Source organism: Diplotaxodon limnothrissa, linkage group LG6 (genome assembly GCF_057381915.1).
Source record: "Diplotaxodon limnothrissa isolate DT_005_m linkage group LG6, D_limnothrissa_male_GT1.1, whole genome shotgun sequence".
NCBI classification, from domain to species: domain Eukaryota; kingdom Metazoa; phylum Chordata; class Actinopteri; order Cichliformes; family Cichlidae; genus Diplotaxodon; species Diplotaxodon limnothrissa.
In genome coordinates, this window is record NC_140601.1 from 25,730,526 (window position 1) to 25,874,704 (window position 144,179).

General features: G+C 40.4%; 3 protein-coding genes across 4 annotated transcripts; 1 reads left to right on the top strand and 2 right to left on the bottom strand.

Annotated features, from left to right (window-relative positions):
• The first annotated feature begins 5,915 nt into the window (after window positions 1-5,915).
• Window positions 5,916-49,892, top strand: LOC146630651 (multiple PDZ domain protein). 2 transcript variants are annotated; one of them, XM_085356008.1, is made up of 43 exons: window positions 5,916-5,928; window positions 6,632-6,798; window positions 8,042-8,257; window positions 8,562-8,630; window positions 8,799-8,921; window positions 9,332-9,415; window positions 9,565-9,672; window positions 10,405-10,507; window positions 10,618-10,709; window positions 10,814-11,027; window positions 11,344-11,418; window positions 11,992-12,071; window positions 12,303-12,449; window positions 15,214-15,399; window positions 15,575-15,736; window positions 16,193-16,402; window positions 18,211-18,381; window positions 21,021-21,135; window positions 23,136-23,334; window positions 29,415-29,720; window positions 31,520-31,702; window positions 32,161-32,338; window positions 33,632-33,742; window positions 34,084-34,149; window positions 34,633-34,704; window positions 35,168-35,267; window positions 36,123-36,331; window positions 36,760-36,851; window positions 36,931-37,060; window positions 37,927-38,019; window positions 38,552-38,626; window positions 38,718-39,068; window positions 39,308-39,391; window positions 44,845-45,038; window positions 45,793-45,940; window positions 46,033-46,104; window positions 46,237-46,360; window positions 46,485-46,525; window positions 46,778-46,900; window positions 47,642-47,746; window positions 48,699-48,802; window positions 48,985-49,108; window positions 49,746-49,892. In XM_085356008.1, exons 1-43 carry the CDS (start codon window positions 5,916-5,918, stop codon window positions 49,890-49,892), a joined length of 5,766 nt encoding a protein of 1,921 aa, XP_085212134.1. The 2 variants fall into 2 exon arrangements, with proteins under 2 accessions (XP_085212134.1, XP_085212135.1); XM_085356009.1 differs by having other exon boundaries at window positions 18,211-18,380; window positions 21,011-21,135; window positions 46,264-46,360.
• Window positions 49,893-54,807: 4,915 nt separating this feature from the next.
• tyrp1b (tyrosinase-related protein 1b) lies at window positions 54,808-60,404 on the bottom strand. Its single transcript, XM_085356010.1, has 9 exons — window positions 60,391-60,404; window positions 59,141-59,496; window positions 58,786-58,894; window positions 57,782-57,995; window positions 57,211-57,415; window positions 55,811-55,978; window positions 55,325-55,504; window positions 55,097-55,243; window positions 54,808-55,013 (listed from the first exon to the last, which is right to left on the bottom strand). Exons 1-9 carry the CDS (start codon window positions 60,402-60,404, stop codon window positions 54,808-54,810), a joined length of 1,599 nt encoding a protein of 532 aa, XP_085212136.1.
• A 1,795-nt stretch (window positions 60,405-62,199) lies between these two features.
• On the bottom strand, window positions 62,200-70,540 carry LOC146630653 (uncharacterized). Its single transcript, XM_085356012.1, has 6 exons — window positions 70,492-70,540; window positions 68,967-70,124; window positions 67,960-68,262; window positions 66,959-67,076; window positions 65,184-65,294; window positions 62,200-62,374 (listed from the first exon to the last, which is right to left on the bottom strand). The coding sequence occupies exons 1-6, from the start codon at window positions 70,538-70,540 to the stop codon at window positions 62,200-62,202; spliced, it is 1,914 nt and encodes a 637-aa protein (XP_085212138.1).
• Between the last annotated feature and the right edge of the window lie 73,639 nt (window positions 70,541-144,179).

Genomic DNA, 144,179 nt, shown 5'->3' on the forward strand with positions numbered 1-144,179 from the left:
TGTTAACACATGGCCAGAGGTTTAGATGGCAGAGGAAGGCAAGCAAGGACCTAGTCTCATTGTTTTAAAATGGGAGATGTCGTATAGTGCAGGAAAGGGCTTTTGAATTAGGTTAAGCTCAGCACACAAAGTGGGGCTGAAACCAGGAATGTGAATCATCATCACGTTATGAAACAGAGCACTGAAAGTCTATGCTTCTGTTATCATTGAAAATAATGTTTTATTATTACAGCGCTAGGATTTGTTGTTATTTTTTTACAGCTCAAGCCAGACAGTTTATTTCTGCAGGAAGGCTGGCTGTCAACCTCGCTGAGCATAATAAACATCACCTTCTATCTACAAGGCTCTCTAACACAAACCTTTACTTTGCCATGCATAATTTAACTAAATAGAGAGCCGAATCCAAGAACCTGATTCTTTTTTTGCAGAATCACTTGTTAAAATGCTTCTGGGGAAATCTGTATTTTATTCTGCATGCCTACTAAATGGAATTAATTGCACAAGTGCTTAAGTTAGACTCTCTATTAACCCTTGACAATATAAATAGAGACTTTAGTAAGCAAGCATGCTAACACTTATTACAAAACTGATTATATGCCTGCTTGTCTTAATAATCCCATGTGTATTTGTGTGTCTTGTTGTCTGTCTGCAACAGATTATATTCTCTGCCAAGTTGTGTTTTCATTTCTCGAGGTTTCCATGTGAGCAGAAGATGCTTAACATACGAGCCCTTATTTAAATTACAGGCTGCTTCCATTGCAGGGTGAGACACTGTTATTGGAGCCTTCCAAATCTAAATCAAATATTGTGTTACGGTAACAGTGCCAAACAAAGAAAGTGAGGCCCTGGTCATTCAAGCAGAACAAACCAAATTAGCACAACCCTCCTAATTCGTTCCATGTTTTCCCCAGCAAGGAGCTTAGTATGTCTTGTGCATCTAAACAGAAAGGAATCTGTGACCTAATTAAAAGAAGACAGATAGACCCACAGTCAGCAGAATGCTTGATTGCTGCGGTTGCACATTAAACTGCTTCAGGTGCTTCACAACATCAGTGCTGCGTGAGTGCCATTACTGAACGTGACCTAAGATGCTCTTTGACACATCTCGCATTCACAGTGTGATGTGGCTCTCTCTCCAGAGAGGCAGACTGAGACCGTCAGAAAAGTAAACCAAAAACATCCCCCGCAGCAGGTGTGATTTTGGACAGGTAAACACTACTGAGTCCCCATCTTTCTTCACTGTTTTACAACTAATCTGAAAACAAACAACGAAAGCTTAGCAGACACCGACAATAAACTGCAATATTTGAAGAGAAAGCTATATTCTTACAACAGTTTGATGAATATTTACTGTAAAACGAATAATCGTTTTAGTCTGTAAAAGCAAAGCAAAGAACTATGGTAACACTTTGATATAAGCAGAAATATTAATGATATCCACAACATTCACAGTCCTTGAGCGTCCTGGAGACAGAGCTGTCCTTTAACAGATAGAATGGCAAAAATGTCTTCACTGTAGACAGATGCACATCATCCAACGCTGACTATTGCTCACCTGCTTGGTGGATTCTGTTGAGACACCTATCTCAGCCGCAGCACTGACTCAACACAACGTCAACCAGCAACCTACATTTTATCCACCCTTTGTTTAAACACTGAGATCCACACAAAGAGTTTACACTGAATCTCTTTGCTGATGGCCATTTGGGTGCTGAAAGTCAAAAGGGCGAGCCTACAGCTACCCAAGCAGACACAGAACGCAAATGACTATTAAGGCTGTTTTAACTGTCAGACACCTGCAAGTATTTGGGAGGCAGACAACTTACAATGAACCATGTTGTTTATTATCAGTGTGGCTTTTTTTCTTTTCTTTTAAGGTTTAGGCTATGTTACTACTTCATTTTTCTTAGGGAGAGTACACGTCTGCGGTCACACGAATCTGACACAAGTTCATATTTATATATATTTTTTAAATTTATTTTTTCAGCGTGAGGTCAACATCGATGGATTCTGCCGCCTTCACAGTTTCACATCAAGGTCATCTGCAACCCCGGACGCCTCTTCTGTAAATAAGAGCCAAAGCTTTCACTCATATATCCGCATGATTGACGTATCCTGAGGTGCACTGGCCTGCTGGATATTCCTTCTCTTACAAAGCCGTTGGATTTACTCTGGATTTCAGACTGCGGTTGATCAAACCAGCACAGCCCCCAAATAAGCTCTAGCTGTACTCAAATGACAACCACATAAAACAGGAGAGGAAATACTGATGAGGTGAACACTTGGTCTGTCTGTCATCTATCATGCCAGAGCATGTGATTTGTCATTACGCCCTGCAGTGAGGCAGGTACTTGCGGCTACAGAATAATAATTATGTGTACACCCTGGCCGAGAAGATGTCATGGGATAATGTGATTGCATTGATTATATTCCGGAGCGGTTATGGGTATCACTGCTTATTACTTCGCCTTAGCGACGTCTCACATCCTAGCGACGCCCATGCAGCCACAAGCCTCTGGACCATCATCTGTACAAATGCTGGCACTATATTACATTTTACCCAATCGTCCATTAAGGCCAGTTTCCGCTCCCCGTAAGTACAATAATGGCAGGCCACATTCCCATGGGCACCAGTAACATCCAAAGTCAGCGCTTTCGGAGCAATTCAGTGACACGGTTTGACATAAAGCCAAGACGTTTACCAGTAATGTCTGGAAAAAATTCCCATCATTTGTGTCGGTACACAGAGCGGGCTCTTACCTTATCGCCAGTCGCAGCAGTATAGGCGCATGTATAGCTTACACATCCAGCGCAGAGAAGAGTCGGGAATAACCTTTCTCCTTCTTCTCCTTCTTTGCTCTATACAGTCACCAGAACGCAATTCTTGTGTACAAACGTATCTTCCTAGTCGATAAATTTCAGTGGTTGGTTTGTGCCTCGACTCCGGCTCTAGTTAATTCTCGCGGCTGCAGAACGACATTGGCAAGTGTTCCTGAAAGAGGGTATCGAAATAAAGAAGCCGAGGGTGTAACAAACCAATAGCTGCGTGCTTAGTATCCCGATCAGAGCTCGCACAGTAGGAGGTATCACGTCCGTCAGTCCGTCCAAACGCACTGAGTCCAGCGGAGCGCCGGAGGAGGACAGAGGCGTATCTCTGTCTCTCCCTCTCTCTATCCGTCTGTCTCTATCCCTTCCTCCCTCCCTCCCTCTCTCTTTTTATCTTTCTCGGCTGCCTTTATGTTCTTAGTGACTTCTGCTGAAGTCCACGGGCGCAGAGCGCAGTGGAGCAGAGGACCGTGGTCGGCGCAGAGAGAGAGAGGGGTCAGAAATGACAAACCAATTTGGAGGCGCGGTGAATGCTCGGCTGATCAGAGCGCAGCCCGGCGCGAGGAGCGTTGCGTTGCAGGCGGGCGGGGAGCAGGGTGGATGGAGGGCTGGGGAGAGGGTGATGATTCTTGCCTTGGGGATGCAGGGAGAGAAATGGGGAGACGAGAACTAGGGTGTGCAGTGGAAAACAAGGAACTGGATCTGGCTCCTAAATCTCTGGACCTAGAGCTCCACCTGCCGTGTGAGAACACGTAAGCGTTCCCACAAATTCCACATTGTTAGCTAATCAAGAGGGACAAGGGGGGAAACCACAGGGCTGGTTTCGGTTAATCGCACCATGGAACCCATTAAATGATTTTGCTACGGTGACCTGCAGAAGTTATCCATATGCCTACAGAAAGTCAGACTATGAGTTGGGGGGCTGTTTTACAGATCAATCCGAACGGGTTTTCCCTGTAGCGGAAAACCTGACATTTTTTGGCACAGCAAAAACTTATTAAAACGTATTAAACTCCAAATAAATTTGTAAATTTATTTAATTTTTAAAAACATTTCTTAATTGAATCAAATATGGTTAATGTCCACGGCCTACTTCACCACAAGGCGTATAGGCCCACATAAACGTAAACTGGTTTACAACAACGTCAACCATCATTTTCTCAAAAGGGTTTACTCTAAAAAGCATGCGCCCTACTGAAATGTGCTGAAAGCAACAACAGAAGATTCTTTGCAAAAGGAAAAGTAGTAGCATAATAATGTAAATCCATTAATAAATTAAGGTAACATTAAATTAAAATAACGCATTATCGTAACTTTTCTATATGAATGAAAAGCGCGACAGAACAGCTACGAGATGAAAGCGTGGTTAAAGTATTAAAGTAGATACTAGGTTTGGGGGAAAGCCTGTGGTTTGATTCTTCTAACAAATGTACTGTATGTAACATCATGATGTTATTAATAAGCGTGTGATAAAGATTTCAAGTTCCCCATAAACAGTTTCACGTAGCCTACAGGGACAGCAAACAGATACTGAGGGTCTTGATATGATGACAGGAAGTCAAAAGGAGGAAAACGCCGTTTCCGGTCATTTTTGGCGAGATCTCCAATTGGATCTGTTAAAAATTGAAATAATGTAAAGGCTTTTTAAAAACAGCCTCACATACATCCAAAAATGTAACTGAGGCCACACACCGCTTTGTTTCTGCGATGCCAAAAAAGTTGGAAACCACAGTGTTGTATTTGAAAATCCTGTTATGTCATATAATGTCAATCATGACTTTATAATTAAACAAAAAATTAAAACGTGTTAGCTTGTGTAAAATCTTCATCTTAGAGGTAACTATAGGCTAAATCTGTCAAAGAAAGTCTAATAAAGCTAATAGCGTAGAAAGTAGCAGAAACCATAAATACTCACATTTATACTGAGTGGCTAACTTAATTATTTCCCACCTGTGGCTACGGGATTACTGATGGCTAGCTCTTTATCAGTAGGGATGAGCCCTCTGCGCCTGAAGATCAGAGGGTGTGACATGCGCACTGCACGGAGCGCTCACAAGCTGCGGACACAATGCAGGAAAATAAAGCCCAGAGCTCGCTTCTTGACATTTCCCCGTCTCTCAATAAGCTGTTATGACTTATTCCATTAGGACAGACTAATTTTTTTCTACTCGACAAAGGCAAATCTGTCCCGTGTACTCTCGAAAGTGGTGTGTGTGCTGTGCTTGGAGCTCAGTGGGGACCTGTTGATCGTCCACAGGCGCTGCAATGGAGGTGAGATGAACCTTTCTGCACATGGCGTTTCAGTGCTATGGATAAGAAATTTAAAAAAATAAATAAATAGAAATTACCAGTGTGCTCGATTAAACATCAGGTGAACTGCTAATGGGGACGTGTAATTCTACTGTAAACCATTAATCTCTAATATATTTAGTAATATTTGGAAGCTGTCAGCATTGCTTTAATATCAGCAGGGACAAGCTAAAGATTTAATTACCCTGCCGTGAAGGGTATGTATTACTGCGCATACCTCTCTTGCCTATCAATGGCTTCTAATTAGATTTAAGATGAGTCGTTGTCATTTCTAGTCGATCGTTTTGCAAATCAAATCATGCCACTGGCATCATGCTTCGAAGCCATACAGACTGCCCCCCTCCTCCCCTCCTCAAGTCAGAATGATGGAGGCTATGTGTCGCTGTTAATTAGCATCATTGGTTGATAAAGCCTTTTGGAAAAGATTTAAATCCCGCTAAAGAGCATTAGGTGACAAGCAAGGCGCTTGCAAGCAAGCATGGCACGGGCCTACAAGACGTAGGGTAAAAACGATACATGCTGCTAAACAGGTGTAAAAAGACACAATGAAGTAATATTACATTGTTACAGGATTCATAATTCTCTAAACTTTATTGAAATCATCTTATGTTTTCATCCCTTTCAGTTTCATTAAAAATGTGAAAAGGAACACATTAAAAAAATCTGCACAATCACCTTTGTTTTTATTCATCTTGCAGTTGTCAAACAGACAAGTATGACATTTAACTGAGGGAAGAAGCGGGAGGAAATCTTCACTCATACCGATCTGTGAGGCAACGATGGAAATCATAGGTAAGTGAATTCAAACAGCTGAAAATGTAGAGCACTCTCAGTTACCGCTGTCAGACTGCACACCACTGCCGTCATTAAGCTCTTACAATTAAGGTGTCAGGCATGTCTGCCTCAGCCAGACAGTAAGGGAACAGTTACACGTGCAGGTGGCGAAAGAACTCACAATCTGGTCAGTAGTCAAAACTTTGCGGTGAAGAGTTACGGGGTTTTAACCTTCTGCCAAGTACAATTACTGCAGTTGTGGCTTGTGGTCATCAGCTGCTACTCAGCTAAATAAACAAGGGCAGTATGACCTGATGAAACGCTTCATCGTTCGCTCTGCGGTGAAGTCGAACGCCTCCTTTAGTATGATGAAGTATAGGTTTTTGTTGTTTGTGTGTGCGTGTGTAACCACTTTAATTCAGTTTCTGCCTCCATATCAAGCCACAGATTTTAAATCAAAATAACTCACACAGGCAGCCTTGGTTCATAGATTTTTCTTTTCAGACAAGCACTCGAACCTCGAAAGCACAGTTGTTTTTATTGTTTACTCTTTTGCTTTCCCACCGGTACTAGTAAGTGTTGACATTTAATAGCTTAATATCAAATACCTGGCTTTGTGTCACGGTCTCAGCAGCTGCCACAGCATGCGAAAACTAATGCAAAGCCAAATGGGATAAATCCTGTTTCTGAATGACACAAATAATCTACAATTTCTTCGCAGATACCCAGTGTGCCTTGGCGGCGGTGGAGAGACTGCAAGCCAAATTGAAGGAAAGAGGAGAGGCCCCCACTCAGGAGAAGCTATCCCTGCTGAAGACTGTCCTGCAGAGCCCACTGTTCCTTCATATACTGAGCTTACAGCAAGCTCAACAGAAGCCTGCAGCGAAGGTATAGCGAAAAGCCAGAATGTGTGGGCGTTTGGTACATTTGAATGGTGAGGAAGGAGCCCGGAATCATTCCCAAAGTACTGAATGCAGGAACCAGACTGGATGAGTAATCAGCTTACCTAAGCTTACCACTAAAGCCCTGAGAAAGAGGGAGAGAGGGGAGGAGGAGGGAAGAAGTGGATATATCAGGTTGAAGAGTTTACAGAAGTCGTCTGTAACATTGTCATAAGTTTTGAGCTGATGTGTGTGTCTGTTTGTGTGTGTGTGTGTTTGAGTTGTGAGGTATACAGCTCTGGATGCCACTCATCCAAGAGTTTTTATGCGTACAATCCTGCACTTCCACGGCGCATGTATCTGCGTACTCATTTGGTGTCTACCAGTTGTGACATCCTCGAATAGGCAAAGTTTAAACACACAGGGAATATTAGATTACCATGTGGTTTGGGCTTGTAGCGTTCTGGCATCTTTGCATTCTGGGAAGCGCGGCACTGGAGTGTGTCAAAGATCTCTAGATATTTTTAACAGGACAGACGCTGACATGGTTTTTATTAGTTGAGATTCTTTGCACATTTCTTTTTTTATGCATAGCATTTGGAATGTGAGGGTAAAGTTTCCTGTTGGTATGGTTTTTTTATAGCGTTCTCTCTTTAACGCTCTTTCTGCCATTTCAACAGGTGTCAAAATTGTTAGGATAGAATACAAATCACAAATAGGCACCCACTGAAACTTGCTTTTAAACTCTGAAACAGAAAACGTTGCAGACAAAAGAGAACACTTTTGTGGTTATGTGGTATTGAAAAGAAGCCTTTATCTCAGATCCTTAAGTTTCCACTCTGCAATCTTTTCCCTCTCTGCTCCATTTTACATCTTTCTGTATTTTTTCCCTTTCAGTTAACACACATTAACCCCACCCCCACCCAACCCATTCTTCTCTCTCCCCTCTTCTCCTTCTCACATCTTTCTCCATTGTCTCACATTGGCCTCCTTTCTCAATTGCTCTATGCTTTTTGATTTGCCTCCATCGCTCTCTTACCATCATCCTGTTCCTCTCTGACTGCACGTCTCCATTCTTCAATTTGTGTCAACCCCGTCACCCATCTTCCTGTCACCCATCTTTTTTTCCTTCTTTCCCTTGTATCCTTCTCTTATATATCCTCTCTCCATGCACTCCACCCAATCCATCTCTTCTGTTGCTTCATGCATTCAATTTAAACTCTTCCTTCCTGTTGTGTAAATCTAAACAGGGGAAGGGCATTTCCAAGTCCGTGTCCATGAACTGTGGCCCATGCCAGGGTGAAGCACTGGGCACAAAGACGCTGAGCCACAGCGACTCGTACACATGGGCCGTGGAGAACAGAAGGTCCAGCTCTGCCAGGGACGGCAGCATCTCCTCTCATGGCTCACAGGAGCTGTCCTTCTCAGACATCTACCCAGATAACTATGTTCCAACTGAATCTCAGGTATATAAAAATAGCCACGATAAAAGAGAGGTCATTCAGGAGTAGTTTAGTATTAGGGAGTCTTTTATTTTCAACATGCACAGACTACGAATCAATCAAATGATTTCTTTTATTCGGTTGTAAAAAGGAGCACATTACTATTTGAAATGTCACATTTCACATTACAGAATATCTCTTTGCATTTTGTAAGTCAGGCCCAGTTGGCTATCATCAAATGAGAGTCTTATCTGATCATAAGAAGACTTATCAGTTCACTTAATATAATTCCAGTTTGCTTTTATTTAACACACGGCATTTCTTTTAGTACTGCACTCCACCTCGGATCTCCCGTACCATGTCCATGGGGAGAAACCTTTCTGCTTTTGCACACGAGGTACAGAAAGCCTTGTATATAATATTTATGTATCTCTTATGTATGTAAAAAATAACTAAAAAATAACACCTAATACTCTTCTCCTTTTTCAAGCATTTAATGACAAATTATTTATTCACTCCCCCTTTTCTGTCTCCCTCCCACTTATTGTAACCTTTGCCCTGTTAGAGGCGTCATGTGGAGATGATAGAGCTGACCAATGATGGGAAAGGACTTGGTTTTGGCATCATAGGAGGACGAAGCACAGGGGTCATGGTCAAGACCATTCTCCCTGGAGGAGCTGCTGGAAGGGTAAGTGTGCCTGCGACTGAATCACATAGCTAAAGTTTACATATCCGTTTACACACAAAAAATCCTTTTTCTTTCCTGTCTTGTTTTTATTTTCACCATTACTTAGATGAAAAGACTAATCAAATGGAGAGTCAAGCTTTGGTTAGCCTACTCATAATTCAAGTCACTGAACTGGAAAGAAGCACAGAAAGAACCATAAATATAATATAAAAAGATTAGAAAGACGAGAAGCAGAGGGGAATGCTAGCTTGTTCGATAATACAATGAATCCTCTTATGATCAATTAATGAATTATTAGTCCTCTCGTTTATCTAATTTGTACACAAATAAAATGGTTCAATCAGCGCAGTGTTGGAATGATGTTTTTTAGCCAAGCATTGTTATCAAAACAAGTTTCTTTTGCTCATCAGGATAAGCGCCTGCACAGCGGAGATCAGATCCTGCGCATTGGCGATACGGATTTGGCGGGCATGAACAGCGAGCAGGTGGCGCAGGTGAGGCGTGATTTCAAATTATAATAACGCTTTGTGAAATTGGTGATTAAATCATTGCTTAATCTGTTTTTGCGGTTTCACTGTTTTCCCTGTTTGAGAATAGGTGGCTTTTAACTGTTCATCTTATTCATTTATGCTCGCCTGGATAGGTGCTGCGAAATGCTGGTACCAGGGTGAAATTGCTCATTGCCCGGGATGGTCCTAAGGACAACCACTGTTCCTCCCCTGTCTTCAACCAGCAAAACCTGGATGGCGTGGTGGGTGTATATGTGTGTGTATGTGTGCCTGTGGAAGAGAAGGGGTGGGAGGGGAGGGGTATCAAAAAATATTACAGTGTAATTCAAATCTAATTGATTACTCAGTGATTTAAATGGGGAATCAAATATCTTTATGCATCTGTGCCAGCAAAGCTGGTGTTTTTTGGATATTCTGTCCCATCTTCCTTTAGTACAAGGAAGACCTGAATAGGTATATATTAGATGCAATGGTCAAAGGGCAGTTTCTCCGTGTCTTCTCATGTCCATCCCAAATTGATGATTGTAATGTGTTCGTAAAATCTGTAATTTCCTTACGTCATGCACAAATTTTTATTATTCAATTATGAACCGATTTAAAATAGGTATAGCTCAAAAATTCATATGCTAATTATGACAAAATATCACTCACATGTGCAATGGGGTAAAATGATGATGAGATTAGAATTTATTACCAAAGGACCACAAGTGAATGTCACTTTGATATAAAAATGTTCTTTGAAAACACTTTTCCTTTCTGCTGTGCTGTAACTTAGGAACAGAAGATGAGGTTGTGACCGTATCGTGACACTAATCTTTGGTGCCCACCTATTAAACTCCTTTAAATATCACGCTATATATTAGGCTGTATAAGTCTGGACAGACGTGGCTGCAAATGTCATCTTGACTGGTTGGTGAAGGCATACAACTGCAAGGTGGTAATTATGTTTTTTTTTCTTCTGGACTTCTTTCCAGGTCAGTGACTTGAATGATGACTATGAGTTCAGTGTGCAGTTCACTAAGAACAATCGGGGCCTGGGATTCAGCATCTCTAGCTATGTAGGTGACCTAAACTCAGGTAAGTTTCATCTTTATCCAATAAAAAATAAAATACAGTGCCACATTTATGCAATCAGTTCTCAGTTTCATTTCAGATTTGATATATTTCATATATTGTTCTTTCCTCAGTATACAGTGCTGGCGTGATGGTGAAGAGCATAGTAAAAGGCAGCACTGCTGATCAAGATGGACGCATACACATTGGAGACATCATCTTGTCTGTGAGTTTCTCTTTCTCTCTCTTTTAACCTACACTGCCATTAAATCTACTTGTAGTTGTGTACATCTATACTACTCCATCCACATCTTTTGTCACCTGACTCAGGTCGATGGGGTGAGCCTGCAGGGCTGCAGTGAACAGCGTGCCATGGAAGTGCTGAGGAGGACAGGTCCATTGGTCAGACTTAGGTTGCTGAGAAAAGCCGTCCGTCTTAGTAACATCCTGCCTCCAGTTCCTCCTCTGCAGCGCCTCCGACACTCCCACAGCTTCCATGAAGGGAATCCCTACAAATGGGGCCTCAACAAGATTCAAGAGACAGGTGATTTGTGAAGGGGAAACACATTGGTTCAGCGGTGTCACGGTGAAATCATTTTTGTTGTACCCGAGAAACTCAAGAACGTGTTGATTATTAATCTATAATTCAAAGGATCATTGATTCACTGGTGCTACCTTCATAGTTGAGTTAAACTGTGTCCTAATTAACTTTGTAATATTGGATCGGAGTATGATATTGAATATCTGTACTGATGTTGAGCTTGCTTGCTTGATTGCTGGGGAAAAACCGACCTTTTCTTTTGTGTGTTTGTGTGTTATGTCTGTTTGGATCCCTGCACGTGTGCTCAAACGTCTCCCAGGCATTTGCTCTCTGCGTGAAATCTCCAGGAGAGCAGCATACGCCAGCAGACGACCCAGACACGATTCCAAAAACGGTAAGCTCCGCACTGCACTGCAGTCTGGAACTAGATCATGGGACTTGGTGTGATATGCTGATTGGACTCAGGGAACAGCAATGTGCCAGTGAAGCGTGCTCTTTGATGGGAGTCTATTTATAGTATTGTGCAATCATGTGTTTATCCAACTCATTCAGCTGATTCCAGATGATTTGTCTCTCACCCCGCCTGCATATATGGCTTTATTTAGACAAGAATTTTTGGGCTTGATTAGAGAGCACAGTTAAATAAGCCCTGATTGCTGTGAGGCTTTATTAGATGAATGAGAAAACATTGGTTTGCCAAGAAATCACAAGATGGTGGATGTGAATATGCACATCCTATGTGCCTGAGCTGTGGGTGTATGTTGACATCCTGCCTTGCCACAAGTAGAAGGATGCTGTCATCTCTCTATAATACAGCCAAGTGGATTCTTTCATATAGGATCCCATTATTTATTGATTGGGTCATCTGGGGGCTTGAGGTGATTTGAATTGGTGTGTATGTGCCTGGGTTCATATATCTCTACATATGTGGGGTGAGGCAGATTTTCTGTATGTGCACATTTTACAGATGTGAAACTGACTCCAGCTGAGGAGGAAAACCTGAGAAAGAGGTGGCAGCAAGCAGTGGGACCGCGATATGAAGTGGTTGTAAGTGTCACTGTAATGCTGACTAACTGTCACCTGACTAAATTTAATATATAAACATGTGTTTTTACATTTGTGAATATTTGTGTATCAGTACACAGAAAAACAACCATTGAAAAATCACAGTTTTTTGACGTAACAATGCTCAAACGTCTTCTCCGTCAGACTTAGCTTTAAACGTAGCTTTCTTTGTTTTTTGTTTACTTGCCATTTATTTTCCACAATCTCCACCAGGTTTGCCAGCTGGAGCGATTCAGTGAGACAAGCGGTCTGGGCATCAGTCTGGAGGCTCGGGCAGGGCATCACTATCTGTGTTCCATCTTACCCGAGGGGCCCGTCGGCCAAAGTGGCAAGCTCTTCATAGGAGACCAGATATTAGAGGTAACTCTGATACTTCAGGCCCTTTCAGCCTCCGTATGTGGAACTCATCATTTTCTCATTTGATAACAATATGAGATTATGCAAACCAGGTTATAGTACGATCTGTGTGGAACTGATTGATTTGTCACGACTGTGAGTTATTTCTGGATTACTTATTATATAAGGTTCCATCATTGATATGTTTTCATATCATATGGTTTCATACCACAGATAATCTTCCATTTTTAAATATAGTATGACCAAATGATTGATCTTGACAACCATTTTCCCACTGACTTCTGTTGGTCAGGAAGTATTTTGAAACCACATCTATCACCACTTAGTGACCCTCATATAGAATGCAGGCTTTAGGCTCTTCTCCAATGGTTTAATTTTTCAAACCTGTAAGCTACGTCCATGTTTTTTCTGGCTTTTCTTCTGGCTTGTGATTGTCTCTAAGCTCTGCATAGCTTTAGCCAGTTATTTCTTTAAAATGTCCACGTTCGGCTGGGTGAAGGTGATTCAAGTGTCTGATTAGTTCGTTTGCCACTTTGCAAAGACACAAAGTTGGCAAATTGTTTTGTGAAGAGCTGCTACATTAATGACATGTTGGAGTGCATCTGTGAGTGTGCACGCTCATTTACATGTGCTACTGTTGACATAGTGCACATAAAATGGATGGGCTTGTGATTAAACATACATGAGGCTGACCAGCCAATCACCAGCCAGAACAGAGAGCACAGTAAACGTAGTGTTTTTAGCTTTAGTTGTGCACATGCACTATTGGACTTTATACCTGGAGTGAGAGGTATATGTCATTTTCTGTGGAGTTTGAATGTTTTCCACTTGTTTGCACAGATTTTCTCCTGCCATGCAAACACATGCTAGGTTAGTGTTGCTCGTTTGGGCCCAAGCACTAACAAAAGAAATTCTTAATCTTTAGAGTTTGACTTCCCTTTTAAAGATTAATAAAGTGGTAATGATAACATACACTCACCAGCTGTTTTATAAGGTCACGGTGTGTAGTACGGGTGTAGTGAATTGCATTACTTTTAAAAGTGTTTTCTGAATTAGGAATACCACCACCTTCTTATATGGTCGCTATGGCTCAGCTAGATTGGAGAGAAGCGACACAGAACCAGATGTTGTCAGTTTCACTAAGGATATTTATTGCTCAACCACAAGATATAAGAATCAAAAAATGACTTGGAAACAAACTACAGGGACAACATGGCCTGTAGGTGTTTCCAGATCAGCAAAAGAAAATAGAAAGTAAACACAATCAACTCTCTGCCCAAAACCACATCTTTTTCGCTAATGTCTCTAAACAAAAGGACAACTAAAGTGTGTGTGTAGGTGTGTGTGTGCGTGTGTGTATGTATGTGTGTGTGAGAAACATGTCTCAGCCTCAGGCAGTAACAAGCACCTTGAACATTAACTGTAACTAGTATCTACATCCAACCTTAAACTGTATCATTCGAGTTTCTGCTTGTAGCATACATAAACCAAATCAAAAGGCATTGAAGGCCACCTGCTCACATTATACTGCTTTTCAAATCTAAAACAAATACTTCAGCAACCACGTAAATCCCCTTATTGCTGGGTTGGACTGGCAGGCTCCTGTCCAATCAGCAGCATGTGCAGCCCGGCACTAGACCAACACTAGTATCAGTGCCACAGTGTTTTTCACTGTCAGCTGCTGCCACTTGCATTTTATCCTCATCAGGTTACTGCAAAATACATCAATTAAAAAAAGCATGTATTAAATGTAAGCTACAGTAGTCAAGAAGGATTTCAGCAATGCCATCCGTTAAGAAAAGTGAAGAAATGTTTAAACGACGGGCCTACACTGGCTAGAATCTAATAAATATAACTTATTAACTCCTTTCTCCTTAAGATAAATTTCACAGTCTAAATTTACTACATGTTGCCATGGTAAAACATGCCATAAGACCTTCACTGATGAGGGTTTTTTGTTTTTGTCTTTCATTACTCACACACCCACATAAATCTGGATCAACATAGTCAGAGCTGATTGATCAGCTGCCTGAAACTTTTGCGTTTCCCATTTCAGGGTTAATTAACTCAGACTTCGACTTGGGGAAACCTGCAATCTGGAACAAATTGGGGGGAAAGGCAAACGCGTTAAAAAAAAGAAAAAAGGAATGAATCTAGGAATTAAAACGAAAATGTAAACCCAAACACGGCATATCCACTTCTCAGGGGACAGGTCCCCTCACATGTATCACTCATTATGATGAGGAGTCGGATGAACTCTTGGATGAATTATAGCTGCTTTACGCTGCTTTATAGACACACTCCAGATTGTCTTTCATATCTTTGTGGGGACAAACCGACATCTGTGACGCAGCTCGGCCCTTTGATCTCCTTCCCATGGCTTAAGTGATGCCAAAGCCATTGTTCATCTCTGTTTTTAAATGAGCTTCACCCGGTTGGGTTATTGCTTCCAGCTTTAATTGTTTCTGCTGTGACTCGATGTACTGCAGCCAGCAATTTCTCCTTGATTCACAAAACAGAAATTTCAGCCAAGTATGCTCACACACATGCACAGAGAAACGCAGTTAGGGATATACACAAACGTCAGATGATTTGCAGCCAGCACTTTATGGGAAAACATTTTCACACACAGCATCTTTAACCTTGGGTACACAGCACAGTAAAGAGCACATTTTTTTAAAAGCTACAAACACGACTCAACCAATCCCTGACTTCGAGAACATGTATTTTTGAAATAATTTGTAATTTTTATGTATCTTGCTGGCAGGTGAATGGAATTCCTCTCATCGGAGAGACGCACAAGGAGGTGGTCAGTATTTTGAAGGAGCTGCCAGTGCACGTATACCTTGTGTGCGCTCGCATTATACCCCCTTCAGTTCCCAACAGTGATGAGGAAGACGATGATGATGTCTGTCTCAGCCTGAAAGAGCTGCTGGCTGGGTTCAATGATAAGGTAGGGACAGCCTGAAGAGGCGGTAAACTGAGAGGAGTAGATTTAATATTGAAATCCTTTAACTTGAAAACAGCATGAATAACAGTAGATCAGCATGGAAAAAGAAACTGATGTGCTCTACAGCTGTAAATCATTCTACATTTTCTGCTGTCTCTCTTCTTTCCGTTTGTTCCAGTTGGACCAGGGTTGTGTCATTCCCTGTCCTACAGCTGAGGACATCACCAAGCGTGGCGTGCCCCCCATGTCACCTCCTTTGGCCATGTGGGAGAGAGAGGCTCAGGTGGTCGAGCTGGAGAAAGGAGAGTCGGGCCTGGGCTTCAGTATCCTGGACTATCAGGTCAGAGACATGCCTCTGAGCCTTTCTACAAATAGAACTGGCTGTAATAGGCTGCAGTCTAAGAATATCAGTGTTCGAGTTTCTCAGTGAATACTAAGAAAATGGAGGAGTTGACTTCTGTATTCTGTAGGGAAGATATTTGTATTTTGTGTTTTTGTGCTCTAAATCACCAACACGTTGAAGTGCCCTGACGGTTTCTATTTAAATGTTAGATAATGAAACCTTTTTACACAACAAAAAATCAATCCTTTCAAAAGCTTTCAAGCTATAAAGAAAAAGCAACTGTAGCTGGTTTCCCTTCTGTGAAGCTAACCAATGCTTTTGCTTTTCATGTGTTAATTAAGCCCTCGTCACTTTGTTTACCTGCATTTACGCCTCATCTTCTCATTTTTCTAGTTTAACTTTAATTTTCTATGCATATTTGAGCAAATCTTTCTTCTTTCGGTTTAAATCTAGGATCCAGAAGATGCTTCTAAAACAGTTCTGGTAATCCGGTCTTTGGTGCCTGAAGGTGTAGCCGATCGGGACGGTCGCCTCCTTCCTGGGGACCGGCTCATGTTTGTCAATGAAACTGACCTAGAAGGCTCCAGCCTGGATTATGCTGTGCATGTCCTAAAGTCCACAGGCTATGGCCCTGTCCACATTGGTGTTGCCAAACCTCTGCCGGTATGTGCAGATAAATCATGAGGATTTATGATTTTTATTACTGTACAGTATACATAAAAATTCAAGTACACCCCTTTGCCCTATAAAACAGTAAATGATTAATGAAATATAGGCTTTTTAATCTTAAGTATATTTAAAAGCAAACCAACTGAAAAGACTACAAACTGCAAACTTAGTGAAAGAAAAGTGTGATCATTTTGAGCAAGCTGATATATATGATTTAAACATAAAGCTAAAAGCAGGAGCAAGGTTAAATACTACCTGCCAAAACTAAAGCTTTTTGAGTTTAATCCTGGGTTATAATGTCCAGTTCAACATGACACTGCATGGAAAGAAATAGTCTGTTCTCAGGATTGCCACATATTTGCGTTGTTTGTGCCCAGGACGATATACCAAACATAATAAAAATAAAAATATGCAAAATAAGTAAAACGCCTAACTAATGTTTTACTGTTGGGCCTCTCAAAGTAGTAATATTGGAAGCAATATTGGAAGATTTTAAAATTTTGATTGCTAAAAATGTTTAGTAATATTGCATTGGAGCTAACTTGTATGCTGTGATAAAGTCAAAAGCAAACTGTGTATGAATAAACGGCTTATTAGATCGTCACCTACAGCTAATCCTGCAAATACTTTATTATACATTATTTATCATAATGGTCCAAGTATATGGAAGTTTACCAGACAGTGTGCCATGTAAGATGTTGCCTTCCATAATAAATGGTATGGTACATCTTACATGGCATATACACAAAAGTATTGGGCCATCTACACATTATGGCTAATTTATATTCAGAGTCTTTAGTGTAGCCTACACAGGTGGCTGTATGTTTGTGTATGATTTTCCGTTATACGTTAAGTGAAGGTACCAATCATAATCGTTGCATGCTGCATCCACGCATGGTGTATTTACATTTTTAGAGAGGATTTTAGGAGGTTTGTGGTTGTGATGTACTTACATAGATTAAACACAGAAGCATCACACCTACAGGAGCCACTTGACCATGGAAACCCATGCCATGAAGCTTCCAGCACGTAGTTTTTGTGCTGATGTTAATGAACAAGGTGGTTTGGAAGTCTGACATTTCTAAATCAGCTGAACCTTGGTGACTTTTACACAATATGAGTCTCAGTACCTGGCAAAGCAACTCTGTAACTGTATACAGTGTTCCACTTTGCAGTAATACCACTTCCAGTTGATTGTGGAATAGCTAGGATAGCACAAAATTCACAAACTGACTTGTTGCAATGGTGGCATCTCATTACAGTTCCACACTCAAATTCATTGAGCTCTTTACGTTCTCAAATGTTTGCGAGGCTGCTGCATGGTTAGGTGCTTGTATTCTGAGTCGTATTCATTATCACACATTGCACATTCAAAACATACTTTCAGTTCAAAAGATATTTTATTTTACTGTTATGACTTCATTAAATCTTTATCAGTTTGGCAATGTATAATAAAATGTATTATAATTTACAGAGATATGCAAGATCATTACTTGCATGTGTGTTTTCTCTTAATAAGCACTTTATGTCTTCTCCTTTTTGTTGTGGACTGTGGCTTAGTAACAAGGAAGAGAGAATCTAGTTACAGGCCTTCTGAATTTTTAATGCTGCTGAGAGATAAACACAATGCTCGACCACTCTACAGATGGACAGAAGGGGAGAGGAGTACAGGGTGTCTAATTTATAGTCACCCCCTTTAGCCTGTTTGCTTCGATGCAAATTTACTTTTAAAGCAACACAGCTACTTTGGCCTTTATTTTTTCAAAGTCCTAAATTTCAACTTTTGAATATTGTATTCTCAGCTGGAACTGTGCGGTGGCTTAACTCCCATCTCAGAGAGGAGCACACGGGCTTCCTGCGACGACAATGACAGCCACACTCAGGTCAGCCTGGTAGCTGAAGCAGCCGAGGCTAACGTCAACACCACCGCTTCAAACTCAGAGGACAACAGCACCAGTCAGCTGTGTTACACGGTATGTTCAGCTAAACAAAATTAGCACCAGTCATAAAATGATATTTCTGCCATTGGACAGTACTTGATAAATGCTTTTTGCACACTTTATGGGGTAGAAAAATAATAGAGAGGTAGAGTTTGTCTATGTTTGGGGTATTTGCACATTTATTTATTTGTCAGCAGAAAGCAGAAGAGGTTGTCTGGTTATTATGTGTCTGGATTAAATACAATTTTAAATAAAGTTTAAAATGTGTTATTTGGTCCTTGATCTTAATAATATTTTGTATAATCATAAGCAAAATCCTTTCAGGATGCTTGTCAATAAGTATTTGCATACTTGCAGTATTTGCATAGTATTTGCATATTTGCAGTGACACATACAGTGAAACTGCGGTGGTCTGGATCTGTAATCTGTCACAGAGGAAACATTGCTCATTACCATGCAAACCTGAGATTCTGTGGGTAGCCATTTTAGTTGCTCTGAAGGAGATTACCATGTCAGTGTGTGTTCGCTTCATTCACATTCTATAGTGGGGTCAAGAGTCGTGGCTCAAGAGTTGGGAGGTCGCCTTGTAATCGGAAGGTTGCCGGTTCGAGCCCCGGCTTGGACAGTCTCGGTCGTTGTGTCCTTGGGCAAGACACTTCACCCGTTGCCTACTGGTGGTGGTCAGAGGGCCCGGTGGCGCCAGTGTCCGGCAGCCTCGCCTCTGTCAGTGCGCCCCAGGGTGGCTGTGGCTACAATGTAGCTTGCCATCACCAGTGTGTGAATGTGTGTGTGAATGGGTGGATGACTGGATGTGTAAAGCGCTTTGGGGTCCTTAGGGACTAGTAAGGCGCTATATAAATGCAGGCCATTTTACCATTAGACCTGGCTGTATCAGTATTACTGGGTTGGGGATAGAGAAAAGTACTCGGTGTCACAGAGTTGTTCCTGCATTGTGGCCGCAGCTCAGTCCTATTTGTACTCTACTTTGCTTAATTACCAACAATTGCCTCTCAATGAAAAGTGCTTACTGCTTGCACAGCTTTGGCACATGGTCGAACACAAGGACATAGAGTTTTGTCTCAGGCTCACGCATACACACAAGAGACTTGGAGCAAGTGTCAGTGTTTTCATCAAAGATGGGCTTGTTGCAAAAGGTAGCCTCAGAACTTCAGTGCTGCTTTTACTTTATGTAAAGATTCAAAGAAGATGTCTTTGTTGCCGTTTTTCTTTGTGAAGTGCCCAAGGGGACATTAAAACTCGAACTTTCTGCGTGTTTTACATTTAAGAGTAACTCCAAAGGCCTCAACCACAGAGAGTTACAGTAATAGCTCTTTGAAATAATTACTGTGTCATACAAGAATGCTGGTAGTGGTAATGATAATTTCACATTTCAGTGCCAGGTTATCTTTGCAACACAATTCCTTGTTGAAGTCTTGATGGTGTTGGCTGTGAAGGGTCCATTTCATTTCTTCTCAGACACCACTGTCAGGTTGACATCGGTTCTTAGTGATATTAAGTGTCTTTACTGAACTGAGTCCCATTAAAGATGCTGCATATACTCACGGACACTAGATTAGGTAAACCTTTCCAGCACCAGGTTGGATTGGTAGTTACCCTGTGATCATCAAGGGATGGACATGATTAGTGATAATACTCAAGGAAGGATGTGAGTTTTAAATGATGCTTAATTGGTACTAAAAAATACCCCATACAGTTAGATCTCAATTAATCAAGGCAGGGTGGACCTTTCGTGATGTTTACACCAAATTCTGACCCTGCCATCTGAATGTCAAAGCAAAAATCAAGACTCCTTAAACCAGGAAACATGTTTCCAGTCTTCTGTTGGTGAACCTATGTGAACTGAAGTCTCAGTTTCCTGTTCTTGGCTGACAGGAGGGGTACCCAGTGTGGCCTTCTGCTGCAGAAGGCCATCTTCTCCAAGGTTTAAAATGTTCTCCATTCTTGTCTTTTGCATACTTTGGTTGTAATGGGTGGTTATTTGAGTTGCTGTGGCCTTCCTATGAGCTTGGCCATTCTCCTATGACCTCTGGTTTGAAAAGGTATTTTCACACAGAGAACTGCCACTCCTCCTATATCTCCTTATATTCTATATATATTTTATATATATATATATATATATATATATGTATATATGTATATTTTCTCATTGTCTGACCATTATCTATAAACCCCAGAGATGCTATGTGGGAAAACCCCAGTAGTAGCAGTTTCCTAAATACCTGTCTGACACCAACAATCATGACAGATTCAGATGATTTGATGATTGTGTGACTATGTCATTAACACCACCAGCAGGTCAGTTTTCACCCATTTACTGGATGAATCACCCAAACAATTTGGTGTCTAGGACAAAACATTCACCAAACGCCTGCAAAATTATTGACCTTTCGATCAGCCTCCACTTCACTTTGTGTTTAGTTGTTTTAAAAGATGTTAGACTGCTAGTGTGCCAAACTTGAACACTGAAAAGTTTATGAATATAAATCTGTTAACACTGTCGTTGTTAGCGTGGAGCTGTGCTGCATTATTGTTCACTAGCATGAAAACACACTTTTATGCTCTCACTCACCCATGCCCCCTTGTCACTCTCTCTCTCTCTCTCTCTCTCTCTCTCTCTCTCTCTCTCTCTCTCTCTCTCTCTGGAACACCAGCTGCATCATCGCTTCACCAACATGGACGATGACGACATGCAGCAGCCGCCACCTCTGCCCCCCCGCACCAGCTTTGAGAGGACAATCACTGTTGTGCGGGGCAATCGTAGCCTTGGTATGTTCTCCGTCTTTCTCATGGTGGTGCTGTCTTGGTGTGTGTACATCGCAGGCATGGCGATAATGACACTAATAGGAGGCGGTGATGACGACTGCCCTGAAGAGGAATGATGAAGCAATGTGTTCCTCATTCCTGAGAAAAATATGATCCGTGTGTGTACCGCATGTGTGTGTGTGTGTGTTTGAGGTACGAAGCAATGAAGTGGCGTAAAAGAGAATGAAAACGTAACATTGATTTAATAAATGACATATTAATTTGAATGTTGATCCTAATATATGATTATATTTTTTATACTCCAGTTTTGAGACTGCATTGTCTTAACTGCTCCAAGAGAAAGTCTGATGTTTGGCTCTTCAAACACAGGAGGCGAACAAAGAGTGCAAAGCAGTTCTGCTCTATGCAAAGTATAAGGAAACAAAGTCATTTGTATTCTCCAAACGTGCTAATAAGGCACCACACTATGTGTGTGAGTATGTGTGTGTGTATGTGTGTGAAAGTTTGAAATTATGCAAATGTTCACAGGTAGAGAATATCAAGGTCATAACCTACAGTCTGTGTCTGTGTGTTGCACCACTGTATTCTTTGGTTTTTACCTGTTTAAAAATATTGTAGATCCTCTTACTGAGATATTTATTGAAGTTCTGTCTTCTGGATATCTAAGTATGGAGGGTTTGCATATTTAGTTTGTTTCTGGTTTTGTGAATTTACATATGTTTGATCTGAGGCAAAAGCCTCAGCATAGACAGGGTTACAGTGTTTATCCATAAGGCTTGAATATGGACTTATTTTTATGAGCAATGGTAATGTAGTGCAACATTTTTTGTGCTACTTTACCAACTTTTCCAATAGGTGCCATGTGCAATGCGATCCATGACTATGACTTTTTACCCAAGTGAGACATGCACATACCGTATATGGCTGCTTCGGGCTAGAGTTTGGATATTCTTTAGAGCAGGTTGTCAAAGAAAAAGGTTTGATGGTGTGAAAAGGGTTTTTTTCTTGCCTTGCTCATCTAAAACATGACGATAAACAGCCAATTTAGTGGTTGCTTATTCCTGGCGTGAACCAGTTGGTGTGAATTTGTTTGACTTACTTTTTGATGAGGTTTAGATTTCCATGTAGAATATTTCATTTGGATTTTACCGTAACGTATTTTAAGCATTGTTTTGGCAGAGTTTGTAATGTTTAAATCTGTCTGGTTAGAGTGTCATAGTATTGAGCACGTTTAAAACATTCACCATAATTTCTTTGAATGTCTTTAAAACATGTGTCTTCTGTTTGTCCTGTCAAAATCGGTAGCTATGTCTTCTGTTGACTGTATTCCATGCACTATGATTGTATTGTAATTTGAATGTAATAAGAAAAAGACAATAAACTATTTATATGATGAAAAATAAACACAGTCATTTCTTTGACGAATTTCAAATTATGTACGACCATAGTGTTGTGGATTGTAGTTAGATAGCAACGTAGTACGCCAGCAGCTATAGACCAGACTGCCTAATTCGTTGCAGGCTGGCTGGCTTCCCTTTCTGTGGTTTGTGTATGTGCGTGCATGGGCGTGCGTGTGTGTGGACGCCTGATTTACCTGCTTCTGTCTGTTTGCATTAATGAAGTGTTTGTGTAATCCTCCTAGTGTCCAAACTGATAATGCCAAAGTCGGGTGTTTATGTGACAGGCATGTGTTACTCGTCAGTCACCTGTGCCCTCTGCCCTCTGTGGATGTGAGTGCGCATGACGGTCTTTGTGCACCTTTTGTGGGTGTGACTGTGAGGGATGATGCTGTGTAAATGTCAAGCATTTGTAGCCATGTTTGTGTGCTAATCTGCCTAGTGTCTGTCTTGATTATGCTGATTATACCACTGTCAGGTGTTTGTTTGGGCGACTGTCTCTCTGTTTGGCATGCATTCAAAGCAGCCTTAGCCAGCCCTCCGTTCACCTGTGCTTTTGTGTGCTTGTGTGTGTGTGTGTGTGTGTGTTAATGTGCGTGTTGGCAGGGATGACAGTGAGTGCTATCAAGGACGGTTCAGGCATGCTGGTGCGCAGTGTGGTCCAGGGGGGGGCTGTTAGCCAGGATGGCAGGCTCGGGGTGGGGGACGCCATCTTGGCCATCAATGGAGAATCTACCTCCAACCTGACCAGCGCCAAGGCCAGGGCCATGCTCCGCAGGCACTCCGTCATAGGTCCAGAAATGAGGTAAGGAGACAGTCACATCCCCGCAGCTCACCAGAAAACATGGTCAAGCTCAACAAAAGTGCTAAAGCACTCTAGGGCTTTTTTTTTTTACTGTACATAACAGAACCCCTTTTTTCTCAAGAATCCTTAATCCCTAAACAAACACACTGTTTGACTGGCTGTGCAGTATTGTTTACATCCTTTACAGTGTTTCAAGTGCTGCTTGAACCTTTGGATTTCTTATACTTAGTAATTGTGCTTGCAAAATTATTTTGACGATTGTGGCTCGAGTAGAGTAAGTATATTAAGAAACTAATTACATTTCTGAAGGTCTCTTGACAAAAAAAAGAGAAGACTTGATCTTACAGCAGAAATATCCCAGGTGCAAATGAAAAAATGAACTACTTGTATCAAGCTGTCTCAGTTTCTTGCTCCAGGTGGGGTGTTAGGTATTTTGTGGTACAGTGACCTACTGGGACATTTTCATAAAAACAAAGAGCCATTGTTCTTGTGAAATGCCAAATTATCTCGTTTTAAAGAGCACTCACAAAAATATATTCAATATGGCTAATTAGACCTCTATTCAAGTTAAAACTGGGCTAAGTCACCGCAAAAGAACCTCTGGAATTGAGGAAGATGTAGCTTCTCAACCTTAATGTAGCAAAACTGTCAGATCATTACGATAGTCAAGCACATGCTCTAGTACACATGCCCACACAGTCCCCAGTGCAGGTCATCCATGAGAAGTAAAAACACCTGAGTGGACAGTGCTACTCTTTTTTTTTTTACCCCTAAAAACGACTCACCTAAAGTATACACAAAACCTAAGAAATACAGACATTGCTGTTCTGCTTATTTCTTTCACTAACAGAAATAAGCTTCTACACTTTTCCTGCAGACTTTAATAAGACTGAAAGTGTATTGCAACTACAGCTGATGTCATCTTGTAGACTTCAGGTAGCAGGTTTAACACACTTTCACACAGGCTTCATTTGTCAGGTTTGGAAGCTACATCGTTGTTTTATAACGTCTATAAATAATAAAAGAAACGGGGGAAAAAATCAATAACTACATGTTTAGTTTTTCACACTTTTTTACACTTTATTTTAAAGCCTAAAGCTACCCATGGCAGCTAGCTTCACTTGATTTAGCTGTCTTTTTTTTTTTTTACATTACATTCAGTACAGCTTTTTGAGATTACTTTTTATTTCATTTTACTCCAAATTACAATAACTGTATTTTTTGAATTGCTTATTTTGATGTTTTAATATTTTTGCACAGTGTAAAAGGCACAAAAAAGTCTTGATGCTTGCTCAATCATCCAGGTAAAGAAATATCAAAAAGTTGATACGTCCAGATGAACAGAATCATCTTTCTGGGATGTACAGGGATTTTTTTAGAACTGTACATTTTTTAAATTACATTAGAATTTTTCTGCATTTACAAAATCTTTACTATCACATCCAAATTGTGGTCAGGTACAGCAGATTATTTTTGCTTCATCCAAAGTTGGGTCAGTGTCATACAGATAAAAGGAATCCCAAAGTCACTCAAACAAAGCTTCAGAAGTCCTTTGTGGAGAACAGGCTTTTATGATACAGCAGCAAGATTGAAGGCACTCTTGATTAAAACGCATACAACCTCCCACAAGGGGTATTTAGAGGACTAAAGGAACAAGATTGTCTGGGATGATTCTCCTGCACATTTCTAAGCACCATCTCTGTTGAGCACTGCTTATTACTTATCAACTGTCTAAAACCAGTGACAAGGCAACACGCTGTGTGTGCTTCTCAGCTAAATACAGAGATGTTCCAAATGTAAGTGACTTGAGTTTAGGGCAGTGATTCATCTTTCTGCTCAACAATGATCTGAAACAGACAGCCATGATAGCACTAGTGTGGTTTCTGGTCAGGTCAAGGACAGTCTTTAAGTTTAGCCTAAAACCACTTCAATATCTGTGGAGAAAGTTCAAGACGACTGAAGTTGCTTGAGAAATCTGCCAGAAAAAATGGGATAACTGCCCAGACCCAGCTGTGTAGCAATCCAGCGTACAACTTAGACTTACCCTAAAATCTGAAATACTTGAGGCTATAAACTGCTGCCAGAGGGATTCCTTCATATTTCTAAATTAAAGATCAGAAAATGTTTGTGCGAGATTTTAGTTGTTGATCTTCCATTTGCAAAAATGTCTAAAATATGTTTTATGGTTTTATCATTCTCAGTTATTGAGTATGTAGTGTATGCATACACAACAGAGAGGTTCCAAGTGTAAGTGATCTTAGTTTGGTGCAACGACTTACCTTTCTGCACAACAATGAACGGAGGCATACAGCCGAGGCAGCATTAGCATGGCTTCAGGTCAAGTACAGGGCAGTCGTGGAATCATCAAACCAAAGTTCTGGCTCAGCCCACATATGCATTTGTGTAGAAAATTGAAGATGACTGAAAGAGCTTGAGAACCCTGTCAGGAAGATTGGGATAACTGCCCAGATCAAGCTGTGTAGCAAACTAGCTGACTAAAGACTTACCCAAAAACACTTGAGGCTATAGTTGCTGCCAAAGGGAATATTCATAGTTCTAAATTAAAGATCAGAATGCTTTAATATTTTTCACTTTTTGATTTTCAGTTTGCAAAAATGTCTAAAATATATCTTGATACATGCTCAATCATCCAGGTAAGTAAATCCCATTCTGTTCATCTGGACGTAGTGTTTTCACGTTTTCAATGGGAGAAACGTTTTGTTACTCGTGACTGACTGCAGGTTTCCCCAACCTTATAAACAGTACATTTGCACAATAACTGAAACCAGCCTACTGACTGAACAATGGGCTGTGAGGTCAGTTCCTTGATCATTAATATGCAAATTGTCATGACCATTGATCAACAAACACCTATTAATGCCCATGAGTATATTAATGATATAAACAATGCTCCATCCAATATAAGTTTTATGTCATAGCTGCCCGTAATTAACAGTATTTTTAATTACCATAATGTTTCTGTAAAGCTTAATCCACCATTCAATATTATTTTTGATTAAGATGCCACATTACATTTATTTACTTGCATTTCTAAAGAGAAAACATGTGACGCTTGAATTGATACGTTTCTGACTGAAGTCCAGTGTTCTCAGATTTCGGTATAAAAATGTGCGTTCAGCTGGTTATTTGCCAAATAACTAACAAAATAATTATTAGTTTTAAGCACTTTCTGAATTATTTGTGTTTTCTTGTTTTGTGATAGGTGGTTTAATACATTCGTTAAACAAGGCAGATGCACAATTTAGGTTTTCGGATTTTCAAAAGTTTTTCAGGCACCACTAAAAAAAGAAAACTGTTTGTTTACTTAAAACTTGTGGTTCAAGGCCTCAGGCAATTACCAAAACTATAAAGTGAGTGTTTTTCCCAACTGAAGAGACCCCAGTGGGTTACAGTAGTTACTTAATGCAATTATTTGCGTTGCATTTATGTGCACTTTCCGTGCTGTCATAGTTTAAAGACAGTTTTCTTTGAGAAACAAGAAAACCAAAGGTATTAGTTTGGAGAGAATGTGGAACGGTCTTTTGGGAATGTTGAGAACAACTGCTGAAAAAGTAATTGACTACCATGCATATATGTTAGATCTACCCATGCAAAATGTAACAGCCTGCATCTGCAATGTGTACAAGCATGTCATCAATATCATCATCTCTGCAGTCACATGACTTTGACCGCATCATCACCTATAAATGATCTCGTCTCACTTTGGATCTCCATTACCACCTTGTTTTTTTTTGACACTGCAGTCATAGCTGACTGAGGCAGTGCAGTCATGTTAGATTAGATTAGGTGATGAAATTTTAAAGATTGCCTAAGGGGAAATTGGATAAATTATTACTTGTTCTAACATCAGCAGTTATGGCTCCACATTGGCAATGCTTGTTTGGCTGATTGGAGATGTGCTCCACCCCCACCACCCCACTGCCCTGCAGAACACCCACTCACTTTCTCCCAGTCTCTCTTTCTCTCTCTCCCTCCCTCTCTCTCTTCCGCTCTGTGTTGCATTTATGGGCACACACATACAAACATTAACACACATACCAGCCTTTCAATGGTCTAACCTCCAAAAACACCTTTTCCTGCTATGGGAAATATCTCTGAATAATTCATCACTCATCTCACCTTGAACAGTGTGCTTCTGAATAAAAGAACGTTTTAAAGAGCCTCTCATAGATGCGCACACAATACACACGCGGACGAATACCCACACGCGTTTTGGCTTTCTCTATCATATACACACAAAAACACTCATCAGTATACACATACCGTGTGCTCACACTGCCTACTCCTAAACAGCACTTCAGATAAACTAAGAGCGAGTGGAGGCAGATGAGTTGCTTTGGCAGCCTCAGAATAAGACACATAGACGGGTGAGGGCTTGTCACCATCAAACTGCCTCCTTTCAGACAAGACAGGCTGTCCACATGGCTCAGTCACAACAGCTTAGTGTAGACTACCGTGTTCAATCTACCACCCTGAATGAAACATAGAAATTGGCTTTTTCAGCAGATTCAAAAAGCATGTCTGCTAGTAGCATCACACCGTGTAAAAAGAAGAAAAATAAAAGTGGGAGGAGGGGGCTGAATGATGTCCTTGACATCTTTTACAGCATGGCTTAGGCAGATCTGGGATTATGTAAAACAAAAACGCTGAGAAGATTTTTCCATTTTTCAGATGGAACGGGACACGTCTGTATTTTCAGAGCTCTAAAGATCGTTTGACCGACAACTTCAGTTTTTGTTGTGGATTAGAGGTAGTTTGTAAAAGAAAAAAAATTCATGTATGACATACAAAAAGGGTATGTTTTTAGTTGCTTAGCTATTATGTGGTATTTGTCCATCAATATGGCTTAATTTGTCTTCAGTTCAATGTTAAATTGTCAACAAGTAAAACTGTCTGAATAATAGTGGGGGTTTTTGTTGTTAGTGCTGTTGCCTCACAGAAAGCAGGTCTGGGGTTTGAATTCACTGGCTAGCTAGGACCTGTTTGTGGGGCGTTTTCTTGTCTCCAGTTGCCTCCCACAGTCCAAAGCCATGCATGGGTTTAGGTTAATTGGCAATTCTTCTGCAGGTGATTGCAAGTGTGAATGCTTGTCCGTCTTTCCACGTTAGCCTCTATCTATGATAAACTGGTGACCTGTCCAGGAGGTACCCCACTTTTTCCCTATGACAGCCAGGATAGTCTCCAGGCAAAATGATGGATGTACAGTGTTTTTTGACAAAATGGACACCTTACAAGGAAGCAAAATTTCTGAGAACAGCCTCTCTCCCCTATATTCTTTAGCCTAAATTGACTCAGACATGTCTCCATGCTTGTAGGCAAGCTAGCTGGCTAATAGTCCAAGCTACTTGACAGCAGAAGCGGTTAATTTGCATCCTGAGAGAAGTGAGTGATTTCATGAAGACTGCCATGATTTGTCAGTTTCTGTTTGGCAAAATGAAACAGCGAGTAACACATTTCTTTGCAGTTTTATTGGCTCTGGTTTGCGTGTCCTGCTTTGATACCACTGAGCAATCACATAAGAATTAACGCTGGAAAATAAACTAAAGACTTCTGGAAGTCACCACATCTAGCTTCTTTATAAACTTAAAACAAAAAATCTATAACTTAATCTCTTTTAATAAATTAACTAATTGACACATTTTGTTTTATCTGTTATCTTTTGTGTGGATTTTGGACACACTGTTTCCCCCTGCATGAGCTTTATGCTTAGCTAAGCTGGAGGTTGCTTAAAAATCCTCTTTATAGAAATGAAAATGTTACTAAACTCATCTTATCTTGATAAGGCAGTGAATAAGAGTCATTTTAAAAACTTGCCATTACTTCAGTGGATAAAATGCAATTATTGTCTTATTCAACTGATATTTAATTTATGATTTATAGAAATTTCTCACTACTGGGACTGTTTTTTCATTCCTTAAGAACCCATTGCTCATTCTTTGGTGAAGAAGTAAAGCAAATGTGCTGCTGAGAAAACAGTGTTGATAAAACTTAAGTAAATAATGTTTATAATGCTTTTACCCCGTTCCCACACTTCTTTTCCCACATTCCCCTACCCCCAGTATAACCTACGTCCCAGCCCACCAGGTGGATGAACACCGTACTCGACTGTGTTTGCCCCCTCTGGCATCAGTTGCAACAGAAAGCCCCTCTTCCTCACCCACTCTAGCGACTGCTTCTCCGGAGCCAGCAGCGGACCCAGCTGGATCCTCGAGTCACCCGGCTTTGTCTATGCTCAAGCTTTCTTCCTCACTCAAGTTTAAAGCCACAACTCCCGATCCAACTTCAATCAGATCTTCTGCATCCTTCAGAACTCCTCATAAAGACCCGGTCACAGTTCCAACCATCAGCCCAGCCTCAGACACGAGGTAATATAAGAGCCAGAGGTCTTAGCCTATTATTTACGGTCACCTAATCCCTTCCCAGTTCCCAGAGTGCAAGATAAACCTGTCTAAAGGTTTATTAGACTTCAAGGCTCCAGTTTTATTACAAGTTGATACATTTGCTGCAGGGAATTCAGACTAAGAAATAGCTATACATTCTTTAACACTTTAACCATAGGCTTTTGATTGCTGTAGCAGCTATGGTTTTATTACTGTAACACATCATTCAGTTACCCAGCTGCTTAAGTCATGCTAATGATCTGAATTATGATCTGACACTTTAATTAACCGTATCCATGAGGAAACAATTGTTTTCAGAATGCAGCCAGCTCAGTGTGAGTCTCCTCCAGCACGTATTTTCTCTTCTCCATTCTTCTGTGTTGTAAAGGCAAAAGCTTCTCTCACTGTTGAATCTCTGAGTTATATTTAGCTGTTCGCTTATGGATCTCAGTGCTGACTGTCAGCGAAAATGAATTGTTTCGCTTCTGTCTGTCCCTGCTTTCACTCTGTCTTCGTACCTCTGCCTTTCTCCTCCCTCCCTCACTCCCATTTTTCTCTGCAGCCTTTTCTTCGCTCTTATCTTTCAATGTGTTGTCTTTGTTTCTTTCTCTGTGTGTGCTTACATCTGTCTTTCATTTCTTTCGCACTCTCAGTCATCTTGCACTGGTGTTTTTCTCTTCACCTCATTTTCCCTCTCCTCCCTGCCTGGCATCTATCCCCCTTCTCCTCGCTCCTCTTTCAACCCTGGTCGAACCATTTGTTCTGCCCTCTTCTGTAACTTAACTGGCTATAGGCTCCTGCTGTGCAGATAGCACCACTATCACTCACATCCATGTGCTTATTACAGCCCTCCACCGTTAAACATATTCATGAAAAATTCTCTGCTTTTGTACCTTTTTCTTCCACTTTTGCAGTATATGTGTGTGTGCATATATATATATACACATACACACACACATATGGCAAACATAGAGGCACTACCTCATGATCTCATCTAAATCAGTTTATTTTCTCAAGGCCATCAAACACAAGTGACAATTGGCCAGATGCCTCAGTGTGTCATTAATTAAAAAAAGCTCACCAGTGTGCGCCCCAGTTCTGCTTGTGTGATGTTATTAGATTATTAATTTGTGATTGTTAGATTGGGAATTATCATAAGCTTAAAGTTTGTTTTTCTCCCAGCAGACTAAAAGCAAATAACATTTAAATTTATATAACACAACACAAAAATGTTGATTCTCACTTCTGAAAGTTATAACAACTTAACAGTTGGCATTTTTTATGAATAAATAAACTGAATAATTCATTCATTTTCTGTAAATCCATGTTATATCAATAGATCACTTATCAAAAAGTCACATAATTTGGTTGCCTGTGTTTGTGTGCATACAGTCACAGTAAACATAACAACAACATGTAATAGAAACATTTGCAATTAGAAAATGTTGTATAATGTATGTAAATAAAATATGTCTCTTTTTAAAAGGTATGGAGCTATACACTGGGCACATGGATGTGAAAAAAAGAATTATGGAGTGTATAAATATTCACAGTGTGTAGTTTAAGAGGTCTAAATCTGCATGGGTAATAGTCCCAAACGTGTCAATTATACCACAGATTTGGATTCTTTCTTTGTTGGGCATTTTGTTCTTCTCCTATTGTATTTTATATTCAGAAAGGTGCCTGTAAATTTAGATACTTTAAGTCATTGTAGCACAAAAATAATCATTCAAAAACATACATTAAAACCTGTTATATAAAGTAATCTTTTTGTTCATCCCCAGCGGGCAGATAGCAAAATCTCTACCTCTGAAGAGCAAAGATGGAGACATTACAGCAGAGAAAAGGGACAATGTTAATACAGGTGGAATGGCATCAAAGCCAGACGTGGAGATAAAGGTGGATGGTGCAGAAGAAGGAAAGGAGGAGGAGCTTCTTTCTACAGTGTCTTGGGACCAGCCTAAAAGGTTAGTGAATTTGTCATCTAATAATTATCATGAGATATTATTCAGATTATTCAGGCAACTTCAGGTCATGATAACAGCAGTGCTAATGGTGCACAACAGAGTCTACATGCTCATATTTCTTGGGTTTAGAGAAAGCGACTACAGTACAGAATTTCATTTTCAGCTTGCATTTATTGCATTAAAGAATGCGTCCCGCGTTGATACAAAAATTGCACTGCATAAAAAAGAAGAAGAAAGAAATTCATTAAAAAAAACAACTATTCTGTGTCTCCCTATAAGTTTTATTTAACTAAATCATTGAATCTCCATCTGCAACACTAAGCAGCAGAGACTGAAAAAAGCAAAAATACACATTGGATAAATTATGCATCGCTGTTTTTAAGATACGTAAAGTAATGTTAGAACAGTGTTCTCTGCAGTGTTTGGTAATGTTTCTTGCGTTACACTCTGTGTTTCAGTGTGCGACTAACGCGAGCACCAGGTCAGTCCCTAGGTATCAGCATAATGGGAGGTAGAGGCATGGGCCGAAGACTGAGCAGCGGTGAGATGATGAGGGGAGTCTTCATCAAGAACATCAGCGCAGACAGCCCGGCAGCAAGTAATGGGACCCTACGGGCTGGAGACAGGATACTGGAGGTATGCGAATGCCTGGAACTGACATGTGTGTTGGTGTGTAGCAGAGAAGGAGGCGCAGTTATCAGAAATTGCAGGAAAGAGGTGCGTGTGCGTGTGTGTGTGTGTGTGTGTGTGTGTGTGTGTGTGTGTGTGTGTGTGTTTGGGTACCCAGTGGTGCTTGTGTGTGGTAGAGAGAGAATGTATTGTGCATACTTCATGAGCATGCATTTATATAATACACACTGTGTATGCGGTACTGGAATTCAATATTGTTTGTGGTCTCTGCTGTATTAAAAGGTGCCAATTTGATTATAATATGACACACTAATGGCCAATTTGTTGTTTAAATGCCCATAAAATGTTATTCGCAGCAGCCCGTTATTTGTTATTGGTCAAAGATTGAAGGTTCAGCTCCACTGTCATTATATAATACAGGACTGCACAATAAAATGCAGTTATACCCCCCTCCGCCATAACATACTTGGTTATTCATGCATTTATCCAATCAGGTAATCATGTAGCAGCAGTACAATGCATAAAATCATGCAAATGGAGGTCAGGAGCTTCAGTTAATGTTCACGTCGCACATCAGATGGGGAAACAGTCAAATTGACTTTGACTGTGGCTTGATTGATGGTGCCAGATGGGCTGGTTTGAATATTTCTGAAACTGCTGATCTCCTGGGATTTCTGTGGATGACAGTCTCTAGAGTTCATCGCGAATGGTGTGAAATTTTTTTTCTGAAAAAGCATTCAGTGAGCACTTCTGTGGACTGAAAGGCTTTGTTGATGTGAGAGGTCAGAAAAGAGCAGTCAGACTGATTGCAGGAAACAGAAAGACAGAAAAAAAGTAGCTTAAATAAAAATTCTGTCCTTAAAGAAAAACACACATTGTAAGCACAATAGTATCAGAATTCACAACATGTCATGTTGAGGCAGATGGGCTGCAGCAGCAGAAGACTAATGTCAGGTTCCACTCCTGTCAGCCAAGAACAGAAATCTGAAGCTGCAGCGGCGGGCACACACTCACCAAAGTGAAGTGAAGACTGGGAAAACATGCCATTCTGCTGTATTAGGTTTGAGCTGTGTGTACAACACTGCAAGATAAAAGAAATTGTCAACTGTCAGAAATTTTGATATATAATTTTTCACTAGCTGTCTCTTTGAAAAAGACAGCCGACAGCATTGCAAATAAATGGGCATGGCTATTTTAAGGCAACTTGGATTTTAGATGATCAATGTGTTCTTTAAAAACAGATCTACACTGATCTGATCTGAAATTGTATTCACGTGCAATTTTGTTGATGTTGCTAAGGTATGTGGTGTGGACCTGAGAAGTGCCAGCCATGAGCAAGCAGTGGAGGCCATCCGCAGAGCTGGAGACACTGTGACCTTTCTAGTGCAGTCTGGACAAGACGGATCTCAGGTACAGCACCAAAAATAGCAGATTTTTGGTAGCTTTATGCATCTTGCAGACTCTGTATATTCTGGCATGCATGCATGAATTTGAGTCTCCTGAGGCTTCAGATTCTTTCACATTGAATCTCAACACTCAGTAAAGCGAAGGTGCAATGCATATTCTATTGGAAAGCCCCACCAGAAGTTGCAGCAGCGTTGTGCATGGGCGTTGCATTATTATGTCTTGTGGACACAATGCATATTAGGTAAAAATGCATTTGACTGACAGAATAAGTAATTATTCAGCATTACGTGTACAGTTTTATAGAAAATAATACGCCTACTCTGCGTCTTGTGTTTCGCCCACAGTCTCCTGCTCTCATCAACCATGAAAGACTAACTCCAACACTGCTGCCCAACTCACACAGCAGCAGGGTAACACCGCTCTACTTCCTATTTTAAGCTTCGCATTAAGGTTTTTCCTGTTTCAATGGCATACGTAAATCTTATTTCAAATTTACACCAGCCTTGATATAATAGTGCTTTCCACTACTTTTCTAGTATAGACAATCGTGTCCATTAGAATATGAAGTACTGCTCGTTGGAGCTAAAGAGCAGTAGCTACTTTTCATGTTTTTTAAAGGTTGCGACCACATCTTTAGTTTTCACTGGGAGAGAACACAAGCTGTGAAGTTCTCACTTTGTGTTCCTACACAGTTACTGATATTTAGCTGTGTATTGCTGTAGTGTATAGAAAATGTTTCGTGCACACTATATTATATATAGATAGATGAGTCATTAACACCTACACAGCAATCCAAAAAGGAATGGGGAAGCTTCAAAGAGGTTTTTTTTGAGACAGGGATTTCTTTTTTCATAGATATAGAGCTATGTCTGTGTTTCCCCACATGATACTAGGAAGCAGAGAACCTTGGTGGTCTGTTCCTTACTCCTTCCCCTGCAAACCCCTTCATTCCCACCCCGTTTAAGGTTGGTGCACTGTGAGTGTGTGTGTGTGTGTGTTACCACAAGTGTGCCACACTGTAAAAGCACTCTTGCATTTACATCAAACCAACTTCCAGAAACTTAATTAACATGCATTTTTGTACATAGAAACCTCGTAGTCCCTCGCAGCTACCTTGTTTGTTTAAACCCTTTGTTTTTTGCCTTTGATGGAGATGCATGCCTCTAAATAGAGTCAGCGCATTCTTTTGAAGTTATTTTTCCATCCACTTGTAAGTTAGTTGCAAAATAATGCATGATTCTGGTCATCTTTCATGTTATTTTTAGCTGATATTAAAACAGTGTTCATTAATTCATCCTCTTCATCAGTTATTTCCCAGTGCTTTATCAAGCGCACTGAACAAGCCTCAGGGGTAGTCCAACTTATGCCTGAAGGACCCCTGAGGCATCTCAAACTCTCCTTGTTCAATAATGCAAAATTTGTCCCAAGGTACCTTCACCAGCATCCGATAGAATGGATCAGAGAAGCCCTACGAATTTCACAACAGCAGTCACAGGAGCAGCTGAAGATGCTGACGACTCTGGCAGAAGTAAGACTCCTCAAAAGCCTATGTGCCATCCCCATCCATTATAGATTTTAATACTGATAAACATTTTCTGACACTCACAGTTGAATTGTCAAATTCTGGGACATACTTTAGGCCATATGACACTTAAACCACCTGCATTTCAAGCCAGTTTGCATAAATAATGTACCAAGAACAAATTAAAGCCTAAAAAAAGTTTTAGAAATATTATTCAAGAATAGCATCATTTGAAAGAGTAACATTCCTCAGTATGAATACATTTTAGTTTCTAAGTAATTTTTTTTCTGTCTCTTTTTTGGCAGGAAAAAAAACTGTATTCAAATTGCATCTACTGTTTTATTTCTTACGAGCGTAACTATGAGACATGTTACCTCGCCTGGATTAGGGTTATCAGGATCCCACTCTGGAGCTGGCTCTAGTGTGTTTGAGCTTCAGGGTGCTTTATACTGTTGATTAGTAAAATAGTGTAAAACTATTAGAAGGAAACTGTGTGTGTCTTGCACATGCACACAAGCAAAGAAAATATGAATCCATTCATTAAAGCGTTGCCCCATGATGCTACAAGTGGTTTGAAACACTTTGTATGCATATATAAATCACAGTCGTGGCTCTATATTCATTTTTCCTTGCACAGTTGTGCATGCAAGGTGCATACTATCATGCTGTATATAGTCAGAAACACCCTCAATAAGTCCCTTCCAGGCATAATGCAGCAGCCCACACACATTCCCCTCCAGGGTGTAATGCTTTTCCCCATGTCTCCATGTGTCACTCATTACATGTAGTTTGCCACACTTTTTTTGGCTTAACAATCATATCATTCTCCTAACAATTTTCTGTCTGCTAACTGTGTCCTAGAAAAGATGCTTCAGCGTTATGGCAGTCTGTCTGGAAAGCTCCAAATGATTGAGCTAGAGAAGGACCCTGCAGCTCACGGCCTGGGAATCAGCCTCACGGGCAACAAGGATGACTCTAGGGCCCGTATGGGTGTCTATGTGGCAGCTATAGACCCTCTAGGCCCCGCTGGTTTAGATGGGAGGATACAGATCGGGGATGAGCTTCTAGAGGTAAGGAAGACAGGCTATGGGAACAATATGGAAGAATGAGTAAGTAGGGATTAACAGATTAATGGTGTGAGATTGAAGACTCCAAGAATGGGTTGAGCCATTGGAGAGAGACAAAATAGTGAAGTCAAAAATTAAAGCAGGAGAAGAATAGAAGGGAGTTGGAGACATGGATGAGAGCGTTGAGTACCTGCACAGTAGATTTATCATGCAAATTACCATTTGAATGATAGTTGGTGCTGGGCCGGATTTTTGTAATGAACAACCGTGTAATAGAGATGAGGAGGAGAGTAGTGGGAGAGGAGCAGCTGATGAGTCGGCGGGGGAGGAGAGGTTAGAAGGAGATGACAGAAAGGAAGATTAATGTAGAGGTGAATAGAGGGGGAAAGGCGTTGTTGGATAGGAACTACATGACACTGTGTTTCTTCTAGATTAACGGTCAGATTTTGTACGGCCGGAGTCACCAGAATGCCTCCGCCATCATCAGTAATGCTCCATGTAAAGTCAAGATCATTCTCATCAGGTAACATGATTGCTTTTTGGTTTTACACACTAAAGGTTTTTGTAACCTGCTTCTGGAATCATTGGTGTTGTTTTACCAGAAATAAAGCAGCTCTAGGTGAAACGGTCCAGGGACTCAGGAAAGACTGTGAGGACACGATCGACTCCCAGACTGACACTGGAGGCTGTGGACAAATCTCCAGTGACATTGAACACATTATTCTACCTCAGGTACAATACATCCAGTAGGTCTCTGGCTAACCACTGTCAGTTGTCTGTACTGCAGTTGCACATTTTTGTGTGTCAAAGGCAGCCTGATAGCAGGTACTTTTGTATCAAAAGCTTGATAGATAGACGAGTGTCTGTGTAATTGTACAAAATGAACAACATGTAACTTTAATCACAAAAACACATTTTGCAGACGTGCTGTTATTGGTTTCACTAGTCTCATATTTCCATCTCCGTACCAATATTCGCCTCCATCCATCTCTCATACCCAATAGTACTGCCATCCTCTAACTCCCTTCTCAAGTTCATTCATAAACTTCAACTGGTTCAGAATTCTGCCGCTTGGAGCATCACCAGACCTCCCTGCATTAGTCATGTCACGCCTGTCCTTCAGCAGCTTCACCGGCTCCCGGTTAAATGTCGTATTGATTTCAAGATTCCGCTCCTCACCTTTAAGGCAATCCATAACCTCCCTCCACAGTACCTCTCTGAACTCCTCACTGTCCCTTCTGCCCTTTTGACTACACTGGGATCTACAACCTTCAGTTTCTTTGCTCCTCGCCTCTGGAATCCCGTCCCACCAGACATCTGTAACACTGACTCTCTTAACACTTTCAAATCCCATCTTAAGTGTGCCGGTTTAGCAAATTTGGATGAGCAGGCTGTATGGCTGAGAGCGGCTGGCCCGGGTTCTAGTCAGACCTGTCCGACCCCTTTCCTCTGGTTTCCTGTCACTCTTCACTGTCTGTCTAATAAAGCCAAAAAATCCCATCTTAAAGCACACCTCTTAAAACTGGCACAGTCATTTTTTACATATGAGTATTATTGTGTTTAAGTTTGTTTTCTTACATAGTTGCTTCTCATTCCAGGATTATGCAGGTCTTGGCCTTTGCTTGGAAGAGGATAATTCTAAGGGAGGACTGGTGGTCACGTCCCTGATCCAGCACGGCACTGCCAGCAAGGTATGACATCGTCAACAGGATCATATGCCCGTATATCATCTATACTATTTATAAGTATCTATACTATGTAAGCCTTTTAAGTAATTTAATCATTTTCAGTTTTCTTTTTGGTTCTCTCTGAGCAAATTTACTCTGTAATTTTTAAATGAATAAAAATGCTGTTATTTATAAATATGTATTATTCCTTTTTTACCCACAAAAGTAGAATCAATTGCAATTTTGGCCTTCACCAGGGCAGAACTCGTCTCATAACATATTTGAATTATAAAGGGTTTGTACAAGTCTGATGTGATGGTTCTGCCATCTTGGCATTATGAATATTATGTGAAACAGATGATGGTTGCCATTTTTTCAAGTGATGTCATCATGTACTAATACGTTTTCATGTCCGGCCTAAGGGAACAGTTATTCATATATTTGTCCAGAGGGTGTACTTGATTTTTAATCACACTCGCCCACCATCTTTCTTCTACACACTCACTTTCATACATTTTGCTTATCTTACATATTTTATTCATGTCTCTTTATGCAGGATGGCAGGATAAAGGTTGGAGACAGAATCGTAGCAGTGGGTGATGAACCCGTGGCTGGACTGTCAGTAAAAAAGGTGCAAGCACACATGCGGGCTGTGAAATATATGCTCTTCAAGGTCAAGTTGATTTAATGATTTATGACTCAGCTGTCTTTTTCGTATTCAGGTGTCCAGTTTGATTCTCAAACACCGGGTCACTGTCAAGCTCTCCATCAACCGTTCCAAGAGTCTCTCCTCCTCCTCCTCTTCTTCTCTCCCTCTCCCTACATCACTCTCCAGTCCCCGCTCACTCACTCCAGTGTCCTCTCTAAGCCTTCCTGTCGCCTCCTCCTCCTCTTCGTCTCTAAAACCCATGCAGACCTCTCCAGTGGAACGGTCTGATTGGCCAGGATCAGCTCCCACAACTTCCGACCCTGTCAGCTGTCCAATTGTTTCAGGAAAGGAAACTACCATAGAGATTTATAAAGGAAACCTAGGCCTGGGTCTCAGCATTGTAGGTGGATGTGACACTCTGCTGGTGAGAACAGCTAAATGATTTTTAACATAAAGATTTCGTTATTTATTATTTGTCCTTGTGACATGAAGGTGACTTTATATAATTTTTGTTTATGTTTGCAAATAAAAAATCCACAGATGGAAGCAAAGTTTGTACTCGAATTAGGCCAAAAAGTTGTGCATTTGTTTGTTTGTTTGTTGTTTCAATATTCAGTTGTGGAGTTGTGTAATGATGGAAGTGGTTTCTGGTTTTTACACCAGGGGGCAGTAATAATCCATGAAGTGAACGATGGAGGAGCAGCACAGAGAGATGGTAGACTGCAGGCTGGAGATCAGATATTAGAGGTATAGCAGTGATACATGTGCACACAAACACCAGAACAAACAGCAGTGCATGTGAATAAGTTATTTCTAACCGCACAGCATTTATTTTTATTTCTGTTTGTTTTTGCAATATTTTTCAGTATGAAGAACGCAGCCGTGATGTATCTGTGTTCTTTTTTATTCATGCACTATTTTTTTCCAATTCAGAAACTCATTTTTTGGGAATTCAAACTCAGATTGCTTTGCCAGATATAACAGAATCAAGCTTCAGTTTATAGTGAAAACAAGAAAGTCACAGAAATGAAACAAACAAACAAAGAAAACCTGAAAAAAATAAATCTGCCTTAAAAATTGTTTACTCACATGATTTAAAAGCGAGGGTTTTAAGGTACACTGCTGGTTACAAGCTCAAAAACCTGTTTTTATAGAAAATGTGGTTCCCAGGAGTTAAAAATAAAGACCTATCCTCAGGGTTTTATTTAAGGTCCACTACTTTTTGCTCCTTATCTAAATGAAACTGGGCTGTGATGCTTTTACACTAATAATACCATCTTGGATGCTACTGATCCCCCTAAAACCTTCTCCAGGGGACTGCTTTCAGTCACTTCAGAATATCAGTCTTTAATTTGAAGTTTGTACTAAACTCCAAAATGAAAAAATATATATATATGTACAAATGTTAGAGAACAGATTGTCCTACAAAACACATGAACATCTTGCTCAAAAACTGGATTCTGGATAAATTAGATTCTTATACCACTACACTACCTACTATTTAAAAACAAACAAACCAAAAAACAGACAAATGATGATATTCAGTGTGCAGCATATTGTGCACGAATAACTATAAAGATAACATCTATGCAAAGATATTTAACATCTTTGCTGTTGTTTAGAGGTCATTTTCCTGATAACAGCTCATTGGAGAGATCATCACACAAACACTGAATTGGAAAACTGGCTTCCAGCCCTGTACGCATCACTACTAAACAAACTGCAGTACGACTCGAGAAACACTTACAGAGATACTTGTTGAACTGAGAGACTGTAAAGCTCTGGTAGCTTCTGTCATCTCTCCTAGTTAAATAGAGCAAATAAAATAAATAAATACAAAATTCTAATAATAATCGTCTATTTATCTTACCACTTATCCAAATTAGAATTTGCAGAGCGGCTTGAGCCGGTCTCAGCTGTCATAGAATTAAAGCGTTAGTACACAGAGGATAAGCAGGATTTCTCCAGGCAACTACAGAGATACGAAGTGCATATTAAAAGTATACGTTTTTACCTGGGCACATCACCATGGCTGCAGGCCTAACCTGCTACGGTTTAGGTTATGTTCACGATAAAGTCACCACCAAGAAAATAGTGTCAGCATTCCTGGAATTTCCATGTAGACTAACAAGCATTGCAGTCTTTATTTCTATGCAGCTTTATTCCTCCTTCCAATTTTACACCAATTTTATTGTTATATAAAGATTAATATATGATACTAAAGCAGAGCACCTAGAGCATTTGTATTTTTATAACTATACGCTATAATAATATCTGTAATCCATCAGATTTGCGTGTGATTTAATGATAGAGCTCTCATACTGATACGTCTGTTCACTTACATAATTGGCATTTTTCCTGCATTCTTTTCAGTTTCAAATAGTCTAGACATTAAAGCACACACATTCACGAAGTGCTTTTAATGATGCACTTCTATTCAGTGCTTTTTCTCACACACACACTAACGCTGTATTGAGTGCAGCAGCTCTGTTGCTTTCAGTCTGTATTGTGTGTTTTATCTTACTATGTAAAATCAGTTGCTTTTCTACTTTTCTACTAGCAGACTCTTCAATATTTTATATTGGTCATATATTACTGCCAGTATAACACACCCTTACTTACATTGGTAGACCACGGGTTAGCTTGTCGAGTTCATAACCACCATCATGTGACTGCTTAGCCTAATGGCAGTGTTAGGGTAAGCTGCGTAAGGAAACGGAAGCTGCTAGAAATAGAAAAACAACCACACACTCTCATCTCCACACTTACAGATAATTACGCAATCACCAGTTAATTTAACAATCATTTCTGAACTGTGAGAGAGAAACTGACATAGGTACAAATGCCACACCTCAGACCTTCTACCGTCAGTGTTAACTACTGCACAGCCTGATTTGTATACACTGAAAGACTTGTTCCTGTACTTCTTTTTTTTTTTTTTTTTTTTTTTTGCCTGTCCCGTTTGGCTCTTTTGCCATCAGAATTGTTGTCTAAAGGCAAAGAAAGATGCCCAACGGATTTACTTTACCAAATTGACCATCCCAGCCTTGCCGTAATGGTCCATTTGATTCACCTTTTATTGTTTATTTTATTTTCACTTACTGAATACGGGACAGACTTGACTGGGGGAAGGAAGGGGAGAAAGAAAGAGGGAAAGAGAAACAGCTGAGAAGAGGGACGGGGGAGAAGGGCAAAAGACAAAAACCAACAGAATGAGTAGAGAAAAAAAAGAAAGAAAAAAAAAGCATATATCAATCACCTGGATCACCTGCTGAGAAAGAAAAAAGAAAACGAGCAGAACAGAACAAGAGTAATAGAATAAACAACATCACAATGATATATGGGAATATGACAGTAAATACTAAATATTAAACATTATTGTGCAGCACATAAGATCAACAGAACACAGTGTGCTTTGAGGTAGGAGCCAAAAAGGGTGTAGTTTGTGGGTGTGATCACCCGTGTGTACACCTGTGAGCATGGACGCGCTTGTTTTTTTAAAAGGTTCCTTCATGTAATGATCTGCTAGAGGGTGTTGGGGGGCCACAGCCCCGTCCTCCAGGGCATGAAGCAGGTGTGGAGGAGATCAAAACTCCAGACATCCAGAGGCCCCCAGAACACAAGAGACCAAGGAAGACCAACAGAGGGGCAGCCGCGCCACTGTCCCAGAAAGAGCTGAGGAGAGTCCCAGATGAGGGCTCACCCAGCAGCCGCGGAGCAGAAGCCAGGGGGAGTTGCAGTGACGCGCCCGTGAGCTCCGCCGGCAGCCAGCCGTGCCTGAGTGACCGAGCCCCAGGCCGAGAGGCCGGGGGCACCCCACCTCCAAAGTGGCCCGAGCGAGCCCCAGGCTCCAGGCCCCGAGGCCGCCAAGGAGTGAGCCAGTGTGTACCTGGACGCCCATCCCCGGACACAAAGAACCACCAACGCACCGACGTCTGAGGGAGTCCGCCACTGGCAGGGGAAGTGGTGGTGGGTGGAGATAGGCCTCCAAACCTCGCTCCGGCAGGCCGCAGAGAATGGGGGTGAGAGAAGACTCCAAACCTCCCTCCACCCGCTCATTGTAGTGTTGATGCATGTGTGTTCTAAGGTGCATTTAAAACCCAGGAGGGCTTGGAGCTACCTGCCAGAGAGCAGCAGGTAAGCTCATGGTCCCTCCTGCTAGCCCTCAATGTCTACGTGTATTTAAAATTGAGAGGTGGGCAACGACGCCAGGGGTGGGGTGTACACCCTGATGGTACTTTGGACTCCGTGTATCGTGCCCACCCCCAAGATCCTATATGTATGTGTAATGAGAGTGTGAGTAATGTGAATGTCTAAGTTGTGGGATAAAATTGAGGCAGAGGCAGCCAGAGGGGGACAGGGGGGGGGGGTAGCCTCCTCTGCACCCTGGTGACATACCCCTACTCCAAGGTCCTGCATGTGTGGGTGGTTGTGGTGGAGCGGGAGGGGGGAGGCAGCTGGAGATGGGGAGGAGGGGAAGGGAGTGGCAGGTGACCCCTCCCTGGGGCCAGCTCCCCCGCTGACCCCAGTAGGCACCCCCATACTCCGCGACCCGCCAGGGAAAGGGGGCCCAGGCCCATCCAGACCGGGGCCCAGTGCAGCAGCGCCTCCCGGCCCCACAGAGCCCGGGACAGTCCACCCAACCCCACCACAGAGAAAACTGCACCCACCCCACCATCCACTCATCTTCCAGACTACATAAGACAATAAACACCCAGGCTGAGATCTTCCTCCACCTCTCCTGTATCTCCCCCTCCTGCAGAGAGAGTTCCTGAAGAGAGGAAAGTTCCTGCAAGATGTGACAATCTCCCCCACCAGTTGAAGAGCCCCCAGGTGGCTCGATGCACCGGCGGCACCCTGCTCCAGGGCTGGGTCCCCATGCACCCACCCGCCCACAACCCCGGCAACACACCAACCAGGACCCAAGCCCCCGGGGCCCGGCCTGGGCCCCAGCCCAGAGACGGAGCGCCCCCAGAACCTCACGCCCATCCCGGACCCACCCAGGGGCAGCCACGCTACCAGGTCAGTAACCCACGTCCGTCAGCACAGACCCTCCCCTAGCCCTGCTGCACGCAGCCACGTGGAAACAGTCACCCGAGAGCCAAAAGAGCCCCCAACCGGACATGACCGCTACCCCGGGTTGAGCCCCCCAAGGAAGATGCCTCCGGGGAACCCCCCGACGCCCTAAGCCTGTCCCTACCCCCACACCAATCACAACAGTGAAGGCGGGACCAAACTATGACCCCCCACCCCCACTAGGTGATGGAGCTGATCAAAGGAGCCCAGAGCAATTGATCTGATGTGGTGGCAGAGGCTGTATCAAGACTAATGTAATCTAATAGATAATTTCTATATTGGTTAGAATTAAGATTGTTTTTATTTTTCCAGTTCATGAGGACTGTTTTCTTGGCTATGCATAGGGCAGTGAAAACCATATGGGCGATATTCTTTTCTGAAGTGACATTATCTAAGCTGCCCAACAAACACACTAAGGGGGAAGTTGGAATGTTACATTTCAGAAACTTCGATAAGTCCTCACATATCTCGCGCCAAAACGTCTGAACTGGTGGACAGAACCAAAGAGCGTGGATATAATTGTCCGGTGAATTGGTTTGGCAGTGTGAGCAGTTGTTGGTAGACGTAAAGCCCATCTTGAACATCCGATGACCTGTATAGTGCACTCTATGTAATATTTTGTATTGAATTAATTGAAGACTGGGATTTCTAATTAGATGAAAGGTTTTTAAGCAAACCTGAGACCAGAAGTTTTGGTCTAAGTTAACTGATAAATCCGCTTCCCATTTTGCAATAGGAAGTGATATTGATTCATCTGTTCTAGAAAGCATTCTGTATATTTTGGATAGTAATTTGGGGGTTTTAAGAGTAAGAAATTGAACCACACTTGGTGGTGTTTGTAGTTCAACTTGACCCGGTTTAAATTTCTTTTTAACTATGGATTTAATTTGTTGATATTCTAAAAATCTTTTCTTGTTGATCCCATATTGTGTAACTAGTCCGTCAAATGAAATAAATTCTGTTCCTTCTAGTATATGTTCTAAATATTTGATTCCTTTACCACTCCAATCTGAAAAGTTTATCATATTATTGTTTTGTAATATGTGTTCCTGTACTTCCTGAACAAACAGAATGTATTTTCATGCATCTGTTCCCCTGTTTCTCTCACTGTCACTGTCTTCTAGGTAAATGGCATAGATATGCGGCAGGCCAGTCATGACGAAGCTATTGCCGTGCTACGGCTCACCACCCAGCGTGTCCAGCTGTGCGTCTTCAGGCACCAGGAATCCTACAGGGAGGAGGACCTGTGGGATGTGTTCAGCCTGGAGCTGAGGCCTCGTCCTGGAGAAGGACTGGGCTTCACTACTGTGGGGAAGAGGTACAGTCAGGATGCTTTTATCAAGTTAGAAACCTCCAACTTGGTATGTTCACAGCAGGTTTGAGCCTGTGTTATCTAACACTGTGCTTTCAAGTACAACAAAGACAAAATCAAATTTTGTTCAGAACCATCGTGTTCGCAACCTAGGTGATGTCACCTGCTGAAAGAGCCTGAAGTCTAAGAGGCTGATGAAGTTGTTAATATATCGGCTTCAAATATAACATATGGCAAGTGGGAGTACTCCTCCTCGCAACTTCTGAAGATGAGAAATAGGTTAAAAATAAATAAATGTGACTTTGTTAGTGAGTGATTAGTCTTGTTGCCTATTTTTACCACAATTTTATTCTTAATCAACTTTTGTTTGTAAGCTGTAGTTAGGCTGGTTAGTTAGTTTAAATTGCAGAATACCTGTTCCTTTTAAATATAATTCCGAAAATTATATTCTAAAAAAACAAAAAACCCTTTATAGACCCTAGTAGATTGACTGTTTTCATGGCAAACTCCTTTGACGTGTTCTGTAACTACTTCACAGATCTCTCCAGCATTCGATAATTACCATAAAGGTTAGATAGGGTCTCACTGCAAAGAAGTCGCAAGACGCATCATTTTCCAAAGAGCTCGGGTGCCAATTTTCTCGCAGCTTTATGTTTTTGCACAATCAGGTGTGACATTATGCAAAACAGCCGGTGCACAGGTCACATTATTTATAAGCCTGGGGCAGGCACAGCTTTTGACCTCTGTTTTCTTCCAACAGTAATGACACTGGCATCTTTGTGTCAGATATCATCAGAGGAGGTGTAGCAGATTCGGATGGCAGGTTGTTGCTAGGCGACCAGATTCTGTCAATCAATGGGGAAGACGTGCGTGCAGCATCACAGGAGCGTGCACACACGCTTCTGCAGGTCTGCCGTATTCACAGTTTATAAATAAATGAACATAGGTAGGCATTTTCATGGCCAGCGTCATTATGTGAGATGTGTCACTTTGCTCTCAGAGTTGCAGTGGAGGAGTCCACCTGGAGGTGGCTCGTTTTAAAGCCGGGGTGCAGTACACACTGCGGAGTCAGGTAAACTGTTTATCTTGCCTACGTATTTCTTTAGTGATATGATTCCTAGTGAAATTATAGTTCAGACTGTAGTTTGTAGGTCAACTATTGCGTTTATACACCTATTTTAACGATATTACTCTGTGAACGTAGGAGTACCTTAAGTTGTGTTTTATCCAGAGCGAAGACTCTGACTGCTCCACGCTTACACCCTCAAGTGTATGCGATGGTTCTTTTGGCCACCAGAGGGAGACAGATAACAAAATAGAGAGCTACAGTGAGTGTCAACTAAGTTCTCGAGTATCGTCTGAGTTACAATGTTGAGTCCAACAATTTGCTTTGAATGGAAAATATACTCTTGCATCTTTTTATCCATAGTTATGTGTCATTCTCTTCTGCAGCATTCAAAGACTCTGACATCAGAAAAGTGATAATAAAAAAGGTAAAACACTCTTATAGTAATAAAAGCATTGTCTTTTTGGACCCCATACTGTACTGGAGAAACTGAGTAGTGATAATTTAACTTATTTTTAGAAGTTACAAATTAGTATAAATTAGTTATATACTGAAAACAACCTGCTTCCTGACTGGATATCATGCTCCTGTAACGTTGGGTGTTTATTTTATGCTCGAATCTGCCATTTGGAAAGGTTGCAAATGTGTGTGTTTGTGTGTCTGTGCGCAATCACTCCAGGGTCCATACGACTCCTTGGGCATCAGCGTAGCTGGAGGAGTGGGCAGTCCCCATGGCAACCTTCCTCTTTTTATTGCTACCATGGATACCAATGGACTTGCTGCCAAAACACAGAAATTACAGGTGGGGAGTGACCATGTATATACACCAGTGCGTGCATGCATGTGTGTCTCATGTATGCTTCACATTGTGACTAGTCGAGTGTGGACTGGGCCTTAAATAAGGAAAATTGCACTTTCTTACTCTTACTGTGTCCCTTAGAGGCTGAAACATCTGCAAAAAGCTGTAAACTTAGACTCTCTGGTATGCATTGATGAATTTAAGGGAATCATAAAAAATAAGGTGAAGGAGGCACAAGATACCTTTTTCTTTAGAGGTGACTGATGTTTTACTGTGTATTCTTCTGTAATCGCAGAGTGCAGGAGTCATTTAGAATCTGAAGAGGCCGTTTTTCCTGGTTAACTAAAGGTTACCAAAATGAACTTTTCCAACACTGAGACAAATATATGGACTGCCTTGACTGTGTTACATATTTATTGGAATAGAAGTCGATATTTTTACATCATTTTCTTCCTGAAATACATCTCATAAAACAAATATAAAGGTTGGAATAGATCGGGATGCAAGGGGCAGAGGACATAAATGTTTCTCCATGATCAAATTACAGACACATGTAACATAAAATGCATTTTAGACATAAATATTGAAAATGAAGTGACATACCAAAAGTAAACCTTTATGAAATCCTGAAGAAAAAAGATAGGGACAGAAAAGAAAAGGAGACTTTGTAGGCAAAAAGGAAAAGGGGGGATAGTGTTAAGTCTAGGACAAATGTGTGTTTGTGTTTGTGTGTGCATCATCTAGACGGGAGACAGGATCCTCAGTATCAATGATGTTTCCACTGAGGGAATGACTCATGTCCATGCTGAAGCCCTGCTCAAGAACACCACTGGAACCATCATTTTGCAGGTACTGTCACAGTGAGACATCCAGTAACTGATATGTAATGCCTGTAAAGGCAGTAAGTTTCTGTGTGATAACGTCAGCAGGTTTTAGTTCTGTTTTGTCAGAGAAACACAGAAATGGTTCACAGCCAGCTCCCCGTAGGGCTTTTTATCTTCTTCCATATTATGACATTGATTTCACACCTCTAAAAAGACTTCTGCTGTAAGGGAAAAAACTATATTTGTGTCTATGGAAGCGCATGTCGCTTGTTTTTGGCAAGTATTTTGTGTTTAAAATAAACATCAAAAGGTTTTAGACTTGTATCACTCCTACTCTGGTAATATTTGGATGGGCATAAGACCGCTGTTGCATTAATAAGATATTTGATCATTGTCCAACTATAGAAATATTAACTTTTTGCAGAAATCCTGATTAATCTGTTGTTAGCACAACTTCTTCTGGATAAATTTGCAATGCATCAGTTTTGCAGATTTGTTTGAGAAGCTTGTATTTTTTGTAGACATGTACTATACACTAGCTCAAATGTTACACGTGTTCTGTTATAATGACTTCTCCTGTGTTGGTTTCATTGTTCTTTCATTGTCTTTTATTGAAGTGAAACTGGCACCTCATGTAGAGTGGTCTGCCAGATTGCCTACTCAGCACAAATAGGCATTTTCAAAGTGATGCTCTGCATACTCCTAAAAGAAAGCTGTGAAGAAAAGCACTCCTGTCTTGCTGATGTCAGTCAGGAGAAACTCACTGTTCTCCAGAGTAATCGCATAAAATAATGAGATATATTTTTAATTACATGTTACTGTCACTATTTGTAGATGTTTTGCTATTCCTTGGATTCAGGCTGTCCTGTCCTGCTTGGATTCAGGCTGTCCTGGTCTCTTCGTGTAGTCCTAAATGGCTAAAACCTTTACACTTTGCACTCATAACATGCTGTTTGTGTGAATCTATGATTGTCTAGGTGGCAGCAGCTTCTCAGGGATGCAGCACACAGAGTAACAGCGATGTGCGCGCATGGTCATTAGGCCAGCCGAGCAGCCTGCCCTGCTTTCACAACAGCCTCTGGTAAGAAGTGGTTCAGCTAACAGTGTCATTTCGTTGTTCTTCTCTCCACTTTAATTAATGAATAAAGACAAAAGCAGGCCTCAAACTTTACTAAACAGTTGGTGCAACACTTGTTTTTAAATGCATGCACATCGGTGCGCTCAGAAGCCAACATCCATTGTTTCGCATCGTATTCTTTACAGCGCTCGCATGTATAAGACCATCACTCTGGAGAGAGGCTCCTCAGGTCTCGGCTTCAGCATTGTAGGAGGTTTTGGCAGCCCTCACGGAGACCTGCCTATCTACATCAAAACTGTCTTTGACAAGGTGAGAAAGCATCTGCCAGGTCTCCTTTTGTTGTGAAAACCAAAGAGTTTTAATGTTGGGAAAGACAGTTTAGCAGCAGTCTGTATGTCACTCACTGAGTCACTCCCTCACATCTTCTCATAGCGTTTTCTCTGTTCAAAACAAAACTTTCTCCAATCATCAGCAATTCGGGTAAAAAAGCAGGCAGCAGGCAGTTTCACCGTGTGTGGTTTTACTTTATATGCGTTGTTGTTTTGTGACTACCTATGTAAGCCACATAAGAGACAGAGATTCTTGTGTGGTTTTAAGTTATAGTGCCTTTTTTGTAATTCAACACCAAAAATAGCAATTTGTCCCTAACGGCAATGCTCAATGTAAGAAACAAAGCAAAAAGGCCACAGTTATAACTTGTTAAATAGCTTTTGTTTTGTAACAGGTGGTAAACTCTTAGTGCCATGCTCTAGTAAACTGCATTATGTCAGTTTTTGCATGATTGCTTTCCTTTGTTTTGTTTCTTGATTCTATTTCTGAGCATCTGTTGCGACCAATTCCTTTGTGATCATTACAAACATTCATTTAACCTCACATTCATTCTTTTCTCCTAACATATGTGTTGCCATATTAGCGTTTAAAAGCTCTTGTTGACTTTGTACTTCAGGGTGCAGCCATTGAGGATGGCAGGCTGAAACGTGGCGATCAGATAATTGCTGTTAATGGACACTGCCTGGAAGGTGTGACCCACGCTGAAGCTGTGGACATTCTGAAAAAGACCAAAGGAACTGTCGTCCTCACCGTGCTCTCATGAGACAACTGCCCACTGTACCTCAATTTAATGACATCTTCCTAAAACAGCTCTGGAGGGCTGTGGTTGTTTCCTATAAAGCTGTAGAGTGATTCTCCTCTTGTAGAGGGCACTCTACATGTCAAAACAATACATATAATTATAAGAAGAGTCTTTATTTTAAGTCTAAATTAAATTGCATTTAATTTGTGAACTCTACCTCCAACTGCAAACACAGCTTTGTTGTATTTACACTCAGTATTTAAAAATATAGCAGAGCATGTCCAGTTAAATCCAGTTAAGGAGCCGGGTATTGAGTTCGCCAAGGCCTCCATCTTGGGCTTTGGGGATTGGATGCCTGAGTCCAGTCTGAGTCCCTTCAGAATGACCACTAAGCTCAGTCATTCTGGAGGGACTCAGAGTAGAGATGCTACTCCTCCAGCCCAGAAGGCCTAGAATGCCATCTAGGTGGGGCTTTTTGTGGCACGTCTAACTGGCAGGAGACCCCCAGGGTGGACGCAGGACACACTAGAGAGATTTTATGCCTCAGGTGGCTTAGGAAAGCCCCAGCAAGAGCTGGAGAAGGAAATAGCTGAGGAGCACCTGAGACCCTGACCCAGATGAGTGGAAGAAAATGGTTGGATGGATAGTTTAGCATTGTTGTGCATTATTTTTCATGTAAACACACTCATCAATACGTTACGTGTTCATACTGATATATATAATTGAAGCCTCAATTGACGGCAGCCTAGTGCTGGATTTTGATTATTACTTTAACAAACAAACAACTCCCAAGACTCAAAATATGCCAACTGCTTCTGCCAATCTTTTGTATGGCAATAGGATGTCTGCTTTGAAAGACTGTTGTACTTTTCTTTTCATTGTTGTGTTCGAATAATTAAAAATGTGTCATGATTTCATGAATATTGAATGTCTTAAGTGGCATGTTGATAATTAGCAATGATAACCACCTTATGTTAAACGGGACAGAGAATAGGAAAAAATGCATTTTGCTGCATCTGTTAGAAGCAGCTGCTGAGTATCGACTGTTATTTACCAGTGTAGTATTAATCAGTGTTTTCATAGTCTTCAACTTTAGCAGCTGTTTTTTTTTAGGACTTGATTTTTGATGTTAATAGTTCAGTGTGAAATTAGACACCGTCTCCGTTTTATATAAATTTATTTACCTGACTTCACACGGCTGTGATACTTATGTTTTTGTCGCTGTAATTAATTTCATTAATATAAGAAGTCACTTCACACTTACACACATGGATGCACACACTCGTTTTCATATCTTAGTGAGGACATCTAATTGACATAATGTTTTCCCCAGCTGCTTACCCTAACCCTTACCATCATTTGTATTTGTCCTCACAAAGATATATAAACATGGTGCACACGCACTGGTATTGTGTAACCAAATGTTCTGTAAGTGATCTTATTAAATGTTATTTGTTAAAATTTTGTATCCAAAACCTTTTGAAGTTCAGGACCTTGTGTTTCTGTTTTTCTTACCTTCTGATTTATCTCCGGATGCAATGTGTCAGTGAAAGAGACGTTTTATGTTATGAGGGGTTTTTTTCATCTTTTTTATTAATGAATATCAACAAGTTATATTTTGTGATTTCTCTCACCGAGTAGGATAAACCTTTTTTTCTTTTTTTTTTCAGTTTTCAAATTTCACACATGCACACCACACACCAGTATCTGAGAAAAGCTCTGAACTGTTTAACAAGGACAACTGAGCTGAAAGTCACATTTTTAATGGATAGAAGAAGCAAGAGTCTTCTTTTCTTTTTTCTTTATTTTATGTTATTTTTTTGCATATTTTTTGCATGTTTCCAAACCAGTGAACTGAATTTCGCCTTGGAGGTGTTTTCCTGTAGCGGTTATGCTCTATGTCTTTATCCCTCTCTCGCACTTTTTCTCCACCTTTGTCTGCCATGAGTACGTATGCGGCATCACTCACGTTTAGTCAAGGTGACAGGATGAAGTGCGTGTTGTGCTTGGAATGACAGGCAGCTCTGAATTACGGAGGAGTCGTGAGGAGAGGAGAGAAGAAGGGGGATGAGCTAGATTAGAGAAAAGGCAACATTTTATAGAAGGCGGAGAAGATCAGTCTAAAGTTTGGACAAAGACGTTTTAAACCTGAGGTCCGACAATCACAGAGGAAGAGGAAACCTGTGACTTTTTTTAAAGGAAAATCCTCAGTACTTTCACTTTAATTACCAGAGTTACTGGTGACAACTTGATAAACAATACATTTGCACACAAATGTCTCATTTAGGAAATAGGAGGCATCTAGGGAGATCCTGTCTGGAGCCTCGGCATTAATCAAAGCCATCTGTTCACATTGCAAGCTTTATTGAAACCCAGCCATCGCGGTCTGCTTTATCCTTCTCCAGATGAACAATTGCTTCCCTGCTGGCCCAAGGAGAAATGGAGAAACGGTGTAATGCTTTTTTTTTCTTTTTTTTTGCATTTCACTTGGATCTTTGCTATAATATAAGAATGATAAACATCATATTTGGTATTTTTTTCACATCCACAAACATTTGACCCCTGTGGATTTCCAGTTTCATACAAATAACTGACAGGGAAGCAGATGAAATTACATCTATTTTTTCTTCTTTTTTCTTTAAGAGGAAGCAAAAGGACTTATCTGCCGTTTTTGTTGTTGTTGTTGTTGTTTTTCAAAACCAGCCTCAAATTTCATGACAAACATTTTTAAGGGGAAGAGCTCCAGCCACAGGGAACAGGACTTTTTTTCCTACCCTTAGTCATACACCATGTAGCACAGTAACTTCTTTGGCTGCAGAAACTGCTATGCATTTTTTCTGCAGATGACTTTCATGAGAGCATGCTTGAAAGGCACTAATGAGCCTCTCTCTCTGGAGGATAGCAGTGGCCAAATGATTGTTCTATGTGTGACTGTCACATCGATCCATATTCATAAACATAGGGGACCGTGTCTTTTTGCTGTCAGTGTAACCTGGTGATACAGAAAGTACAGCCAACGGGTCCAAAAAGTCTTCTTCTCCATCCTTTCCCATGAGGTCCTTTTTCAAGATATCAGCATGCACTGCAAAAATATCCTTTGAAATTCACTCCAGTCAGTGCTGAGTGTTAAAATCTTGATTCCCATAAAGCAAAATGTCCCAAAATATCCCAAAAGGAAGAATTAGGTGCCACTAAGTCCACGTCATTCCCATTAAATGAGCGAATGAGCAGGGCTGAGTTGGCATTTGGCACACAGACACAAAAAAGCGTGCACGGTGGTGTGGCTTATATTCAGTGACATAGCCTAGTAAGAAATAGTTAGACCTAATCATGAAACAGCAGGCAAACACTGGATGACGTCATCCGATTATGAGTTTGAAAACCGACCGAACAATGCTAATTAATTAATTAGTTAGTTAATTTTACATACGGATGTTAAATTACAAGGGTTTCCTCTACATATCATATCTACACACACCTGTACTACAGAAAGAAAGTAAATTTCAAGTGATGAAAGTTCCGTAGTCTACTGTGTAGTTTTTACAGAAATCTTTTTAACGCTTATTCAATAAACCACTGAATTTCTCACGGTTCACAAAAGCTTATTTCTGAAAATTTTTTAGATACTCTGACTAAAAAAAACATGTCCGTTTTTAAATGTCCGTTGATCACCCTCGGCTTAAAAATCTTCAAATTTGGGGACACTGTGGTTAAGTAAGTGTTTGTTTTGGGATGGGGAGTTTCTGCTGAAAATGCAGCTTCACATCAAAAAGATCAGACAGCATCTCCACCCTCCACCTCCATGACGCCCTTGCTGTAGGTACGAGCTTGAAGACTTGCTGTAAGCCTCCAAAGTTGCAACGTAGGATCATAAATTGTGCATACTGTGCGCCTTCGTGGTAATTAGGCATGCAGTGACAGGTGGCCGCCTTTTGTGACAGACAGGACAGGATTATTTATTTATTCAAGGCAAACGATATTATGTATGTAAAACTATCACACACACCCAAAAAAGCCACAGTTATAAAAATTAAAAGTAATAAATCTGCGCCAAAAGGGCAAACTAGTCTTACAACTCGAGGGTACTCGACCGCTGCTTTGTTTTTTTTAATAGCTTATAGGTGTGGACAGTGTAGCAGTTTTATGGTGTCATGGAGATTTAAAATTCCACGGTGCGCTTAAAGTCATATTAAGTTTTGTCTTTGATATTCCCTACATGCAGTTTAAAAAATTAGGATACGAGTGTAAATGAAGAAAAAAAAAAAACGATTTCCTCCTTTCGCAGTAATCCTTTAGATCCACTTGAGGGCGGTACATCTGCTGTTTTGAACACATGGAAATTTGCATGGGCTTGATTTGAGAAGTAACATTACGTCTAAGTGGTGTGATTTGCCAGTTGGCCTGAGGCTTGAGACAAGCAAATTTATGCCTGCGGCAAAAAAGGCCTGTGGTGTTTTCATAAAATACTGCTTGTTCACACAAAAACAGAGTGAGTTAAAAGTTTAAAAAAATGAAAAGGAATAGAAGCATATTCCTATAGAAAGACATCATTTCATCTGCACGGATAAACTTATATTTGTCAGCTGAAAATGGGCAGCGAGGTGGAGTCACTAAATAGTGTAGCTCTGACATGTAGCTTTGGAAGGTTCAGTCCCAGTAGCTGCTCCTATGCTTGCTGTGTACTTATCTGAGCACTGGATATCAGCTCTTGCAGTTATTATAATCTTGGCTGCAGTCTGAAAATCTACTGGATGTGCTCAACAAAAGATCCGCCAGACCCTCTCCGCTTTTCAATTCATAAATGCAGACACACAATTATGCCTGGGCTCAAAACCAGTTCACCTTTATTAGAAGAAATGGAGGAATAATTAAAAAAAGGAAAACAAGGCAAATTTATGTATGTAAATGTTGGGTCCTCTCAAGATGATCAAAAATGTTAGACAACGGACTGTGATTTGTCCAGCCTGCGGTCTTCCTCTGAGTAGCGTCGGTAAATTTCTGCCAACAGCGGCTCCAGGGCCTCGGCAGAGCTGTAAGAGTGAGAACGCATGGCGCAGGCTATGACGATACCAACCACCACCACAACCAGCACTGCAGCAATAACGGCTACGCTGATGATCTCAGAGAGAGTGAAGGTACGAGCTATGAGGGAAAAGAGCGGACGGTTATGAGCAATTCCTGGATTTTGTGGATCTGCACATGCTTACACGTTCTCTGCTTCTCACCCGGCCACTGGACCTCATATGAGTATCCCAGGTTTTCTGGGGCAGGCACAAACATCTCAGCATTGGTGACAGGCGGCCAGAAAGGAACCATGTTGAACCTGCGGTTGTGTCCAATGGGAGCGTTCTCATCGGGGTAAACAGTGTCACCTGAGAGAGTGAAGAATATGTCAATCCATCCATTCATTCTCCAAAGTGAATTTTGTTGTTTGAATATTCGCAAAGGTGTACCCGGTTGATGCCTGCGGAGCCACTCGTCAAAGACTGCATCGGTAAAGGTGTGAAGCAAGACAAAGATGGGATCATTGGGCGACAGGTGAGTCTGTCCACCCGTCCCGTTGAGGAAGAGGTGGGCCAGATTGTGAAGACTGCGGATCACTGGGTCGTACATCCCCTGGGGGGCGCTGTAGCCTTGAAATTATGGAACAAAAAAGGAGAGAAAAAAGGAAAACGTTTAATGAAGACTCTGATTTACCAAAATTAGGAACAACAAATGTTGTGTTGGAGCTAACCATATGTGCATGTGGGTGGAGGATTGAGTGAGTGTTTTTCTGGCTTTGTGTTTCATCTATACACTCACACAGTATTCAGCAGCTTTATTTTCTGAGCTGAGCCCAAGTGAAACTGAATATTTCCTTGGATTGGGTTGATGGGAGAATGCTAAATCTCAACTACTGCTTTGGCTCTAACCTATGAGTCATGTTGAATGTGGATCACCTTCGATGGTGTTCCTGAAGCTCTCGGAGGAGGTGGAGTAGTAAGGAGGGGTATCAAAGGTGTTGATCTCCAGACAGTCCAGCACATCTTTGGGCTCCGGCAGCCTCTGCACCATGGGCCGCGCCACGTTGCCTGCTGGGTTCCTCCTGATGGGACTGCTCTCTGTGCCTTGGAGATGAAGAAAGGACTCAATAAAACTAGGTTGAGTGAAATATAATTAGTTTAAAATAATAAAGATAACTTCTGATTACTGGCACACTAAGACCTAAGATCAGGCACAAGCCAGAGGTCCCTACAGATATGGATTGATTGAAAATGTATTATTTAACCACCTTCTAACTCTGTGTGGGAGACTCTACTAGTTTGATCAGCCTTAAACATGACAGGATGGCAGTTTTCTTTTTTAATTATTCAATAAAAGTCAACAGTAGTGAGTGGGAGCTTTGTGACTGAACAGAAGTTTTTTTTTTCTTTTTTTGTCTCTCTTGCATGTATGATGTCTTTCTCTTTTTTCAGGCTTTCTCTCCTACACACAAGCACATAAACAGAAGGCTACATAACCGAGTTGTCTGTCTGTTTGAAGATTATTCCCTCAGATCAAAGGAACCAGTAGACTGTTAGATTCCTGTCTTCAACAAGCGCATGCACAAATGAGGCAACCCCCTTAACCCAGTTAAGGAGATGTTGCTTGTTGACGCAGGAAATACCAGGCCTGTCATGACTCTCTGGGGGGAATAACAAGATAGATCACTCACATGTTGGCCACTCACGTGTTCAACCTGTTACCAAACACTTTTTTTTTCTTATGACCTCTTTTTATAAGTTTGTTGTTGAGGCTCCACGGGGAAAGATGATTGCCTATTCCGAATGAAAACCAAATCCTTTATAAATTAGGTGCATTTGAACACTGAAAGAAAGGTAGTGAATTAGGCTTGTAATCTGGTGCCAGTACGGAATGAGAGCCAATCCCTGCAAATCTGATCACCTAAAGTCTAGGTTACGCAGCGTTATCTTAATACTGAATAACAATTCTCTTATTCTAGGTTAAATCTTGTGACCAATCAGGAATTAACACTGAAAAACTAGGCTGATTGAATAAAAACAAAAAAATCTTTCAAACCACAGTATTTAGAGATGCAGTGTGTAGTACTCCAGTTACACACGGCAACAGAGAAGGCGATGTTTAACAACTAGAGCAGTTTCAAACAAACTGAAGTAATAGCGAGCAATATCGAATTTAGCACAACAGCTGTGAGCTATTATTTATAGCAGCCTATGTTCTACATGCTCTCTTTATGAGCTCTTTGCCCTCTTTTCTGATGCAGCTGAGACGATGCTGTATGTCAGCAGCGCTCGGCTGCACGGCGAGGTATAGTGTGTGTTTCCGTGACTGTCTTTACTGTTGCAGATGGTGCCCAGAGTGTCGTAGTCATCCACACTCTCGCAGATGACCCTCCACTGTGAGAACACAGAGTTGGGGCTGATGGAGCTCATATCAAATGTGCTCCTGGCTCCCAGCAGGTCATCTGTGCAGATGTCGCATTCGCTGCCTCCAATGGCGAAGTTCCAGTAGGGCAGGGCAAAGGTGGGGTTGCCCAGCATGTCCTGTGAAGATCGAACAGGGGAAGGAGGCAGGTGTTCAGGGAAGGACTGTCTGTAAACAAACTGCTTTCTTGAATTGTTTATTAGAAAAATATGCAGGTTGGTCCTTTTTCTTTTTGTCCTTTATGCGCCCTATTTTTTTGTCCCCTTCCTATATATTCCTGCTTTTGTTTTGCCTTTTTTATTTCCTCCTTGCATTAACCCATTCTCCTTCCGGCTAGCTTTTCACTCAGTGTCAGATCTTTTATTTTTCCATCACCACTCCTCCTATCCTAACCTCCTCATCCATTTCTTTATCAGCCCAGAAGCTTGCTGTCTCTCCTCTTTTCCACTACCACCCCTCTTTCTCCCTGCCTTCTCTCTGCTCACCTGCATGTCTCTCTCCAGTTGCAGCAGATGAAAACGATGCCAGGTGACAAAACCTGGGCCCTCGTGGGAGAAGTCTACACCTCCAAAGCTGGTCTGGCCTGGCCCCAGGTACGTCTTACTGACAGAGTAGTAGTGACTCCAAACAAAGTAATTATAAATGGTGATGTTCTCAAACTGTGGGGTGTTGCCATCAGGCCCAAACAACTCCTGGTACCTAAAGATAAAGGATGAATGTCACGTTGTATTTTTTCCTCCACATTGCCCTGCCTGAATCCTCCAAATTCACCCTGATTGATTTGAAGTAAGAGAATGCGTGGCCTTAGATGAACTATGCATGTGTTAAATGCTCTGCTGTTGCATAAAGCTTTGTAATCTTAGTAGCTCTACAAAGTGTTTTTCACAATTTTGTTTTCACTGATCCATTCAAACACGGCTTCAGAACTTGGGGATGGTACTGGTGAATAACTCACTAATGGATATATAGATATTAATACATATTTTATTCTCTGTAGCTGCAATGCATTATGTGGCATGTAACTAAGAATCTTGAGCATGACCATTAATAACAAGGGGAATTTTAATTGTCTGATCCAGAGGTTAAGAGATTTTCTTTGAGCTGCAGTCAAGAATGGCTTCAAAAATTAACCAATTGCAGTCCTCAGCTGATTTAGAAGGAGGTTATTCACAGATTCAGAAGACTGTAATTCCCTTTACTCGTGCCAAAAGTGATCATTTGCTCAACTTTCTACAGCTTTTAAAGAAAGCTGCCATGAGAAATCCTCTGATTTTACAAATAATTTCAAAAACACAGCATGTGGCTCAGCCACAGATACTGCACATATATTTCTTTCAACCGACTCAGCTGAGTCTGAGCGTGCAGGTCCTTGGGCAAAACATACTGTGTTTAGAATCACTGTTGACCAGAGAATTACAAGGTAAAAGTCAACCCTTTAAAATCATCTAATTGTATTCAGCTTGATTATCATGTTATTTTTTCAATATACCGTCTTGTACAGATGACAAGGTCAGGGTGGACAGTCCTCTTAGCTTGATCCAGAGCATTTACAAACGCCTGCTTCTCAGCTGTGCTCATCTGCATGATGTTTCTCCTTACTGGGGAGAAGTTAATGGGGTGAAGAGAGAGAATGAAGTGTTGTTAAAGTGTGGGGGAAACGAAGGAAGAGTAGAGAAAAGAAAGTGCTATTAAAAATTAACACTTTTTTCCTGCTCCTAGCAATAAATGCTGCCTTCATTCCCCAGGCTGATGTAGACCTGTGAAATCTTGAAGGACACGGTAGAAGATAGAAATTTTAAGTCGTCGTGAATTTTTAGGTCGTAAAAAAGCATCTGCTCTCTTACCCACAGAGATCCTCTGATCACAGTTTGGTCCAGTTAGCCCGTGTCTGCATCGCCCACAGTTGTAGCCGGTGAAATTCCCATTACACCGGCAAGTGCGATTGAAGAATCTCAGCGGCCACCTCTCTCTGTCATCGCGCCCGGCATAAGGGTACTGAGGTCCATGGCGCCGACTGTCAGCCTCAATGGTCACACACTGGCCTCTTCCTGTGCTGGAGCCACACTCGTCTCCTGCTACCCCTGCAGGGGATGGGCAGCACTGGCCGCTCTGCAGCCCCTCAGGAGTGACACACTCCCTCGGGAACTGGGCCAAGGTGAGCGTGGCACACAAGGTCCCCACCAAACCCACACTCCACAAGCTGATAAAGTAGAGAATGAGGTGAAGTAAGGAGTTTTTTAGGGCCATGCAGTAATTTAGATGTGAGAACAAGGTTGGAACAAAGTGCGTGGAAATCTTTTACATGTTGAGAATTGCTGTTATACAGGCCTCCTTCTTTTTGAAAGGACTTGTCTTGTTCACGGTTGTGAAGGACCAGTGACCGTCCCAGAACACATTTAGCAAGATGAAGATTAAAAAAAAAACATCCCCACATACACGCCACATCCACTGAAATTAAGCTCTAGAACAACTTACTCAGTACGTGTTCTCTTGTTAAAGCCAATTGTCTTAACATTATTCCAAAACTTCAGTTCTTACACATCCCTGCAGGCAGCACAAGTCATTATTTATAATTCACAAAGCCATTAGCTTTCAACTCTTACAAGTTCAGAAATGCTTTCAACAATAGACAGCAGGCAATGATTTGCTTGAACCTTTTTTCTTTTTTCTTCCTTTTTTTTGCAGTTAGATTTGCATGCCTTTTGTGCCTTTTGAAGTTTGTTGATTAGAAATGAATGAAGGAGTGGCTAATAATTTGTAATTATTATGAGCAATTATTTAACAACAAAACAGCACCTAAGAAATGTTACCAATATAAAAGGGGGAATAGCTCCACATGTTTGAGCATATTACAAATATTTGAATGCACGACTTAACTAGTCGGCATCACCTGCTGGGTTCTGTGAAAATCTGCTCTGTAACATCATATGAGACAAAACTTCACTTCATCTGCAAAGATGTAGTGCATTAGTCCAGTATGCACTTTTAATTTGTAAAGGCGCTAAAGCAGTCAGTCATACCGCCGAGTTGTATGACTTTTTGGATTCTACAGTTCATTTGGTGAAAAAGGAATCAGTATCATTTGTTCCCCTACCTCTGACTGTACATGCTGCTCCTCTGTTTGCAGAACTGAAGTCCCCCCCCAAGAATCAGCCCGTTGCCCTTCTCTGTCTTAAATAGCTATTGAGCACATGAGCAGGCCTTTGTGGAGCTTGTGCAAGGAGAAACACACACACACACACATACCGTACACACGTGTACACTTGAGGGTACTTGAGTTTTTTCAAAAACTCATTCATGAACCTTGTGATCATGGACCAAATGACGCCAGACTGTGGATACTCACACAAATATTTGATGACATTCAAGAGAAAATTTCTGGGGTTTTAGCCAAGTTCTACATTTATGTAAATCATGTACGTAAGTAGAAGTTAGTTCCATAATTTTGTTTTGTTTTTGTTTGTTTTCACTTTGTTTCTGTACACTCCAAAAGACGATTTTCAAATTAAGCAATCAAGACGTGATTGAGTACAGACTGTTAGCTTTAATTCCAGCAGTTTTACAGTATTTTTACACTAGCACTTTAGGAGATGCAGCAAATTTTATGCACAGTCCCTCGTTTTCAAAGGCTTAAAAATAATTGGACAATTGACTGACAAGCGGTTTCATGGTGACACGAGGCCTGGTCGCTTGTTGTTATTTCATGATAAATGAAGCAAACATAATATCTGAAGTTGATTCAAAGTCCTAAGTTTGTATTTTTGTCACTTTTCTCTGTAGACAAGGAGGTACTTATCACTCTGAAAAAAATCTAAATAAATCTAACAGAGAGACAGCAAAAACTTTAGGAGTGGCCAAATCAACAATCTGGTGCATTCTAAAAAGGATTTCTGCATTTGCCAACACAGCTAACCCAAGAGGCCTGAAAGACCATGCATAAAGTGGATGATGACAGAATTATTTCAACTGTTAAGAAAAACAACTTAAAAAAATCTAACCAAGCTGGGAACACTCTCAAAATATTAGTGATATCATTGTTAACGTCTACAAACATGAAACGCAGAGGGTTTACAACAAGGTTCAAACCACCGGTTACACTCAAGAACATGAAGGTCAGATGAGTGTTTTTTAGAAATCCTCTGAAAGAGCCTGCACAGTTCTGAGAAAAAAAAGGTCAGATGATAAACTTGCAGAAGAATGACGGGAAGAGAAAATTATGATAGGGGCAGGGTTGTGGTGTGTGGTGGCCAGTGGAACTCGGCACTGGAGTTTATGGATCTAGTTGCTTCTTTGGACACTTAATTTTGTTCTACTCAAAGCAAAACTTATAATACACAAGTCAAGACTGACGCAGAATAAAAAACAAATCCATTTTTTAAAAATCGTTTTACATTTTAAAGACTTTTCAGATGAGGCACTTCATGTTGCAGCCAGCATTCTCAGACTTCAGACTTGCTGATAAAATGGGATGATTGCTCGTGGCAGTTCAGCAGCTTTGTACAGCATGAGCGATGTGGCCACTTTGAAAACCATTGCTCAACAATTCCAGTGCAGCCTAAAGTGTTTATAGACATCAAACTACTAGACAGCAGTAGATACATAAAAGGTTTATCACATTTGCACACTTGCACATGTACACAGTATTTTCAAACACACGTTTCTCTGTTCACTCAGTCACACAGTCATATATGCCAAAATCCAAAATTGTTAGGCTTTTTTTTATTTTATTTACACATGCAAAAACACAAATAAAGTCATATGCACTAAGTGTAAGATGATTATACAGTAGTTAATACACTTGGGAATGTGAGACAGTCACTACTGGGTTTGGTTAGGGTATGAAATTTTTGTGCTCACTGAGCTTAATTTAGATATAGCATGAATGAGGAAACAGTTGGACCCCCTAGAGAAAGGAAGTCCTGAGGTCTTGTGAGGAATTTGGTCCTGGTCCAATATTGGCCCACTCATCTGTAGAGCTGGGTGGGAGGTCTGACATAGCTATTGCATGCTCATCTCCTTGCTGGTCATTTATTTTGGCCAGGGTTGAAGCCATATTAGCTGGGTCAACTGCAGCCATCCTGGTGGAAAGGACAAAAGAGCAGTTGGCAGTGATTAGACCAGTTGAAACAGGAAAAAAGGAGAAAATATACAGCCGTCTGATAACAGGAACAACTCACATTGTTGTACAATGGTATAATATTAGGTTAGTGCTAGCAGGAAAATGGGATAAATTTCACACAAATGAGAAAATCTATTTTGCTTCACGCAAAAACAAAGACAGGCACCTTTCAAGCGATGAAATCGGAACACACTTTCAAATGGCTTGTTCGTAATGGTTGTCAAACTGCTGTTAAGTATGCCGCTCTAAGCGAATGCTAATATTCTCACTGGAAGGTCTGTTTATTTAATGATTTCCACACCAGATGGAGAAGCTTACAAACTGTGCTGAAATGAGATACCTGGGAGCTAATGACACACCTAGATACAAACAGATCACTTGACATTATTGAATAATTGCAGGGGATACCGTCCTGGCTGAAATTTTTAATACGTCCTAGTAGACTACCCCTCAAGGGCAACAATGCGGCTGTCCTAAGAGCATTTCCATTATGTTGCCTGGGTGCTGAATATTTGCACGTTACCCAGAATGCCTGATGAGTTTAATGTTCACACAGCTGCTTTGGGTTTTGTGTTGGGCTCGGGTGAGGTTTACGTTGGTTATTGTCAAATGGATATTAAGACATTTCTGTCCTCTTGTCTCTGACTTTCAAGGTGATGTGCATCATGCATTCAAGTGTGGCAGGCAAACATTCAATATGGATGGGAAGACTTAATAAGAGAGTGGGGCCTGTTAGGCCGAAATAGCTAGGCTAAAGGTGATCGTGTTGAAACTACCAGTCACTCAGATAGGAGCTGGATTTGGGTTACAGTTTAAAGCTCACTGAAAAATAATTTTAGAGCACTGTGGAGTTTTTTGTTTGTTTGTTTTTGTTTTTTGTTGAGCTGTTTGCTTGAAGTTCCAAGGATAATGAAGTACGATCTTTTTTCTGCGGCTATGATTTCAGCCAAGCACCCACTGAATTGTGCGTCAAAGACAGATGCCGTCCTTTCAAGTGAAACCTCATGGACACCAAGTTCAATGCAATACCAAAGACTTTGTCCCAGCATCTTTTGTTCAGGTACAGTTGTTTACAGCCACCTTGACTCTTGAAATACTTTTTTTGGGGGAAACATTTATTGCTAAAGAGTTTAAAAACCAAAAAAGTATTTAAAAAGCAAATTTTGTTTTCTATTAACAGGAATTTAGGTTCTTCTGATGACGACTGGATTGTCACTGCTGCTGCAAAGTCTCTTAACAAGGACACATTTCAAAATTACTGTGTCGACTGTTTAATAATTCAGTGTTGCTTTGTTATTGTCTGTGCAAGGCAGGCATCACATTTCTACTTGTGTCTTATACACATTCACTCGCTGAAGCAACACACAAATACACAGACTCTCAATCTCTAAAATCTCTGAATTTTTAGTATTTTTTGTTTACAGTTGATTGTCACCACATGCATATTTTTCACATGGTCTCTCACTGCAAGCACACAACTGTAGCTTAATTACTGAGCCAAGCCCACCGGTCTGATTAGCAAAAGCAGTGGTATTAGCCAGTAATGCTCTTGGTTCACGGGACTCACATTCTCATGTGACATTTTGAGCAGAATCCCGGGGCTATTACACTATAAAAGCGCCAAGAGGGAATCAGCTGAGAAGCACACAACTGGTGGCTCCTGACCTCCTATGCAGGTCAGTACATGATATTTAGGCAGGTCACAATGGAAAAGTAAGTAAGTGTAGCTGAGGAAAGAAATCAGTGAAATCTTGTATCTTGTAATCTGTGATGAAGCCTAGCGAAGGCTGCCAATAAAATTTAAGCTTTGTTGCATTCGATTATTTTTAAAGTTTAAAGTTAAGATTCCATTTTAATTCCGCATCTGTGAAGGTTGTTTGCACCTTCTGCTTGCTTGTCAGTCCTAAAATAGTTTAAGAGATGTCACTTTGTATAAATGCACAGCTCAAAAAAGTTAAGGGATCACTTAATGCATGCCATGTCCATGGAGTCTGGTCAGTAGCCCACTGGAGATCATTTTGTAGGGCTCTTGCAGTGGTCCTATCATGCAAAAGAGCTGATACCAGTCATGCTACTGGGTCGAAGCCCTGCAAAGCTGTTCTTGTGTAATGGTCAGTATCTCTTTCTCAGTTCTGAGACTGTACAGGGAGACACAGTGAACCTTCTTATGGTGGAAAGCATGGATGTGTCCTGAATTGACTGCTGGTACTGTCTCATGTTACTAGCAGTAACAAGGACACTAACAAATAGAAAAACTAGGAAAAAGGGAGGAGGGGGGGGATAAGAAAACCATTCTGTTTTTAGGGAGTCTTGTTATTGCCTCTGCAGTACGCCTGTTGTCATTTTCATTTGCACCAAAGCAAGTGAATTGGATTCACAATGGTTTATGATTTCTAACAAGACAGATTGATGTCCCTGAAGTTTAACTGGCTCTGTGTTATACTGTGAAAAGGAAGCATTACCTTAATTTTCTTTTGAGCAGTGTAAGAAAAAATAAAAAGGTTGGGAAGAGAGAAAAAGGCCAGGCTTAAAGAAGAATGTGAACACTGTATATTAAATGTTTTGAATGCGACTTTGCAGTCAGCAGATCTCAAGTCAAATAAACACCTGTGGAAGATTGTGTGTTAGGTTGTGTTAGATTGCAAAATGACACAATTCTGGCAGCATTTTATGACTCTTAATGTTGTCCCTTTCCTTTATTTTTGCAGATACTCTCATGTGTGCTGTACGCATCTATAACACTGCAAGAAACACTGGTGAGAACATACTGTTGAGGGTCACCATTGCCCGCAGGCAGTGTATCATCACTGTAGTCATCTCCTGTAGTTGCCTCTGGTTCAACACACTCTTCCTCACATGCACGCTGTCGGGGCAGGCTGCTGCACGCACACAAACACATAAACAATATCCCTTTATCACTATTATTGCTCTTCTTGCTTACTCTTGACCTTCTACAAATTAACTGCACGTTGCAATGAGTCATGTAGAGAAATAAAAAAGTAGCCAAGTATATAACTGAAGCAAGACCATTCTCTTTTGTGAACAGAGGAGGAAATTCTGACCCAACACTGGATACAGTGGTCTGATTTCATCATGTATCAGTGTTGAAATGTTACCTTGAGCTCAGGCAACATCTAAAGCAATCATGTGCCAGTTCTGCTCTGAGTCCCATCTGTGATTGTAGCACTTTTGTTGTTACAGGTAGCAATCAAATGGTTTGTTTCGGATATCAGAGAAAAAGAAGTGGAAGGTGGCTGACACTAGTGCAAATGCAACAAATGTTAGTTGCATTCACGTTCACAAAAGTAATTAAAAAAGGAGGGGAGTCTGCTTTACAAATACTGAGTCAGACAGATATTCATGCAATGGTATTGTACAAATTTGTGTTGTAAAAGAAATGTACTCTAAAATGAGGCTGTTTGATGTGTAGTCTAACCTAATCAAAGCATAATAATGGAAGGCGGGCTTTAACCCTTTACAGCCGATCGGAGCGGGCACGCTCTGTTTTGCGTAACTATTTTTAAATCCCGGTAGCTCTGCAACCACATAAGCTAGCGCAATAATTTTTTTTGCATATGAAACTGGAGGAGTTGTACTTACATCTTATGCCATCAGCTTGTCCTAGGTCACAGTTTCCTTCCACATATAGCTTTGCAAAAACTGCATAAAAATCACTTGCAGCAACAAAAACATGATATTCCAGAAACACGCTTCGCCGATCCATCAGCTGTTTGTAACACTTCCTATGTCCATCAGCGCGAACTATCACATGACCGCATGACCTGCCCGAAACCGGAAGTGACGTCATTTTGGGGAAATGTAGTTTTTTACGATCGGGGCCTTATGAGCTTGTGTTTTACTTGTTATGTGTTTTAAAAAGTTATGTTTGAGTTTATGACTTTCTGTGTCGTTTCTGGGATGCTTAGGACTCATATTGCACTGCTGGAAATAGTTTACTTTGATGCATATGCTGTTATTTTGCAAATTTGCACTATAATATTTATTTTCGTTTTTCCTGCAGTATATAAAAATTGGTGTATTTCAAAAATAAAACTATGAAGACACTCAAAATAAATTTCCTGTGGTGGGAAACTAGTTTGTGTAACTTTTTTGTATTTACAGTTTTGAGGGATAAGCCTCTTAAATTTCTCTAACTAGAAATATATGTTAAAAAAACAAAAACGATTTTCAATTTTTTTGTAGTTTATTGCACTTTTTTGCAATTTATGTAATTACTATGCACCTAATGCAGACATATTATTAAAGTTTGGGCTATAATGGTTGTATTGATGTATAGCAACTTGAAATGCTCCCAAAAATGGCTCCACAGCATGTAAAAATATAATATAAGCTCTGGCGAACTTGGTTCTATGGTAGGTCTTAAAGGGTTAAAGGAATACTGCTGGCCAGAGATTAACAAGAAAAGCATTTTTGCTAACAAGCAAAGATTAGAGCTGTAATTTTAGGAACTCAGGGGCTATAAAAGAACTGTTTTGAATCAATGTTCCTGTAGATCAAGTACACAGAAGCTGGTGCAACTTACTTGTTTTTGTGACTACGTTTGACGATATAGATAATGATGACAGCAGTCTGCAAAACCAGGAAAACTGCAGCAGTAACAGCTCCGATTTTCCATGGTTCCAAGCCTAATTCAGTTGATTCTAAACAGATACAATAAGGCAGAGAGAGATAAATTGCAGGGCAGAGCAGGTGGAAGCATTAGATTTAATACAAAGTTTGACATACTTGTGGCTGATGGGCAGCCACAAGTATGTCAAAGTGTCCAGCAAATGTACAAACAGGAAGCTCTTATATGGATATGTGCAGTCTAATTATACATGATGGTTTTTCATAGAAGAAAAGACCTTTTGTTTTTTGCCACCGCTACGTCATTTTAAACAATCTGCCAGTAAAATTGTGCCAGCCCAAACTGGCATGTGTCTAATGGCACTGGCTCCTACAAAAAATATGAAGCAAATACAAGAGGCAGAAAACAGCATGTTGTAGCCTGTGTGACAGGAGGGTCCAAACTTTCTGGTCTTCCCCCACCAGTTAGGGTATAGTTAGCCTGCACAATTGCTCAGTGGAATGGAAAAACATCAAGCTGGCCATCTGCATATTTTGCTGGCAGAATCATGATAATGATCTGTTTTCTTCTTCTTTATTCTGCCCAAGTTTTTAATGTGGAAAAAAACAAATCTCCTGTTGAATATTTCCCAAACTATTTATAGCCTAGGATGTGTTTCTAAAAGTGTTTGAGAACTACAGCAAATCTAATATATGACTTTTGGAGGGAAAAGTTACAGCTGCTATTGTAAGACTGCTGTAAAAACACACACACACACACACACACACACACACACACACACACACACACACACACACACACGCACACACACACAGACAAAAAGGTGCAACAAAGCCTAGAGTGGTCAGTCCCAGGGCAAACGCAAAGACCACATTGCAATCACCAATCAATCTACCATGCATGTCTTTGGGCTATGTAAAATACATAGTTATCTATACTGTAAGTTTAGCTTTTACCTGGATCTTTAACTAGCTCATTGGTCTCCCCCAATGCCTCTCCTTCAGTCCTCGGGTGTTCGGCTAGATCATCATTCATAAAATTATCCAGTGTAGGATGGGCATCAGCTGGGTCATACAGGGAAAGGTCATTGGTCGGGGTGATGATCTCATTGCTGTTAAATTTCTCATCATCTAGGTTTCTTTTTTCAGTCTCCACATCAATGAGGAATAAATCCACAGTGGAAGCCTGGTTCTCAGAGCTCTGCAATATGGTGGTTTCAGCACCACCATCAGGTTCTGGGCCAGAGATCCCCACCACATCTAGAAGTGAGGTTTAGTATGTGACACACACATGAAAATGAAGAGTAGAGGCCTAGACTAAGGTTTTGTCAAGTGGAGCAGTGGAATGTAGAATAAAGTACAGATGTGCCATAGCTAAAAGACCCTGGTGGGTCGTGATTTGTATGCATTTGTAGCAGAAAGTGTCTTTTCTTTTTTGCATAGGTCTCAATGACCAATGACCGTAGAGGAATGGAGGATTAAACTGGTAAAGGATTCATGTTTGTATCAATGTACTCAGAGTAGAAATGTCAGATTTTCTGAGCAAACAGAGCAGGACTAGCCAGTGTTAAATATTCTTATTTACATTATAGGGGTTTTCGGACATAGTCTAGTAACCAGCCTTTTTTGTTGCACTAAAAGCTGTTATAGTCCTAATTTAAGGTCTTTAAGTATGTTATGATGCACACAATGCAATGCTCAACCAAATCTGCTGAGTCTTATGCAAATGCAATTTTAAAGACCATGGCAGTTTTAAGTTTTTGTGACCCAAATTATGAGCTGGTTCTAGATATTCTGCATTTCAGATATTTAACAGAGACAGATGAACTAAGATTAAAGTTAATATGACAGATAAAACTTACTCTGTCTAAAAGATGAAAGATTATAGACTGAAACCTTATTTCTTAGTGTAGGTTACACTTCAGTTCCTGTGCATTTTCTACATTTTTGCAACTCCACCTCACCTTGATCCTTTTTTGTACTGTCAATTGAAGTCTCCGAAGCAAGCTGCTCCTCTTCTGCTTCTTCTTTTTGGCCATCTCTTTTATTCACGAGCACCACTGATTTCCTCTTGATCACACTCTCTCCATCTCTGTCATCTACTTTTGCTTCCCCCACAGTTGTACCTCCTAATTCTACCTCTACTGAAGCTCCTTCCTCCACTAAATGACCTTGTTCTTGTTTTTCTTCTGGTCCATCTGGCTCTTTAGCTATGTTTACATCTTCCTCCTCAAGTATTGGCTCTCTGACTGCAGTTTGTGTGGCTTCTATCTGATAATTGTCCAAAAGCAGCGCTATTGTCTCACCTGCTGTTTTGTCTAGCCAAGTTTCTTTCTTATCTCCTATTTGTTCCACATCAGCCTCTCCAAGATTGAGTTCAGGCTCTCTGTGTACTGCCACCTCCTCAACATCCAGAGTTTCCTTTGTCTCCTGTATTTCTGTTAGTGTTGCACCTTTTTCTTCTGACAGCACAGCCTGATCTTTGTTGTCCTCCTGAACTTTTGCCATTACAGCTGAATCCTCTCCTGTCTCGTCTAAAGTGGCTCCAACTCCTTCTACAACCTCATCACTGAATTCAGTTCCTAGAGTCTCATCAATAACCCTCACAGTGTCTGCTTCTCTGACTCCAGTTTCTACACCTGCTGTGGTTTTCTCCACAGATCCAGCTGCTGTTTCATGCTCTTCCATGACAACTCCTCTATCAGTTACATCTTCAGATGCATCCACCCCTGCTTCATCCTGCTTCTCTTCAACACCAGCATCTTCTTCACTGATGCCCATATTTTCATCCTCCACTTTCTGCTCCAGCACTTCTGCCTCAAAGTCAGCTTCTTCCTCAGCTGCTTCCTGGACTGTGCCCGGATCCACTTTTGCATCACTCCCTCCATCCGCTTGTCCGAGAGCGACCTCCACCACCTTCTCCAGCAGTTGTTTCAGCACTTCCTCTGTCCTACGACCCTCCACTTGCTCTGAGGCTTCCTGCACAGCTTGCTGCACCTCCTTCAGGCTAGGAGGGGACAGTACTGCTGGTGCCACCCCTGCAGAGGTTAGCTCTGGTTCCTGTGGTGAGGTCCGTCCATAGTGGGTGCCCTCAGTGGAGGACTGGATAGACGTCATCAGACCTAAGTACACAGTGAACAAACGGGAATATAGTACGTTTAATGACATTTAATTTTTTTTTTGATAGTGATGAATATTGATAATTTAATATACCTAAGGACTAGTTACTACATCTTTGTATATAATATGCATGACATTTTCACATGTAATGAACATATAAAGTATATGTGGTAGCATTATCTCAGATTGCCAGTGAATCAAATCTAAACACATCTATTTATACTTGTTCCTTCACTTTGTCATACTATTATTTATTCATTTTGTAGATTATAGTTAATTAAACTAGTGGTTTGGAATCAGTAAGCAGTTGTGACTCGTTCATCAGAACATCTCTGTATACATAATCACACCTATCTACTACCTCCCTACCTTGTATTATTAAAACCACTAGGAATCTTTTCAAAGCGCAGTACTCCATGTGTACTCCAAATGTGTACTCCAAAGCAATCACAGTAATTTCCAGGAAGATCCTTTTAATGTCTTTTGTTTCTAGAAATCTTGCTCAAAATGCCAAGTGTGAGTGTGTACACCATCACAAGACATACACTGAGACTCCGGATGGTTGGACTGCAAATACCCAAATGGAGTGTGATCCCAGCAGGTGACGAAGAAATGAGGGAGGGTGGAAAACAAACATTGCCATGTTAAATATTGTCACCTCAAGGTTTCTCTGTACCACCAGGTGTCCCTATGGTGTCGTTAGATGAAGTAGCACCGCAGCGCTAAATGGTTTTGAGGCTCTTACAAGGGTTGTGGTGAAGCATGGACGGCATGTCACACACACAGTGAACTCTGGAGGAGCAATTATAAGGAGAGTGTGAGTGATGCAACCATTTAGGCCTGAAACAGTGCTAGAGAAAGCAGAGCTGAGTTGGAGCCCAAAAGACTACAAACAAAATTTCACAATATTTAAAAATATTTAATGAGTTAGTTTACAGAGTGAAAAAAATCCCTTATGTTACTAGGTTTTTTATTATATAAAGCATTTGTTTCTACTAAGATGCCCAGTTCTCTGTTATCAGTCCGATGTGCACAGCTAGGATGTCGAACAGCACAGTGATGCCTTATGGTTTCCTATTGTTGCATCTAGGGTGTTTCTATTCAGTCTCTTGATTGCATGATTAGTGTGGAAATCCAAGGAAATTGGAAGCAGGTGTTTCATTAATTGGGTTGTTTCTGTGAATGCACATAGTGTATGGCTAGAGGCAATGAAAAATCCCTAGGTGGGTGTTTTTTTATGCAGTTTATTTATATTCATGTCTAGGTTAGCATCACAGAGGCACTCCAAGAGCACCAAACACCCACTTGGATAGTTTTGTTTTTTATATGCATACAGTCATTGAAGTAAGCATGCATATCCATATTGTAAAAGTACAACAGCCGAATAAAGTAACCAAACATTGTTCTGTTACTACACCTAGTTTATCACATGCTACCTCCATATATCTAGGGCTGCTTAGGTTGTCCACCTCTATGTTACAGACAGCAATATCTCAGGACTTTTTGGATGGTTGGATGCATGTAAAGCTTGACTGTGGTGATCAACAGCCATTTGTGTCTTTCTATTCATGCATGCATCCTAATGACTTTGCTTGCCTCTGATGTTCTCTATTGACATTAGGAGATTCAGATTTATGTCTTTGAGTAAAGAGACAAATAATCTACAGTGACCAACTAATTTATCGGATGACCATCAAATTTTGCTAATGCTTGAATTTGTTCACTGTGCTTTGCAAACTATAAATGCAAAACGGTCAAACTTTCTGATTGTAGCATGCTGATGTCAGTGCCATAGCTCAAAAAACAGCACACAGCACTATGTCTGTGAAGTTTGTTAGTTTCAAACTGAGATCAATCATTAGTAAATAGTAATCTTAGCTGAAGAAATAAGACCAATGTACTGCCTAAGAAGACAGAAACATGACCAAAAAAAACCCAGCAAATCCAAGTCAATGAGATTTTGATGAAGAAACCTTCTGCTGCTCTCTTGACCCAGTGAGAAGGGTCACCACAGCAGTTTTACACCAGATCTCCTTGCTTACACAACCCAAAAGGGGATTTGCATCTCTGGCTGGAATTGAACCAGCAACGTTTGCTTTCCAGGCAAATGTGTAAACACCACACTATGGAGCATATTCAGTGTGGTTTGGATTATATGACATCGTATGCACTTTCCATCTTTACACTTTAAAATAAGCTGAGTAATTTCATTAGCACAATTTATCGTCATGCTAGATTTTCGCTATCATCTCAACTTTGGTAGCATGACTAGAGCCATTCACTAAACATAAATACCTCTATTCATTCACCCCCACGTCAGTGTGTACTGGAATGTAACATTTTTTTTACCCCACCGCGACACAAGAACACACACCACCACCACCCCCATTCCTCGACCTCTGTAAGAAAAAGTAGTGCCTTTGATAGCTCATACCGTAGCTGCATTGTGATCTGCCTAATAATAGTAAGACTTCTGGGAAGCTTTAATGTATCTTGCTTTTCAATGAATCATCTGATCCTCACCAAAGGCTACACTGATTCTTTCACCACAGGACCAGCATGGCAAAATGATAAATTCCTGTCATCGAACCAGCAAGATTCCTTCATCTACAAGTTTATTATCTTTCAGACTCATCAGTCTATTGGTCTGTTCTGAGTTATGAAACCAAATATGGATATAATCATGTTTTTTTTTTAAAAAACAAAACAAAACATCATTTTATGATAAGAATGTGTCAGTGGAATTCTCTGTAGTTCTTTGTGTTGCTTTTGAAGCCACATGTAGTGCTGCGCAGTGCTCCCTGCTTCATTTTGATTTTCTTGACAATTCACTGCCAAATCTGCACTTCTGCATATTAAAGACACTCTGTGTCAAAACAAACCAGAGATAGAAACTGAGACTTGGTTGCTTCAGAGGAGCAACAAGACATAACTCAATTGTTTTGTTCTCTGCTTTCTTTGTTTAATGCTTTTAAAGTCTCTTCAACTTTTACTTTCTGATCTCGCTCGCTCTCATTCGTGACTCCAGGAGATTTGGTCTGAAAGGTTAATACAGTCACATGAGCTTCACACTGTGCTTTGTGCTACCAGGCAGTAGCACCTCATACTTAGCTTGTGACTAAGTCTGGGAGAGGGGGATTATTACCAAGATGCATACTGTATGCATCCTAACACATATGTCTGATAAGTTTGATGATAGCTTAAAATAAGACAAATAAATGTGGGCAAGACACAGGTGAAAGCAATCACCTAAAATCAAACCAAACGATGTAGAAAAGGATAACAAGCAAAAGCTAACTCACACATGAAACAGGAGGAACACAAACTTGTCTTACTAAACCACAAGAAAACCATGACAAGGCAAAAAATGAAATTAGATCTTTATTAATGTGAATGGTCAGTGACCCATAGTTGACACTGTCCCTATTTATGCAACGGATTTCCCCGAAGGTGAATAAAATAGACCTTATTCTATTATTTTATCTTATTCCTGTCATCTTACCAAAGGGAAACTCTAGAAAGTGCACAGCCTCTGAAGCTGCTCTGTGTTTAGGGCTGAGGGCAGCAGCACCTTGTGCAGTGCTGTGAGTGCATAAGAGCTGCTATCTGTATTTTGCATGTCAGTGTTGGAATTTCAGAGGCGGTCTCTATGAAGAAAGGGCAGTGGAGGTGAGGAAACCAACATTAGCCTCTACCTACACTAAAATGACCCATTTGTTAGCAGCAGAAGTACTAGAAAACAATCACTTTAAGCACATAGCACGCAGTTTTATGTGGTTCTATATTGTTGATTTGAACAGAAAAGACTTACAGATTTCAATCATTCACAGATGTATATTAATTTCGCATCAAAAACGTTAACAAAAATGCTCAAGAAGCTTTTTCTTTAAGAAAACAGTGTTTTAGGCTTGAGTCATTGACACTTAAAAAACCGATCAGAACATAAGGTCATTATTGTCAGGTCTACATTTTCAGATAGATGTAGCTCCACTCTAGGCTGTATCATTTTTATGCAAGAAAACAACAGCAGCACTGTAGACTCCCTAATGAGTGTCATGCACATAGAAGGAAAACAATGAATTTACTAGTTTTGAGACATTTGCCACATGTAGGCGAACCACGATCAATTTTTTTTAAATTTGTGTCTTTCTTTTGTGTGTGTGTGTGTGTGCGTGTGTGTGCGTGTGTGTGTGTGTTTTACAAATATTTTATGTCATTGTGGGAAAGGATTTGTCCTCCCTTATTTCCTGGAGTGATGCACTTCTTCAAAATATGTGGTCAGGGTCAAAGAAAATATTTTTCTAAAATGGAATGCACTTGCCCTTAAGCAGGTAGAATAACTGAAAACAATGAAGTGAAATTAAGACAAAAAACGAGCCCATGATTTTTCACAGTACTTCATTTATTACACCATTAAGCTACACAGTCTAAGCATGTAGTTGACTCCTGCATCATCTCTCCCAGCCCATGGAAGACAAACTAAACAACAAAGAAATGGATAACATGTGAAATGACTAGTATGAAATAAATCTGAATTGTTATATTATCAGAATATTTACAGTTGCTTTTGCATGTCATAAACGGTTCAAGTAAGTAACGTTAAAGTTGATCTTAAGTAGTAAAAAACACCAGTTATACAAAAGACAACAATATGCTGAACTTAAAAAGACTCAAGATGTTTGGGGAATGTAAGCTTTGATTTGCTTTCTTGTGTGAATATATTTTCCACATTACATCAGGGAATTCCCTGAAGCGGAGTGCCAGCAGGATCACACCGAGACTAGATGCTCATTCAGAGCAGGGCATCATGCTTGAATCATAGGTTAGTGTATCACAGGTTAGTCATAGTTAATCTTCCGTATGATTTTTCACTCGGTCTGGAAGTACTTACCATACCGAGTACAGATCTGGAGATAAACAAACATTTTGTCGTCTAAATAGAACAATGCTTTTGACTGACATTGCAGGGAATTGTTTGAATTTCTAAGTCATTCCCGACACAGGGAGGCGTTCCATTTCATCAAATCTTTTCCTCTTCTATCTTTTCTCTGCCTTTTCTCCATTCTCTCTCTCTCCGTCTCTTCCCTCTGTTTCGCTGTCTGTAGTTTCAGGAATTTTTCAAAAGGATGTTCACCAAATATCTAGGACATCTTTTTGGGTCACCATTAAAATGATCCTCCAAACTTGTAAAGCATGTGGGGAAGTTACCTTTTTTTTTCCTTTTTGCATATATGGAGATCTGAGCCTTCCTGCCGACACAAACAACAACAACATCAACCAGTACCAACAACAGAAATAACGTATGCTCTCATTATTATTCCTATTTAGAGTTCTAATTTATTCGGCCTTAGTGGGGAACAGCAGTTTCAAAGGAAAAACCATGAAGAGTGCCTTGTTGATAAGGCACGAAAGTTAAGTCAAATTATTCAGCCTTCCCCTCTGTTTTTTCCCCCTCTCGTTTTCTCTCACTCATGAAAATACAAGCACACACTCTACATGCACACATCACTCAGCATCCCCACTTCAAGCGGTGACAATTTACAATTAATTAGAGAATCCATATTTTCTTGCTTGTTTATGCTTTTGCAAACACTCTATGATCTGCAGCTCAAAGCAGAGCAGCGAAGACAGAAGCCCAAAACCTTCCCCCGTCAGCTCCATATGCTTGGAACGTGCTTTATCACCCAAAGATTGACAACCCAATATGAACTGCCAAATAAAACATCCCAGTCACTCCCCCTCATAAATGTACACCCAACAGCAGAGTAGAGCCCCACTAGTGATTAAGTCATCACTCATTTTGCTTTCATTTTCAATTGTTGTCTTATTTCTGAGAGGGGGATCTCTGACTGGAGCTCACTCGAATGTGGTTTACACTCGTGGTTAAGACATCTCACCCAAAGTGCTCACACATGTATCTTCAGTGCGAGCACTTTGGGTAAGAGAGAACTGCAGGGAGGAAGAGGGAGTTCATTTTCAACTGCTTTCAGCCAGTGCTCTCATATGCTCACACCATTGTCTGCCAACATACAACAGAGTTTCTTTCTCTTTCTGTGATGTTAAAAAAAGAAAAACAATACCTCCCTGCACACTTCTGCTTCTCCTTCTAAATGGAACACTTATATAAGGCACCATTGTGGATTACATAAATATCTCAAAGTTATCAATATTTCATCCTCTGTGCGTTTGATGTGTTTAGTAATTGGATATTTATGTTGTGGGCTTCCTCTCTCAAACTCCCCATTGCACTTTGGTATTTGTGCACATGCGTGTACGTATAGTACATCTCTAGCTGCACTGTATAGGTGTGTGTTTGTTTTCATGTATAATGCATGTGTGCGTCTGCATGCCAACATGCACCAGCAAGCATATATTTGTTGTTGTTGTTGTGTGTGGGCGTGTGCATGCGTGTTGTTTCCTCCTTTTGCTTTTGGAGTTTTCTTGGAAAGAAGGTTGACTTAGTGGTGAATTCATTGGAAAGAACAACTGCAAAGTGCGTGTGGGTACAGATGTTTGTGCATCTGTTTCTATGGCACTCTGAACTCTCTGTAATTTTAGACAGGTAAAGTCAAGGAGGCCACCCGGCAAGACAAAGCAAAGCCTGCGAGAGAGCGTGCCTCTCTCTCTATCTGTGTGTGTGTGTGTGTGTGCATGTGCGTGTGTGTGTATTTTGTTTTTTTCTGCTCACGGTGGGATGGTCAAGTAGAGGAGAGGACTGGGAGGTTTGTCTGTCTCACTGTGATGTCTCCCGGGGGCAGAGAAAGCTGGTTGTTCTTCTTTGATGAAGACAGAGAACAAGGACAGAAGAAAAAAAGGGGGAGGAGAAGAGGAGGAGAAGCACTAGCATGGGACTCCTTAGTGGGAACTTGAGTCTAATTAATGTTTCACAATCTTGACAGCTAATGTGACAAAAGAACTGTCTGTATTTAGAAAGTATCTGACAAACCATTTAAGGACTGATCTAGGTACAGCGTAACACCGAGTGGTGGCTGGCAACCGAATGAAATATCAGAAGGAAAAGGGTGAGGGAGGAGCACTGTGCCGCGTTATTATGTGTGCAAGTAACGGCAGACGTATCTAGATGTAATTCCCTTTTGTCACCAAGCGAGGGAGCTGTTGGGTTTGATTTCAGATATCCCAAAGGAATAGCAGGACTAGCCTGCCAAGACAAAAAGGAAAAGAAAAAAAAACAGAGATGGGAACAGAGAAGGGAGGGAGGGAGAAACAGTGAGACAGAGAGGGAGAGGAAGCAAAAAGGAGACTGACTAGTACCTTCACAGTCCATTACATCACTGTTCTCTATGAGAATACTCCTCTCTAGCTTACGTCAGTGGGAAAGACTCCAATCACACTTCTGGTACAGGAGCAACACCTTCATCATGTCACAAATCCAGTCCTAGACTGCTGAAGCTACAGACCTAACAGTGGAGGAGATGTATGGCACACCTTCTATGCTTGTGAGATTTCGTGCTTTGGCATTCAAAATCCATAAAGATGTTAAGGATAGTGTCGCTTAAAGGACTGCATTAAGCGGGGTTGGTAAACATAAGAGCAAATGCAGCTCCTCATAGCTATTCTGGTGTTGACAGCTTTACTGCTCATCAGACTAACAGCACCTCTGCCCCACTGCTGATGTGCCTGCTTACCTGCCTGCCTCCTCAGCAGTTCAGCAAAAACTTGTCTCAAAGTACCAGAGAGAAGGGGAGAGGAAAAAAAGAGGCAGCACCAGAGTGCACAAGTGAGAGTTGATATGCAAAGGGGAACGTGATGGCACATATAGGTATTATTATGAGCACAGGTGTGACACATACATGTAAATGTGGTTGGGGGATACAGCCCCCGTATGTGTGAGCTAATGATTCCAAACACTCTTCCTTTGTGAAAGGAGCTTAGTGCCTGGAGGTCCCAGATAACCTGTTTGTGTGTTTTTTGCTGTGGCTGCGGATATTGCGGTCTTATCATCAATCATTAGACTTTCTCACTGGCTGTTTGAATCAAGTTTACCCTGCTGTGAACACATTTAGTGTAACAGGATCTCTGTGTGTGTGTGTGTGTGTGTGTGTGTGTGTATGTGGGTTTGAGTGAGTGCGCACATGTGTGAAGGTCCTGCTGTGAACGCAAGTACAGCAGCACTCAGCACTGGACATCACAGCAGGCAGCACCTGAGAGAGATTGAGAAAGTGTGTGGATGCATGTGTGTGAGTGCGTGTGGTTGGAAAGGGCTGCTTTATGAAAAGGTGATGGGTGGGGAAAGAGGATAGGAGAAGGGAATGAGAGTGCATTCACCACTGAGAACCTAACAGAGCTGTGCGGTAATGCTTGAGTTACATATGGTGCATCGTTCCACAGGCACACATGAATACACATACACCTACAGTCTCAGTCCAGGTGCAGTGGCTGGTGTCTGCTTGTGATGAACCATCTACTCCCAGGCAAAAATAGGTCAGACAGCCTCAAGGCCTCTAGAGTAAGGAAAGCTGGCCCTTTCTGTAGCTCTGTCCACGTCATGCACGCTCCCACACACGTTACATCAGGATGCTCAAAGTGTAAATTATACTCAGCTTACAAGTATACAAAATTAACTTGCTCCCTCATTTGGATGCAAAATCCATAACTGCACTCATGCTGTCCTTGTGTCCTTTCACTGTCTCCATCACTGTCTCTGCAGCCGGATAAGGAATCCTCGTCATCTGCACACACACACACACGCACGCCTGTGTATAACAGCGTGCATTTACTATTTGCTTGCCACCTGTCAGGTCTAAATGTAAGTACAAATACAGTAAGTACTGTGACAATTTAATCACAAGGCAATACAAAACATATAAGCACAGCCCCTTACCTGTCAAGTACCTGTCACTGCTGCAAACATAATATTATTACTTATTAATATTCCAGTGGGAGAAGGATTTGTTGTGCTTAATTACAGGCTTTTGGCTGAAATTGGCAGTTAAAAAATACAATTAACATAAGAATACTGTGTTATTATTAAACATGTTAAATAATTCGTCACATCAGGAGACCTGGTTTGCAATGATTTGCATTAAAGATTGTGGTTATACAAACTAATGACACGTGTAAGTATACAATTTGCATGCAAGTATATGAGTGAAAAGAATCTAGCCATGCAAACTCGCAGTTGGGCAAACACTCCCATGCTTTGGAACAACCATTTAAACCTGACAGCCTACAGAATGGCTGAATGAAAATAAAACAATACAAAATGATCAAAATATGATTTGCTTATCAGCATGTGTACTGATAAAGTAAAAAATCATGAAACCTGGAAGAAAACAACTCTTCTCGGTGTCAGGATTCATATTTGAAAATACCCGTGAACAGACAAATTGCAAGTGTATCAAGTATAATATGTTGGTTGCAATCTTTTGTTTTTATCCTTATGTATTTTTGCATCCATCCATCCATTTTTTAACCATTAACTAGAAAGAGGTAGGGACAGATCGGCCTGGACAGGTCACCAGTCTATCACAAGCCTAACCTAGAGAGGCACTCTGGAATTAACAGCACTGACAATTAACAAAATAAGTTTTTATAAGCACTTAAATCAAACATGTTAATGTTAAAATATATTTATTGTTGTTTTTCTATAAACTTTGCAGTTGAAAAAAAACAAAAAATCAAAATACAAAAATGAAGCACATTGTTGTTGGTGGTGTTGTTGCTTATTAAAATGCAAAATTATAGTTGTTTGCTTGCGTTCTTGAAGAGAAAAATGTATTTTTTTGGTTGAATATTGCGCTTGGTTAGTTTCCGACTTCTCTGAGAAGTCCAGTGTGCCGGCTCACCAATGGTAACCACTGCAACACATTATCATGCTTTCATGTAATTATCTTATCCAAAAATACATTTTTAACTTTAAGTCAATGACTTGTGGTTTTGTGGCAGTTTAAAATGATAATTTTAGAAACTTAACCCCTTAATTTCAAGTGTATCATATTTGATAGAAAAAGTTTTTGTGAGTTATTGTGACTTGTATATCATCCGTGGGAGTTTTAAAGACATTTTTAAGCAATAATAATAATAATAGTAATAGTAATAATAAAATTTATTGTTTTTTTTAATAATAAATTGCAAAAAAGGCAGATGTATCAAACATGATGCAAATTAAAAACATGCAATAATGCAAGAAACATTCCTTTTAAATGCTTGATGGTTCAAGCTTTAAAGGATTAAATTGTGATTTAATCACTACTTATACAGAAAACAATTCAAAAGTGTACCGATGTTCACCAAATTCAGCTTTTAATTTCAAAATAATCAACAACACTCTGTTTACACAAGAATTTCTGTAACACCCACATTTCGACCTGCTGAAAGAAGTCAGCGACATTAGTCAACAACAGTTATATCGTGGTTTTAATGTGGTGTCTACTGGTCCGACACAGGCAAACTAACACAAACGCACAGACAGTGCCAAACCCCCTCTCTTTCTTTCCCTAGTCTCTGTATCTGGAATTGGGATTAGCACTTCTGGGTGAGGTATGGGAATGAGGCTTACCTGCAAGTTGGAGCCTAGTGCTCAGTTCCTCAGCAGAAGAGAAGGAGATTAGCCCAGCACGTAAACATTCTGGGATTACTCACTACCAAGGATTAATGGATGCATGCATTTTATGTTATGAAATTTATATACTCTCAAAGCAAGGGCCTTCTCCCTTCATGTTCATGCTGCTTACTTGCACTGAGATTACCCCAGCAGAGAGGTGGGGTACTTAGAGCCTTTCCAGTGTGGAAACTAACGGCAGGAGGATTAGTCAGCAAATCTAAATCGACACATGACAAACCGCTGCGATATCGCTCCTCCGTTCCTTATTTGAGTTGTGCTATTTTGTTTACTCACAGGTTGTGCCCATGTCAGTCAGTTTGTGGCTATTTGTTTGTTAGAATCAATACTGCTATTTTTTATTCTGTTTACTTGTAAGTTCTGCCCAGTCAGTGAGTCGGTGGCTATTTGTTTGTCCAGAATCAATATTTTTGTTACATCCTCACCTGCTAAGCAAAGCAGCTGCCATCACCGGGAAAAGACCTTATGTAACCACTCATGGAGTCCGCCAAAATGAACAGATGAGTTACTGTAGACAAAAACATATTTGTGTTTACGTGTGTGTGTGTGTGTGTGTGTGTGTGTGTGTGTGTGTGTGTGTGTGTGTGTGTGTGTGTATATGCATGTGCTCGCATGCATATCGCCAAGGTTTGCTCTCATTTCTGCAAGAGCCAAATCAGGGAAGGGCAGTATTTCGATGTGCCTCATTTGAAGTACAACTTGGAAATGTAATTGGTCTCCCGACACACACAATTGCATACAAACACACATATGCTTGGTCTTTAACTTGCTCATTCTGTTTTCCATGCCTTTGAACCCATCAGAATGCATTAGCCAGAGAACAAAGACTGTGTACTTTGGGTGATGTTGATTAGTCAATTACACAACAGGGAGCATGATAAGAAAACTCTGGTGGATCTCATGAATATAATGCCTCATTATATCCTCTACCAACTGTTTCTCTTCAGAGGGTTTCCCATACTTTTACACAGTACAACCTGTGTTTGGATAGTAGTGTAAGTGTCAAGTTCATGCTTTATTTAAGCATGTAGTCCAACATCACAATTAACAAACTTGCCCCAGGCGGCTTTGCAATTAACAGTGTAGTAATATGACAGCACGGGCAAAAAGACTGACAAAATATAGGTAAATTATAAACATGTATGAAAGGTATAACCCGGACAGCAGCACCTTTCAATGCTCCTTAGTTGCATTATTATTATTATTATTATTAATCAAAACAAGGTTTCTCGCAATCAAATTCTCAAAGCATTATAATTGCTTACTGAAATTTCCTCTCGTAGGAGAAGAAGAAAGGAAATAGTTTCCTTTCTGCAACAGCGGCTCAGTCACAGCAACCTAATAAAATTGTACAATAAAATACAATATGAGCTTATCTTTCCTGCAAATCTGTTTTTGGTCCCTGGATACATATCTCTTGACTATCTGTCAAATATTAGGTCAGGCATTTCAGAGGAGCCTTCTTGTTTTTCCTTATTCTCCAGCTTACTGAGGGAGACATGAAGGAGCATCTTCTCCCTGCTTCAGGTTTCAAAGAAGTGTTACAGCTATGCACTGGAAACAAAGCAAATGTTTTCATCTCGACTTTTAAGAGAACCTACTTGCTATTTATATCCCGTCACGAGCAGAGGAAAGATGACAGCGCTCTCATTTGCTGCTTTCTTTCTCTCTAAAATTCCTCTGATAAAAAAAGTAATCAGTCACTTTCTTTCCTCACAACAGCCCTCGCTGTTGCGTAGCGTTGGCACGACGCGCGTGTCAGTGCGCGTGTTGTATCTGCGCTTGTAAATGTGCGTGTGTGTGTCTGTGTGTGTTCTACTTGGATGACAACTTCAGCATATCAAAGGCAGATCACACATGTAACTTTGTGAAATACACAAATGCATGTTTGACATTACATTTCAAATAAAGTGTCATTAGAATAATATTGGCTAACAAAATGAGTGCTTTCTGAGACACTAGGCGTGAGGAGGATTAAAGTAGCAATTCTGCTGTTATGCTAAGAAGGGTGGGGAAACACAGAGGCTCAAAGGAGGAAACAGCGAAGTGAGGACAGAAAAGAGGACAGAAATATATAGTCTGACAGGTGGCTGACTTTTTCTGCAGTGTTCCTCCCTGAAAAAAATAATAGGCCACTGTATAAAGAAAGACATTTTTTTTAAATTGGTACATTACAAAAAATTATGTTGGCTACAGGTTTTACCAGTATCTCTGCATCTTTTCAAATACATACCCTGCTGATAAGACGGTATAGCTAAAGATAATGTAATTTTAGGAAAATGTGTGCTTTCACTGTTTTATTTTGAAGCTGAAGGGTCACAGATACAAACACTTCCATGAGCACAAACCAAGAGTAGCCTGTTGCAAAAGTCCTTGTACCGAGTGCTTCTTAAAATGTGGTAGGTGTCACAGTTCAGCTTTGTACTGTATATCATCCCTTCCACCTACATATGTCCTCACCTCAGTTGTCCTTACCTACCTGGCACAGCCCCCTCACATGGGGAACCCAATTCCCCCAATTACCTCCCCTGTTTATATACTGTTCTCTACTTGCCTGCTAATTTTCTGGACTTTCATAGTGCTTCTGTTTATTGCATTTTTCATTAAACCACTTAAGAATCATTCCTCCCTTGCTGGGGTTATCCATACTTGGGACCTAGTCCTTGCTTTACTAAATGTCAAGGGAGTGGAGGCACTGGGGTATCGAAACCTATCGTTACTTGATAACATAGTTCCTATAGCTATGATTGTACATGACTGAATAAGAAGGCTTTGTTGACAGCTCCTTCACTGTACTTAAGACATGTTTTTTTTATGGCTAAAATTACATTTCAACTAGATATCAGCATATCAGTATTATGTAAAACATTATGTACAGGTGGCATTCTTGATAAAAAATCACATTCTTGATAATATTATTCACACATTAAATTCTTTTAACTTGTTTTTCTACTAATTTATACAATGTTCCTATTAGTTTTGACTGGACCTCTTCTAAGGCAAATGAAAAGAAAAATTCAAGAAGAATAATCTCTGCAACAGTTACAACAATTAATAATGATTTTCCGGCCATTGAGTGTAACACATCCTCATATAATGGGATTAATTTAATTACGCTGTTTTCTGGTTGTTGCTTTGCCTCTGGGCTCCCTAACTGTTAAGTTCTCTCGCTCTATCTCCCCTTGAGGAGCTCTGTAGACTTAAAGATCACAGACCCTGAGGAGGATTTTAATGGGTGCAAAATGAGCATTTCTTTAGGCAACAACTCAACTTTCTCCCACTCAGTAACTTTCCTGGAGCATTACCTCCAAACCACCAAGTACTTCTTCGCTGTTGCTTACTCTCTTTGTTTCATGCACAGTCCTTCCACCGATGCCCACATCCTGTCTTAATAGTAAGTGGAGAAGAGCTGGGAGTTCTTCTCATTGGAACTACCTCAAAGACCGTCTGCTGCTTAATTATCTTTAGGGTTTTGTGGTGTTTTATACTTCTTATAGACCCTTCACCGTAGAGGCAGTAATGCAGTATAGTGTACATACAGCTTAGAAAGTAGCCTGAAATAATATTGTTAGAGAGTGTCCTCTTTCAAAACTACAAACATGAAAGAACCCCTCTGGTCATGCAGACATCCCTGTAGTATTAAACATGATTGGCTAAATAATGTCATTGTGGTGTAGCATAGCTTTATAGCATCTGAGTGGAGACATAGATGAACAAGTATACTTAAGCCTCCAGCAAATGTTGGAGATGTTAGAGTTGTTAGATGTAGCGTTAGAGGCAAGGGCCCATTTGCATATACACCTATTAGCCTTGGTACAATAACCTTAATCTAATATTATGCTGGTTCACCTTGTGCAGCCGAAGGCAATTGCAACCCACTGGGGCATATAGATGGAGTCTCTGGGGACATCCGTGGTGTGTGCCACAGTGATGTTCAATCAGGACTGAGATCTACAAGTCTTGAGGCCATTTTCCTGAGATGTTTTTATAGCATGGCTTTCCAATAAATATACAATAACCGTAAAATGTTTTCTCACATAAAAAAAACTGTAAAAACAAAATCAGAAAATATGGCATAATTTTATAACTATGTGATTTTTATTTAATAAGTAAATCAGAATCAGAACAATTTGATAATCCCTATGGAGATTATGTCAATCTACAGGCATTAAAGAAGTGGAAAAAAAACTTTAAACAAAAAGTAAAATAAGTATAGGTTCTGTAATTTTATGTAAATGTGTTTGTTAGATAACACATATCTTGTCTAATTTTGAAGTTTACAAACAAGATGTTAAATACATTTTTAACAAGTGTATAACATCTAAAGCCAACAACAAACTGTGGAAATCTACTTTTTACAATTGAAAACAGACATAATTACTGTAACTTCACACTGTACCTTATAATAACATTACTGACCAAAACTATTAAAATTACACACAAGTTATAGTAATAGAAATGGAAAGGGTACTATATGTGGACAGTACAGCCTCATGAATGCCAGGAACCAAGGTTATAGTGCGAAACTTTGCATATTAACTAGATGATAAATACTTCTATCTTCACCTTTTAGTAGTTGTAACATTGTGGCTGGTTGACATAGCTCTATGCATACTAAGAGAGACAAAGGTGAAGAGGTAAATGGCCTGTATTTATATAGCGCTTTACTAGTCCCTCAGGACCCCAAAGCCCTTTACACATCCAGTCATCCACACACACATTCACACACTGGTGAGACACTCTGGGGAGAGGCGAGGCTGCCGGACACTGGCGCTACCAGGCCCTCTGACCACCACCAGTAGGCAACAGGTGAAGTGTCTTCCCCAAGGACACAACGACCGAGACTGTCCAAGCCGGGGCTCAAACCGGCAACCTTCCGATTACAAAGCGAACTCCCAATTTACAAATCTCAGTACACATTTGTAAATCATATTTCACAGAAATAAACTGAAATATTTTTACACACGTCTCCATACAGATCTTCAAACATTTCTGTTGCATTAATCGCTCCAATGAGTTGGGATCAATAGCCATGAATTCTTCAATATGTAACCTTAGCTTAGCAACAGTGCGTGCACATGGCATGAGTGAGATATTGGTCACCTAACACTTATCAACAAAACACTACTAACTGCAACACACATACTATAACAGTAAAAAAACTTAAGGGTGTAGTTTGTGGGTGTGATCACCCGTGTGTACACCTGTGAGCATGGACGCGCTTGTTTTTTTTTTTTTTTTAAAGGTTCCTTCATGTAATGATCCGCTAGAGGGTGTGGGGGGGCCACAGCCCCGTCCTCCAGGGCATGAAGCAGGTATGGAGGAGATCAAAACTCCAGACATCCAGAGGCCCCCAGAACACAAGAGACCAAGGAAGACCAACAGAGGGGCAGCCGCGCCACTGTCCCGGAAAGAGCTGAGGAGAGTCCCAGATGAGGGCTCACTCAGCAGCCGCGGAGCAGAAGCCAGGGGGAGTTGCAGTGACGCGCCCGTGAGCTCCGCCGGCAGCCAGCCGTGCCTGAGTAACCGAGCCCCAGGCCGAGAGGCCGGGGGCACCCCACCTCCGAAGTGGCCCGAGCGAGCCCCAGGCTCCAGGCCCCGATAAGCGGCCGCCAAGGAGTGAGCCGGTGTGTACCTGGACGCCCATCCCCGGACACAAAGAACCACCAACGCACCGATGTCTGAGGGAGTCCGCCACTGGCAGGGGAAGTGGTGGTAGGGGGAGATAGGCCTCCAAACCTTGGAGGGCCTGAGATGTCCCCAGAGAGGTGGCGCCTGACACCCAACCTGACATATAGACACAGAAATACAGGCACACACATATACAAACATCCATTCCCACCCTCATGCTCTCATATGCACTTACTCCACACTCAACCAACGTGGAGACAGACATAAAGAGACGCTGTACACACGATCACACTCCCCAAGCGTCCTCTACAAACCGGGTCTAGGTACCCTTGCCCCTGGAGGGGAGAACTGCACCCAGACCCAGGTGATGTTACTCTTTTCCCTGCGGTGGGGGGAGGCAGTGAAAATATGCAAAACATAGCATAATTTACTCTTAAAAAGTGATAACACAGATCAATCACTTGAGATCCTCAGTGGTGCTGCTTTTGCTTTTTAGCCCAACTTTCACTGATTTTTACTGTGCATAAAAACTCAGACAGCAACAGCACAGAAGCAATTAAACAACAACAAACTTGATCTACTGATGATCTGCTGGAGAGTCGAAGCATTTCACATTGTTTAATGCCGTTAGCCAGTGTGCAAGGGAGTACACATGCTAAAAATAAGCCCTCTAGCTTGTTGGCTCTGCTAATCCTGCTGTCCTGTTTCATTCATTAATTGCCTGTCCTTCAAAAAGATTAACAAGAGATCAAAATCAAAGACTGCTCTGCTCTGCTTGTTCTTCCTCTCATGTTAGACTGAGGGCAGACACTGCAGTGACTCGCTGTATCTCATCTTGAGCTACAAACAGGGTACAAGTACATGCTGCTAACTACAGTAGATATTTCTGCAACACATTACACAGGCATCCTTACCACAGCATCATGGCAGTTGCTTTTAGAAATTCTTCCCATTAAGTTTAATACTTTTTTTTGTGGTCATTAATTTTTAGAAGCTAAAACCAAAAACTACATAATATACACCAAAAATAGACATGTGGCTAATAGGCCATGTTTATAATGTTGGCATCATTATTATCCTTGGCAGAGATCATCTTTTATGCGCTATAATTTTTGGTTTGCAACAATACAACTATTCTACAGGGTGGGCCATTTATATGGATACACCGTAATAACATGGGAATGGTTGGTGATATTAAAGTCCTGTTTGTGGCACATTAGTATACGTGAGGGGACAAACTCCTCAAGATGGGTGGTGACCATGGTGGCCATTTAGAAGTCGGCCATCTTGGATACAACTTTTGTTTTTCCAATAGGAAGAGGGCCATGTGACACATCAAACTTATTGGTAATGTCACAAGAAAAACAATGGTGTGCTTACCTTTGTAAATATTATACATTTCTTTCACTGTATAGTGATTATATTGGATTTTACCATCACAGAGCTGTGGCAAGAACATGCAGCCTTCACTGGTTGTGTTTCAGTCCAACATACTGTTGTTAGGCAACAGAAGACAAATATGTAAATAAGCTGATGATAATAACTTTGGCCATATCTGTTAAGGCTAAATATTCTCTTCTGCAAAAGGGGTCTTGTAGCCACCAACAGAACATTTGGTGTGACATCCTTGTGGCTGACACATTTTAGACTTAGTTCGAAGAGGCATCTCTATCAAGTAAATAGCAACGACAGACTTCTGAGTCTTACCACAAGAGGTATGAGGTCTGTTCAGCAGCCAGAGCAAGTGCTATACACAGGATTCTAACCAGAAAGGTTTGTTTAGAGACAGTCTTCCTGATTTATAGAGGAGAAACACAACGTTATCTCCCAAAACAATAAAAAAAGAGTTGATTTTTTAAAATAAATGAACTACATTCATAGAATCAGACTCAGATGAATCTGTCATCTCTTATAAAGAGCTATGTGTGTTTTTCAAAATTTGTTGTTGTCTAGTTTTTATCTGAACTGTCTGACTGATTCTGATTGTTTTTTTTATATATATAATTTAGTGCAAAATTCAGATAAAATTACATTCATGTTTATGTTGACAAAAGGAGCCACAACCCTGAATTTTATTCATTATTAGACCCGAGCGGCTTCTCTCAAAATTAAAAAAACAAAACACTGACTGTTTTAATCATACCCTTGATCTTGTTCCCGTTTAGTGGTATTTCCTGAAAAACCATAATTATTTCGATTTTTTTAAAATTATCCTAGAATTAACCAAAATTGAAAGAAATCATTACTTCTTTCAGAGAGCAGCTACTCTCAGTAAACGTTAAGCCCACACAGCTTGATTATCTTGTCTGAGAAATAAAGCAATTATCAGAGAAGTCTGACTCGTGGTGCAAGTCACCAATGAAAATCTAAAGATGACACCATGAAAGCACGTGATTTTCCAAATACACTATTTAAATTATTTACATCAAAACAATCCTCTCTCAAGCTAAGACTACTACTCATTTGTTTATTAGAATGATAGACGAATAATTAAAAATAATAATAATGTTGTTGCTATGTCTAACTGTCCTATTATTGATGGGGGTAAACAAAAATAAACCCTGGCTTCTTTCTAGGCTCTGTTGAGCCTTGCATTCCTTCAACTCAGTAGTTATGGCTTCACGAGTCAAATTTGAACCAAATACACCAGGAAATAGTTCATGCATACTATGTTGGCTAGACAAAATTGGGACTGTGTCACCATGGCAACCACAAACAAAGCAGCTGTAGTCTTTACTTACCCAGTATTTATACCTATCATAACCAAGTCATGTTTAGTCCTAAACCTAATCAAATGTCTTTTTAATAGCTAAAAATAAGATAATATAAATGATGTGTGAATATCTGTAACATGTACGGGTCAAACTTGTCTCGGGTGTGAGTGGTGAAATGATTTGCTCCACCACTGACCCCTCCATCCCAGAAAATGTGAACTTTTTTGCCTTTTTACAGTGGAAGATATTGATTTCGTGTACATGGACACGAATCAGTACAAATGAGACTGGACAGATGAAAAATCTTGTTCAGGGACATGAAAATGACATTGGAAAATTCATGTTTAGGAACATGTTACATTTGTGCCCAGAAACACAAATCAGTGGATTAGTGGTTGTGACTATTTCACAAACAGAGACTGCTTGCCCCATCTTATCTTAAACCCTCATTATCCCCATTGAGCTTTTGGCTCTAAGAGTGCAGGCTTAATTGTGCTGTATCCAAAGGTACAGTGTAGGATGAGCCTTCAGCTATCAGGCTCCTATCCTGCAAAACCGGCGCTCAGTTTGGTTTGCAAGAGACAGTCTCTCCCCCTCTAATTTTAGGATTAGGCTAAAACTTTCCTTTTTAGTTAATGCTGAATCGGGTGACAATTAACCATCCCTTAATTCTACTGCTATAGGCTCAGTCTTCTGGGGGACCTGCAGTAATGTACTGAGCACACTGCACTCCCCTCCTTTACACTCCTCATGTCACCTCATGCAGCTCTTTAACTTTTGTTTATGCTTTCTATGCATACTCGTTGCATGTCTTTAATATTGTAGCATCTTTAGCTTATAAAATTGAGAGCAATGAGAGGAGTGACGTGAGAAAAGATGGGATCAACTCAACTGAAGGTAAATTGGTTGTGGTTTTCTTGCTTCAAGGTCCAGGTTTGCCATGAATTTCTGAATTCCCTTTCGCCTTCTATTACAGCCCATTCAGAGGAAAATTTCAAGTCTGCAATTGTTGTGCAATGTCCAGACAGTCTTGCAGATCAGAGTTCACTTTAGTTCGACTTTGACTGTGATCCTTTGCTATTCTGAGGGAATCCTTTCTGGTTTTAATTAGAGGGCATTAATTAAATATCTGCAATCCTCCTATTATGTTATTACATTGCAGGTTTTTGGAGAAATTTAAAGGCAAAATATCAAATAGAATTTTACTAACAGCTTTGCAATAGCAATAAATTACTGGTGACATTTGAAAAAAGATGAGAGGGTAACTAATCATGACAAGATAATAATAATCATGAACATAGTGAACACAGTGAAACTTGCTGTCCTCAAGAGAAAGCCTTTCACATTCTTCCCACTCAGCATGCGTGTGTTGATTTGCTTCTTCAACTTGGCAACCACACGAAACATTTGCATGTTTATACACTATATTTGGTTATTTTAAATGTATCCTTTACTATTTGATAGCAAAATCCTGGTGTCTGGCCTGTGTTTCACACTTTTAGTGATGTAATGTTTAAAACATTTCCTTCCATTCAATCCAAAGTCAGATCTTTAGAAAAAGACTAGATGTTACTGGTACGTCACCTACTTTCAAAATGCACAGAGGAGAGGTTAAAGTCTGATGTGGTTAAATATTCAGCATCACTTGTAGTGTAAAGAACAATTTTCTTATTTGACAAAGATGTGTGAAGCATGAGTTCACACTCATTCTGACTTTATCTGCCAAACTATTACTGTGTCATGTATTGTTTTGTAAATCTGTGCCAGATTTGGGAAAAACAAATCCTCTTGGATTTCCTCAGAGCATAAAAATTGAGGCCTGAAAACAATATTAAACATTAAATCACATCAGTAGACTATTAAAAGTAAAGCATTGCGTGATTCTGTATTTTTGTAGTTATCTGCATAGAGCAGGAATTATATGTCATACTGCTAACCATATTTTTCACAAGCATATCAGCGCTCATATTATCTTTTCCCTCTTCAATGCAATGGGATTATAATTTTAGTACAACTTTGCTGTTGGCAATCCAAGACCATTTAACTAATCGAAGATTTAATGGCAGCTGTAATGTAGGACTGCTAAACTAATCCGCGTTAGGCATATTCAGCAATGAATTCAGCTACATCGTGGCTGCAGAAGTGACAGTAGCTAAGATAAAAAGCTTGTAATGCTTGTAATCCTTGAAAAGTAATGCCAGCACAGTACACCAAAACTGGAGATGTTAAAAACGGGCTTTCACACATCAGCAGTGATACGTGCATAAATTATTTGGCAGGAAATGCTTCAACACAGTTGCAATGTGATTATTATGGCGTACAGAAGTAAGAAGTAAACACAGATCATTAATCTTTTTTTAATTTATTTACTAGCACAAATAAAAAAAAACTAAAAAACAAACAGCAGCACTGAGTGTCATCAACTTCTGTTTGTGGCTTTTAATCAAGCTCATTTTCCCGTATAGTAAATGGAGTAAGCTGGTTTTCTTCACTGCTAAAATTCCCCTTAAAGAGTGTCTCCTCGTGCACCTCTGGAATGCTCCTGCCACTGATACTGAACCCTGTGTTGAAGGTCCGACCTGGGAGAAATGTGCCAATGGTAATGCACAAGAAAATTAAGCAAGCACTGGCCACAGGCTGCAAAACAATGTAGGCTCTTTCACTTAAACACTGATAATCTTTGACATACGCACTGAGTCAGTGGGACCCAGATGTTGATGTTTAGGTGCATGGTGAAGTTGGAGATGTTGCAAGCTGCCAAAATGGACCTTGGATGTCTGTTTTTTGTCAGTATACTCATGAAAACTTTTACCCCTCATACAACAGGTGCACTTTCTAAGATAGATAAGTAGATAGATGCAGCTTTTTGTGGCATGTAGCTACACAATATTAGGGAGGGGGGTTTATTGTTATGGCTGATCATATTTGTTGTATTAATTACTGTTCTATAAGTTTGCGGGTGCCTTGTTGTTGAAAGAGCTTTCAAACGTTTCTGCTCTGGCAGTTAGGACAGGTGTGATTAACAACAGTTTTGTCAATTTCATTTTTTCAATAACCCTTGTTGCACTGATTAATTACATTCCATACATTGTGATCACTCATTCTCTTATGGGGACATTAATTTCAAGAGACTTACTCTCTACATTTATTATACTGAGTATTTTCTCCTCTACCTCATAACGGCTGGAAAACCATTCTCTATCACTGTGATCAGTGAGGCCTAAAAAGAGTAAGCCTTCTTCTTCAAAGTCCCAAAGGTTTTGTTCATCCATTAAGCCAAACAAGTGGGTTTGTAAATGTTAGCGAATGCTGCGCTACTCATCTAAAGTCGTGTCTCCTATCTTCTTCTTCTTCTCTTCTTGCTTGAACTTTCTAGTAGTTATGTATACATGCAAATCTGAAACTACAGTTTTGGTCAGAAGTTTACACACACTCATTATGGACATGGCTGTCGTGGTAATTGCTGAAGTTCTACAATATCTAATGTTGACCAAGCTGAGGCATATTAACTTAGTGAGCGTGACTGACTACAAAAACAAAATTGCTTGACGCTACTCATTGGACTGAACAATACTGAGAACAACTGTCAACATCTGGAAGAAAAGCCGCTAACCTATCATTAACTGGAACACCAGAGTCACTTTCCACAGTGAAGCTAATTTTATATATCCATTCACCAAGAAAGAAGACCCCGCTCAAAAATTGACACCTTCAAATAAAATTTATCGCTGGCCGCATGGACAAGCCAAATGCCTTCTGGAGAAAGGTTTTATACTAATTCCAAACTGCCATAGTACGGCTGTGTGGCAGGCACGATGAGTACCCAAATGCAGGACTCAAAAACTAAGAAAGCCAGCCTTATTTTGCCGTATGAAATAACACCAGATACAAGAAAAATATAACTCAAACTAGAAACTGGAAGACTGAGAAGCCAGAAACACAGAGACACTCAAATAGCAAATAGCTACATAGGGTAGTATGATGGTACAACGCAATGGACAGAGGAAAACACAGGGCTTAAATACACAGAGGGATAACAAGGGAATCAGACACAGCTGGGAGTAATCTGGCATAACGAAGCAAAACTGAATATACTGAACACAGGACAAGGAACTATCAAAATAAAACAGGAACATAACACATTCACAAAGACGCAGACCTGACAATGAGACATGGAGACATGACTGGCTAGTGGAACAGAGGGAACATCAACATGGGTAAAGCTTGTGGAATGGCCTTCCCAAAGGCCCAATCTCAACCCTTTTAAAAAATTTGGTCAAGGTGCAGCCCTATAAGTGACATTTAACCAAATATTACTGGGAATAAAATATTAAGCCTGTGTGCATACTTTTGACCGTTTGGATCATAGAAAATCTAACATGAATTTAAACTTGTGCACCAAAAGCAAGCAAACAAACAAACAAAAAAAGCCACACATTATCTTTATCCGTGCTCATGATGAGTGTATGTAAACTTCTGACCAGAGCTATACACAGAGTGTTTGTTTTTTGCTCCCTTTGAAGACCATGTGCACTAAAGTGCAAGTCATTGTTCTTGCAAATTCTTACTGAACAATTTACATTTGAATTTTCATGGATGAAATTTGTAAACACAGGTGCATTGCTAGGTGTCCCACATTCCAGTATAACACATTACTATAATCAGTGCTGCTGTCATTACTTTAAAAAGTTGCTTCTCTTACAAGTAATGACTTTTCATAAAAGGAATTACTTTCCAGCGAAAGTTATTTGTATTACTCCATAAAATGACATGAAATGCATTGTCTTATAAACACCACTTAACAATAAAAACATAGGCTCCAGTCCCACATACCAACACAAAAGCTACACAACAGCAAAAGTTGTGTATTTTTCAGTAACGTAGTAATATTATGCAGGACAAGTGCATGATGGTAAAGTACAAACTTTGACCAGGACAGAACAACTGCAATATACTGCTAATGCAGCTTTGGCTCTTTGCAAGCATCTGTGCAGATGGCATGCTAAGACAAAGCTAGCAAAGAACCCAGAGTGATGTTAAAGCTCAGTGTTTGCTGACTTAATCCAAGCAGTGAGACACTGAACTTCAACAGGTAACCAAAGCAATGATGAGCAGTCAGATTTGTGGCACTGAAGCCCCCATTTCTACCTCTTCATGTTTCTAAAATAGAATCATGATAGCGATCACTTTGACATCTCTTTGGGCTGGTTTTATACACTTTTGTTTTCAAACTTTAACATTAAAAGACAGATGTTGTGTGTCTTCATTAGGTTACAGGTTTGTGTTGTAGCCCAAGATTTAAGTTGTTAACTGGTAATTATGTGACAGTGCATTTCACAGCATGTTAGGGACCAGCGTGAAGGTAAAGTCATGAGAAGTGTAACCAATGACTTTCGCCAATGAGTAATTAAGTAATTAAGTAATGTACTGCTAATGCCTGTAGCAGTACTTATAAGAAAAGTAACAAGTAATGTGTAATATGTTACTTTTATTGAGTAGTGACCCCAGTACTGCAGAGGTGTGGTTGTTAAATTGATTTTTCCACTTTTCCAGGTGTGCAAATTCAAACCCATCATTTTAAAATTGTTTAAATGAATTTATCAACAACAGTCTCTTGAGTCTCTACATTAATCTAAACTGCCACAGACTGATTCTTTCAGATTTTTCACCACATCTACAGTAACTGTGAGCCAAAACGTTTAAAACATTACTGATTCAAATACTTGCATGGTGTTTATTATTCATTAAGCATAAGCAAGGCTTGTGTGTTGGTCTACATAAATTATTGTTCATGTATTTGGTGTCAGATGTGAGATTTTTAACAGCTAGACCATGCAGTGTTTGCTACTAAAACGTACCTCCTCTCACTCCATTTAGTTCAACTGCTCCTGTCTCGTAATTTCTGCTGTGCATTAAACCTGAGTATCCCGTTTTCAGTGGAAAGCAGCAAAGATTTAACTCTTCTCAAAGGTTTCATCTTCATGTCACCCACGAAAAATCAGATCTCTTTGTAAAACAGCTGTAGGAAACACTCTCCAATAGCAATTTTATGATGATTTTTGTGGTACTGTGCTTTATTTACTTTTTATCAAAAATGTATTTCTTCCAGAACTTGAATGAATTAACCGGAGAATATTATCAAAACAGACACAAACTGGCACCACTGTGACTTGAAAAGAAAGATATTCCCTTCTGAGTCCGTGGTAGGCACAAGCTGGTTGCACATAACTATAAAGTTGGAGATATGCAGTAAAGGACCCAAAAATGTTAATATGCTGAGTAATCCTAATTGATCAGTAGGATTTTCCTCTTTTACAAGCATTTCCCATATGCTTTTCACATGTCTGGACAGAGGCAGGACATGGAGTCAAAGAAGTCCTCTTTAAAACTTCAATCAGAGAGCAACTGGAAAGAGCTGTAATCACAGGGAGTTCGTTTTTGGTCCCTAAAAGATGGTGTCCAGTAACCAACTGTGAGCGGCAATGACAGGAAAAGTAGAATGAACCAAACTGGCTGTTGGCTTCTGATTATTCCATTTTCAGCAGAGGTGTAACTTCTAGGTGACTTGTATAACCCAGTGCAGATGTCATATGTGATGCAGTTGGGTGGATGACTGAATGTTTGGGTTCCTTAGGGACTAGTAAATGGTAAATGGTCTGTATTTGTATAGCGCTTTACTTGGTCCTAAGGACCCCAAAGCGCTTTACACTATACACAATCATCCACCCATTCACACACACATTCACACACTGATGGCAAGCTACAGTGTAGCCACAGCCGCCCTGGGGCGCACTGACAGAGGCGAGACTGCCGGACACTGCCGCCACCGGGCCCTCTGACCACCACCAGTAGGCAACGGGTGAAGTGTCTTGCCCAAGGAGACAACGACCGAGACTGTTGAAGCCGGGGCTCAAACCGGCAACCTTCTGATTACAAGACGAACGCCCAACTCTTGAGCCACGATCGCCACAGTAAAGTGCTATACAAATACCATTTTACCATTCTATACAATGCCATTTTATTCTACTTTACTTTTTCTCATCACTTCATTTTGCATTTTGAATGGTTCTACAACTTGAGCCTTGTTTAGTTTTAAGACTGGATGAATCATGTTAGCTGTATGAGCAACACATTCACAACTGATCATTTCATTACATGAACACTTAAAACAATATAACAATTTGAGAAAATAGCCCTTTGCAACTTAAAGTGGGAGGAAAAACCGCTCAGCGACATCACTGACATTACACATTATACTGACATTACATTCATTACTGCATGCAGTATAATGAATTTCTGAATGAATGTCATTTGAAGAGTCATTAGCAATCAACCAATTCTGTCATTTATGTATGACGATGCGTTTTTATAATACATATTACGTGTGAGGTTTGCATCTTAAAAGAGTGGATTAAATATACTTCTGTCACAGTGTTAAAGGTTTACAGATGTTAAGACATAGATCAGTTGATTGTGATTATGTGACTGTTATGTTGTTACAAGCTAATGAAAAGATGCTACTGTAAATCTGTTGTCACATGAAGGACACATTCAAAGCCGCCGGTCTGTTATTACAGAGAGCTGCCTGGTTCTTTCTCTGTAACTCAGCTGAGTGCAGTTTCTGATGACTAAGACTGAGAGAGACTGTTCACTCGAGACCCTGCTCACAACCCTCCACCACCACTACCACCACCACCACCACCACTACCACCACCACAGCCACCTGCTTGTCATGAACGAAGTCTTTGTGATTGACACAACTCCCTCATCTGCCTTCTCCTCACGTCCGGTAAACACCGTGGCCAAAAAGCAGTGACCTAGTCTCTTTGATGAAAGCAGATGATAAACTTGATAGTAAAGTGTTTCCAGGGATGGCATTTTCATTTTCATTTTGAGCTGGAAATCATCTCAATTAAATTGGCAAATTACAACTGCTGTCATTGACTCACAGTTCTCCTTGAAAACATGGGAAATATCTCAAAGTCATTTTCACACCCTTGTCCTTCTTTGAAAGCTTCTATTCTGTACTTGGCAACAACACCGTGTATTTTACTCTCAAACAGGATACAGAATTACAAACACACCAATAAGCTATATGTCAAGCTATGCACCGTGCATCACAAAGTATCACGCCACAATGACAAGGTGTGAGATATAGCTTCAAACCAATATTAACAAAAACATCATAAGCTTCTCATATTGTTCATCATCATGTGCATATTGTGCAGGAATAAAGGAACCAGTTCATTTGATTTAACTGACAATAATTAATACTCTGTATGCTTGACATTTTCAACCTTTCCTACTAATAAATATTAGAAATAAAGCATACTGTATCTTCCTGGTTGTACTTTTTATTAAAATCCAGTTTTTTCTTAGTGTTAGTAATTCAGACGGTTGCAGTATAGTACTTGTAGGTGTGTAGATGTACGTATTATTACCACATACCCAGGTCGTTTGTATTAGGCTATGTATTTGGTATTCAAGTGGTAAAGCAATGCAAAGCAGTCACTTGGTTTTGTGTTTCTTGCGTTGTTTTGTTGCTTTATTTTTGGAAGGAAACTAAAGGCTTTAAGTGCAGCTGCAGGCTGGCCTGTTGGCAGCTGTATGCTAATGGCTTGCCTTGTTTGTGACTTTGAAATCAAAGCAAGTCTTATTCTGGTCAGTGCTGGCCTTAAGGCTGTCAGTTTTACGAATCTAGTGGAAAAAGAAGCAAACAGAATAAAACAAATGCAGTTGCTAACAAAATGGAGATTTCTGGCAACACTCGGGAAACTGTATGCCAGGTATATGCTAAAGCCTTGTGTTTAATTCAGGTACAGAGGTTCCAGTCATAAATGTTTTGGCAAAGTGAGTACATCATGCACAAACAAGACATTTAGAGCATAAGACTCCAAAACAAAAATAATGACAAAATCCCATGACGGCTGATGCAGATGAAGTGATCGTCACTGCATTTTTCTCTAATCAAGTGAGTTCTGTCACTTTTTCTTTGCATCTCACACTTCCTTACGTTACCTTCCTCCCTGTCCCAATTCTTTACCTTTCACTTTCTTTTTGAGAGCTTTTTACTCCTCCATTCGTTTTCTATCTCTGAATCAACTCCCCTTCCATCTTCCACTTTCTCTACCTTCCTCTGTTCTCTATCTTTCATCCCTCCTTCCCTTCCACTCCTTGTAGGCTGTGATATGTAAATGCGCAGACAGCTGCTCTCATTCCCCGAGTTTTGATTCAGCCGTTGGCGTAATTAACAGCTCTGCGCACTGTGACTCATCCCGAACTAGGTGAGAGCAGCTCTGTCAGCCAATAAGCGCATTCTTTTTCTCTCTCTGTGCTCTCTTCTTTATGTCACTCTCGCTTTCTCACATGCAGCGACACATAAACTCACAATGCAAAGTATTATTCATTTATTGGACACTTGCACAGCCATCGCCAGAACTAATCATCTGGGGTCATCTCCCAGCAGCTGACTGGTGCATTGTTTTCCTGCTCTCTCTTTTTCCCCTAAACTTCCTGTCATCTTCTTTCTCATCTTCCTCTTCATCTCCGTTCTCTTTTCGGCTACACCTTGCAGTAACTTCTCTGCTCTCTGGCTCTCTTCTTTTCCCCAAGCCTACTTATCTCTTTAATGGGGATATCAATTAACATTGGAAACTGGGACCTCAAGGCCCCTTAGAGAATTAATGCATAACATCTTAAACCACAGAGACAGGCTCCAAAGCGCTTGCTCTCCTGCACATTTTCTTTTTTCCCCCCCTTCTTTCCATTTTTTATATGATGCTTTGCTTCTGCAAAAGAAATAATATTTCTGCGAGCACTCATTCTGGGCTTGTTTATACAGTAGCTGAAAGTTTCGTGTCACATTTTCATCATTTGGCAGGGGTCGGCGAGCAAGATGGAACACCTATCTCAGTGTGTTGCAAACCTATACTGTGTTTCAACAACATGGCAGGTGTTGAAATTGAACTAAGGTAATGGCCTAGAATGCATGAGTGCAGTGAAGGCAAAAATATTTTATAATTATATTTTTAATATAAAATTACTTGAAAAACAGAATAAATATTTCCATTTTGTTCCTAGTAGGACTGCATTGATACAAAGTTTAATTTAAGATGTTTATGATTTTTTTTCTTTTTTACCGAGGCCATTTCCCCTGCGGCTGTAAACACACATGGTAGAAATACTCCTGAGTTGAACAAAATAGCTTAGGCTTCAATCACACGATTGTAGAGAGGCTGCTGGTTGTCACAAAGTGAAATTAGCTGCAAAGAGGGTGCTCCACAAAAAACAAAAACACCTTTTGAATGGTTTGGTTGTTGGCAGATAGTAGTCACACTTCACAGTTTCACTCCCACTTGGAGAGTGGTTGACAGGTGTTTGCAGACGTCTCCTATGAAAACTACAGGACTAGCTGCACTCTGCTAGCAACCAAAGCAATCACAAGGATATTTTTGGTGCAGAACCATATGTCTCTTTGGAAATAGTTTCACCTCGTGACTGCCAGAAACCTCTGGCAACCATTCATCAATGTGTTGCTACATTTTCCTAGCGAATGGTGGTTGCTAGATGGTCACTGACCCTTGTCTAGGCTTGTCTGACGAGGGTCTCAGATTTCAGTTTTACACATGTGAGAATCAGCTATATATAGTGATCTATAGCTTAAAATGTAATGCAATGTAAGGCTGAATGGGAAGCTTTCAAGATAATAGATCCAGTCTGACAGAGTTCAGTAGGATTTCTTTAACTGCTGAAATAGATGCCAAAGAAATAGATGATCAAAAATGATCTGAGAAGCTTGTTGCAGATTAAAGTTGCAGATCCTGTTTCTCTTTGCATGGTCACATTAATGAACTAGTTTGTTTTAAACCAAACCATGTTATTTTCTTCAATTTAACCACTTCATTTTAGTGCTTACACCTAACAATACAGTGACAGAAAAGGTAAGAGATAGGTCAAAGTAAAAACAAGGTTTGCAGGTTGATATTCTTCCTCGTGCCGGAAAATTATGCTAAAGCGCTGTCTTGGTGCATCGGAAAATGACTCTAAGGGCCTGGCATTAAAATAGCGAGAACAGGATCCTGAAGAAGATAGTATGTGATGAATGATCGATGAGAATGGAATGTGCAATTTTAAATAAAAGGTAAGTTTGTAAGGTAATTTGGGGAGGGTTGTTTTTTTTGTTTTGTTCTCTGGTGGGGGGGGGGGGGGGGGGGGTCAATTGCCCCAAAGATAACATTGCCGTAAAATGTTGGTTTATCCCAGGCCATGTACATTATGATTAATTATTCCTGTAAAAGAAGGAGGCTCGTGGTATGAAGAAACCATGCTCTGGAACCCACCATAAACCCGGGCCTTCGCACCAAGACTTTACACAAACACCACATTCTGTCTGCTGTGCATCTGCTGGGAAAGTAACAACCTAACTAAATAAATTAATAAGTCACCGTGACATGAAACCACCCTCAAACTTTACATTTGTTCTCACCGGGTATTATGATGACAGAAGCGGGTGAAAACAGATAAAAATATTCTTTAGGTGACTCCCAGGAAGATACGGTAGTGTCACACCGTGCCAGCTTTTTTTTTTTTCTTTACTTGCAGACATGTCGACATGTCATAGCAGGGAAGTCGAAGGTGTATTTTACAGTATTTCAGTTAAGGAAGATCCTGCATTCATGCATGCTGGTTTACTGCCATGCCGTACTGCGATCCTTAATGGAACTGAGTCAGCAGTAGCGTTATTAATTCCACCCGCGCTTTTCCTGCTGTGACAAGTCAAAATGTCTGCTGTGATAAATTTCCATATGAGGGCCATGGAACTGAAGCAGCTGATGAAATGTATTATTTACTCCCGTGAATCTTGTCCTGTGACATGTCTGTCAGTTTGATTTGTGTTGTGACCTCAAGTTAAGACACAGAACAGGCAGTGGACAAATGCTTTAGCACTGAGGTGGACTACTTTCTGAGTAAGCACTTTGTCACGTTGTTTACATAAGCTAGCTACCAACTTATTTTGAAGCTAGATAGCTAAAACTCAGTATTACTGGCCTTTGTTTTGTCTTTGGGACCAAAAAAGATATTATCTATAACAGCCAAGCACAACATTAAAACCACCTGCCTAATACTGGGAAGTTCCCCAGTGTTCATTCAGGGGAAGAAGAGCTAGCTGCAGAAGATTGCAACTCTACAGGACAAGGCCTAGAATACCCCTGCATCTTGGAGTGACATTTTTGATTATCTTTTTACAAATTAAAAAACAAAAGAAACAAAAAATCTATGAAAAATGAGTCATAGTTTGTTTAGGCAATATAATTTTATCATTGCTAAAGATGCATCTTTTTGATCTAAGCTAACTGGCCATCTTCTCAATACATGAAATCTCTGGGTGTCTGTCCCTGTTCTTTTAATTCCCACTCTCCTGCTTTTTTCTCCCACTCTACCTGTCGCTCTCAGTTCTAGTTTCGGGATATTCCATCCTTGGGCAGGGCTCCCTTACGATCTGATCTAGTCTAAAGACGTGCTTCCCGTATACTCATCACTCCTCTGGATGAAAAGCCAGCTGAAACCTTCACTCTTTGCCACATCATTGTCACCATTGTCATGTTTTTCTCCAGTGTGTGGGCTTTGGCTGGATTCAAGTTTTTTGCAACTTGAAGAAATCCTTCAAAACCCTCTGCTTCAAGTTGGACTTACCTGCAGACCAAAACCTTGCAATCCCTCATCAATACTCACCTTGGAAAGCTCACCCGTACGACCATTCTCTGCCACTTCAGTCTTCCCAAACAGTCACCTGACTCCCCTATGAGCAATTCAATAAAAGGACTCGAGTAAGAACTCGAGCCAATTCCAAAATACACAATTCAATCCCCAGACTTACTGAAACATCACTAACCCGTGATCTCCTCTGTCACAGAGCTCTGCTGCTACGCTGCTCAGCCCCTTCCTGTGCTGCAAACGCTCACCTGCATTATACTCGCCTATATACAGACACTATTCCTTGCTTTTGTCGGTAGAAGAGTTAAACTTGTGTTGGTCTTCATGGTTTTACTATTGAGTTCAACCATTCTTGTGATTATGACACCAACTCCTACACAATCAGGAGTTGAGAAACCAAGTTTGGCACCCAGGTACATCTTAGGGCCCTGAAGCTTCTTACATATATGAGATATTATGACATTGTCAGGTTGAATAGCAGCCACTTAGCAACAAGTCAAAATTGCCCGTTTCTTAGCATTTATAGAGCTTTAGACCTTATAAAAGCACTCTTATCATTCTTTTAATTTCACAACAATAACACCTAATTTATATCCACAAAAGCTGAATTATATATGATATAATGTCATCATATTGTCTAGAAACCACTTAATGGGCTAAAATCTTATGCACCTACTTCACCTTATAAAAGCATAATATAATTTTAATTTCATGGCCACACTGCAAGAAATAGGCCAAATAATATGTAAACCTGTTTCCACCACAAAAAAAAAAAAAAGTATCCATAATTTGAAATTTCGAGTTATCTTTCTCTAAATTTTGAGTTAATAAGTCAAAATTTTGAGAAAAGCACCTTGAAATTTTGACTTTTTGTAGTAACTCAAAATTTCAAGTGCCAATGAATGACGTGAACGATGTCGTTTTCTTGTTACCCAGAAGGATATGGTGCAGAGGAATGCACATTGTAACGCCATGTGATTCAGCTTATAATACAAGGATTTCGTCATTTGTGAAGCCACCCTGAAAATACTCAGCAATTTGTGCATTCATGAGCGGCTGTAATACTGGTAGCTTAGCTGTAGCAGTTGTAGCTGAGGAAGGAAGGAAATGACGTCATTCATTACTGATTGGAAATTTTGAGTTGCTTTTCTCAAGATTTTGAGTTAATAAGTTGAAATTTTTTTTAGTGGCGGAAGCGGGCTTCCATAAAATAATACTGTAGCATGTGCATGGAGTTTTAGGACCATTAAAAGATATAGACTAAAGGCTTGTATTGCTTATGATAACAAGTACAGAAGACAAATTGCTGCCACTCTAAGCTACATATCACTTAAGAACATTTAAATAGCCTTTCTGACATGGATGAATACTATTGTTACCAGAAATCCTCAGAACTACATATACATTTATTACTCTTACATTAGTTTACACCTAAAATATAAAACATAAAATAAATATTTCTAACTAGTATGTGCAATGAAAGCTTTGTTAAGAAACCTTGCATGTGTGGAAATTAGACGTGTATCTGTATTTACCACACTCATTTAAATGGCAGCTCAGTTGCCTTTATACTCTTATAACCTTCCCCAAACCCTATTTTTTATTTCTGTTTGAATCTCAGTTAGTTTAAACTCAGTTAGCTTCTAATAAATTGTAATAATTTTAACTTGCTTATTGTTAGATTATTTAGTTATATTTCATGTGCTCCACACACACACACACAGTTGGTGAATCAAAATTAATTTTCAAATCAAATGCTAAAATTGGTCAGATTTGACCCGATAAGTATGTATGGTTGGAAATCAAGAAAGCAATCAGTATTTTTGGATTTATTAATCAAGTTCTTTGCAGTAAATTTCAGTACACAAGAAACAAAATACTTTAAATCTTAGTAATCTTTGGTTTAGTTGAAAAGAAAGTACAGTCTGCAATCTTCAGGATTACTTATGGTGTTAAGGTGCTCCCTCCTCTTCCTCAGCTGAAAGACGGTATTGTAAATATTTACTTTAATCTTCTATATCCAACAGATTGACTTGGCCTTACAGTTTAAGGTCACATTAGGCTTTTATTTTCCGCTGACTCAGTAACTAAGGTCTTAAGGTCAACAGTGAAATGACATAATCAATATCTAAATGGAGTAGCAGTTGGGAGGTGATGAACTGTAGTGGCAGCACAGGATACGGGCTCATATTAATGGCATTATCGATTTTCAGATTCATCTAGAGATGTTCTTAAAACTCACCCCCACTTCACCTTCTTACACATAAACAACCTCTGGCATTATAGGTTTGGACTAATTGTCTGAGAGATTAAATGTTTGCCAAAGCAAAATTTCCTCCCACCAAATATTTCAGAAGAAGAAAAATATGCCTGAATTTTATACCTATAAAACTTTTGCAAACACACAACGAAAACTTTTTACTTAACCCATCCAACCACAAAAGGCTTGGTCCCATTCATATCCCATACACTCTGAATTGGATCAATAGTGACAGGATCTGCTGCTTATTCCTCAAAGGCTGTCAACAGGAGAGACCCTAATCTATACAAAAAATGGCTGGCCACCAGTGTAAGCTGGAAGGGTAACGTATAAATATATATCTTATATATATATAGCTTATCTCGATATGTATGTGATAACATGCTTGATGTTACTGTGAATACAACATAAGCCAGAGGTCTATCAGATGGGAGGGGTGCCTGTTTCTTTGTGTGTGTGTGTGTGTGTGTGTGTGTGTGTGTGTGTGTGTGTGTGTGTGTGTGTGTGTGTGTGTGTGCGCATATTTGCTCGCGTGCGTGAGAATGTGCACATGCGTTGTCTCTTTTCCCCTTTTATGGCGTTTGAAACCTTTTTTTCTTACTTAAACCATGTTGCTTTGGTACCCCCTGAGCTTTCAAACCCCTGGGTGGTCGATATGGCCTAGTTTTTGAATTTCCTGCTGCACACGGAGAGGTACACAAACAACTGGCACACATACAATGCACCGTCAGCCCCACTCGCACAGCACAGATACACGCACACAGCAATACAGACGTTGTAAGTGAATCGACAGAACATGTATGACAGGGCTTTGTTCTTTCCTTTTTGGATTCCACGGAGGACAAGAAAAGCATCTGAAGAGGGAACGGAAGATGGAGGAAGGGAGGAGGTGAATGTAGAGGAAGGGGAGGAGATGAGGAGGGAAGAAAAAGGAGAAGGAAGAAAAGGGGAATAAAGTATAATAATGTGTCACAGTATATGGAGCCGAGCCAAGACACACACTGTGAATAATCTGTGGTGGGTTTTTGCTGAGCCGGTTGTTGTAGCATTAAAAATATAATGCCAAATATGTCCCAGTGTCTGGCTTGCCTTAATGATGGAAGCCCAGGGGATGGATAATTAAGGCAGAGGGATGGGGAGTTTGTCTCTATACAGCTTTAATAGTCTTCCAATGAGTCCTATTCAAAGGTATTGTGGAGAAAATTGAAATTTTGACCCTATTTATGCTACTTTATAGAAAAAAAACAATCTATAACAGAATATTCTTCACTGAGCAGATTAAATTGTTTTAAGACTGTTTTGTATGTACAAAACGCACATACTGGTTTATGTAACCCAAAAGGTGAAATTGCTCTTGTCCTATTTTTATACAAAACATATAGCACACGCACACTCATTACATACTCAACTAAACCTGAAACATGGGCAACGAATTACCGCTTATTATTTGGGTATTTCATGAAAGAGAAAGAAGATGGACTGATGGATTGGAGTGCAACAGTAGGCGCATAACAATAAGATTCTTCACCTTGAAATACAGGTTTAGACCTAAATCTACTGAAGAGTTGAGTCCCAGAGTGTCTTAAATAAACCGCTCTGAAGCCAACACAGCTTTATCAAGGAAAAGAAGGAGTCTTAGACTCTAAATCCAAAAAGTAAAAGCTTTTAATGTGCACTTCTGCCCTTCTGTACGACTTCCATTGTGTGTCCTTTCAAGGAGAAATTAAGATGACTTCATTGATTAGCCAAGTATGTAATCAATCACTTGACTTCACTGTAAGTGAATATATCTTAACACTATTGTCTCTCTTGGTAAAGTTTAATTTAATTAAAAACAGAAAGCTGTACATATGCTGTGGAACCTACAGAGCTCTAATTACAGAATATAATCATTTTCACACTCCTGCTTATTGTACAATGCAAAAAACATGTTTAAAAAAGCAGAATAATGCAGTCATACACTGACAGTTTTCATTCAAAAGAGAGCACTCGGATGTTTTAATCACCTTATACACACACATCCCTTTCAAAACCCCTCCTAACCCAAGAGCTGAGCCCAGGAGAGTCCCTTATCTCAGCTACTTCTCCCCTTTGAATCATCTCACAATACTGCTTTTTAAAAAACACCTATCAGAATGAAACCAAATTACAGGGTAATGTAAAGAAATACTATAAGTAGAATAGTCGGAAAAAGAAACTAAGAGGCAAAGCAGATCACAATGTTATCTGCCCCAAAAAACATTATAAATTGGCAGAACATCTCTCCACTACCCGGGATGAAAAAAACGCAAACAACAGAGACAGCTCCTGAACAAGTGCCGGCTCAGTGAGCACAATTTGGCAATAGCAAAGCCAAAAACATCATGACAACCAATAGAAATATGTCACAGTCAGACAGGTAAAGTGGAGACACGGATACAATTTCTGCTCAAAGAACACTTTTATTAACAAGTTCAACTGTGACTTTAGATTTCAAACAGCTGAAGTCTCAAAAGTTTAAATACTTCTAATGGAGCCTCATATCTTCTCGCACATATATATGTAGGTATGCATCCACACGCTAGACCCTCAGGGATGTTGAATGAACAGTAAAGTACGACTGAATTGAAATTACATGGATTGAGCTTGAATAAAAGGAACCAAATTGTTATTAATTGGATTTCATACTCTACTGTTGGTGTTGATGGATGGATGGATGGATGGATGGATGGATGGATGGATGGGCCATACTGTTAAGGCAAAGATAAATAAAAACAACAGTACAATGTATCCACATACTGAACCTATACGTAAGAATACAGAGAGTTATACAAGTACAAAGCTGACTCGCACATACACAAACACATGTGCGCGCGCACACACAAACACGCACATTTCATCCCACATGCTCTGTAAATAGAGAACAGGATGTTGCAGACATTTGGGTGTATGAACAAACAAGTGATGCTCCTTGTAAGAGAGTAAGAACGCAAGGAAGGAAGGACAGATGAGAGCGAGTGGTAGAGAGGCACACAGAATCAAGACAGAGAGAGAAACAGGAAAAGCGAGCTGGGGTAGGTGGACAGATGAAGTGGTGAGTCAGGAATGAGATATGAAAAGAACAAGAATCAGCACTTGGAATAATTCCCCTCCTCCTCATTTCTCCTCTCCCATTCTTTCTTTAGACAGGAAAAGTAGGATGAGAGGGTCATGGATCTCATCCTGGACCCAACTCTTCCTCTTCCTCTTCTTCTTTCCATTTCCTCTCCATCCTCTCTCTCTCCTTTTTCTTTTTTTTATTCATTTCATCCTTATTTACATTGCCACTCTACTACTGTGACTAGCAGCTGTCACAGTGCATTCTTATAAAAAGAAACAGAAAAAAAAAGAATGTTCACGAGATATAGCAGGAGACAAATCATCTGCGGGCACAAATATATGAAATATATGAAAGTGTAATTCAAAAGTCAAATAAAAAAAATAGTGCTAGTACAATAAAATACATAACAGCAGTTGGTACTGTTGTCTCACACCAAAAAAGAATCTGTTTGAAAATGAAATAATACACCTACACATATTTTTGTAGCTTTTACATCCTGCTATCATTGTTATACCCCTGTAATAATTCTGCAGTTTTTGACCACAGTACAAAGATCTGTTTGTTCTCTGGGGATCCCGCCTTTGGCTGTGGAACAACAGTCAAGCCCAGAGGGAGATATAAAGTGTCACCTGTGGGGTGGGGATGACAGTCAGATAAATGAAACACATTTTTACATGGGGCATTTTTGGAAGTAATCACTTTAAGCTTGCATGAAGGTGTGAATAATGAGTGTGAATAATTTAAGCATATATAGCATTTGATATACATTGTGGCTGTGACACCATATGTTTGTTTTCTTGCATTTGTCATGTACACACGGGATTTCCTTCATGTAAAATGTGTAGTTGTGGCCCTCAAGCTGTCTTAAAATCATCTGGCCCTCAGCTGGTCTTAGAACTGGGTAAATACAACCTCTGATGAACATCAACACATGATATATTACACTGTGTTATTATTTATTTAGTGAAAATTAGGGCAAAATGGTGTTTAAAATGAAGAGCCCCTGTTATAGATTTTGGTGGATTTAAGAGGGTAAGCAGCAGTCAGATGCTGTACTGATCATCTGAACTGATCACCAGCAAAGTTTGAGTAGTTTGCTGGTCTGGAGCATTCGACTGTGTGTTAACACAATGCCAAGGATGAAAAACATCAGCAATGATCCAACAAATTGTTGCTGTCCATCGATCTGAGAAGGGTTATAAGGCCATTTCCAAACAATTTCAAGTCCATCATTCTACAGTGAGAGTGACTGTTCACAAAACATTCAGTATAGCTGACAATCTTCCCAGGAGTGGACATCCCAGCAAATTCACCCCAAGGTCTTACGCAGCAATGCTCAGAGAAATTGCAAAAATCCAAACGCTACATCTCAGACTCTACAGGTCTCAGTTAGCAAGTGAAATGTCAAAGTTCATGACAGTACAATTAGAAAGATTATGCACGTATGGTTTGTTTGGAGAGGCTGCCAGGAGAAAGACTCTTCTGTCTAAACAAAATGCAGCAGCATGGCTTACGTTTGCAAAGATGCATGTGAACAAACCACTAAACTTCTGGAACAATGTCCTTTGGATAGACGAGACCAAAGTGGAGATGCTTGGCCATAGTGCACAGCTCCACAGATGTGAGGCCATCTGCCTGACAGATAAAACTTGGCGGAAAGTGGGTCACAAAACAGGACAATGGTTCCAAGCACAGCAGCAAATCAGTGACAGCTGCAAAAGCATCAAGGTGTTTCAATGGCCCAGTCAAAGTCCAGAACTCGACCTCATTGACAAGCGGTGGCAGGGCCCTATGAGAGCTGTGCATAGATGAATGTCCACAAGCCTCAATAAACTCAAGCAATGTTGTCAAGACGTGTCGGCCAAAATTTCTCCACAGCAATGTGATAGATTGATAAAGTCATACAGAAACCCATTATTTCAAGTTATTGCTGCTAAAGGTGGTTCTACAAACCATAGCATGCACTCTGTTTCCCCCCACACTGCTTCTGAATTTTGGCTTAGTTTTTGTTGAATAAACGTAATGTGTGATAACCTGATAAGACTCAGATCATTTTTTCCCTTTTGTGTCCTGATAGATAAAGTCTTAGAACAGAAAGAGGGTGTACTGTCTGTTTCACATGATTACATAATGTATGTAAATATTTGAAACAGTGCATTTGTGATTTGTGTTTTACTTTTTTAAAACTTTTTTTGACACCAGAACTTTCATCAACTGAGGTACAAAAGGTTTGCTGAAAGATCCCAGATTCCTCTAAAGAAACATTTGTACCTTGTAGAACATGAATTGTGTATAAAATATAGTTATTACTACTCTTTATCTCTCTCTGTCGTTCTCCCTTTTTGTGTTATCCAAGTCAGACTTTCTGTGTAAGGGAAATAACTGGCAAGCTGTATAATTATTGCTAATCTGTGTGTGTGTCTCTGTGTGTGTGTTTGGCAAGACCATCAGCCCCTTGTGGTTAGAGCGTGCATATTGACTATTACTATTATTATTATTATTACTATTATTATTCTTGTAGCATTTTTAGTGCAACCCTAAACATGCCCGAGTCGAATTGGAAATAATGTTTTAAGACCTCCCATCGGCTCCTGTGATATCATTTCTGGAGCAAAGATGTTCTGTGCTCATATTTCGACCTACTAGAGAAACTTTCAAGTGGTGAATTTTTATAATTCACTTCCGTGGGCTCGTCTCTCTCTCCCTCTCTCTCTCCCTCTCTCTCTCGTTCTCTCTCTCTCTCCCTCTCTCGCTCTCTCCCCTCCGGAGCTTATCTCTGTGCGCATCGTCAGCATCAGTTTGAAGTCAAATCTGACAGCCGCTGCCTTTCCCGGTCCTTTAACGGTCTCTTTTACTCTCTGGTGGTCATCCCGCCTCATTTAAGAGGTACAGCCCCGGATTACAAAGATATATGTGTGTAATTATTGATCTACTTTTCGGGTGGGTAGGTGGGGGGAGATTGACCTCGATTGCCGCCCGAGATGTGGGAATCTGGCTGACGTGCTTTTTTGTCAATGTGGTCTTACCTTTTCTCTTTGCAGTTCAGTCGGGACTGTGGGACCGCATCTGATCGCTGTCTTCAACTTGGGGCGAAGAAAGACACGGGAAACTCCTCGGGATTCTCCATACACCGTGCGCTGATCTGGATATTGTGGTGAGTACACTTTGACCGGAATTGTTGCTTGATGTTTTTTTCCTTCCTCATTTTTTGCGGAAAACATCCCAAAGTGCCCCATTCTGGTTCGCTGTAATGGTCCATATCGGCAGTGTGTTGAAACACCGAGTACTTTTGTCTTTTTCTTTTTGGTTTATTCTTTTAATAATCACCATCAGACACTTCAAGAAGTGTTTTATGAATTGTCTTTTTGTGCCAAAAGCGGAAAACGAGCGTGTGCAGCGCAGCTCCTCCGCTGCTCCCTCTACATTTTAACTTCTCGCTTATTATGCATGGGACTTAAACGTGGCTATTTGTGACAATTAGAAGTGGTGTCAGTATTCCACTCACGGACGGCGGTGAGAGTAAAATACAGCCGGCCGGGTGAGGGAGTTGGGGGGGGGGGGGGGGGGGGGGGGCAGATTAGGTGAGATGAGTGAGGAGTGTGAGAAGAAAGGACGCAGGGATCCCTCAGGGAAAGCGCTGCTTCCCTCCTTTTTATGAGGGGGATTTTATTAGTCTTTTTATTCCCTACAATGATGACATTATCTGATAGTGTTCTAAAGCCTCTACTTAATATGCTTTTATTGTCAGTGCCATTACTACTCATTATATACATAGTGACATCCTACAGTACAACTGCCTGTGCTGTAGGCACAAATCTATGAGGCCATTTTCTGCTTTTATTGTCCTGTTTATCAATTAAGCTTGTCTATAATGGAAATATCACACTTCCTCCAACATAAAACATTACTCTCCCACACACCATCCGTTAGCATCTCCCCTCCCACATAGCCACACTTGCTGTCCACAGCCGATTATCTGGTTATGTGCCACCATTTGCACTAATAGAGAGTCCCTACTTAATGTAATGACAACTCTATCTGTCAGGCCATGCACAACAGAGGGCTGCTTAAAGGCTCATAAGCGGTGTCATCAAGGCCAGATTGAGAGGCCATAAAGACACAGAAGACAAGACAAAGTGCCTTCAGAGGTTGTCTGAGTAGTTTTCTGATGTGGTTTATTGTCCGAGTACAGTATGGGGCTGTCATTGTGAAGCATGCGACCCAGAATGTGTGTGCCCTGATGTGTGTGCGTCTTAGTGGCTGTTTGTGTGAGCCGGATCTGCTCAGTCATGTGTGTGCAAGGAAAGACTAAGTGAGCATAAAGAAAAGAGGGACAGAGAGAAGGAGAGAGAGGGGGAGAGATTATGCTAACTCAAAGTATTGAAGGAAAAAGGAAAACCCATGTAAGCAGTTTTTCTTTTTAGCCTATATATTTATATATTTAGCTGTCAGGGTCTTCACTGAAACACACTTGGTTCTTTTGGCTTTGACATGCTTGTCACCAGCTTGAGGTGTATATGAAAGAAGGCCACTGCTTATTTTAGCTATACAACCTGCGAGCATAAACAAGAAGAGGCTAAGAGGACTGACCAAACAAGAGCATAGATTTAAACACATATGAAGGCAGCTTGTAACTTAGGTGACGTGAGTGGAAAGTGCCGGGGTTCACTTGCACTTACTGGCCGAAAAGCCGAGGTGAAAACGCACGAAGGCCACCGTCTTGCCGCCGGTCGGCGGGCTCAGGATATTCAATAATCAGAATTTATTTCGTGTTGTCTAGCTACATTTACCGTAACAGTAATAATGTATCAAAGAAAATTCATTTCAGTGGGAAATTGTCCTCTGTCGTACCTCCTCAATTTGCCTCCTGCACTCTGTTTAGATGAGTTTCAGTTCTGGGATTCACACAGATGTTTCAGTGGAGAATTTGAACCTCATTGTAGACGTGGACAGGCAATCATGCAACGAGCCAAACATTTAGCCTTTATAACCCCCATCAGTTTTTTTTTTCGTCAGGTGAAAATGAGATGTAGTCTCAGATGATGTGCTGATATGCTGCCGCTGATGGCAGTCAAGATGATGATGATGATGGCAGTCCTATTGTGGTTCTTCTTAATGATAGCTATAATGCTGACCAGTTGATTATCGCTCACGCTGAAGGAGGTAGGTATATTACATCATGGTTATGATGCTGTGATGGTAATGCACTACATCTTAAAACAGAAGAAGATTAAAAGCACTTCATTTCCCACAGTGCTTTTCATTTTGAGATATGTGCAAGTTCTAGTGTCTTTGAGCGGAGGCAAACACCAGGTTAAAGGAAGAAGTTAAGTATCTTGACAGCAGGACAAATGTCCCTGCTTGTATTTGGTGGCGTTATTAAGATGGTGGGCTGAGAGCATCACCACAGTTTTTTAGAACATGACAACCCATGCAAAATGGTAGAGGCATACGAAGCAAATCCTGATTTTTTCCATGTGACAGATTGGGTATGTTTTTCTTTTTTTCCTTTCCTCCGGATGTTGTTTGTTCTCTCGGATGCACACTTACTAAATCACACATAACAGCGCACACACACATGTACTTTTGCGCATTATCTAATTTTCAGCGTGGACAAATATGACAATGAGGAATGAAGAATTTAACACCAAAAACTCATTGATGCAGGCCCACAGTCACATTTGGTTACATACTTAGGTAAAACCTCATTGTGTCTTTTGCTTATCCTCCACCCATTCTGTCAAACAGAACATGGCCTTGGGCTTAAAAATATCTGAGTACAAACACAGTCATACTCACACGGACACACACAGTTTTTGCAGGGACAGCCCTGGCGTGCTGGCACCAAACCAAAGAGGTGGTGATAATGAGGATTTTAGCTGCGCCTGAACCTCCTAACACCCTTTCTAAATCTGATTCATCCCAAAATGAGATGTTTTTCCAAGAGAAGGAGATGAAAATACTCTCTCTTCCTCTGTTTTTCCTCTCCCTCTCTTCTTCCCTTGCCAGTTGAGCTCATCCACCCCCCACCCCCCAATCCACCCAGCCTTCTATTACTCTCATACTCTCACACACTATCTGTTTCACACTCCCGTTCTCTCACATCTCTCTCCTCCCCTGGCACCTCGATGTGTTTCTCTTTAATTGAGATGCATTTCAATGTGGTGCAAATTAGCTTTCTACAGCTCCAGCCTAAACTTGCAACGTATGTAAGCGTGTGCCCGTGCATGTTTGCATGCATGTACATGTGCGCGTGCGTGTGTGTGAAAAAAATTCCCACGGTTAAAAGTGAAGGCGTTATACGTTCCTATTCATTTCTCCATTGTGTCTACTGATGCCTCATCTCTCCCACAAATTTACATTTTTAGTACAGCGCTAATAACGTTCGCTGGTTTGGAATGCTTTAGTTCGTCTCTTTTGGCTGGAAGAATTCACTTGGCCACCCTCTATGGATTTGAATTCTGATCTGTGCCTCTGAGAGATGACAGTGCATGGCAGCTCATTAGGGAGAGGGATGGAAGTCAGGAGGGTCAGGAAGGTTATAGAGACATGTTTCAGTTATCCACTGCTTGTCTTCCTCTTTCCTGATCTGATCGAGCGCTGTTTTGCTAAAGGGGAAAGCTGCTTGGTGATATTCTGTACACATTGCACCATGAGGGCAGTGGTACAGTGTGCCTCACTTAACACGGTAATGGACTGATAGACTGTTAAAAATGTTTTTGAGTAGAAAAAGAAGGCTATTTGTGCATTTTAAGGAAATTATAGAAAATTAGAGGAGTGTTTTGCAGCCTGGGGATTCACAATCCAAAAGGTCAGAAGATAAATATCAGGGGTAGGGGGGCTTAGTGTTAGGTAATTAACAAGATTACAAGATTAGTAACACACATTTTGATATTGCAAATTCAGCTGACCTTTTCTGACTTCTCAGAAATGTTCTAATCTAACCTGTTTCAAGTTCAAGTTCAAAATTTTATTCGCCACATGCGACCATATGAACTTTTCACATCTTTAAAACTCTTCAGACTCTCCTTTAACATATACTCACTGGGTGAAATGATTGCCCTGCCTGACACTATGCCCCAGGTACGTCTAGTATCAAAACATTAACTTTGTTTAAGTTAAATGATATTTTTAATCCCAAATGAAAGTAATGAAAGAAAAATAACATTTTCAAAATAAAAGCCTCATGTCGGACTTGCATGCTTAATACCCTTCCTTGCGATATTCAGCTCTGCTATACAACTCCTGCTACTATAACACTCTTTGTGTGTGCACATCTCTATTTATATGCACATGTGTAGGTGAGAGGTATATGACTGTGAACATGGTGGGGTGCACTTTGTGTGTGCCGATGTATGTGCACATGCATGTGTGTATGTGCTGGAGCAGGAGAAGTCATTAGGGAGAGTGATGCTGACAGTGGGGTGACCTTGGGGCTCCCAGTCTTCCTCCTGTCGATGAAGGGGATGACTTAGTGCCTCCCTCCCCACCCACGATGGCTCATTTATTATCATTAGGCACACAGTCAAAAGATGTTGCTCAGACCCTCAAGACAGAGAGTTACATCTGTGCATGTGTGTGTGCATGTGCTCGTCTGTGCGTGTATGTTTATGTCACTGAGAGTGAGAGACAACAGGATGGAGACAGAACAGGAAGCCTTATCTCTTATAACTGCTGCATGTCTGAGCATGTGTTTGTCAGCCTGTGCTTGTCACAGGTACGCTTGCCTTCGCGTTAGCTTGTGAACATGTGCTTATCCGTATCTTGACGGCAGACGCATTGCCTGTCAGTCCACATCTGGCCGTGTGCTTCACTTCTCTGCCTGCGCACCACGCAGTATAAATAAGGGTCTGTGCCATAACCCTAACCTTACGTCACCTTAGCCAGCCAGCGAGCAACATCAGTGGTATATGGCTACATCAGGGCGGCCTCGCTGCTATCGTTTCTCAGCGTGATGGATGGAGACTTCTGCAGGCCAGTCAATACCCAATCTGAGCCCCACTGTCCTGATTTAAGATACAGCAGCACCCAGGTGACACACTCAGAAGCATGCCACTTTAATCACTCTGAACATCAACTCTACACTGCCAAGATTGGTGTGTGGGTGGGTTAGTGTGCGTGCATAAGTGCGTGTGTGTGTGTGTTTTTGTATTAGTATCTCACTCTGTCCAGCAGTGCTGTAATCACACAACGATCGGCAAGTGCTTGCACTTCTGACAGAGTTAACATTTCTTTAGAATGTAAAGGGAGTGACATAAATAACGTATACGAGGTGGGATTTATGCTGTGTGTAGCTTGAAAGGTAGGATAAAACATATATTATATAACGGGGTAAAAATTGCACCAAGCCTTATATGAGGTGAACATCCCCAGCTGTAATCCCCATCACCCATAAAATATACTTCTAACAGCTTTGAAAATGACTAAATGTATCTGTTGTCTTTATTTGATTCACTGGAGTCATAACAACGTTGGAGTGTGATGTCGTACTACTATATAAGAAAAAGTAGGCAGGGGGGAGATAACTAGACACAGAAAAGACCTGAGAGCACAGTCTGGGTTCATGGTTAACGTTGATTTTAATGTTGATTTCTCGAGAAATTCGACATTCAACCCAGAACTCGACTTCCCCCTGATCGAGTACCTTAACAAGCCTGTGAAAGCATTTTTTATTCTTCAGCTGCTTGGAGCGAAGGTGTTATACGACATGAAAAGGTGAACATCTAACTGATGTATTCATCTTTACGTATTCACTATGTGCTTACACACCACTCTGCGTTCAATCATTAGTTATTATTAATCTCTGGCTCTCTCCCTCAGAGTGTTTTTCATCATGTCTTCCTCCCATCACCCCCAACCGGTCGCGACAGATGGCCACCCCCTCCCTGAGCCTGGTTCTGTCAGAGGTTTCTTCCTGTTAAAAGGGAGTTTTTCCTTCCTACTGTTGCCAAGTGTTTGCTCAAATGAGGTCGCTTGATCGTTGGGTTTTCTATGTTTCTCTGTTTTATTGTACATTATTATCTTTACCTTACAATATGGCGCCATATAAATAAAACCAAACTGAATTGTCTCTGAACATTTTGCGCAGGCAGTGAGTTTCGTTTACATTTAATATGTCCTTGCTATTTTATTAACGAAACGTAATTCATGTAATTCAGTTAATTTGTTTTTTTTTGTCTTTTTCTAGTCTCACATTCATTCTGCTTTACGGTAAAACGTACTATTAGTGAAAAAGGTGGGCAACTTAAATTCAGCATCCTCGATGTGTAACAGTGTTTCAGTTTACGAGCGCACCGTGCAGGAGAAAAGGCTTCAGTGTGTTCAGTAATCAAGGGAAGATTGTGTTTGCATGAGTAAGCGGCTGGATATCACTGCTTTATCAGAGTAATCTGTTTGCACTGGTTCAAATTGTTCCCTCTTGACATGTCATCATTCACATACTATACATGCACAAAGCATACTTAGTTGTGTATACAAAAACACGCTTGCACACACACACACACGCAAACACAGCCCCTCCGATTTGGCTGTTAGTCTAATTTATGAGGTGCCGTTAATTTGGCCTAAACGCTCGTTGCGAGACCTCCCTCCACTCTCATCCCTTCATCTCTGTATCCCTCCTTCTCTTCCTCCCTCTCATCAGTCACCCGGCAGAGTAAATCAGAGGGGTGGTATTGCACAGCAGGCAATACATAGACTGGACACCTTGACTAATATACCGCTGTCCTTCTCCCTTCCTCTCTTCCCGAGTCTATCGAACTTCTCCATCCCTCCCTTTCTCCATGTCTCCTGGCCGCTGTCTAAATCAAATTTGGCTCTTCTCCTTTTCTCTTTTCCCCCCTCTGCTCTCCTTTTAGATTTGCTTCCCCCCTTATTTCTGTCTACACTTCTTTTACCTCCCCTGTGCACTTTCTCTTCGCTCGTGTCCTTTTCCCTCCCCCATACTTCTTTCGTCCACCACTCTTCCTCCACTCTCTTTCTTCGCTCTCTTACCTTGCTTCTCCTCTTCCCCCATTCTCCTGCTCGTGTTAGGTGTAAATTTAGAACAGAAGGCATGAGGGAATGCTATGTGTGTTTGTGTGTGCCTACGTGTGTATGTGTGTGAGCGTGAGAGAAACTACATTAAAGCTTTTCAGACTCGCCATAAAGCGTTCAGATGGGGCTGATTAAAATCCTAAAGCCTTGGTTTTCATCCACATTTAGGATTCACATGAAATCGAATATACACACTCACGTGCACTCACTTATACACACGTGCACATGCGATTGCACATTAACACGCGCAAAACGCATGCACACACAAGTTTCCCTTCTCATTATCTTCCTTTTATTACCCTCTCTTGCTGCCTACTTGTCTTTTTTTCTCCTCTCTCGCTCTGTCAAACACAAACACACTAGTGGAAGGTGTTCCCTTCCGATGCAGTGGAAGCGAACAGAAACAACATCAGGCATCCGAGTCTCCCGCATCACTTTACGTCACATTGTTCTTTCTAATTTCATACATTGCACACACTTGGGAGTAAACCTGCGCTTCAACCGCTCGGCACACCTATACACCACTGTCCATCTTCCCACCTTTCACCCCCTCCCTCCATCTCAATTGCTCTTGGTTTCGTGTCTATCTATTTTCCTTCTTTTCTCTTCTCATTTCTCACCTTCGCTCTCTCATGCACGCCTATCTATTAGCCCAATCTTTGTCCCTTCTCCTCTCTCTTCTTCAAAGTTCCGGAGCACAGAGGGTTTTTAGCTGTTTTTCAGTAAATGTAACAACATCTTGCCTTCTGTTCTGTTCAACACTCCCCCAACCCTCCACCCCCCTGCCCCCTTTTCACAATCTCTACCAGCCCCTCTCTCCTCTTTCTGTCACTTCTACCTCTCTCAGCAGTCTGCTAGTGCACACTTATAGTCGCAAGATAAAACATGCTACCTCTGCCTTATCCCTCTGTGTATTACATAAATCCACCATGGGTATCATTAAGCAAGGCCACCTCCAAACAGTACCTCATTCCATATAAAGCTCAGACTCTTTGGACTAAATTGACTTGAAGTGGCTTAATTAGAACAGAATAGAATAGAATAGAATTTTTTTTTAAAGAATAACACAAAAATATATATATTTTTAGATCATGTTTACTTAACAAGTAGGAATAGGTTTATTGCAGTAGCAACAACTAACACTTAAGGTTCATGTATGACCGCTGGGATCCAGTGATGCTCCAGCTAATGCGCTAAAAATGTAAAAGAAACTAACAGCTGCAGGGAATTTCAACTTCTTGCCTTTATTTTAAGCAAAGTTAAAACAGACCGACCCTCACATCAGTACTCTGAAACTTAATTAAAATCATAGTTGGAATGTTCCAGGTACCTGTACAACCTTGCCAACATTTTGCTTTAGCAGTCATTAATACAGCTTAGGTTGGCTCGCTGCGATCCTGAGAATGTTTCAGTCTTTTTTTTTTTCTAACTAAAATTTAACTGCACTGAATTTAACATTCAGGCTGCTCTAAAGTGAAAGTGAACCAAACTCCCTGGTCCAAAATCTAACATAAGACTTAAAAGGAGAGTGGAGGCTCACATCGTTGAGTCAGTAATACAAGTTGCTACAGAAGAGCTTACTTAAGCAGTTGCTGGCACAAAAATTTGGCTGTTAATTAAAAATGATATACTGAATGTAGCGAGAGAAATTCTGAAAAGTAAAAAAAAAAATCTGTGAAAACAAAATATTAGGCGCGTTTAATAAGTTAGTTAAAAGTTAGTGTACATTTGCATGCATTTCCCATCTCCATCTTCAATAAAGCACTTATTTGCTGCTTTTATACATTAGAACTGTTTCAGTAAATGAGAGATTATTAGGTAAGATGATCATTCGACTAAACATTTATAACCATATATCTATGACAAGCAAGTATCATCTAGAATAGAATAGAGATGTTCTGCGTGTGCAGAAGAGGAAAGATAATCAAGTGTTTCTTTCATTTGCTTGTTTGAATTATATTGTGTGCTTGCCCATAGAACTCACTTGTGAAATTTTATTCACCAGTAAATATATTCAGATCTTATTCATACGATTCAGTGTCATAAATCAGGGGTTATCTGCTTCTGGTAGTGCTGCCTGCCTGCTAACACAGTCAGGCAAGAGCAGAATGATGAATTATTATTATTGTATAAAAATATTTTCTCTAACTTGACCCCAACTTGATTGTGAGAGATCACTGGAGCCACTCAAGTGTGAAGCATTAAAGAAAAGGTAGTTATTTTAATATTGTTACGCGTGGATTTGCATGTGTGAAACACAAGCGTCGAACTCCCCAGTCACTATGGGTCAACACTTTCAACTTAAATAATTATCAAATTCATAGACAGACACAGAACCTGCAAATCAAGTATGAATCAGATGTGTTTTCTTGTGTGAATCCATTATGTGGCTGTAACTCTGCGAGATCTCTGGGAGGCAGGCCAAGTGTCTCTGGCTGAGTCGCCTCCATTCGCTGTATGTCTGTTCAGTCAGCCACACAGAAGACAGATAGAACTACCAGTCTGCTCACCCCTCCAGTCACACCAATGTAATCAGACCTCAACAGCCATAAACCACCGGCTATGGACACTCTGCCCAGCCCGCTGTCACACACACTCACACGCATAGAAACACAATCTCAAGTACACAGAAACGAATGCAAGTGTAGACTCATGCACAAGGACAGATCTGTGTGCGTAAACAGAAATGAAAGCACACAGACGAGAGATGCATGTACGCAAATCTGTACATGCTGACACATACATGCGCAGACTCGCAGCTTTAAGTGAATCATCGAGAGCTGAGTGGTGGGCCTCCATAAGTTTGAGCTTTTTGCCCAAGGAGCTTAGTCCAAGACATTCCTCTCTGCTTGGGCAGGAAGGATGTCTTCTGACCCAAAGGGAATTTTAATCATTTTGCTAAGTGCCACACTCTGCGTGTCTGTGTGTCTGTGTGTGTGTGTGTGTGTGTGTGTGTGTGTGTGTGTGTGTGTGTGTGTGTGTGTGTGTGTGTAAGGATGGACTACTGTCTGCTCTGTGTGAGTTACAGTAAGTGAAAGCTTGTGTCTTTATCTCCCTCCCGCACTGTCTCTTCCCTTCCATCATTCTTTTAGCACTTCCATCAGTGTCTGTTTCCCCCTCACCACCGCCTGCGTCTCAGGCCATTTTGTGTCTGTTTGTCTTTTTGTTATCTTGTATCTTTTGTTCTCCTTCTCAACAAACTACCGTTCAATGTCTCCCTCGCCCATCTCACTATCTTTCTTCACTCTCTCTCTACCTCTCCAGCTTTGTGGTGTGAACAATGGTGGATGACTGTGCTTTAGGAGATTTACTGCTGGATCCTCTCTCTGTCAGGTGTCGAGACGAAAGGAAAGCGATGACGAGGGGGGGGCTGAGGGGGCCGGGTGGGTTGGTGGGGGGGAGCAGATGGAAGATAGAGCAGTACACAGGGAGATGAAGAAGGCCGAGAAGGGAGGGAAATGGAATCAGAGGATGACGGCAAAGAAAAGGATGAGACAGAGAAGATTATGCAGGGGAGCATAGAATGAGATAGAATAAGAAAAATGTGAACAGAGTATAGAATAGAAGGAGAGGCTACACTATGTTTTTTAAAAGAGTCTCTGAATATAGTTTGACAGATCAGCCCTGTGCTCAGATGTAACTGAACGCAGTTTTCCCTTACTTTCCCTCCTTTTCTCACTTTCTCACATTAACACATCGCAGACACCGGAATTCATTCTGTCAGTTTCAGGTGAAACATGTATTTGCATGCTGACCAGAAACCAATTTGTGTTCTTTGATAAGCATAAAGATTTCCCCATGTCTCATTTTTATTTAAAACCAACTCTCTCAACAGTCAAGCCCCGAGGGCCTTGTGAGGGGCAAAAGTTGAGGCTAAATGGTCACTGTGAATGTTTTTCACCCACTAATAGACTAGTTACACACTATACTGACCCCAAAGAGGAAACACGGATACATCATTAAAGATCTGGCTGAGTGCCATAGTGAAAAACAGAACATATATTCACAGATACATTTTATTTTAAACATACAGTAATTATTTTTCAGATATATAAATATATTACAAGTGTGCCATGAAAAAAATTCTCATATAGTGCAACTTATCCTGCAAATCCAAAAATAACTACATCATAACAGCACAACGGGCTGCGAGGAATGGGCGAGCGGCTACAGGTACTAGTGAGAAAATGAGATGCAAACAAGGAAGTCACCACTGACGCCTGATTATACAACAAGGCAGGCAATTTATCCTGTTTTGAGGACAGATTTGACATCTCTGCAAAGGTAAAACATCAGAAGATATTTGCTCCTTCTGGATGTTTGTAGAGATAAGCAGTAGGATTATTATACAGCTATTAGCTCAGTGCAACAGATTTGCAGATCATACATCACTCTGTAGAACTGAGTCTTCAGTACATTGGAAACACGTGATTATTTGTGCACCAGTGCTAATAGTTGTGTTTTCAGGTGACTTAATCTGCGATCACACCTGGACGCATTTATTGTAAAGTGTGTTCACTGACTTGGAGTGATGTTTGCACTATTTAGACCTGTTACACTCTGCTTACACTGAGAACTATTTTCCAAAGAGTAATAGTAGTAATTCACCTATTATGGAATTACTTGATTTACTAAAAAAAATGCATACCAAGTGTTCAGATCTCGTCTGTATATAAAGAACCAGACAGGATTGAGTTATACAATATTATATAATTATCCATATTTCTAGCTTGGATAATATAGTTATCTAATGGTCCTTGGAGCTCAAGGACTTTTTCTCTTCTGTGATGTCATCTCAAGACTGGAGCTGCATTAGCCCAGCACTGCTTTCTTAAAAGTGGTTGAAAGCACAATTCCTTAAGATTATGACCTGCTTGCTTTTTTATTCCTTTTCCAAAATAATAAAGTGTCCAGTGCTGTTTGCCTGCTTGTCAGCAGGATAAGAATAAACTACACAGCCAAATTTCAAAAATCTTGGTGAAAAGGTGGAACTCGGGCACTGAAGTACTCATTAACTTTTGGTACACCTCCAAATCCTTTATGTGAACATTAGGAAGCAGGACAGTGTCCTTGGATCACTCTCTGTGTGCCGTTGTTGTTACTTTAATTCCTGTGCAGAGGCACTGGTACGACTGATACCATTTGTCTGTTAGCAAGATGATTCAAAAACTATCACTCTGATGAAAATGGTTTAGAGACGTGGAGGATAGGCAAAAAAGGAAACCTGTTACATTTTCGCGTAGATCCAGATCACTTTCTTTAAAACTGTGGAATAATAGTTAGAGAGACACTTACTTTCTGCTTAGTTTCAATCACATATGTTATATTTGACTCCACTTATAAACACGTTACCTAAAAAAACTTCAACCCAAGCTTGGCATCCACATACGAGGAGGTTTAATCCAGCACCAATTTGAATAACTGAACAAATAGCATTACTTGTTAAGCAGTAATTTTAGGTTTCTTTTTAACATCTTAAAACTCATTTTAACATTTAAAACCATTAACAGCATGCACGTATTTCACAGTCAGAAGTCTAAAATACCTTTTTTTTGCATTTTTTTCAGAGACAGCAAAACAATAACAGTCATGAAGCCACATTTAAACAGACAGATGTTTGACACGCATTCATCACAAATGTGTGCATGCATGAATGACCACCATCGTGTGCTTTGAAGAAAACTAGAAAACCAAAGAAAGGACATGCACTGCGATAGAGAGAAAACAGAAACAGAAATCCTCTGAGGCACCCATCTGTCATAGAAAAAGAGGAGAGGCAAGCTGAGAGACAGGCAGTGACTGCTAATGGTGGTGGTGGTAGGGCAGGAAGGGGGGTTCACAAACTGAAAAACAGCATGTGAGTGTACAGACGTGGACTGTGAGACAGACAAAAAAAGAGAGACAAGGAGAAATGAAGAGATGGAGAGGAGACAGAGACAGGAAGAGGGAGTGAAAGACAGTCAGCCTGAGAGAGTGACAGAGTGCAGTCCTGAGAGGGAGAGTGTGTGGGTGAATGTGAGAGCAGCGCTAGCTAACTCGTCTGTCAATCTAAATCTGTGATTGACACCTCGGGGTCCAACATTCCCCACGTAGCCTGCTGGCTCTTCCTGTCAGGATGTAGGGCATGGGGTCACGCGCACACATGCGACATATAAAGGAAGGATCACATACTTACTGTGAGCTTTGTGATTGGCACACACACACACATCCGTAACTGAAATGTGATGTAAATGTGCATATGTATGACTGTGACACGCATGCACTTCCAGCATACACACACACACACACATACCCTTGCAGGCGGAGGGCTGGCAGAGGTGAGGTCTCCTGCGAGGTTCGGTCTCGCTGACTGGGTCTTAACTCTTGACACATGACCTCTGACCTTTACACCGTCAGCAACGCAGCTTTTCTCCAGATCTCTCTCTTTTCACCAGATTGTCTGTGTGCGTTTAGCCAGGCTCTATTTGTGTTTTTAGATTTAAGATCATTATACAGCCATTATGTTATTTATTATTCAGCTTCCTGCCCTTGTGTTTTCCTTCTGCCTTACTTTCTCTCACATTATCCTTCTCTCTCTCTCTTTCATGCCAGCAAACGACGAATCTATTAACATGCATGAAACTGTACTTTAACTACTTGCACCGTAGTACGAAGAAGATAACAAGGTGTCAAACTGGGTGAAATTGCTGTACATTTGAATATGATTCTGCATGTCCTTCCAAGTACACTCAGGGTGTTTTCTTTTTTGTCCTGTGTTTTTGTCCTTTCTTACAGCGTGAAAGTCAAATGGAAACTTTATTTTGTGCATGCATACAATTAATTGCATACATAAAAGATATTATCAAAACAAAAGACACATTTATGCATATTTAATGAGATGCACACGGCTATAGATTAAAAAAAACCCACAATCAAATTGAAAAAAGGTTCAAGGTCAAATTTGAATAAGAACTGAGAACTTAAAACCTAATGGTGGATAAGTTTTACCACGGACTCCGACCTTGCTGAAATTCAGTGACATAACTCTGCTGAAATGACATGACACGTTTTTAAAAAAAATCTGTCTGGCTGCATTGTCGATGGTGTGAAAACGACTGATTTCTCCAAGCGTCATTTGGTTCATGGGTAAAAATGAGACGAACCAAGTGTTATACGTTGAATTTTGTGTCTGTATAGCTTTTGTGTCCCTTTAGAAAATGTCACATGTAATTTACATGCACATACACACAAACAGTAATAAGAGGACGTGTCCATCTGGCAATCTGTGTATGTGTGCGTTTAAGTTTGTGTGTATGAGTGTGCACCAGTAGGGGTTTGTGACTAATGGGGTCATTATTGATGCTGAGTCAAGATTACTGCTGATAGCAATGGTTGGATACCGACCTAACGAGTATATAAATACACACATAAATGCACACACACACACAGTTCCCTCCCTCTGCCTCTTGCTCACATACGAACACACACAAACTCACACCCACATTTTCATTTTTTCAGGTTCTCGGAGGTGCACTTATGCACATAAACCTTCCACCTCAGCTAATAAACTTACTCACCCAGACATCCCCCTCGCAACCTCTCGAGACCCCCTTTGTTCTTGAACACACATGCATACAAATATTCGCATGCTTACACATTTAGACATGCGCATCACGCTCTGCATAACCAGACAGGCAGCAAGTGTTTTGTGCACTAATCAGTCACTTCATTATTTTTCCTAGTTTTCCAAGTGCAATATCCATACTCAGCCCCATTCTGTGCATACTCTAACATACAGTGTAGCCGAAAGAAAACTGTGTTTGTTACCAAACAGCTGCGTGTAATGTCCACTCTGTTAAGTGTGCCCCGGCAGATATGCTGTGACAGTTAACCGTGTGCAGGTAATGGGTGTAAGATTTGAGATGAAAAATTTAATCTCAGAGAATTGGAGCGGTGCAGGAAAAAAAACGAAAGAAAGAAAAAATCATTACTATGAAGAATGTGAACAAAATCAAATGAGAGCACTTGTTGTGTAGAGTTCAGCGGTGTGGTTAGAGGATATCTTTAAGTTTTATGGTTTGGTAACTGTTTGCAATATCATGCATGAAATATGAGATTGTGGATGCCCCCTTTGTATGTATATTCTTAAAGAAAAGGAAGTGAGATGTTGTGAAAAGACTCTGCTAAATGCTTGAGTATTGGTGTCAATCCAAGAGTGATAATCTTGACTCAAACCTCACCCTCAAATATACTGCTCAAAACATTAAGGGAACACTTACATCATACATTGGATTGTGAATGAAATATTCAACCTGAAAATCTTTACCAGCGTGCATTGTGTAACCTTTTGAGAACAAAATGATGTAAGAGTAGTCAGCGGAGTCGAGAGCAGAGTTCAAAATCCCACCAAAAATAAAGTTTCAATTGTACCCTTAATTTTTTTAGGAGCATATAAACATAAATGTTTGAGCACTTATAGGGTTCATTCACCTATTCCTCTATGCCTGAGCACGTTTAACCCAACTCACACTCCAGAAGAAACTAAGAAGTCAGTACTTGCCCAAGGATAATTCAATATGCAGACTAGAGGAGTCGGGGATTGAGCCACCGGCCTTCCAATTGGTAGACAACTCCCTCCATCTCCCAAGCCATGGCCACATGTGTGCCTCTCTCTGTGTGCTACGGCAATTTTCGTTGTTCCTGAAAGCCTCTGTTTCTAAATCAAGACTTTTATGAAGTTCTGCTGCCCTGAACAGACCATTAACATTTCATATCACCCTGGCTCACTCCCTGTGTTTCTCCCATGGGCATGTGGCAGAAATTCCCTCTTTGTGTAATCCCTACAGACTTTAAAAGCAGACCATGGTGACCACACTTTTATTATCGGACCTCAGCTGTGTTTTTTCCAGTTTTTTTTTTTAAAAAGATGACAATCAGTGTTAAGCATTGACCCCAAGCACAATCTTTTTTACACCGACTGCACTCCAGTAAATGCTCATTTTGCCAAACTGATTTGCATAATGCCTATGGAAAAAGAGGTGTGTTTTTTTTTTTAATCAGCGTAGAACCGTAGGAAGAATTTTTTTCTCTTAAGTTTCATCACTTTGCCAGACTTTATAGTCTTTTTTTCTCTCACTATGTCCTCACTTTCTTAACATTCACCACTCACTTGTCAGTTCTGAAGCACAGCTTGCCTTAAGTATCAGGGTTCAGCATGTAAGCTCATCTCATTATCCCCGTTTGTGTATGTGTGTATGTGTTTGTGTGTGTGCGTGTGCGCGTGCACTTCATGTATGAGTGTATAACTGACTGTGAGAGTGTGAGTGAGTGATGGGTGTGTAAGCCTCCCTCTCTTGCGCTCTGTTTGAAATAAAGCGACAGATAATCGCAGGGCTCTGGTGAAGCGAGCTCATCTGAGCGCCAATCGATACGGGTGCCATAGCTTCAAAGCAACCCTTCAAAGAGGAGAGAAATAGCCATATGCTCTTCGTGTTGCTGTGTGTGTGTGTGTGTGTGTGTGTGTGTGTGTGTGTGTGTGTGTGTGTGTGTGTGTGTGTGTGTGTGTGTGTGTGTGTGTGTCAGAGAGCCAGAGCAAATGTGTGGGGAGAGAGAGAGTGAGATCGGGAGTGAGAGAACAAAAGGAGGAGATGAAATCAGGGAGTCTCCGTGTGTGCAGATGAAGCTGTTTTCATTTGGTAGCAAACATTATCATATCACAGTTGACATGCAAAGTGGTTGTGATGCAACTGATGTCACTATTTAAATTGGACAAAATCATTGTTTCGTTAGCTGGTAATCTCCTGATATTATGGCTCTGTCATCTTTTATTCAGCAAACCGGCAGCAGCTGTGGCCTTTGTTGAGGAAATGGGCTAGGAGGAGAGAGACACACTCTCTGTCTCTGTCTCACACACACACACACACACCGAGGCGAAGTTTAAAGACTGGATGTGAAGAAGTGAATAGACTATACACTGTACCGAGAGACAGTGGGAACTGAACGCTTGCGGGAAGGAAGAGTGTGAGGACGAGAGAATGACAGTGAGAAAGGGAGACGGAGGTGTACAGAGATGTGTTCGTAAGTGAGACTAAAAGAGGGAAAGGGGGGAGAGAGAGATCCCCGAACCACGCTGTGTTTAGCAGTGCCATCTCACCTTCCAGAAAGTGAAAATGAGAATGTATTTTTGACTCGTCGGTGGAAAAAAAAAAAAAAGTCTAGAAGTTTGTGTTTGAGAGTGAGTGTTACAAAATATGTGTTTTCTGTGCACTCAGACATGTGTAATTCTATTAAGTGTGTGCGTTTGCGTGTGTGTGCAAGTTGAGAAAACAAGAGAATGTATGTGTATACAGCATGTGTGTGTGTCAGCATGTCTAATTAGCTGAGATATGCAGGTGTAAAACAGTAATTAATGGCACAACTGACTGACTTCATTATCTCCACATGAGCTTCTCATCCTGGCTCAACACACACACACACGCGCGCGCGTGCACGCACAAATACAGAAACATTACAACATGCTTCTGAATGTACAGTAGTGTGAGAGAATGTGTGTTTTACTACAAAATAGCAGCGCAGTGTTGACTAGATGAAGTGGACACAATCATTGCACACGTCGCCGTTCGGACACTCAGACACTCATTTAGTTTGCAAATGGACTCATTACTAATGAATCACAAGCAGCTTTAGAGCAGGCTGAGCACACAGTAATGGTTTGGCCATCCTCCAGAATTTAGACACTACAGCGCACACATACACTCAGACACACACAAACACACACGCACGCTTGCATTGACAGAGATTGAGAGTGAGTGTCCAAAAGCGCCAATTACCTTCACATCCAATGTAAGAGAACAAGCTGGAAAGCTAATTATAAGTCCCCCACATGTAGATGGAAACCGTTCAAGCTCTCTCTAACACACACACAGACACACACACTTAGGCCCGTGATATGTGACCAGCAATAGCATTTTCTTGTTTTCGTCTGTGGTTGTTAGCTTGTTATGGGAAATATGTTTGTGACATTGGATCATTAGCATAAGTCATGATACAACCTCTGAGCCCAACTAGCTTTATTGAATCATCAATAAGACTGTATAATTTAGTGATTCCAGTTTTAGTCAGATTGATTTACACTTCAGTACCCTGCCAGGCTTGAATGGGATCAAATGAAATTAGATGCCTCAAAATGCACCATGTTGTCACTCAGTAAGTGGAATAAATATGTTTTTTATTTATCATTCAAGTACTATCAATCTTTTCTCATGGTCGTCTGCCAAGACATAAATATTGCTGATGGTCTCTCTCTCTCTTTGTGTCTCTACCCTCTCTGGTGAGTGAGTGATATGGCAGTGATTGGACAGAGTAATTGGTCCTAATGAACATGTCAACAGACTGTTTCTTTCTCTTTCCATTAAACACAACTGGATTAGATTTACTGTGCTTACTCTAACAGCTTAAAGACTCCATCAGTAGGCCACTTTCTGCACGCACACACACGCACACGCACACGCACACACACACAGACACACAGACACACAGACACACAGAATGGCTTAGCTCAGTAGATCAATGGCCCCTTGGTCAATGTCTCCTTAGGGAGGGTTATCTATCTGCTCCTCACTAATGAAACACTCTGATCGTGAGTGTGTATGTGTGGGTTTGAATGTCTGCATGCACTCATTGGTAAGATTGATTTTAAATTATATGGATATGGAGTCATGTAGCTTAGTCTTAGGTTAATTACAGAGTGCACCATCATGTATATGTGTGTATGTTGTCAATGTTCTTATGAATATTTAATTTAATTTAAGGAAAACAACATTAGTACGCGTACCAACGTAAAATTGCCTTTGATTTGCTAACTCTGTTTCACTGGTAAGCACTCAATATAAAACCGGGTTTTGAAAACTATAATATGCAAATATAAGAACTATTTCTTACGGTTTACATTCCAGCCACACTTCTTTTTTTGTTACTCTTCACTCAGTGGCCATGTTTTAAATATGTCATGCTGCTACCTGGTTAGACTCCCTTTTGCCTTCAGAACGTCCTTAATTCTCTGTGACAGAGATTCAGCAACGTGCTGGAAACAGTTGGTCCATGCTGACATGATAGCATCACACAGTTGCTGTTGATTTGTTGGCTGCACATCCATGATACAAGTCTCCTGCTGAATTGAGATCTGGTGTCTTTGGAGGCCATTTGAGTATGGTGAACTGTGTCCTATTCAAGAAGTGTACCCCGTTTTGATCGTTACTACCAGTAGAATAATGCACATAGTCATACATGGTCAGCAACAATGGCTGTTCATTTGGTACTAAAAGGCACAACGTGTGCAAAGAAAATATCCCTGACACGGTTACACCACTGCCATAACCCTGAATCTTTGGTACAGGGCTGGATGAATGCCTGCTTTCATGTTGTTGATGCCATTTTTTGACCCTAACATCTGAATTTTGCTACAGAAATCAGTCCAGGTAACATTTTTCCAGGTTTCTACTGCCCAATTTTGGTGAATTCATGTGAATTGTAGGCTCAACTTCTTACTCTTAGCTGACAGACCCCCAGTGTGGTCTTCTGATGCTTAGGTTATCTGCTTCAACGTTTGATGCAGAGATGATCTTCTGCATACTTTTGTTGTGGTTATTTGAATTAAGGTCTTCCTATGAGCTCAAAGCAGTCTGGCCATTCTCCTCTGACCTCTGGCATCTACAAGGCATTTTCACCCAAAGAACTCCTGCCCACTGGATATTTTCTGTTTTTCCTGCAAACCCCAGAGATGTTAGTGTGGGAAAATCCCAGTAGAAAAGCAGTTTCTGAAATATTCAGATCAGCTGGTCTCACAGCAACAGCCATGCCACGTTCAAAGCACCTACTGTAATAAAGTGACTGTATATATATATATATATATATATTAGGGGTGCAACGATACACAAAATTCACGGTTCGGTTCGGTTCGATACTTTGGTGTCACAGTTCGATATTTTTTCGATACAAAAAATGTTCATGCCTTTTTTAATTTGTCATTCATTAAAATTATAAATATATATTTTAACTCAAAAGTACAGTTTTTAAATTTAATGTTGCTGAAACAAAAGTAATTAAAAAAACAAATATATCTCAGGGCTCTCAAAATTTCAAAATCCCTGGTAGCCCTTCGGGCAGGGACTCTTCAGTTTTTGGTAGCCCAAAATAAATGTAAGTAGCCCGAATAAAAAAGAGAGCAATTTTTCTGATTGATGTTTTGTTTCCTGTTTTGTTTCCTTTACAATATTATACATTAAAGTATAATATTGTAAAGGAAACAAAACATTAATCAAAAAATTGTTGAAAAACAAATTACAACATTGTATAAAAATTACAATCATCAACTCAAATACTTGGTTCTAATTAAACAGAAATTTCTATGAACTTGTAAGAACTGTGTAGGACATGAATCAGTCTGTGTCAGAGCCTGAATTTGAAATTTCCGCTGAAGTCACGGGTAAGAGGCAAGTGGAACCAAGATCTAGGCCATTTGCTTCTTGAAGTTTGCAAAGACTGCTAAATTTTGCCAGTGGTAGTTCACTCTTTGCAACATAGTACGCTGTTCTAAACAGATTTTTTCAGGTTTATTTTTAGTATGTTATTTGCAATTGGTGTTTGTTCTGGGAAAGATATTGCAGACTGAGCAATAATGCATTTCTTGCATTTCTCATGGGTTCTAATGGGGGCCTTTCTTAAAATGACTGGTCCCAGTAACAAAGGCGCTTGTCGACTCAGAAATCGAGAGAAAACCAACAACACACCCGGCAGAACATTATGTTATTTACACGGGTGCACATAAGTGGTCCGCATGTGCACATTCGCTGTCAAAATAAAAGACGCGCACCAGATAAGAAGTTGCAACGCGCGTTTGCGTCCATATAAAAAGCACTGTTTTTGTCCGCTAGAGTGGGCACATTCCGCACCACATCTCTGTGTGTTCATCATTTGTTTGAAGCCAGCTCACCTCCTGCAACCACTTTTCCGAGAATACGCGCTTCTTTTGTGGTTCGGACTCCTTCTGACATTTCTTTGGAGGTAGAGGAACACCAAAGTAATTGCTTAAAGAAGCTTCTTCGACATCTTTAAGAGTTTTAAACAAATGTCTGTCCTCCTCCAGAAAATCTTATGTATGCAAACACGCGTTGCAACTTCATATCTTGTGCGCGGTTTTTTTTTTTTGACAGCGAATGCGCACCTGCGGACCACTTATGTGCAGCCCTGGTTATATAGCTCGTCATATTGCAGCCACAGAAATTCTTTTGTCCATGAAACCATAAAGCTGCACTTTCTTTTTGCCTTATAGTCTGATTTGTCATAACTTTTCCGTTTTGTGGTAAGCTTTTCTTTGGCTGTCACTTCTTCACCCTGACCACTCTTATTTGGCTCAGCAGAACTAAAATATATATCCTACTGCTTTTACACACACACACATAACGGTCAGCGATTCTCTGCGCGATCAACCTCTCATATGTTTAAGCTTGCTGCGGGAGATTTCACTTGTCATGTTTGCATAGTAAGCTAAGATTGATAAGACGATGTCAGAGGAATTGGTGTGCAAATTATCATCACTCACCAATCAGTGCTGTCGCTCTCTATACACAGTTTGCGCGATTGCAAAGTGAAAGCAAAAAACAAGCGCAAATTCAAACGCGATTTCAATATGTCACATATTGACAGTGGCTCACTGATGCCAATGACATAATTACCCAGCTACATTTCCGAAAGAATGCAAAAGCATTGACATATATTTTTCCTTCCTACAATAGCCCGACGGGCAGGGCAGAGATAGATTTTGGTAGCCCGACTGGAAAAATCGCTAGCTCCGGGACGTCGGGCTAGCGATTTTGCGAGCCCTGTATCTGATTGAGGAATCACTCATCTTTGGAAAAGAGAGTTTATTACAGAGAAATGGCTCTTTCCAAAATAAAAGCTATACTATACGCTTCTTCTGGGCTATATTCTCAGTAGCATATTGTAGCGGGTCAGGGCTGTTCGGGGTTCTGTTTGTACAGCTATGTTTTGTTTATGTTGCCATAGTGACGGGTGACGCCCTCTCGCTGCGACGGTGTGTCCTTCCGGGGTCAGAGGGCGCCCTGTGTGTTGTTGTTGTTGTTGTTGCTGTGCGGTTGCCGCGCTGAGCAGTTAGCTAGCGGCAGTGTTCTTCTGCAGATGTCAATAAACGGCTGTGCTCCCTGGCTAGCTCACGGGAAGCAAGACCAAACGACACCTCCGTTTCCTCGTTGTCTGAGCTCGCCACATTGGTGTCAGAAGTGGGATGATGGTGGCACCTCATGTTCTGACCCGAGTGACTTTTCCCCGCCGGTCGTGACCGGCCGGTGCGCCAAAAGAAGGCACCTGGACATTTGCAGGACTTTATGTGGGGTAATGGGGTCGTCGGGGACGACTGACCCCTTAGGTGGGGGCTATGTAGCGGGTCAGGGCTGTTCGGGGTTCTGTTTGTACAGTTATGTTTTGTTTATGTTGCCATAGTGACGGGTGACACCTTCTCGCTGCGACGGTGTGTCCTTCCGGGGTCAGAGGGCGCTCTGTGTGTTGTTGTTACTGTGCGGTTGCCGTGCTGAGCAGTTAGCTAGCGGCAGTGTTCGTCTGCAGATGTTAATAAACGGGGGGGGGGGCTAGACGGCCAACACGTTAACGAGCTAACTGCGCTAACACACTAGTTCCCACCCATGTAATTGAGCATTGCGTGGCACATCCAACATACTGTTTTACTTTAGTCCATGACGCGCTTACCTTCAGGGTCATACGTCACATGAAAACCAAAATAATTCCAAACGCCAGATCTGAATGAGGGTGGGGGAGGTTCAATTTGCCATGTTGCAAGGAGAGCTTAACTTCTGTCTCGCTAGCTTGCCCTGCGCTCTTCCTTCTGACGATATTGTCTGTGTTGAACGCTCAGTGGATCTGCGCTCAACAGTGCAGCCTAGGCGGAGTAGTCGAACGCAGATTCACTGAGCGCTCAACACAGACAGCATCGTCAGAAGGAAAGTTGATAAAATAAATTACAAATTTTGTATTGTTCGATACATATGCGTACCAAACCGAAAGCACTGTATCGAACGGTTCAATATCGATACGAGTATCGTTGCACCCCTAATATATATATACATATATATATATATATATATATATATATATATATATATATATATATATACTCTTTTGTACAGTTGGGCTAACGATTCATTACACAACTTCTCTTCATATTAAGTGAGTAAAATGAAACCTGGGTTCTATTTTAGTAATCTATTTTAATGTTGCGAACTCAGCTAGAAGGCACAGACATGATTTTTAAAGTTTGGTCAACCTTTATAATGTCTATGTCAGCATTTCTTACTTTAGCACCTGCTTGTTACAGTTTTTTAATTAGGAAGCAGTTTTCTTGGTCAGTCTTTGTTTATTTTGTTTTTTTTTTCTTCTTTTTTTTTAGGCATGTCAGTGTGTTTTAGCAGTGTGAATGTGTGTGCTATCTCTCTCCAAAGCTTCATGAATTGCAGCCAGGAGAATGTGACAGTGTGAAGTAGAGAAAGTCAGTAGTTGGCAACGGATAAGAGAGAAGAACAATACCTAGCAAAGTAGTATTTTCTGCTTTAAACTCAGGTTTGAAGAATACATACTGTACAGAGATTTTTTTTTATTTATAATGCCTTACAATTTTTTTCTTTGTTTAAATTCTGTTTACATTTGAGCAGCCCCATCAAAACTAAACTTAAGAGCAGCTTCTTTTATTTTCTATTTTTTGAAGAAAACAACTGTCAAGTGACATTCGGAGCAGGAGAAATGGTTTCACTTTGTTTCCTCTTGTAAATCTTCTCCATATTCTTAGTCAAACCTGTCAAAGCACACCTGCTCGACATTTAAAACTTTAAATAAAATCACAGTCATTTTATCGTTTTTTTAATTTCATGTAATCTATCAGTGTAAAACACTGATTAAGTGATGTCATTAAAAATACTCAAAACTGAACTCAAGAGGTAATTGTGCTTTTGATAACTACGTCCAAATCAATTTTACTGGACTTCTTGAAAATTGTTGAAATGACTCTTTACATCCTCACAAAGAATTATTTTTCAAAATGCATGCAGGCCAGTCAACTATAAATGCTCAGTACTGTATGTGTTGCCGAAGGCAAGGGAATGAAATTGCAGAGAAATGCACAACAGCACTGCTTGTGAAATTAAATCACTCCTTCAAAAAATGTCTGTAGTTTTATCTCAGATATTTTCCTGTAAAGTGGAAAGTTGTTGCACCCTATGGTAATCTAATTTCAGTCTCTCTTTTTTCCCCCTCTCGTCTCCCCTCTTGTCCCTCCCTCTCTCCTTCTGCCTCTCCCCTGTTTCGCTCCTTTTCTTTGCAGTTTGAAGTGCTGAAGTGCTTCTTAAGGTAAGAGTGTCTCATTTCATGTTTTCCTTTTCTTGTTCAGTACTTTTCTTCGTCTGATTTTCTACCCATAAAACACAGCATGCCATCAGCACTTGGCACAGTGTGTGTTTCACGGAACAGTCTGCGTCCTCAAAATTTATTTGGCTCAGTATTCTGCTCACTGAAACACAATGAAATTGTGTTAAGATAACAAAGAGACACTCTGGGTAGCACTCCCACTGCACTCAGCTGGTATAGCCATGGTCTGAAATGTACAGAGCAGAATCAGCAGCCAGTATTACACTTTCCATTGGGATTTTATAGCACGTGTGATATATTTTCATCCTTGTATTAGGCAATAAATATTTTTAAATCAACATATAATGAGAAGCTGTTTGGCAATTCCGTACACAAACTATAATAAAACACAGTAAGTCCTCTTCTGTGGCATCTTACGACTGAATCTGAACCCGTCTGCAAATCAACAAGAGCAAAAAAAATAAAAATACCTTACAGTTTTTAAAAAGCAATGCCAATATTGTTGTTTATTTGTAGACTACAGGTTTCAGCTTTAGTAAATCTCAAACTTATTACTTTCAGGCTGCAATGTTCTGTAATAATATCAGCAGACTCACAATACTTTCAAAAGAAAATTAAATGTGCTTCAATGCCATACAGCTGGGTTTGACCTTGTGTTTGGGCATAAAAGATGTCTCTGTAATATCTTCAATGTCACTGTTATGTGGAGTTCTGGTAAGAGGACACCAAGCACAGGCACTCAGGCAGCATGAATAGGAAAAGTAACTTTAATAAACTAACTAGCAAAAGCAACAAAAGCTGTAAAGTCCAGACAACGCTGATAAAAAAGGCAAATGGCAAAGTAATCAGAAGACTAGAGATGCAACGCTCAACTGGGATGCAACTGGAATCAGACAGTTTCCAGTGTTCTTGGCCTGGAAGGTCACATTACATTACCTTTTCATGTATGCACAACACGGGAACAGCAGCGCCACAGCTACATGCTAACATGTTGTTAGAGTAGAAGCCCCTCACTTTGAGTGGAGACCAGTGTTGGTCAAGTTACTTGAAAAAAGTAATCAGTAACTAATTACTGATTACTTCCCCCAAAAAGTAATCCCGTTACTTTACTGATTACTTATTTTCAAAAGTAATTAATTACTTAGTTACTTAGTTACTTTTTAAAAACACGATTTACAACCTGAATAGGTGATAAAGCGATAGATCTTTCTACTTTTACTGCATAATCCATCATACAAAATGTAATCAAATGGAAAAGTCTCTTTTTTTAAACTTGTTTTATCAGTTTTAATCTTTTAACTTTATGCATCAAGCAAAAATTTAATTATATGCAACATTCTCTGACTTGAATAAATTAGTTTAACATTTAAAACTATTTTCTGCACATTCCAGCACATAAAATAAAATATTTTTGTGTTTACACTCACTCTTTCAAATAGATGCAAGTAAAACACAGCTGAAAATAAATAAAGTCAAACACTCAGCGGTGCTGTTGCTCTATTTTCACCTGTAAAGCAGGACTGCGGTAGGCGGAGGTTTACCCTGGTGCAGGTGTGCCGCGGTCAGTTGAAGAATCCGCAACTTTCTCTGTGAGTTTCCCATTACGTCATGGCGCACTCGGTGCTTGCTTGGAAGTTTAGGGTTTTTTTTCGCTGTAAAAAGAAGTTTTCTTCCCACGCACAATGGACGCTAATGTTTTTGTCACTTTTTATGGAATCAAACTCAAAGTAAGGTCAGTACTTCCACGCTTTAAACGCTGCACGCTCATACTCTCTCCCACAATCGATATGTGATCCATTGTTGATCTGCAGACAGCTGTTGTCACTAACGGCGCACTCGCTTACGTCACTGTCGTGAGACATTCTCGCAAAAAATCACGGTTTTAGTAACGCAGTAACGCAGCGTTCCTACGGGAAAGTAACGGTAATCTAATTACCGTTTTTGCAATAGTAATCCCTTACTTTACTCGTTACTTGAAAAAAGTAATCAGATTACAGTAACGCGTTACTGCCCATCTCTGGTGGAGACAGTATGGAATGTTTGCCAAATAAACCATTGGGGGACTACCATGAAAATGTTTGTAATAACAAACTTAATAAGACACTGAAATGACTATCATCCAGCTGAATATGTATATTTTAAAGATGCTAACAAAGGCAAAGTTGCTAAAGCTAAAGCTACCCAGAGCTCAGCCAGCAGCCTCAGTCTGAACAGTGAAAGGATGAAAGCAGAGATGATGGAACAGGTGAAAAAGACAAAATGGTTAATATTCTGTTATCTTTTGAACCTATAAGATAAGATAAGATAAGATAACCTTTATTAGTCCCACACGTGGGAAATTTGTTTTGTCACAGCAGGAAGTGGACAGTGCAAAAGTTATGAGGCAAAAATTAGAATACAATAAGAATAAATACAGTACACAACTGTACAGAATAGAATAAAATAAAATACTATATACAGTAGAATAAAATAAAATAAATATACAATAAGATAAAAATAGAATACAAATACAAATACTATATACAACTGAGTAAAAATACAACGATGACAGAAAGGATTATTGCACTTATTATTGCACTATAACCATACTCATAACTCTAACTCATAACCATACCGAAAAATGATGCAAGTAAATGATGCTCCTGTTTGGTAGGATAAAATACAGGTAAAGATGATTGTACAACAACTCCAATATTTCTACCCCTGTTCTAAGAGCAGAAAACTTATTTTTCAGCTGTTTAAGTGAGAGAAGATCTAATGACTCACTAAAGTTCAGGGTAAAAGTTTAGTTATTTCTCCTTTTTTCACTCTGTTGAACAACATGGTAAAAATAGGTAATAATAGGTTAACTAAAATAAAGTCACGATGCATCAGTGCAGAGTTCTGTACAGAGTGCACATGTACATTCATATTCAGCTAAAGTAAGCAGCGTGTGTTGGGTAAACTACAGTTCACAGGTATTCTTTCTCTGTGATAAAGCAGAAATCATTTTTGGAAAGTTATTCATAGTTACAGAAAATGGACAAAGCAGCGTTTTACCAAAAAAAAAACATTATTTGAAAGATGTTGAAAGAATTTTTAGATTTAACAGTGAAAGGAGCAAAAGGTTGTTAAAGGTTTAATCTTTGATTTTGAATGCTTAACACTGGAACGTGTCAGTAACAGTGGAATAAAATACTAATAATCATGGCAGGCTATGTCACATCTACTTCAGAAGGACAAGCTGAGAGGGATGCCGGTCCAACAAAGAATTTAAGAAGGTTTTTTTACCAAAGGTGCAATGTTAACCTTTGGTACAAACCTCAATTATTTGTGCGTGTGTGTGTGTGTGTGTGTGTGTGTGTGTGTGTGTGTGTGTGTGTGTGTGTGTGCTTGCGTTTTATTGTTACCCGAGGTAGTGTGAAAAAGCATGTGTGTGTGCATGTGCGCTTGGGAGGGCATATGCCTACATCTTAGTCTCTGTGTCTTCCTTGTGTTTGTGTCTGGTTCAGTGTTTTGAGTGGGCTCTGCTGGGACTTTGTGTGGAGCCTCATTAGTGGCTAAGGTTTGGCTGGCGTGCTGCTACTGAAGATACTCGGGGCACAAAGTCATATGTTACTCTACTGCTGGCCCATCTGCCACATTGGCCCTCACTTGATACTCTTGAGGTTTGTTTAATTTTTTTGTGCACGTAAATCTTTGTAAGCAAAAATTCACCAGGCACTGTACTTAAGTACAGTTATGAGGTATTGGTGCTTTACATGTATTTAAAAAAAAATACAGTCCAAAAGGAAAAAGTGCTCCTTACGCAATATTAAATGTAAAAAATGTAATAAAATATGATTATTATGGAACAAATGTTTTGAACATTTGATACTGGGTTTCCTAAAACAAAACTGGAACAACAATGTACCCCTCTGCTATGTCAGCCCTTCTAGTTTAAAAAGTAAGATAATAAAAATCTGTGTTAATAATTCATTGTCCTGCTAGGAAGCATATTATAACACTGCTGTATTTCTTAAATCAGTGTTTGTTTTCGGTATTTTCAGTAACCTAGCACCTTTAAAATTAAACTATTAACTATTATATGCCATACATGCACTGAAGTGTAAATAATTATGATAGGATTACTTTGATGATAGACTAATAGACATCATGCAAATGATTTTTTCTTTTAAGTGTAGACATAATTATATAGATATTTGTTTGCATTTTTCATAAAGGTGTTTTTTTTTACAGTATTTCTATTTAACATTGCTTTTATGTTCAAAATCAACGGCTTTGGGTCAGCTGAATACCCTGTCCTCCCTAATCAATAGGAAAGGTATTGCACTATATTCATAAGGATGACCCACAGCAAAATCGGGCCTAGTAAGCATCAACCATTTACCAAGACAAGAGAAAAGGAGGAGCTTAGCTAGACCATCAACATCAAGCTAAAGGAGAGAGTAGACTAAAGTGACATTCAATAATGGCATGTTGAGTGAAAAGAGAAGTGCTCAGTGTATCATGGGAAGTCCCCCCCCCCCCCCCCCAGCCTGAGCCCACAGCAGCATAACTAAGGTTTATGCTAAGGTCATCTGATCCAAAAAGGAACATTTTTACCTATTCTTAAAAACAAAGGGTATTTGTGTCCTGAACCCAAAATGGGAGCTGGTTTCACAGGTGAGGAGCCTCTCATTCTACATGAGGAAACTCTAGGAACCATGAGTAAGCTTGCAGTTTGAAAATGACATGGTCTGCAGGGAACCTATGAAAATAAGTTAATATGAGTCAAATATAATCTCTCTTTCTGGATAGTACACTCGCTGCAGTATTTTGGATTAACTTTTTTCATCTTAGAAAAACCTCATAATAAGGAATTACAATAGTCCAGCCTAGAAGTAACAAATCCATGGAATAGTTTTCAGTATTATGCTGAAACAGGATTTTGACTTTTCTGTGAAATAGAGAAGGTTTGGTCTTTGGTCACTAGCAAATTACAGTAGTTACATAATTTGTGGAAGATGGTGACTTGTCTCCAAGCACTCACCAGCTAGAATCATTGTTAATGATGTAAATTGTGTTGTTTAAAATATATTTAAAGGGTTAAATGATCTGTAATACTAATGGAAAACCATTATTTAGTTTTTCTCAGTTGATCAGAACTGATACTGAATGGAAACAATTTGTCTATTGAGACAAAAGGTTACACTGCACGATAAGGGAAGTTGAATCATAATGAATTTATCCATGACTTCATGCATTAAAAAAATAATTAAAGGTGAAGTAGACAACATGTTTTGCCTCATTGGCTATAAAAAATATCTATGTTAACCTTTCAGTATATTAGAATTTAAGTGGTCCTTGAGAGAATGAGACTCCTGGCAGTTAATGAGGTTTTCATGAAATAATGAATGGCTTTTCATACATTAAGGCATTTTTGAATTTGTGATCGTTCATGTACCTACACACAACACCTGTTAAATATTCTATTTACAGCTTTTGGTTTTTTTTAAGGAAAAAAAATCTCTGAGGGCTACAATCAATTTGATCCAAATGAGTCTTTGCCTTTGTGTTAAATGATACAACCAATAAAAAAATTAATTTACAGTGACGTTGGGTAGGCGATCCAGATACTGTATTTGAGCCAAATCAATGATTTTGGAAGGTCACAGTCCTGGGTCAAAACCAGTGCTTAGACCTTAACCTCTAAGTTTTATGTGTCATGCCTAACCAACGCTTTTGAAGTGTGTTTTTGTCTCTTTCCTCCTTCCTCATTTATTTTCTCCATATTTCTCGATTTGTATCTCTGCTGTCATATCAAGTTTTCGCCTGTTTTTTTTTTCTCTGTCATCAGTAATTCATCGCTTCATAATCTCATTTGTGTTTTTATTCTTCAGACAGAAACTTGTACCCAGCAATATTCAACTGTAAAATCATCATATTAATGTAGAATTTATGGAGGCATAATGTTTTTTCTAGCACACTGAAATCATTTACAATTAGCATTAAATATAAAATAGACTACATCTAAGAACCTGACAGTTATGCGTATATACAGTTCTGGGTATACTGGGCAATCCAGATGCATCTCTGGATTGCCCAGTATACCCAGAATCAATAAAATCTATCCATTAATTTCCACCTGCATTTAGTTGCATAGAGTTGTAGCTAAACATTGGCAGAGACAGTGTACAATCAATATTTTGTTTCAAAATTATCTGTCTTTCAGGAGCACAATCATGTTGGTATATTGATTAAATTAATTCACGCACAGGTTGTTAATATTATGCATGTGTTTGAGAACATACACAATATGGACAAATGTACAGCGCCACCTAAACATTACACCTGCAGGAGCTGTGCTGCCATGGAAACCCGTGCCATCAAGCTCCTGGTTCACAGTTTTATGAGTTTTATGCTGATGTTAATGCTAGAGGGGGTTAAAAACTCGGCAGAGCATTAGGAGCTCTGTAGAGCATTGGAGACTCTCCAGAGTCTCCACAATGTACTTTAATTCTGAAACTCTGCAACCTTACGTGGTTTGCCACTTTCCGACTTTGATTTGTGTCAGTTGTATGCATATTTATGTAGTTTTCTGAGCACCAATCTATAAAACCCATGTTATATTTCACTGTCACTTATACTGTGACTTAAAGCTCTGGAAGTTTAAGTCAGATTCAGGGAAGCAAAGAGATCCACTTCCCAGCTAGACTAGCAAACCAGAAATATCAGAGAGGGCAAAATGCAAGCTAGCATTTTAACTTAAACCCACTGCTGTCTGCTGCCATTAAATCTGCTAAGGGAGGAAGAGTAGTGACCCTGTTATTTCCAAAAATCCCTCGTATTTAGTTTTCTTGTGTTGTGACCAGGAGGACTGTTCAACTCCCCTAACAGAAGTCGAAGGAGCTTGGAAAGAAAGCAACTGGTTTCTTGAAGATGTTTGACCTCTCATCCGAGAGGTCTTCACGAAACTCAAAGAAGTCTAGTCGCTTTCTTTCCAAGCTGCTTAGAATACCATGACCTGAATGACTGAGAACCTACACAGACATATTCCCCTAACTAAAGTTGTACGCATTGATAAAAATAATTATTTTCTACAGAAAAAAGTAATTTTGAAACTAATCAAAACATTTCTATATTAACTTTGACCACAGCAATTTAAATCTAAGCACATGATTGCATTATGTTGTGAAACTGCTGCCAGTAAATCTAGTAGTTTTCATCCCTCCAAGCAGCAGGTAAGAGGGAAAAAAAGAAAGAAAAGCCAAATCATAAATTTGGATGTCAACAGATAATACAGAAATTTGAATAATTCTATTTGATTTTAAAGTAAAAGGTTTCTCCAGTGGGTCTGGCCATGAATTTGAAGTGACAGGTAAGTAAGCGCACATAAAGATAAGCACAGATAGACATGAGCAGACAGAATGGCCTCTGCATGAACCAGTCCAATTTACAATTTCACTCTGAATGTACAACAGCTCTAAACAAGTGAAGTTGTGTAATATGTTGTTTTCGTGATAAGATTCATTTACAGCCCTAGCTTTAATAGCAGCGCTCAGCAGGAGAAAGGTTAATTATCACATCCTACTACAGACAGGACACCTCCTCCTGTCAAGCACACACACATAACACTCTGAACCACACAAACAAGCGAGCCATCAAACAAAACTCTCTCTCAGTGTGTAACTGCCATTTAAAGATGTAATCCAGCATCTGTTTGTCCTCATTTCCTTCATCATTTAGTCGAGGCCCCTTTTTTTTGTATTTTTCTTTATTTTTCATCCTTTCTTCTAATCCCACCACACGGACTCTATGCGTGGTGATATGCCTGGACTGATGGCACAAATTTCATTCATGTTGTTCATAAGGAAGAAACGGAGAAAAGTCCTCTTAGATCACGCTCCTTCGCTTTGATACAATGTGTGACTTGGGTAGGTTTCTCAGATCAAAAATGAAATTACAGATGGGTAGACAGAGGTGTTCAGTGGGTGTGAAGCAGTGAACCATAAAAAATGATTGCTGCTGTGTTGTCTGGAAGAAGCCAAACAATTTAGAATGAAAAGAAAAATCTGAAAGTGACAGCTGAAAAGAAACCACCGAGAAGTAGTAAATCTTTTTTCTTCTAAAAATGGACAACAATCAGTTCGGTTTAAATTTGCGAACCTATTTACAACATATCTGCATTCCTCATGACATCTACTCATTCTTCAAACCATTTTCTGTTTTTACTCAAACATTTTCGCCCCTTATATTCTCTCTCCATGCTTTTCCTGTCTTTTATCGTCCTATTTGTGCACACATGCACCACGTCCTCGCCCCTCTCTCCATCCTCATTTCATTCCTGGTCTAGACATCTTCAGCAGCAGGTGTTAGGGCTGGGAGGAAAAAAATGGGGTGAGAAAAGAGGGGGGCAGGGAAGAAAGGAGGCTAGGAGAAAGCAGGAGAGGAGTCAAGGGAATAGGGAAGAGTGATCGAGAGCAGAAAGGTAAGTAGATCAGCCACAGAGGTATATGATGGAAAGGAAAGGAATGGGTTAAGATAGGATTGGAGCAGGGAGGCAAGAGTGGAGGTGTAAAGGGAAAGAAGAGCTTTGACTAAATCAGGTAGGTGCCATGCTGAAGAAAGAGGTGCGGAAGAGGCTATTTTAATTCAGGGTAGAAATCAGGTGCTTGAGGTGGGATGCCAAAGAAAAGAGGTAGGAGGGGAGATGTGGAGCAAAAGAGTAAATGAGGTAAAGAGAAAATAAGAGCGGAGGAAGGGAGAATAGTAGAAAGAAAGCAGAATGTGAAGGCAAAAAAGTCCCAGGAAAACATTAGGGCAATGTTGAAAAGAGGAGGGAGCATGGATGGATGGATGATGTGTAGGAGAGAGGATAGGAACACTGTTGTGCTTTTACGGGAGGACACCGGCTGCTAGGAAGTGAGGTGGGTAATAAGGCCATAGCTCATTCCTGTGGAGGTGTCTGAGAGTGTGAATGTCTCCAACAGTCTATGTGTGCTGAAGTTATGTGTCTGTGTGCTTATGTTGCGAAGAAGGAGCAGGCTCGATCCTATTAGTGACTACTTCTCACCAGATGACTTATATTCACCTCGTTTTTCACCAACTGGTTGACAGCAGATGCTTGAGAAGAGGGAAAAAAAACACATGTAAGCACATACACACAAGCAGAATTGTGCAGCTACAGGAGCAGTGACACGTGAAATCTGCTCCTCCTTGCTGATGCGAAGGCCATCAGTGCAGAGAAAAAACAGCTTATGCCGGTGGGCGGGGTGGGGGTGGGGGGATAAAAAGAATTATCTTAGATAACAGAAACAACTGCAATAACAATAATAATAATACATTTTATTTGTAGGCGTCTTTCAAGACCTGCAAGGTAACACTGCAAGTTAACAAATTTAGCCTGCACTACGCTGGACTGCACTACCTAGTACTGCCGTAAAATAGACAATTTAAACAATACAACATGATTGACAGTTCTGTGCATGAAAATACCAGAGAACTCCAGGAACATGACATGATCAAATCCAATGTTTAATTTAAAAAGTTTAAAAAATGTCAATAAGGGAGACGCAAATGGCAATTAAGAAATATTTTATTATTTGTATTTATATAGTGCTTTTCTAGTCGATTTGATCCCTCAAAGTGATTTAG

Coding starts and splice junctions, on each gene's coding strand:
- LOC146630651 (XM_085356008.1), top strand. Junction 38,627..38,717: donor CTGGACTGTCAGTAAAAAAG/GTGCAAGCACAC, acceptor TTTCGTATTCAG/GTGTCCAGTTTGATTCTCAA. Junction 48,803..48,984: donor TGCTTTCACAACAGCCTCTG/GTAAGAAGTGGT, acceptor TATTCTTTACAG/CGCTCGCATGTATAAGACCA.
- tyrp1b (XM_085356010.1), bottom strand. Junction 57,996..58,785: donor CTTGTCATCTGTACAAGACG/GTATATTGAAAA, acceptor CTTTATCTTTAG/GTACCAGGAGTTGTTTGGGC. Junction 55,505..55,810: donor CTTCAGGAACACCATCGAAG/GTGATCCACATT, acceptor CATAATTTCAAG/GCTACAGCGCCCCCCAGGGG.
- LOC146630653 (XM_085356012.1), bottom strand. CDS start 70,540: ATGGAGTACTGCGCTTTGAAAAGATTCCTAGTGGTTTTAATAATACAA. Junction 67,077..67,959: donor TGAGCTAGTTAAAGATCCAG/GTAAAAGCTAAA, acceptor GTATCTGTTTAG/AATCAACTGAATTAGGCTTG. Junction 65,295..66,958: donor AAACGTAGTCACAAAAACAA/GTAAGTTGCACC, acceptor GTGTGCGTGCAG/CAGCCTGCCCCGACAGCGTG.